The 144179-nt window shown below is 41.8% G+C and overlaps 2 protein-coding genes across 3 annotated transcripts; one reads left to right on the top strand and one right to left on the bottom strand.

Moving 5' to 3' along the window:
* The first annotated feature begins 19163 nt into the window (after window positions 1-19163).
* LOC140578577 (unconventional myosin-IXb-like) lies at window positions 19164-19731 on the top strand. Its single transcript, XM_072700122.1, has 2 exons — window positions 19164-19447; window positions 19572-19731. The coding sequence occupies exons 1-2, from the start codon at window positions 19278-19280 to the stop codon at window positions 19729-19731; spliced, it is 330 nt and encodes a 109-aa protein (XP_072556223.1). The 5' UTR covers window positions 19164-19277.
* Window positions 19732-38799: 19068 nt separating this feature from the next.
* LOC111837922 (protein O-mannosyl-transferase TMTC2-like) lies at window positions 38800-96520 on the bottom strand. 2 transcript variants are annotated; one of them, XM_023800388.2, is made up of 12 exons: window positions 96130-96520; window positions 71314-71884; window positions 61376-62201; window positions 60128-60242; window positions 58383-58468; window positions 57233-57417; window positions 56623-56701; window positions 54362-54483; window positions 52303-52384; window positions 50577-50691; window positions 45769-45832; window positions 38800-40327 (listed from the first exon to the last, which is right to left on the bottom strand). In XM_023800388.2, exons 1-12 carry the CDS (start codon window positions 96210-96212, stop codon window positions 40148-40150), a joined length of 2508 nt encoding a protein of 835 aa, XP_023656156.1. In that variant the 5' UTR covers window positions 96213-96520; the 3' UTR covers window positions 38800-40147. The 2 variants fall into 2 exon arrangements, with proteins under 2 accessions (XP_023656156.1, XP_023656157.1); XM_023800389.2 differs by lacking the exon at window positions 71314-71884 and having other exon boundaries at window positions 96130-96219.
* Between the last annotated feature and the right edge of the window lie 47659 nt (window positions 96521-144179).

Below are 144179 nucleotides of genomic sequence, written 5' to 3'. Positions count from 1 at the left end.
CTCTTAAAGGGGCAACGCCTGCACATGAGGTGGCAACTCTGGTTCCCATCCCTGACTCGCCTGTCCTGCCTGTCCCACTGGCGCCTGACATGCCTGTCCCACCTGACCCGCCGGCGCCCGACCCGTTTGTCTTGCCGGCGCCTGATCTGCCTGTCCCAGCGGCTACTGCAACGCCCAGCGAGACTCCGGCTGCGGCACCCCTGCTGGCCCCGAGTCGGCGGTCGCTGCGGCGCTCCCTGCTGGCCCAGAGTTGGCAGTCGCGGCGGCGCCCGAGCTCCCTGCTGCGGCTCCACCCACGTCCAAGGTCCTGGTGCTGCCTGCGAGTCCTTCGGCTCCAGTCCGGCTGTCGCCTGCAGGTCCCCCTCTGGGGGCTCATTGCCCACTTGCAAGCCCTCCTCCGGCGCCTCGTCGGCCGCCTCCGAGTCCCCCTGCCTCAGCTCGTCGGCCGCCTGCGGGTCCTTTGGCTTCGGCTCGGCGGTCACCTGTGGGTCCCCCTGCGACGCCTTGTCGACAGTCCTCGGTCCCACCTCCGATGCCTCGTCCGTCGCCTGCGGGTTCCCTGACGTCAACTCGTCGGTCGCCTGCGGCTCCCCCTCTTTCAACTCGTCGGTCGGCTGCGTCTTCGCCTGCCGCGGCTCCACCTCCCTCCTTCCCAATGTCGGGCTCCCCTCTGACTCCCTCCTCGTCTCCCCTGGTGCCCCCTCCGACTCCCTCCTTGACTCCTCCGTCTGTCCCTCGACCTGTCTCCATGCCCCCTTTGTGGTCCCCTCCAGCTCCTGCCTCCCGGTCGCCTGTGGCCCATCTGGCTGCCGCCCGTCGCCCGCTGTGGCTCCCTCGGGCTCCCCATTGTCCAGCTGCCTTAGTCTCCTTGCTTCATCCTTCCTGTCTCTGCTCCTCGTCCCTCTGTGCCTCCCGTGTTCACACCTGGCCCTTTCGTTCCTCCTGTTGGTGTTCCCGCGTCTGAGTTTCCCCAGGTCTGTCATTGACATTGTTTACCGAGTGCTCCCCTGTCTGCCTGTTCTCCCTAAATAAACCCCATTACCCTTGGATTCCAGTCTCCTTGATCCTACTTTCCCACACCCCACTTGCTCGTCTGATACGGTGTATAACAGGCACAGATCAGCTGGAAATCTGGAAAGCGGGTCCAAAGTACATGCACCAGCCTAAATCCCCTCGTGGCATCTTTCATCACAGAGCTTGTCAACTTTGGCACACCATAAAACGAAAATTATGAGACAGATGACCTAGGACAGTTGAGCAACTAGAATCCTGTATCTGACAAGAATGGGACAACATTCCTCTCCCAAAACTCGAGCAACTGATCTCCTCAGTCCCCAGACGTTTACAGACTGTTGTTAAAAGAAGAGGTGATGCCACACAGTGGTAAACATGGCCTTATCCCAACTTTTTTGAGACGTGTTGCTTCCATGACACTTAAAATTGTCTTATCTTGGGAGTCACAAAGCTTTAGATGGTCTTGTTAGTCATGAATATCCCACCCCAGCCACTTACGTAGCCGGTTCTTCATTCTAGACCAACTAAGAGTTGGTGGTGCTCTGTTTTGGCTGAGATATTAAAGGGGGCATACAATTTTCTGTCATATATATTAAATTATACAATTTAATATCGTGTCAAATGGCTTATGGAGCGGATAATGGAGTGGCGGGCTCAGCTGACCGCCCTGCCCAGCAGAGAGACGGTCGACTAGTCACCCGTCTTCACCGAGGCAGACCTCGCTTCACCTCTCCCTGCTGGCCGTAAAGGAAGAAAGAAGTAGAGAAAGCAGCAGCAGCAGGAGAGTAGTCCAGAAGAAGTGATGACAATCTGTCTCGGGACGATCTCTCTCTCGCCAGCTCCGCTCTTCGCCCTCCCCGAGGATGAGCCTCTCCTAATAGAGAGACCCACAGATCTCACCCTGGACATCACCCCCGCCGCGAAGTTTCCTTCATGGGCAGCTTCCCCCTTCCGGGGAACGCGTCTGGCTCTTAAAGGAGCCAGGGCAGTGTGGGATGCTATCCCACGGGTCCCGCAGGCTCTTAAAGGGGCAACGCCTGCACATGAGGTGCCAACTCTGGTTCCCATCCCTGACTCGCCTGTCCTGCCTGTCCCACTGGCGCCTGACATGCCTGTCCCACCTGACCCGCCGGCGCCCGACCCGTTTGTCTTGCCGGCGCCTGATCTGCCTGTCCCAGCGGCTACTGCAACGCCCAGCGAGACTCCGGCTGCGGCACCCCTGCTGGCCCCGAGTCGGCGGTCGCTGCGGCGCTCCCTGCTGGCCCAGAGTTGGCAGTCGCGGCGGCGCCCGAGCTCCCTGCTGCGGCTCCACCCACGTCCAAGGTCCTGGTGCTGCCTGCGAGTCCTTCGGCTCCAGTCCGGCTGTCGCCTGCAGGTCCCCCTCTGGGGGCTCATTGCCCACTTGCAAGCCCTCCTCCGGCGCCTCGTCGGCCGCCTCCGAGTCCCCCTGCCTCAGCTCGTCGGCCGCCTGCGGGTCCTTTGGCTTCGGCTCGGCGGTCACCTGTGGGTCCCCCTGCGACGCCTTGTCGACAGTCCTCGGTCCCACCTCCGATGCCTCGTCCGTCGCCTGCGGGTTCCCTGACGTCAACTCGTCAGTCGCCTGCGGCTCCCCCTCTTTCAACTCGTCGGTCGGCTGCGTCTTCGCCTGCCGCGGCTCCACCTCCCTCCTTCCCAATGTCGGGCTCCCCTCTGACTCCCTCCTCGTCTCCCCTGGTGCCCCCTCCGACTCCCTCCTTGACTCCTCCGTCTGTCCCTCGACCTGTCTCCATGCCCCCTTTGTGGTCCCCTCCAGCTCCTGCCTCCCGGTCGCCTGTGGCCCATCTGGCTGCCGCCCGTCGCCCGCTGTGGCTCCCTCGGGCTCCCCATTGTCCAGCTGCCTTAGTCTCCTTGCTTCATCCTTCCTGTCTCTGCTCCTCGTCCCTCTGTGCCTCCCGTGTTCACACCTGGCCCTTTCGTTCCTCCTGTTGGTGTTCCCGCGTCTGAGTTTCCCCAGGTCTGTCATTGACATTGTTTACCGAGTGCTCCCCTGTCTGCCTGTTCTCCCTAAATAAACCCCATTACCCTTGGATTCCAGTCTCCTTGATCCTACTTTCCCACACCCCACTTGCTCGTCTGATACGGTGTATAACAGGCACAGATCAGCTGGAAATCTGGAAAGCGGGTCCAAAGTACATGCACCAGCCTAAATCCCCTCGTGGCATCTTTCATCACAGAGCTTGTCAACTTTGATTGCCAAAATTACTGATATGTAACACAAGCTGTTTTTTTTTTTAGGCTTGTTTTGCTTTTCAGAACGTATACGTTTCAAAGTGGTTGGTCCTCCACTTTGGTCAAGTAACTGTGTAGTTGTTACAGTTCTTATGTGCATATATTTGTAATTTGTACTTTTCATAAGAAAATCTTCAACAAATAAATAGTTTAAGGAGCAATGTTCATGAGTAATTGTGATTTTGAGGGGTAAAGTTTATGGTGTACAGTACTGTACTGCAATTGGATCAGTTTCACAGATAAAATTTTGGATTTTGTTTAACCTCAGTAACATTAAACCCTAGCTTACTATCACCTATAGAGAGCATGTTGGGGGAGACGTAAAGAAAAATTTCCCCATGGGGATCAATAAAGTATCAATAATAATAATAATAATAAATAAATAATAATAACTGAAAAACAGTATTGTAATAATGTAATTGAAAAAATAAAACTGTACTAGGAAAAACAGTAATAAAACTGCAATTGAAAAACAGTATTAATACTGTACATGACGATACTGTGAATATAAATACAGGAATAGTACTGTAAATGCAAATACGGTAATGATGCTTTAAGTTACTGTAAAATTTACAGCAGTCTTTTTACAGTATATAAGACCTTGATGAGACACGTTTTATGAAAATAGAAAAAGGAAAATAATGGAATGAAAACTGAGAAATGGAATGAGTCTTAATTTACTGCCTTTTATGAGTTAACTTGACTGTTATCCATCTGAATTAATATAATACATTTTCCTAGTGTGAGGAATGCAGACTTTCTCTTCATAATAATTGCTTTGCACAGATTCCTTCCATAAATATTTTGTTTTATATTTAAAAAAGCTGCTGCTTATCAGTCACCAGATGGCAATATATAGTAAATAGACTATAAGACACAGATTACAATCCTAACAACAATAAATGAGCATGTTAATGTGTCTTACCAACAAGGTGTCTGTATCATGAATCTGAATTTTTGGGTTAACAAGAGAAAGTCCATTTGAACTGGGGTACCTGACAAGTTACCTAGCTAACCAACAAATCTTGCTTCGTGATGCAGGCCCAAGGTGTCCCCACTGGAGACATGCAGAAACGCATACACTGTGGATGTGGGGGCAGCAGCGATACCTAATCATCCTTCACTCATTTCTCTGGTGCCTCATACAGTATAAGACTGAGTTCTGTGGCTTGTTTCAGGTCCAGAAAAATGCAGGAGCTTCTAGCCCTTTTGATCCGTTTCTTTTGCTCCCCAGTCTGTTTCTAGTTTGGTTTCCCCTCTACTCATGTTTAAATGGCCGCCTTTTGTTTTCGTTTGTTGTTTTCATTCCCCCATATTAAATTAAATCTATATTGGAGGAAATGATTGAATGCAGGCCTCCCCTTTTCTGAGTCTCATTGCTTCTGGCAGCTCAGCCTTTAGATGTGGCTCTTTGTTTCCAGCTCAGAGGCTCATGGTGTGATGTCATGCACCACTGGTTTAAAATCATAAAGTCGTATTTACTACAACTGTTTACACCCTCTCCTTTTTACCATATAACGTATCTAAGGTATAGATACTGTACACTGATATTCAGTATGTGAGGTATTAAAAAAACCAAAGCAAAGCAGTAGTCTGTTTCATTATTATTTTATTATTAGAAAAATTATATAATGTATCATATGTGGAAATCCATCCATTTTTCAAGCAGCTTGCCCTAGATAGGAAAGACAGGTCCTCACAAGGCTCACACACCACAGACCATTCCGGGTTGCCAAGTGATATAACTTTGAGTCTTTGGACTGTCAGAGGAAATCCACACAACAAGGGGAGGACAAGCAAACTGCACACCCGGACTGAAGGGTTGAGTTAAAGCCATCAACCCTGCAGGTGTCAAGCCACAGTGATATGCTCTGATCGACCATTTTGCGCATTTCATCTGTAAATCTCTCAAAAAAGTCTTAGAGTTCATAGTAATTGAGAACATGTGGAATATTAAGATCTACACCTTTGCCTGAATCACGGCACGGTGGTTGGATAAACATCACCCAGATGTTATGCAAAAATACGAAACTCCTGCATGATCTTACAACTAACAGTAGCATCTAATTCACAAGTAATGCTTCATTTTTAATGTGAATCCCTCAACTTCTTTTCAAATTGGTTTGAAAAAATATCGGCAGCAATTCATAATAAAAATATGTCTTGAAAGTCTTCAAAGTAGAATATTTTTTCTCTCAGTGAGGCACCACTTTTCAGCACGATATACAGTAATATATAACATAATAGAGAATACCAAACCGCAAAAAGAAAATATACAATTTAATATATATTCCATTGTGCTATTCATTTTTTTCCAAAATATATCTGCTACAGTATGTTACACAGATCCAGCACAGTTAGATTTTTTTCTCCTTTTGCTTCACACTGATTCTCAGTCACACAGTCTCTCTTTTCATAAAAAAATGGCTTTAAGCCAAGGAATGGCAACTTCAACATGCCCATCTCGGAACAAAAGATGACTCAAAGTGACAGGAAAACTTTCATGTTTTGTTTTTCATATCAGTACAGAAAAATGTTAACATCCAGAACAGTTGAGAAAAGTCCTTTTTGCTTTTTGTATTTATATTTCACTGCCACAGGCACAACGAGAATGCACAACATAACTAATTAATTCTCTGTACTCTATAATTTGTGATTTAAGCCCCAAAGATCTCTGAAGAATGCATAAAAATTTACTCAGTTGCCATCAATTATGTACTCCTCAAGAGTTTGAAAGCAAAAATGCATTTATCTCAAGACGAATGTTTTTGATAACATGTCATTTTAAAAGCTCCGAGTATTGATTTATGTGCAATTGTTTGATATGTACTGGTTTTATTTATTATAGGCGTATGGTCAGTTTATTTAGGAGTTTAAAGAATGATTTACTAAAAGCATGAATCAGAGATTGAATGCCACTTGTTTATCTAACAGGAACATGCAAAACCTGTCACGATCCGCCCCGTTCGATCCCGATGTGTGCCACGCCCACCTCGTTACCTCGTGTTCAGCCCTGATTGTGATCACCTGAGTCCTGTTATGTCTAGCTTGTCTTTTGTATTTAGTCCTCGTCTGAGTCAGTCTTCCCCAGATCTGTCATTGTATTGTTATGCGTTTCGTGAGTGTCTGCCTTCCAAAGTCCGATTAAACCCTGTTTGTCCGACGTCACGGCTCCGCTTGCCTGCTTTCCTGCTCGCCTGCCCCACAGCCGTAAAAGAATGACGGATCTCAACAATGACTCGCCTCCACAAGCCGAGCGGCGGCGCATCGGCTTATTACAGGAGGTGGTGTCCAAGAGCCTGAGGTCCAAGAGGACCCTGTAGCGCTGCAGTTAGCCAGCCGGAGCGGGACGCTCCTTAGCGAGATATCCCCGCACGGAGACGTGCCCGTTATGGAGGAGGTACACGAAAGCCTCCGGTAGCTCGTGCAGCGGGTGACAACGGTGAGGACTCCGCCCGTTACGCGGTCCAGAGCAGGGACTGAAGCCCCATCGCCCGTCGTCACGGAGACGGCGCAGCCACCGCCAACCCCAAGCCGGAGGAAGAAGAAGAGGCGTAAGGAGAGGGCATCAGAGGAAGCCCTAACAATCTGCCTGGGAGCCGCTTCTCTCTCCTCAGCTCCGCTCCTTGTTAGTGATCAGGGGGAATCCCTAACAATCTGCCTGGGAGCCGCTTTTCTCTCCTCAGCTCCGCTCCTTGTTAGTGATCAAGGGGAATCCCTGATCACCATGGACGTCACCGCCACCGAGAAGGTACCTTCGCGGGCAACTTCCCCCTTCCGGGGAACGCGGCTAGCCCTTAAAGGGACCAGGGCCGTCTGGGATACGATTCCCCGGATCCCCAAGGCCCTTAAAGGGCCAGCGCCTGCACACCCGGCGCCGATCCTGGCGCCTATCTCGGACCTGCCTGCTCCGGACTTGCCAGCAGCACCTGCTGCTACTGCCGCCGCACTGCCCGCGGCAACGCCTGTCCAGCCTGACCCGCCTGTCCAGCCTGACCCGCTCGTCCTGCCTGCGGTTCCTGCAGCTGCCAAGGCTTGGCCCGCAGCAACCCCTGCTGCAGCTGCTGTCGCCGCTCTGCCCGAGGTGCCTGCTGCGGCGCCCCCTGCTGGTCACATGAAGGCGGCGCCCGCCAAGGCGCCCCCTGCTGGCCGCAAGCCCGAGGTACCCGCTGAGGCGCACCCTGCTGACCACGTGATGGCGCCGCCCGCCGAGGCGCCCCCTGCGGGCCACACGCTCGCGGCCCTACCTGAGGCCGCCACTCCCGTCCTGCCCGCGGCCCTGCCCGAGGCCGCCGTTCCCGTCCTGCCCGCGGCCCTGCCCGAGGCCGCCGTTCCCGTCCTGCCCGCGGCCCTGCCCAAGGCCGCTTCTCCCATGCAGCCCTGCTCATCGGTCCAGCCGGTTCCGGACCCGCCTGTTCCTGACCCGCCTGTTCCCGTCCTGCCTGCAGCCCTAGCTGCATCGCTTCCTGCAGCTGCCACCGCTCTACCTGTTGTACTACCCGAGGTGGCCGCGGATGCGCCCCCTGCTGGCCGCGGGATGGCGGCGCCCGCCGCGGCGCCCCCTGCTGGCCGGGAACTGAGGGTGCCCACTGCAGCTCCGCCCGAGGGCCTGACTTCGCCTCCGCCTGCAGCGGAGGAAGCCGCTCTGCCCGGGGCGCCCCGCTACTGGCCGCACGGCCGAGGCACCTGCTGAGGCACCCCCTCCTGATCTGCCTGTCTCGCCTGTCCTGCCGGCGCCTGATCTGCCTGTCTCGCCTGTCCTGCCGGTGCCTGATCTGCCCGGCTCTCCCTTCCAGCCAGTCCTGCCCCCGGCTCCGGCTGCACCGCCTGCAGCCACGCCCGCGGCTCCAGCCACACCGCCTGCGACCGTGCCTGCTGCCTCATCAGAGGCCCTGCCCCCAAGCCCTAATGACTCCTTCGCCCTTGCCCCGACAAGGCCGACGCCCCCCGGGACCCCGCCTTTCAGTGTCCCGCAAGGGACGAGGACACAGGCGTCAGGCCCGGGTCCCGCCCACCCTGACCCCTGGGTCACCCGTTCGGCCCCTGGCTGTGGCTCGGTGGCTGCCTGCGGGTCCTGCGGCGCCGGTTCGGCTCTCGCCTCCGGGTCCCCCTCCGGTGCCTCGTCGCCCACCTACGGTCCCTCCGTCGGTGCCTCGTCGGCCGCCTCCGGGCCCCCCTGCTCCGGCTGGGCGTCGGACGGCGCCTTCCCTGGCTCCGGCTGCGCCTTCTCTTGCCGCGGCTTCCCCCTTCTGCCTGCCTGCGCCGCTGTTCCCTCCTGCTCCCTCCTCGTTTCCTTTGTCGGTCCCTCCATCTGTCTCCTTGCCCCCTGTGTGGTCCCCTCCGGCTCCGGCCTCCCGTCCGCCTGCGGCCCCTGCGGCTGCCTTCCCTCGCCCGCCTGGGTTCCCCTGGGCTCCCCTTTGTCCTCCGTCCGTTCATGTCTGGTCTCCCTTGTCTGCTTCATGTCTGGTCTCGCCTGTTCCTGCTCCTCGTCCCTCTGTGTCTCCTCCGTTCCCTTCTGGTCCCTTTGTCCCTCCTGTCTTTGCTCCTCGTCCCTCGGTGTCTCCTGTGTTCACTCTTCGCCCTGTTGTTCCTCCGTTTTCTGTCCCCTCTGTGTCTCCTTGCTCTGTCTGCCTGTCCGTGTTTCCTGTTCTTTGTCGTGTCTTGTCCTTCTTCTCGTCCCTGTTTCTGTTTTGTGTCTCGGTCCTGTTTCCCTGGTCTCGTTAATGGTTTTGTTCTTGTTTTCCAGGTCCTGTTTTCCCGGTTTCGTCTCCTTCGTCGCCTCCCCTTGGGGCGCGCCCGGAGTGCGCGCCTTTGGGGGGGGGTTATGTCACGATCCGCTCCGTTCGATCCCGATGTGTGCCACGCCCACCTCGTTACCTCGTGTTCAGCCCTGATTGTGATCACCTGAGTCCTGTTATGTCTAGCTTGTCTTTTGTATTTAGTCCTCGTCTGAGTCAGTCTTCCCCAGATCCGTCATTGTATTGTTATGCGTTTCGTGAGTGTCTGCCTTCCAAAGTCCGATTAAACCCTGTTTGTCCGACGTCACGGCTCCGCTTGCCTGCTTTCCTGCTCGCCTGCCCCACAGCCGTAACAAAACCAGAGGGATATTGGACACATAAGAGCAGCCTACTAGGAATCCAAGTTATGCATCCCATTGTATAAAAAATTCGATCAGTAGGATCGTAAGGCACTTTAAATATATAAATAATTTTGTGATGGTTTAAACTGTTGACAATTTAATTTAGTCCCAAAGGCTGCAGGAATGGTATTTCTATCCATGGTAAAAGATGTGTCATGTATAATTGAAGTGAAGAATGTCCCAGTGGAAAACATGCCACCAGATGACTATTGTGTTATGTTGTTTCCTTAATTATGTGTGTCACTTTTAGCTCCTAATGAACCTGCTGTTGACACAATAGATTCTTAAAAATGCTTATTTAGTACTTCATATGAAAACATTTTGAATATTTCATATTATTTTGATTTATATTTATATTCTTTTGATTAAGTGTAACCATAACTTTAAAGCGAAAGTAACTGTAGTATTATGCCGGTATGTTGTTGTTGTTAGAAACTGAATTAGGGGGGGGGGGGATTAATAAAATCAATAAATCAATCAATCAATCGATCTATCTAGTTATTTTTACTCTTTATAATTCAGTTTGAGTTTTTAACAGCATTTACTGTCATGAGTTTTATAATAAAAATTTAATAGAATGTCAGCAAACTGATTTCTTTTTCCCCCCCCTAATTAAAAAAAAATCTTACCTATCATCAATCAGCTTGTAGGTGGCCAGTTTGTAATAACATGCAGGCAACAACATGCATTATTTTCTCTTTGTAAAACTGCAAGCCATGGACATGTGGTTTGGAAAGTTGAATTTAAACTGTTTCTTTTTGTTATTATTTCTATCAATGCAATGAGCTGTCATTTGTGCAAATTCCTCTGGAATACCACAGTGCCAAGTAATGATTTTAAACCACATGAATGAATGGACAAATGAATAGTAAAATATAGTGGTTTGTGGAAGATTCAATCACTGCACCAATTTGGCAATAACCTTTGGCACAAAAATGCTTACAACTTGAAAAGAGTCCACTTTGCCATCAAAGTGTTATACAGTCCATAAATACTGGGACATCAACACAATTCTAAGTGGGAGGCACATATACAAACTGTTGTAATTCCTACACCGTTCACCTGATTTGTATGTAAATACCCTCAAATTAAAGCTGAAAGTCTGCAGTTAAAGCACATCTTGTTTGTTTCATTTCAAATCCATTGTGGTGGTGTATGGAGCCAAAAAGGTTAGAATTGTATCGATGTCCCAATATTTATGGACCTGACTGTATCTGCAAACACCTTGGCCAGTGCTGTTGGACATTCAGCCTGGTGCGGCGTCCTCTTTTACAACCACATGAGGCAGAGAATTCCACATTTTTGCTGCTCTCTAAAAGTACCCCTGCTGACCCGCAGTTATTTTTCAGCATGTGAAATTATTTTTGGGGTGCTTCACATTTTTAGCAGTCACCATGCTAAAAAATTGCGACCATGGCAGCACTTTGTCTGACAGGATCCAACATCTGTTAAGGTCTCTTCCCTAAAATTACAGTGTACAGATTTATTGCAAAGAAGGTTCATGATGTCTCCAAGACAGACAGCCACACTAAAGGCACAGTGCCCGAAAGATGTTTAGTTAAGTGAAAACACACATTGAGCTGCATTGCTGTGGTTGACACAAGCCCTGTGGCCTGTACTACGAAGCGGGGTTACTGGCTTATCGGGGTAACTTGTTGGATTTAAGGTTGTCTGGGCAAAATGTAAGTGAATGGAAATTAAGTCCTTTTAAACTGTGGTACCTTAAATCCGACAAGTTACCCCGATAAGCCAGTAACCCCGCTTCGTAGTACAGGCCACTGTTTTTAAAATATTTGTATACAACGTTTTGCTTTTGCATCAGTCTAAATTTGAGTAATTGGAGTTTTTTTCAGTATTAAAAAACAATTATTTATATAAAAAATCATTACACCATTACTGTGCTTTAATAGGGAAAAGGGTAGGAACAAAATAACTTTTTTTTAAAAAATCAGCAAATCAGGATATAATTACTTGCTCACAAGAACTTTGGAAACTTCCAAGTGCTGCTTGTTGTCTCTGAAAATGAAGACAAGGGAGAATTTGTGAAGTAGCTGCCTAATCAGGAATGAGCTGAGAGCCATGACTTACTGCTTGCATGATAAGCAATATGTTGAGCTTGACAAATCGCTCTTGGAAAAGATGTGGAAGAAGCAATTCAGGGGTGTTGCTGAATCCATTCTAGTAGCGGTCAGATTTTAATGTATAGCCATTCCTCATTTGTGAATAAAACTGCTGTTGCATGACAGGGGAAAAGTTTGCGATGAGTATTCCCTAGTGTTCGGTATTATGGCAAACCAAGAGTTCCGGGGGGGGTGCTCCTTATCCAAGTCACTTATGTTTCCATCCACAGATTTACATTAAGCTCAGGATAGTAAAAATGTTTGTCTTCCTGTCAAGAATTTAATTTAAAATCCTGATCATTTGCAAATGTCATGGAGAGCCAGGAATTATCTTCATATTCAAAACATATTATTGAACAAATTATTGTTTTTTTGGCAGAATTTTCAGTCCCTGATTGCATTTCTCTATATTTGAAAGGATTCCAGCCTTCACCTTATGCTGTGCTATTTACAGGTCAGGTCAAGTCTTGCTGTAATGATTAAAAGTGTTTAAGATGTTAAAGGTCTTATCACAAGGCTGTTTTACAAGATAACAAACACCAATTTTGTTGTGCAGATATAGAAACGCCACAACATTGTTTTATTCCTTTGTAGCATGTAAGGGCAAATGGGTAAATTGTCTCATACCAAGTCCTGCATTGGAAGCATCATGTAGCCATGAGACATGGTGGTGGGTTCCAGTTATGTAGAAGTCACTGTCACACGGAGAGCAATAGCAGCTGAATTTAGGAGGCTATGAAGACAGACAGCAAGAAGCTGAACAGAAGCGGAGGCATCGTAACTCCATGTATGGAATGTCAGTCATTGCAGGCAGACCATCAGCATTTCAGTGCTTATCTGAGCATATAACAAACTAAGCTCTGGGCATTCAATTTGCCCGGTCTTTAATTAAATAAAAGCTTGTGAGGCAAGTAAGTTTACAAGTTACTGTAACAGTAAGAAAAATCTTTTTGCAGAATTAATTGACTCTGCGTGTAATTGCAATCATTGTTTAGAAAGTATGGTTCATAAAATAAATAAATATGGACAATCATTTAAGCCCTTTATGAGTGTTTCTGTGGGCACAGAAACACTACAATTACGTCTAGGCCCAAGCCCAAACCACCATTAAAAGGGCAACGTAGCCACAGAAATTTACTGCAGTAAAACATGGTGACACTCAGAGCAGCTATGAGATAGAAGAATGTTTCCCATGTACACAGTGCCACGACGAAGAGGAACCACAGGGAAATGTCATCAGTTAAGTCTAATTCCCCATGACAAAACTGCCCTTTTATCTCTTAGCCATCATGAGAACTTTGTTCTGTACTACATATTTTATTGTTTTCTGTTTCTTTATTTATTTATTGCAAAGTTAGTCTATTGTTCAGAACAGTGTTTCCCAACTCAGTCCTCGGGGAACCCCGGACAATCCACGTTTTTGCTCCCTACCAGCTCCCAGCCAATCAGGAACACCGAATACCTGGTACAGGTGCGCTGAGAGCTGAGAGGAAGCAAAAACATGGACTGTCCAGGGTTCCCTGAGGACTGGGTTGGGAAACACTGGTTTAGAAAATATCTATTGGCCATGTGACAACAGCTGTGGGCTGGGTCAGCTTGGGATTTGCAATGCGGTTAAGCATTTATGTGTGAAAGATTTACCAATTAAGCACTGAGGATATTTAATCCTTCACCCTCTGTAACATGTTTTTGTAAAATGTTACTCCACTGCAGACCATGTGCAGCTATGGCAGCACCTCCCATTCTCTACTTTTCTTTCACTTCTCTCTGATAAGTTTACATTCCTGGCTGCTTTTCTCAACTTAATATTGTGGTCAGCCATGTTTAGTTACACCTGAGTCAGCACCAAAATACTCGAACATTCAGACACACTGTAGTGACACTAATCTTACACACCACTAATATCCTGAATAAGGATAGGGAAGAATGTGGAAATATCTTGGATTCCTTTCTGACCATTTCTCTTGACCATATTTGATGCAGTATGCGTCATTTTTTAAAGATGTGGTTAATGGTTGTAATGTCTTATAACCATTGGCTGTGTGCACATTTTGTGGACATTCATCAGCCTTTGGAATCAATGTTGTATTTTTCTGTAACTGAATAGAACGAGTGAACAAATGAAAGAGGTATAACGATAAAAGCAGGCCTAGCCGCTGAGGTACATGCCATCTAAAATACAAGGACCAATAAAAAAAACCACTGACACATTATCAGTAATCCATTCATTCAAATAACCTTAACTGTGGCCAAGATAAAGCTTTCCAGTGTTTGCACATGAAAAACCTACATATGAGGTAATGTAATTAAATTATCAGAAAGACTTTAGTCAGGCTGAGGTGACCATATTTCGTTAGGAGGTCTGCTTTCTTGGAAATGAGAAAGAATGTCTATAAATGTGTGTATTTCTGTCATGTCAGGTCATGTTAATGCACATTCATTTAGGCTGGCAATGCAGGCTCACAGCTGGCTTGACAGGAGGCCACTAAGACCAACTGCTGTCCCCAAACCTCAAAACTGGCCTTCCTGTTGCTCTGTGTGAATTGTTGTTACTTCTGTAAATACAAATTAATCCGAAGCTTACTACAGTCGTACTACTACTAGAGTAATGCATCAGTCAGTTCATTATACCCACATATATTTGGTTGTGTTAACATGTTTAACATGTATATCATATAACTGCATTATAGAACTATAAAGGGCTTAAAGTACTAGGAGAGATCTACTTCATCATAGTGGTTCTTGCTGCCTTGAATATCATTGTGTCCTCTTCATAACCACAGGCACTGTCCAATATTATGATATTCTGGAGTTCTGGAGTCCAAACATTCACCATGTTTTCAGATTTTTTGCATACCGGGATTTCGAGAACCCAGAGAATACGATTGTCTGTGTTAATTTGGACATAACCACTGACCAATCAAGAAGACTTTGAAGGAGATTATTTCTGGCCCCTGGAATGTCTTCTCAAGTCTGCAAGTTTGCTTTTAAGGATTACATGCTAAATATTATCATTTTACACTAAATGAGCTTCAGAGGACTAAAGCCTGCAGTTCTCACTGACCTCTCATCAGTGTGATTAATGCTACAAATGCTGCCCTTACCATCCCCAATATGGCAATACGGTCTTTTTGCTGACATTGCTGGTCCGCTACAGCTCACGCCCTTGGTGGTGTGATACAGCGTTCGCCCTCACATAAGCAGGGAAGGAATTCTTTTATTACTAGTGAGCAGTCTGGTTTGTTTCTGTCTTTGTCTCACACAACACCCACACTGCAACCAACTATTCTGTAAATCAAACTACGACAGTTCCGACCTCCATTTGCATCTGTTGTCATGTTATTTCCAAAGAGCCTATTACTGTCCTATATATACTAGTATGGGTTTACCGAGCTGGGTTTACAGTATAAGTATCTATTCACGTATATTCTTCTGCCACAGATCAGTCTTAATTTTAACTTAGAGGCAATGCTCTTTAAAATAGTTCAGTCTGCTTTGCTTTGCTGCTCTAGTAACATTTTACATGTTCATATAAAGAAAAACTTTTGAGTCTGTTAATGATTTTTTTTCCAAGAGATCTTTTGATAAAAAGAGCTGATAAAACTATCTATAAAGCTTATTTAATATATATTTAATTTCTTTATCCTCCATGAAATGTTCTAGTAACTGAAGAGTTCAATTCACGGTACTTTTGGCTGAGCTAAACTTGCCATGTTATGCAGAGATTTGTTGAAAAAACAACACTGTTTCTATCTGCATAGGTGAAAATACGATCGGCATTTGTGATAAAATAAGTTTTCTTTTTTCTTAGCAGCTAAGATCCTATGAGATGCTGGATTACACCCTGAATGAAACATTTTACGGGAGCAGAAAGACTGTGTTCAGATACAAATGCAGAGAGTATATCGTTTATAAGCAGATATTAAGTACTAGTAACCCCTAAAAATGTTCATTATGTTTTAAAATAAGCTGTGTTCCATGCAGATGTCTCACTGTGTTCAGAAGAATCTGTGTCCAAGAATACTATCCTGAGACTACATGCATAACAATATGTTCCCAATGGACAGGGTTTTGAATTGTCAGCGATATGTTATCTAGCCAAGTCTGGTGCTTCTCTCACAAAGTGAGCAGCCTTCACAGTAAGTAAAGGAAAAGTGCAGCCTTGTCAGAACGATTCTTTTTGTAGCAATGAGCTTCACAGCATCACTTGACAAATACACAGGCAAGCCCTGTTCTGTTGCTGACTGTGTAACAGCATATCATCACAATTCTTTAGGCATATCCCAAAAAAAATTTTAATTTTGAAAAAAAAAATGGTTGATGGAAATAAAGACTTTGACTTTGATAAATAATAACACATGCTAACAAAGCACTTGAGAATTTTGCTTCATGTTTCTTTTACCCAGAGTATTTTTAGAGACAGGGAAGTCTAAGTACATTTCTAGCTGAATTATAACATTCCATTGATATTCAACATCTACCTTTGATGGAAAAATGATTATGTGTAAGATGTTAATTCATTACAAGCTTCCTAATGAATCAATTTCATCCAAAAAAGCAATATCTGTATTCCAGTGAAAAATCAACTAACAAAGCATTGTACTGAAAGCTTTGTCTCCCACGATAATCAGAATAGTAGATATTGCATCTTGTGTTTTTACTCTTTTACAACAGTTGTGTGCGTACATCACAATGATAATTCAATTCAATTTAATTTTATTTGAAGTTGACATTATCTCTGCCCAAAGTTACTGGGAAGTTTGGGGGTTGGTGGCAGGACTGGCACTCCAGCCACCAGAAAAATCTCACACTGGTCCATTTGGACTAGTGTGGTGCTGAGGTATCACCCACTGCATGGCTGCACTCAGGTTCTCATCCCTGAGGTGGTTCGTTGTGTGGTGGGTGTGACCATGCACTGTAATCAGTGTGTGCCCCCTTACTTACCTGCCCAAAGCCCCTAGTGAGCAAGTTAGAGGCGATAGTGGCAAGGAAAAACTCCCTTGGGAGGAACCAGACTCAAAGGGGGAACTCATCCTCCAGGGGGCGGCAGAGGAAGTGAAATTAACAAAGTAACAAAATCCTAATATATACAATGCAAATTTTAAGATGTCGGTCTAAATGCAGAGGGCAGGCATGGTGCTGATGGTGCTGCTTCTGACAGCAGGATGAATGGTGGTACAGCAGCAGGGCAGGCAGGAGAGACGTCACAGGTAGTAGGAGCAGCGCAGACAGCAGGGTAGGGGAAATAAAAAGTGCATTAGCCAAGGTAGGGGAGACTAGAGGCAGTGCAAACAGTTAGGTGAGTGCAATATGTATGGTTATGGCAGCATAAGTAGGAGGGAGAGGCAAGTGGGAACGTAGACATGGGGAGTCCCTGAAATGTCAGCACTCCAATTCCACAAGGGGGTGTGTAGCTAGAATGACAGCACTGACAGTTCAGTATTTTATAACACAAACTAAAATGAATCTAAAAATACCCTCTGAAAACAATTATAAAGTCAGAAAATGATCAAGAAATCAGTAATCAAAAGGTATTGCAGACATCAGATCATGACAGTTGGTTTTGGACTTTAAATCAAAATGTTTCATTTGCCTCAGCAATAGACATACAAGCCGGGTTTGTTTATACAGAATGACTTATGACAGAAATGGGTGATGTGTGAACAAGGATGCATTTAAGGACAAGATTAAACTGGGTGTACTGCATGTGTCCTGCGACGCTCCCCCTGTCAGCTCTTGGCAGGCTATCCCAAACGCTTTATCGCTTTCTCCCACCAGGGGCTTCCTCCCTGCTGTTTTAGTTGTTAAAATTCAGGATGCAATCTGGAAGATATAACAGCAGGATCTGGCATCCTGATTTTTTCTATCTGTTGTCTTTACCATCCACAATATTCCGTTTTCAGCATCCAGTAATTGGCTTTGCAGCAGGACTGTGCTGGACATTGGTAGATCGGCGGAGGTGACAAGGCGTTTTCCAGAATATGTAAATTAAAAAAAATGCAAAAAGTGTTGGGAATTGACAGAGACCTCCTGTTTCGATATTATATCAAAATTTGTTTAGAGAGTCATTTTAAAAATAGCTTTTGCTTAAGGTCTACTTTTAAAGTAAAGACCATCTGTAATGATACACTTATTCGTCATGTGCCGTACATGATTTTCCCTTAGGAGCACACAGTGAAATGAATAAATACTTTTTTTGATGCAGGTGAAACCTAAATTAACAAGTAGGCATTCAACATGGAAAACATTACGCTAATTGTGGCTGAGTCAGTTTGGTTATGGCTAATGCTGCTAATGAGAGCTCACAGACCCTCCCATGCATGTCATTTTTCACAGACAGGGTCGTAAAAGTTTGTCATAATCTAATTTTCATTTTTAATATGTCAGGGACAGCACCTGTCTGACCCCGCCCTCTGTGACGTTTCCCCCTTTCCCCCTTTCTGTCATATATTCCATCTCTGTCCTATGTGTTTGGTTCCTGTTTGGCCAGGAGGTGTTGCTGGCTGTCCTGTTCCCTGTCTTAGTCCCAAGTCCCTTGTATTTTCCCCGGTACTACACATTGCCACATAGCTTAATGGGCTGAGTGCTCAGTTTGGAGGCTGTGAGCCCTCTGATCATGGATTCTAAGCCAGCCTCACCTGTTGCTTGCATTTTTTGGTTTTCTGTTTCCTAGGGGTTGTTATTAGTTATCTTTGTTTCCCTGCTTTAGTTTGCCCTGCTCGTGCCCTGTTATAGTTTGGGTCTGCTTGTACTTTTGTTCCGTGTGTATTATCCTAGTGTTGTACTCTTAGTGTGTGCTTAATGTTTCTTAGTTCCTGTGCTTGTTAAGATTCCCTAATTTGGTGCTCATTAATTGAAAGTTACATCACCTGTTGCTTATTGTCCTGTGTCTCTGCTGATTGGTTGTTTTTCTTCATATGCCACACCTACCCCCTAGTTAGCCTGGTTGTCTGTTTGTATTTAACTGTTGTTAGTTATGGAAAGTTTGCAGTCACAAGTGAACAGTTGATTATTTCAGCAAGCCAGCCTTCTGTGCTCTCTGATTGTATTGTTTACTTGGTTTTATTAAACTGAATCATTCAGCAAGTAGGAATTAACCACCTATCATTGCATTACTCTCCAGTTCAATACCACTCCATCTGAACCATGTGCCTTTTCCACTCATAATGATAGCACTTGTAATTGTGAAGCTATTATCCATAACTCAACTGGTCCACAGTCCATTTTTGAGAAAATTTCAGTGCAATTAGTGAGTTTTGGAAAATTTTAATAAGCTATTGGTTGGATTCCATTACAAAACAGAAATATATTTAAATATATGGACATTAATATTTTTTTTGGAAAATATAATGCAAAAATATACTGCAACATATTGAAAAAGACAAGGAATTGCTGGTTTTCATATAATGTGAAATATATGTACACCATATTTGTGATTATACATATTGCGCACTACAGCGCCTTCCTGCATGGGAAAGGCCTGACTGCTTCTGGTTTGGGGCAGGGAGGTCAGTTTTCCTATCCAGTACTGAATGATTAAAAGAAACATATCTCCACCCCTCCCAGAGCTGCCAGAAACATCTGAACAACTGGCACACATTTACAAAGTGCTGGGCCAACATCAACACCCTGGACAGACTCTCTTCCACATGGTCAGGTGGGATGCCATCCCTTACTCACTTCCCAGACAATTTCCTGGACCCCATCACACAGAACTGTAAAGCTAAACTCCACCTATGTCTTCCTCAAGCAGTGATAGTCTTCTCCTTCCCAGGGTGGCCAGGGAGGAACACCACAATCAGATGTCCACGCACTCGCTGGCCATCATCTTCTCCTCCACCTTCCTGTGCAGTCCTGACACCATGAATTCTCCTGAAATCATGAAAGACATGAACAAGGCCACCATGTCAGTACCTCACTTACTTTCAGACACAGATCACCAAAGCTTCCGGGCTTGTTCCTCCAAAAGTCTGTAGGCTGCTTCGGCCTCACTCCTCGTGACTGCCTTTCCATGTTTACCCTCTACACAGGTGTCTGGAGCTCATCCTAAATGAGCAGATGAGGTCCTATGAGAAGCTGAAGGAACTGGAGCAGCTTGAGTATCCTGAAGCCCTGGCCATGAAGCAGCCAAAGCGGCAAGACACTAAACCCCAGAGCCTGAGGTCACGGCTAATATATGGCTTTTTGTGATGCTCATATTGTTACCCCTGTCAGATGTGTGACTGAGGAATGCCCATGTGATCTGAAATGCAATTGAAGCCACCAGCAGATGAGGCTGCCTTCGATGACAGCGAGTCTGTCAATGCAGACACAGAGAATGACAATGAAGTGGAGCCATTGATGGACCCATCATCTGCTTCTTCTGTGTCCTAGAAGGAACCTCAGAACCCCAAGGACCAGAACCAGCCCACCTGAGAAGAGAATATGGGGTCCCCAAACCACCCCAGTCTTTCTTTAACTGTTATTAGTTATGAAAAAATTGCAGTCACAAGTCTATTAAAAGCAGTTGAATCTGGATATTATTTCAACAAGCCAGCGTCCTGCACTCTCTGATTGTATTGTTTAATTTTTGTTATTACGGAAAGTCCTTCAGCAAGCAAAAATTAATCACCTGTCATTGCATTACTCTCCAACTCAATACCAATCCTTCGGAACCATGCACCTTTTCCACTGATAATGATAGCTCTTGTAATTTTCAAGTAATTTCAATTCAAAGTTCATTTCAACGTCAACTATGCCACTCCCAAGAATTTCACCCAGAGGAAATTAACAATTCAACCACATTGGTCACAAAAGGGAGCACTCAAGTTTGAAAAATGCTTTAAGGGTCAGAGACATGATTCTCAAAACATACAAATTAACAATTTGGAAAAAAAAAATGCACAATAAGATTAAGATTAAGACTGATCAATCAACTAATATTACATCTGGAAACTCATACCAGCTTAAACCCACTAAGTGTATACTTCAAATCACCACAATACATTAGTCACATGCAACAGAATTAATGCAATCAGACCCTTCTCAAAATAATCACCATTCATATGACATCTCTGGACCAAAAAGAGCATACCGTGGTACAATTAAAGTTTTGTTAGATCATCTAAGTGTTCTAATCTAGCAAAATGACAGATAGCCTTCAGATCTATTCATCATTGTTAAAAATATTCAGTCAAAGATGGAAAATATTTGATTAATGTAACCTCATGTCACACCCTGCATCCCTTCCCCCTCGTTCTCTCCATTGTATGGCTCTAACAAGCCACACCTGTTACTTGTTTAATCCTTCCTCTCATTACAGCCCTTGTGTGGATCACCCCAGGTGCCTCTCATCTGCTTCCTCATCAGTGATGTATATAGTGCCTCCCTGTGTTGAAATCCCCAGTCTAGTCATTGATGTTGCCTGTGTGTATGTGCCCCAGTTTGCCCTGATCCTTCCTACCCTGTTTTGACCCCTTGTGGTCTGTTCCCTTTTGCCCTGCATATAGTTTCATTTAATAAACCCCCTTTTGGTTTTCCCCACGCCTGCCTTTGTCTCTGTCCTTGCCTTTGATGTGAGACCTCAGCTCCCACGTCACTTAAATCAGTAGTTTGGGAACATTTTGACTTCCCAATAAATTATGTTAACACTGGAAAGAGAATAGATAAGACCAAGACTGTCTGTTGGCTCTTATACTGGACTCTGGAATGCTGCTGGAAACACATCCAATGTTCTAAATAGTTTGAAACAACATTATCTGTATGTGTATAACCAGGGAAAGGCTGAAAGAACCTCTGCAAGTTAGTCTTCCTGTAGCACTTTTGGCAATTTTGCCAAGAAATTCATTCAGCTGAAAAATAACTATGGCTATAGGGGTGTTTATCACTACAGATATGCAATCATACTCTGTGGTAGAGAATCAAATATTTAGTTCATTATGCTATGATGCCGTCTTATTTTTTATTTTTTTTGTTTTGTGTGTTTATTTTTAGTGTGCAAATGAGCAACTGTTAGGTTGTTATTAAGACATGTCAATAGGCACGCCACCTAGTGGCTGTCATGAGGCAGTGTTATTTTGGGGCTCTTGGGCTGAAAAGCTTGGAAACCTGTGGGCTATATCTTTGTGCCTTGTGATGCCTGGGGTTGGCTGCAGGTCCTAATACAGTTAAAACATGAATTCTGAATCATGTGAAGATAGTAAAGTTTTGGAGATCGTGACAGGAAAGTTCTTCATGTTCGACTCCAAGACCAGAACCACATCTGTGTTTCTTCACTAATACCGATAGCCCACAGAGCATTCAACATGCATATCCTGTCAAACAATCAAAAATGCAGCACTTCATTTGCTATAAGAATGTCCATGCAGCAGAATTTTTAAATCTAAAATATTTGATTTTAAAAATTAAATTTTGAATTATTTCTGAGGGATTATTATATGATTTCAGAATGATACAAAGATTAAAAATGTTGGCATTGACATTTGCCATTGACATAATTTTGAAGGCAAGATAGTTTCCATAGCAGCCATGTATAAATAACAATTATGACCCTCACTGGAGCAAATTTAATGTTTCCTACTTGTGACTGAAAGTCTCTGAGTAGCAATTTTTTTTTTCAATTGCTTAGATATGATATATTTAAAAATGGCACCAAAAAGATAACAGTTTTATTGTACGGTCCTTAATCCTGTTTTACATATCACTATACACCTTAGAATCTCCCTAATTTCTTTATGCTTCCAAATAAGTTTTTTTTCCATTCACAAACCATTTCATTTCTTTATGCTTCTGAATGACCATTTTCTACTTGTACTGTAGCACAAGATCAGCGGCTGCCGTCTATACGTACAAAAACAGGTCCCAGGCGCTCCAGATAAGCTCAGCATGACCCAGTGACATCACACTGACAGCTAATTGTAGCATTCATTAGCGTGTTCTAAGAGGTGGCCTATAAACCAGTCGTCGTCCTTGCTGTCACACTTGTGATTGTCAGACTCAGCTTTACTGCATTGTGAAAAAACAAAGAAGAAAAACTTTATGTTTTCGTCATGGTCATCTGCTACCTGAAAAACAATCAGAATCTATAATAAATCCTGTGATTCTCTGGTTATTGTGCTGCTCCTTCCGTCATTCATCTGGCTTCCTGTCAAACCGATGCTTCATTTCCTGCTCCTCTGTTTCACTGTGTCTCCCCTTCGTCCACATGCTCATTTTCATCACGGCCCAGTTGATTCCAGGCAGATAATGGCAATTTGCAGTAATGAGGCAGGGGGCTTATCTTGCCCTGCCTCTGCTCAATGCCAGTTAACTTTTCAAACTAAGGAACTATTGCTGCAATTCATGCAAAGGGTGAGTCTGCGTCTCAAACTACGTTGCCTGGGGGGACACAAAAGCGCAATGGGAGATGATGGAAGGGCAGTACAATACTATTGCAGCATCTCAGTCTTGGGAAGGGGGTCTAGTTTTATTTGAAACAGTTTCTTTTTGTGGTTGCCATTGTTGTTGCTGTTGTTGGGGGTCTCCCTAAAGGGCAGAATGATTGTAGGAGGCCTGTAAGACCCTGAAGTTGGGGGTTTGGGCCACCGAGAGAGGGGGAGTTTGGCGTGCTTTTACTCTCTCATGCTGGTGTTCAGTTAGGGCAACATTTCTCAACCTAGTCCTCGGTGACCCACGCTTTTGTTCCCTCCAAGCTCCCAACACACCTGAACCAAACAAACAAGAAGGAACCAAACAATCAAGACCATCAAATACCTGGTACAGGTGTGTTGGGAGCTGGGGGGCCCTGAGCACTGGATTGTTGAAAATAGTTTATTCAACTTGCAGAGCATAACCTCTATGATACATTAAATTCATTCACACATGTCAGCTGATATTCTACTTGACCGTAAAATCTTCATTATTTTAGCCATCTGATAAAACAAAGAAAATTATTTTAAAAACCTTTAAATACAAACTTTGCTCGTATTTCATTTCATGTGGATAATGTTGTATAATTGTACAAGATTTCCACATTTTTGTGTAATATTGGTTGATAGATCATTTTCTTTTGTTTTTATTTAATCATAGTTCCCTTTTCCAGGGAACACAGAATGTATCCAGCTGGCTGAATTTCAACACGTTAGGGATTAGCCTGAGAAGAACATAATTCTTGCAGCTGTTAGTTCTAACATATTGTTGTTTCTTCTACTTCCTACTATGCATTGAGGAGGAAGATCCAAGATAAAGAACATTAAATGCCATAGAAACCTACTGTGATTATTTTCTGCATGCAGAGTGTCCATGAACATCTGTTTTTGTTTATAAGTCTCAGGCCTTTGAAGAGGCTGCCAATTCACATTGAGGAAATTAGTCTTAGTCATTCCACTGATTTTTCAATAAGCAAACTTTTTCAATAAACTTTTTTTTTTCCTGATAAACATATATACCAAATATTAGTTGAGTGAAATGGCTTTCATGCATAAATTAATTAGTAACAGCTAATACTGAATAGTGAAATAACTAAAAATGAGTTTGAGGTCCTTTCATGAAACAAAAAATTATTTTCATTCCTCAGGCATAAATCGTGCACATTTGCATTGTTGTTTACTGACAGCTCTGTGGGAAACATAGAAAACTTTAAATGAAAGGAGCATTGATGTCCAGAACATTGCTGTCCAAGGGGTCATGTATGCAGTGGATCCCCGTAATGCCAACTACAACCTTCTAACCGGTCCAAGAGGATATTACGGTCCACAGTATCGAATGATGCAGTTAAATCTAGTAATACCAACAGAGGTACAGCCACGGTCAGAAGCCATAAGTAAATCATTCATTACTTTGACTAGAGCAGTTTCTGTGCTATGGTTTGGTCTAAAGCCAGACTGATATAATTCATTAGTATTATTTTTTTTGTAGGAAAGAAGACAACTGATGAACTACAACCTTTTCCATGATCTTTGAAATGAAAGGAAGATTTGAGATTGGTCTATAGTTTCCTAAAACACTAGGTTCAAGATTTGGTTTATTTAGGACAGGTCTAATAATAGCCATTTTAAAAGGTTTTGGAACATATCCAAGCTTAAGAGATGAGTTTAACACATTTAACAGGTTATTGCTAATCTGCGGTACAATGTCCTTGAAGAATTTTGTAGGAATTGGGTCTATGAGGCTAGTAGAGGATTTACAGGAGGAAATTAAGCTCAAGAGTTCTGAGTGTTTTATAGGAATGAAAGATTCAAAGGTCTTATTATTGGTAGGCATAAGACTAGCAGGAGGCTGGCAGCTGTAGGTAGCTAAGGATGTGCACTGGATGGTCTGTCTAATCTTAGTTATTTTACCATTAAAAAATGTAATAAAGTCCTCACTCTTAAGATTTTGCAGGACTTGCGAGTTTAATGAAGAATTCTGTGTTAACCTAGCCACGGATTCAAATAGGAGTAGCTCTGATGACTGACGAGTCAGAGAGAGCGACCTGGATGAGGGGGCTGAGAGTGTTGTGGAGAGTGAGGACCCACTTGTAGGGGAGATAAGTGGCATGCCAGCTGGTGACCATTGCCTCACGTTGGACAGTCTTGGTCTTCTAGAATTGAGATGGAGGTAAGGCCAGTGCCTGCCCCACGGAAGGGAAAAAAGGGAGATGCCCCCCCATTCCCCCTCTACAACAGAAGTTATAGAACCACAGCAGGGACACATAGGAACCCATTTATTTTTTGGCAATGACGTGGTCTCTTGAAGACCATCTGCACACCACTACTGTGGTGAGAATCAGAAATAGGCAGTCACCAAGGACATTGACTGGTAGCAGGGGAAAGAGTAGCCAGGTGAACAGTAGGCTTAGTGTGCCTTTAAGCTGTTCGGATGACATAGTATGATTTGATTTTGTAATTCTTACCATTTTAACTTTTCTTTCCTGTTGCGGTGGTGTTGGCACTCAGCGAAACGGCAGAATTAGCAGCATCTGTAAGATGTGGGGTGTATTGGACTCTTGGGTATGTGTCATCTTGTATTGTGACCTGATGACTGGCAGGTCATCCCATTCAGTATCCCATACGTATGCTGCCGTTACCACCAGAGCAGAGATGGATGCATTTGGAGTGGTGCTGTAACTGGGAGGCACAAAGGGGAGGGGACCAATCCTGCCAATGTTGTGAAGAGACACACCAGCATTACTCTTGGCATCATGGTGTGAGGAACCATAAGGTATGATGTCAGGTCATCTCTGGTAGTAATTCGGCATACCCTGATGACACAGTGCTACGTCAGTGACATCCTGTGTCCGCATGTCTTACCCCTCCTGAGACAGCACCCTGGTACAGTCTTTCAACAAGACAATGCCCATCCACACAGTGTGTCAGTGGACTGCCTGTTCCATGCTGAGGTCCTCCCATGGTCAGCCAGGTCCCCCAAGTCTTCCTCAGTCAAAAATGTGTGGGATCAGCTCGGACGTCAATGCAGACCCAGTGCCAATCTGCCGGATCTCGGGGGCCAGTTACAACAGCTGTAGGCCAACTTGCCACAGGAGAAGAAACAATGGCTGTACGACTCCCTTCTGCATCCTATTGCCATATGTATCCAGGCCCAGGGGGGTGTCACACCCTACTGACATGGGACCAGCAGTGTGCCCATACTGCTGCCTGTTGCCCATTTGATCTGATATCTTAATCCATGTGACACAATCACATGACCTTTCACCATGTGCAGATTCATTTAATTTCCACCACTCCATCTGGGCGCTTAACTTTTTTTGTTACTGAGTGTATTTTCACAATAGGTAACATGCCACTAACGCAGAATACTATGCAAAACTTCCCCATCTAGGAATAATAAAAAGGTAAAACTGCATAACTATAATCAAAGTCATCAAAGTGTTGAGCATTTTATTATAAAGCATTATAGTTGACTTTTAATCACTACAGTGCTGCCAGACTGATATTTGAAGTTTTTTATTCATGGGTACAGATCTGAATTCACTAATCAAAGTAAAACACATGCATCTGGATATTATTGTACAATAATGCATGGCAAGCTGTGTAATCTCATAAGCTTTTGTAGTTCCACATGTAGTGTCTCATGTGGACAGTGGAGGAAAACAGACTCAGACACCTTTTCCACTTGGTAACAAAAACAGTGGTTTCAGTCATGTTGTTGTCCTTTAGTGATGACATCGCCATCATCCAGGTAACTGATTGCTCCCAACCAATAGCATAAAATTGCTCGCAGGTGTGAACGTGTACATGAATGGTGTGTGAGTGTGCCCTGTAATGGATTGGCACCCTGACCTGGTTTGTTCCCTGCCTTGTGCCTGTAGCTTCTAGGATAGGCTCCAGACCCATGCAATTCTGCAGTGGACACGCTGATGCAGAAAACGGATGGATTCTGAGCTGTCTTCTAGTTACTTATGAATTCACAGTGCACACAAAACTGTAAAAAAAAAGTATTCATCATCTGATAAATCCCTCATTCCAACTTGCTTTCTCTGTGACTCTGCAAAATATTCAGCTTTCCTTTAGCTTAATGTATTTTTACAACCAGAATGTACCCTTTGGAAATGATGTGAGATATTCCTATTTTATACACAGTGTCTGTAGGGTGACAGGCACAGAGCAAATTCAGGTGACAAGCACTATGCCCCCCCCATTCCTTATTCCCAGTCACTACATACAACTTCATTTTGTTTTATCTGCCCAGAAATCACACTTTAACCCTGCTGCCCGCCTGCTTGCATACCTCCTTGCTCACCCGTCTCTCCTAAGACTCTTCCAACTGTCCCCGTGTCTTGTGACTGTTCACCATTGTACTCTTAGCTGGTCTTACATAAACATCAGCTTTGCAGCAGAGCCAGCCCATCTTGGACACTGCAGGACAGCTCTCAATTGATGCAGGTGCTGTGGCCAGTCTTTAAATAGCATTGAGAGGGACTGCAGTATAAGCTGCGGTCAGGGAAACGTCTTCATCTACTGCTGGAATGTGGCTGGAGCCTTGTGCAAACTGAAGGGAGAACACAAAACTGGGGCAAACCTAGCAGGGGGCAGAATGCTGACTTTACCTTAGACTTACTGTAGGTCATAAGCAAATATTGCGTTAGGTGAGGAGTTGTCATTGAAGATCTGTAAGGTATCTTGCTACTGCTGTTAGAGGGAATGGAGAGCTGGCTGTTGTCCTGCCTGCAAAAAGGACATGGCTTGTAGCAATATATATATATATTAATTTGACCTAAAAATGACATATAAAACAAAGTGGCCATTCTAGTGCATGAGAACATAAGGGGTGGCTAGTTTGATGGAGTGAGTCAGATGGGTGGGTTACACTGTGTAACACTCCCTTTTGCCCTATTAAACTTAACCTGTATGTTCATACTATCACCTGCTTCCTGATGGTCATTTAGTTCTGAACATAACATTTTAAAAAGGCTTTAGAGGTTTATAGCTTGAAACTGAAATAAGCTGCTTCCTTTTGTATTAATTAATTCTGCATTTTTATGTTACCTAAAAAGAAAGAAAACAGCCAAATAAATATCCCTGAATTTTTTCTTTAAACAGTTGCTTTGTCTTGGTCTTAATATATTTAAAAATATAGAGGTTGTCCATTTCAGATAATATATAGGGTGAGATTTATGTATGAGATGCAACTTTAGAAGCAAACATTTTATTAACATATAGAGCAAATCAAATCAGAAGTGTCAACTGCATACTAATACATAAATCTTCATTTCATTTAATCTCATTTCATTTCATGACTGTATTGAATCTTGGTGAAAGACTCAGCTGTTGCCTGAGGGCAGCTCTGGATCCAGTACAGCTCTCTCTCTGGTCTTTTAACCTTGAGCTGATAATAGGAAAATATGAGGCGAAGTAGATGCCAGTCATCTTAAGGAAATTAAACCTTTTTGTAAAACAGGGCCATAAATAAGAGTTTTAGATGTACTGTAAATAGTACTATAGATAATTCATTCTGAAAAACAGCTGGTATTAAATGTCAGAGATGTGTGCAGAAAATATATTTAAGAGTTTTGTAATTAAAAGTTAAGTTCCAATTCCTCTAGTCTGTGCTGTAGACATTGAACTTTTTACTGGTCTGTTTTGTGTTACATTATGGAACACAATGCCCCTTGTCTTTCTGTTTGATTGTGCATATTTTCTTTAGATAATACAGATATGTGATTAAAATAAGGATGAGGTTCTAGTTTTGAGTTTATAAGGCTGGAGCTGTCAGAATAAAAGATCACAAGAGATAAAGAAACATTGATGGCAGAGAACAGAATGAAAGTCTTTTGAATTTCAAATTTTGCTAAAAAAAAACCCAAGAGTTTTACTTCATCATACAGTACTAAGGAATTTTCAGTCTATCCATTTTCTGTACCCGTTTGTTGCAGGGTCGCAGTCGCAAAAAACAATATTTTCTCATGTAAAATATTCATTTTACGTGTAAAATGCATGTGTGATTTTGTTTTAACCACATAAATGTTGGATATTTTCTATTGGATTACTCTGGGGTTAATATTGCAGCAGCATGTTGTGCAGTACAGCTGAGTGAGTCTCAGACCCTGCCACATGTTCAGCGTGTCCTACATTCACTAGAGTCAGTGATTTAGTCCCTGTGGAGTACAGCTCCTCTCATCTGTTGGGTGGTGACCAGCGAAACCCTCCCAGTTTGTCACCTCACACAGCCCCCAGACCCGCAGGGTGTGGTACACTACTTCCTGTCATACCAGTTAGACATGGTCTCCAAACAGTCATGCACCCAACGCTTCAGAGCATTGCTCAGTATTTTTAGTCATGGGAAAAGACTTGTAGGCTCGACAGAAAACAAATATTAAACTGTCCTTTGAACTTTGACAGTGGTTACTTTCCTGTGATTGATGCGTGTTGATTTTATGTGTGATAAAGTCTTGAAATCATCATTACCTTGTACCCTCTGAAGTGGAACTGAGATGTAATGTCATACATCACATGCAGTGATTACTTTCACCGTACTTTGCACTGTAGGTTTAATGAGACACTTTCATTGTTAAAATAATCAGCAGTTGTGTAGTATTCCCTATAGAAACCAAAACTGAAATTCACTGACAGCCCTTTAAAGTACCTACTGCTTGTGTGTGACATCACATGTGACAAGCTGAGACTGGCTGCTGGCCCATGCTGGAATCATATGTGTCTGTCTTCTGATATAATGACTACGAAAACAGCATAATCTTAAACACAATTACATGCATTATTTTATAATGTTTTCTTTAACTATTAGGATTTGTGACCTGCTTTCAAGGTTCTGGACAAGTTCAATCTGTAATCCTTTACGTGTAACAACCTTATGGTGTTCTTTGAGGGAAAATTCTAGACAATTAGGTGGCACATTAGTGAACATATATGTACAAACTATTGAAACATTCAGCTTCTTTTGTTTGAAAGAGAATGGGTGCTGTGAATATACATGTGTCTGTCATCAATGAAATGAGTGACCCCAGACTGAGAATTTCTATTTATCTGAACTTAGTGTATGCACCTGTACAAATGACAAAGTAACATACAAAGTATGTTATCTGATCTTTATGCACATTTACTAATTATTTCGATAGCAAATGCATGAAAATGTCAGATCATTCATGTAATCTATGGCAATTAAATTATATAAAAGTGATCTCCATTAATTAAGATGTTGTATACCAGCATTTGGAATAATATTAATTGCCTCAATTTGGTATCTATATGTCTGTGTTATGGCTTTCAGTTTACAATTGTTTTATAATGACCAACAATTAATTTTACAAGATATCCGTTGAGCACCAAAATCTGAATATGCTGCATTTGACCCATCTGTCCACTACCTCTAACAACAATAGCAAAAGACCTTATAGATCTTCCATCCCAAACCCAGGTTGAAGATTAGGGTAACATATGAAAAATGCTTAAAAGTTTTTGCATACTCAAACTATATAATACCATTCCCTAAAAAATGTACTACAACATGCCCATCCAGAGATTAACATTAAAATTGTGCTTAATATTCATAATTTGCTTCTCAGCCAATGTGTATTCTTCTCTATGACTGAGCTCCTGCAACTGCAGCTGGAATCATCCCCAGTTTGGAAGCCAGATGTTCGTTGTCGGGGTCATTTGTTGTTGATTTAGTATTAGCTCTTTTGCCGTAACAAGCAAATCTTCTGATGATTTATTATCTTTGGGGAATTGCAGGAAGTGCAGGTTGCACATTAAGGAAAGGGCATTTTATGGATGCCCTAGGCAAAAGAAATTTTACAATGTTTTCAGGTTGAACTACCACAAACTGTTATAGTGCTTAAGACCTAACCCTTTATGCTGCTGTATTAATGAAGAAATTGTTAGTTTGTGCTCTACGGAGCGTGTCAATAGTTACTATTGTAGCTTCACACCATCAGCACTGTGGGTTTCCGCCACCCAACAAGTCTCCATTCTTGCCATGACTCTATAATGGCTAAGTACTTATGAAGGGTTTTCTTTTTACCTGGATGCATAATGCAAATTGTGTGAATCATCACATTACTAATCCAAACCATGGAATTCTTGGTGTCAATAGGTTTTTCACAGTATAAAAAAAAACTGTTCTGGATTACGGTTAAACATTCCCTAATCTGATTTATGAGCCATGTTCATAAAGCACATGGTGTAACAGTCTGAGAATTTTCTGGTGTTACTGGAGTGCTGTTGTCTGACACTAATGAGCAGAGGAGTAAAAGCGATGTAGTGGAATGCGATTTAATGGGGGGAAGAATGTAAAAATCATTCTATAAACAGAACATATGAAAGGAACAATAGGATTGATATATTCATGCATTCAAACACAAACATTGTTCATAAGTTTACCTTCTCTGTGGTAAGATATAAATGACAAAGTCAAATAGTCACCTTTCAGGTAGCGCAGTGACATTCATCACGAGCAGCAGCTCAAAACTCAATCATTCCCAGCTCAGTGAGTACAGCTGCTCACACACCGGCCTGCTGTCATTATTCTGGAGCGTATAAACACATTGCTAAGGACCATTAAGCACACAGTTCATTTTAAAGGGGTCCGACAGGTGCTGGACAGTAGTGGATAAGCCAACGAATGCCTCGCTTGCTCGAGACTCGCACATTTAACGTTTACGGTACATTTAGTTACAGTACATCTTGTTAAGTGATTTTTTGCACAACTGGATGTTTTTATTGGATCAGTTCATGTAAAGAACTTCGGTAAAGGGGACCAAGGTAAGAAGCCCTGTAACTGGAAGCAGCAGCCTTAAGGTTTATGGTTTTAACTGTAGCACTTCTTAAATGAATCATTTTTCAGCTACTGCAAGCCTGCTTCTCTGGGGGAATTAAACATACCTTACTTACATCTGTATTTGTATTCGTACTGTATATAGAATATAATATATAATGGAATACCAACAAAGTGAGCACAGTGTCTTAGGTTAATATTTTTTTAATGAAACAATGAAAGGCAGTGCATGGAATTCATTACACACAAATGCTGCTTAAAATATTTAAGATATTTTTATATGATTGAATAATATAAACCTATTTTGTCTCTGAAAAGCATGAAATATCTTAAAGAAATAAAAAAAACTCAAATCAGAAAGGGTCACAATGGCTTTGAACAAGAAAAAACAATTTTCTTTATCATATTGTCTAGACAGGAAAAATGAGTGAATTTGAAGCAAGGGGTTCCCTGCCTTCTACCGCAAAAGTTGTATGTTTATCTATGTCATACATCTTAGTGCAAAATATTACAAGAATCCGTGGTGTGTTAATGACAGACAATGAGACTATCTGTGGGAAAATTTGATCAATTGACTCATTTTACCAGTCTGTGCTGTTTTGTCAAGGATTAAGACACATACCACCTCATGTAGAGAGCAATGGAAATTGATCTTTTGAGAATGTATATATACATTTTGAGTGCACACTAATATGTTACTGTTATGCATGTAGAATATACTGATACTACAGTCTGTGGAATATTAGGAACACATTGCAGCTCGAAATTAAATATCTTGTTAATGGCACTCTGGTTTTCATTTGTGTGGGTCTGTCTCAAAGGAAAAAAACTATTAAACTGTCAGTCTCTTTTTATTACTTATTCAAAAATGTATAAACATATAATTATCTGCCTTAGCTGAGGATAGGGCCTGTAACATCGTATTTATGATATACTTATTCATCTTGCACTATGATGTAGGCTGGATGTAATTTTTGGAGAAGTAAGACTTCTTAGAGTTTTGTTGACTTATCTGCTTTCATGCTTTTTTCTTTTTTTAAAAAAAAAAAGAATTGTAACTTGTGGTCAACAGCTTTATATATTTTTTCCATAATCATCTATAATGAGTTCCATCCAACTATTTTCCATCCCAGGCAGCACAGGGCACAAGGTTGGTGTATCCGTTGGATGGGGCGTCAGTCTGGAATATAAAGGCACATACAGTATAATCACACATTATGGACAATTTAGAGTATCCCATTCACCTAGCTGCAAAGTGTATTTAGACTCAAGGAAGAAACTGGAGTCCCCAAACGAAACCTGAGCAACACCGTAAAAGCAAACTCCACACTCAGGGTAGGGGGTAGGATTGAAACCCTCAAGCCTGCAAGCACAGCACAACAACACTAACCAATGAACTTAGTGCCAAACCAGACCAAATCAGAAGCACCTGGATGTTCACCCTAAGCAAATTTCTGTGTACTTCTCTTCAATAATATTGCATATTTGGTAATACTTAACTTAAGGCCATGTTTTAAGTAACTTATATACATATTCATAATGCATTGTAATGCATTCACAAAGCATTATACTTTAAGCATGGCTATAAATTTTTATAAAAAGGCATGACACATTATATCCGTTTATTATGCATTATGACTGCCTTTTGAAGCTCTCATTTATAATATACTATAGATACCTTTATAATGCAGTATAAAAGCATCCTTAATGGTAATACTGACCTTTATAATGCATTATAAAGGTATCTATAGTGTGTGTAGAAGAAAGCTTCATAAAGCATTCATAATGCATAATAAACATGGATATAATGAGTCATGCCTTTTGATGAATATTTATAACCACATTTATAGGGTTTCACGAATGCAGTATTATTTGTTATGAACGTGTTTATATAAATTACTAAAAACATGACCTTAAGTAAAGTTTTACCATATACAGTATTTTAACAGTAATGACACATTGAAAAGGTGAAATGCAAAAGTCGATTGAAACAGCATTGTAAAATATACATCTTAATACAGTTTACCTTTAAATAATAGAGATTTTCAATCTTTCGGTTTCCAGGTAGCTAATCCTTTTGTTAAATAATATAAAGACTGGATCTCTGTTGGGCACTGGTTCAAAATTGATCATTAAACCTCATATATTACTTTTTAAGAAGTTAAAGGATCAGGATTTACTTTTCCTTACCAAGATGAGACACAGATAGACTCCTTTCATAGTACGTTTGATTCCTTTCGGCATTATCTTGGGGCCTCTCTCTGCAGAACGAAGTTTCCGTTTACATCAGCTGCTCACTGCCAAGTAGCCCTTCTGTGAGCCCATTCATTTCACTGTTATTACCATGAAACGTATATAATTGCAGGTTTGATTGCCCAGAAGCATTTAGCACAGTTACATTCCTGGTCCAGTGACCTCGTAATAAAGCTCATTACTAAAAATCAATGTGTAAATGTTGGTGACACCACAGATGAGGCAGAGGTGCCAGGTGCTCTGTCGTCACTATGTGCCCGGCTCACATAAGCTGGGAATCGCCATCAACCAGTTACAGGTTTAATGCAGGAGACAATCCACTGCTTGCTGACCTACATCTTAGGGGAAGTATGTGTCATGTATGGGCTGCAATCAAGACCGAAGCCAATGAGATAAAACACAAATCCAGCTCTGTCTTTACAGTCAAGGTTACAGCACATCCCAAACTTACCTTTCATACCTTTTGGCTGTTTGCCACTTCAGAAAATTTGCACAGAATTTGTATGACCAAAGTCAGGTTGAAAGGTAAAGCCAAAGTGAATGCAAAAGAATGTAAAATGAGGATTTGGTTCTCTGTGAACTATCTAAGTGTTGTTGTGGAGATTAGGAGAGACTCTTGTTATGTTTAAGACTCATGCAGCTGAGATAGACACTAATACTGTGGACTGTGATATTGACTGCACTCTCCAGAACATTAGAGGGCGCAGGAGAAAGAGAGGTGTGTTCTACAAAAGTAAGGAGAAATAAAGAAAAGTTAACCGTTCGTCTGGATCCTTCAATTTATTATTGCTGACGAGTATAACAACTCTTATAATTAGTATCAGTTTAGTTATTTCCTGACAATGAAACATGCAGACGAAGAACTTTTAATCCTGTGATCCAGCTTTGATCCAACATTTATTGCATAGCTTCTGATCAAAATGTCAAAAGAGAGAATAAAGTTCTGAAATTAAATACTATTTGTGTTGTTTAACTAAAAGTGTATAATACATGCTAAATACTAAAGGCATTTTTTTTATTACCCACAGTTTGAAAGACCTCAAACCAGAAAGGTCTGTCTTCATTGTACATGGCTGCCATACTGTCCAAGTCAAGCTTGAATAATAATAAGCTTGTCATTTCCGCCAAGTACAATACACAGTGAAACAAACTGATTCCTCCTGGGTCCATGGTGCAACATTCATGACAGGACAGACCTTGCAGCTCAAAAGACAATTATTTACTGCAAAAAGAAGATTCTAGTATAATTATCAATAATTTAAGGGGAGGGGAGATAAAGGGAAGACTACCACTTATATTTTTGATATTGTATTTCCACTTATGTGATTTGAGGATTTCTGGAATTTTTAAATGTGAGTGTGCCAAGTCACAATCCAAAGTTCTTTCTTTACCATTTCTATCAGTATTGTAAAAGATCTTGATGAGCCGCAGGGCCTGCCAGCCCAGAAGCCTGTTTCCATGCGACTTTCCAAGCCTGAAAGGATTTGTAATGTGTCCGACCCCTGTATGAAAGTGTACCTGGCCATGTTACCACCAGGGAGAAAGCGACTAAGTGAAGGCAAGGGTTCAATGGTGGATAAGACTCCACGACACAGGTCCCATTGTTTGGTTATATGCTACGTCAGACATGAATTTCCTGTTCTTTCGCATTTTAATTAGCTTAGAGTGATTAGTGCCACTTTGGAGTTGCGTCTTGACGTGTCGCTGTAATCGAATAGCCTTGGGGTCCTTGGCTGGGGTCAGGCCATCAGGGTGCCCGACGGCCTCGAGTTTCCATGATGTATGACGCCGGTAGCTGGACGGGACGGGTACTTCACTGTAATGGGTCTCCGAGGAGCCCAATCATAGATTTCGCTAGTGCGAGATGGCAGGCTAGGTGGGGAAAGCCGGGCGTCCTGGGAAATGTGGCACATGTTAAAAAAAGGGGGGAAACGTTCAGGGAGGCAACACATGTAATTGGGAGTGACAGGAAGGGGGCGTAAACACACAGTCGAGAAATCCATACTATTTTTAAAATCAGGACTAATCCGTCAAAGTTCTGGATAATAATGAGTCTACATCTAAAGTGACGGCTAAGCCAGTTTGTGCTGGTTTATATGCATGCCATAAGCAGAAATTGCCACTAAGTCTCCCACCCTTCAAAACTTCCAGTTCTATTATGTTGTAAAAGGGAGGCTGAGTCTTGTTAAGAACTGAAAGCCACAGGAGGAAAAGAACTCCCTTTTTTCACCAGTCATGATCAGAAAATGGATGTCTACGCCTGAATATCTTCATGAAAAGCTAACCGAAGTGGATGCGGAGTTCCAAAGCACAAACAAAGTAAGCATTCAGCGAATCAAGCAATCACAGTAGACACGTAGAGTTTAATCAGTGATCAAAAATGAATCTAGCACGTCTTTAGTTATAGCCGGGATCTGGATAATGAACTCTGAAGCCATGCAAGGGTCTGGGGTTCTGCTGTTTCAGGCTGGCGTTAGACCAGAGACCTCATGTCAGAAAAGGCGATTCTTTGGCAACAACAGAAAGACAGAAAAAGCTACATGCCCAGTGAGGTTTCCAAGAGACACGAACAACAATAAATCTACAGATTGGCATGCACCTGAAAGAAATTACAATCAGGATCATTGTCACATTAACAGTTTCTGTTGATCTTGATCATGTATTTCTATTCAGTAGTGTGTAAGAATGAAACCACATTTCTGTTCTAATACATATAGCAGTCAGTCTAGATTTAGTGATTTTACCAGCAGATATTTACAGTATAGTTGACAAATGTCTGACATGTACTCTTAGATATAAAGGGAAAAAGGTTATTTTCAGTAGGGCCATATGTAAACTCAGAGGACTATTTAAACAGCAGAAGAAATGCTTGAACACAAGCTCCCAAATAGAAAATGATTGAGAATAAAACAAAGGAAATTCTCTGAGTTTGAAAACAAGTCATATGAAGTGCTGAAATTAAAGCTTGGAGTCACCAGAAAGTCTAGATGGCCTCAATTGCATTGCATTGCAATGCTATGATTAGCTGCACAGCTATGACACTTATCAAAAGCCTCATGCAAGCCTCCTGCATGTTTATATCAGTATATTCAAAAAATAACTAGACCTCTGCTGAATGATACCACCTTAGAGCCCAGTCAAAGACACCAGCCTTCATCCTCACCATCTGCCTGCTGTCATTTCTTTGTCGTCCTATAAATGAAAAACTGTGAAAGAGACCTTAAAATATCTCAACACCCAATAAATGTGTTTTTCTGTCCTCAGAAGTATTACCATTAAAAAATAAATTTAAAGGAGACGCGCAAACACCAAATGTGCTGAAAGGTATACGGGCACTTTTATGACTTGAATGGTAGTTTTTGTCAGCTTCAAAACACTGAAATCCGTCTGCTACCCTGAGCTTGATATAACCTCATTAGGTTCCACATGTGTGTTGTATTACTGTACCATAAAAGCAGCTGGATTTGTAAGTAGGGGGTTGTTAGGTGTTACCTGGGAAACATCAAGCCTAGAACTTGCTGTTTTTCTTGGGTTAGTCTAACACACACACAAAAAAGGACAAACTTACACCTGCGATAACTGGAAGATACAACTTGATATTGAAGACAATTGGGTACTTTCTCGAAACATGACCTACCACAGAGCCATAGTTACATACTCTAGCACATGATTGCATACTCACATACATTCAGTCTCTGTTGCTAACATTTGTAATGCAAGGGCGAAAATGGTGTAACATTTCAGGTACTACGTTATTGCATTCACTTAAATGTTCATTCAATTTTTTCAACTTTAATGAAACTAGGAACTCCTCCATTAATTCCACCTTTTTATAACCAAATATTTTATAACCAACTGTTTCTTCAGAAATTGCACTGAACAATTTCAATGATACAATAAAACGTGTGGACTATCCAATACACTGAACCACTTGAGTGATTCAGGATTTGGGCTGATTTAGAGGGCCTTTCGCTTTTTTCAATCACCACTTATCTGTTCTGTAAACAACTGGATTCTTGAGTTTTCTTAACATTAAATTCATAGGAGGGTCAAATGGTTAAAATGTCTTATAATCAGTGACATGCAGGTTTCCATAGAAACCAGGCTGTAAATGGAACAATGTGAGACAGTTATTCTGGATCATATTCCCTCACTTTTGAAGTAGGTAGATAGTGTTTAATGAATTAAAAACTACTGCAATTTCATTTGGCTATTTTTAGAAATAGTATTGCTGCAGGGTGGCGTGGTGTCTCAGTGAAGGCTGTTGTCTCACACCTTAGAATTCCACATCTGTGCGGAGTTTGCATGTTCTAATGTCGGGCAGGTTTTCTCCCACAGACCAAAGACGCAGTTAGGCGCAGCAGACATATAGCTTAAGGAGAACTTTATGAATTGCTCTATTGTACGTGACTGGACATGGGCTATGGTATCACTGGAGTTGTTGAACAGAGACCAAGTCTGATGAGTTTGACTAAGGAAGTTGACAACATATAGCGTCTCCAGTTTTCTCGCATCGCCCCCTATTGTTTGTCTGAAGTCACAGCTGGCATAGCGATCAACCAGAGTGTCGCCAGTTTCTCACAAACAGTTTTTCTCAGAACTGTTTGCTTCAGACTGAATGTGGTTTCAGGGCAGGGCCAAGATGAAGCTATGAGAATGTATTTATTACTGAATTTACACAATCCTGGTTGTCTTTCCCATACTTTGTGGCATATGAAACTTTACTAAGAATGACTGAAGGAATATGCTGATTTGTCTTTTCTGATTGCTTTTTTTGCTCAAAGTGCTGTCTAAAATACCCCAATACATAACCACAAATTCATTCCACACAACAGATGGCATGGTTTATTAATAAATGCAATATGTTAGTCTCTTCTCCTCTCAAGGCATTTTGGAGACAAATTATACAAGCATGACAGCATGGTACATAATAAATTAAGATTAGGAACCTGAAAATGATTTTTTTAAAAAGTAAAATTAAAAAATCACAAAAAAGTCAGATGTTACCTTTTTGGCACGGATATAGACAAACCCTTCCACAGAATCAACAAAATGCAAAATAGTAGCAGTCATAAGGGATCTTCAGTCTATCATATGGCCAAATATTGGCAAAGTTCACTGTGAATGCAGACAAACTTCTCACATCTAAACATCTAAATAACTGACAATACAGGAATATGAAATAAGGAAGAAAATATCTAAAATATATCCAGAAATATTCAGTTTCCTTGGTTTGCAATCATTCCAAGTATATATATTAATGCTCATTTATATACATACAGATGAAACAGCAAATAAAAAAGCAAGTTAAATTTACAGTCTTTCACAGATACTAGTTTATTTATTCTTAAGGGAGTGCAGTAGGTGAGTGTGGCTGGTTAGGGGAGTTACTAACCATGTCTTACAGTTTCACTGTCACTGTGTTTGAAGGCTGCTTCTCTAAGAACTGTGTACCATGTCTAGAAAATGCTCTACTGCTTCACTGTATCTGGAATAGCAATTTTCGTGTAATATAACAAATTCTACATCCTATTTACACACTCAGCATAATTAAAGCACCTTTAATTAACGTTCATGAAATGCAGTAAAACTGTAAGGCATTTCCACTTGAACAAACAATTCATCCCAATCAGCACCCCCCCCCCCCCCCAAAAAAAAAAATGTTTATTTCATAACTATTCAAACATTTGGAAGTAACATAACAAAATCACAACACCACAACGACAGACATCCAACGTCTGGATATGTGAAAAGGGAAACATATTTGTTTGCTTGTGGTATTCTGTAAATGAAAAGACTTTTGTTAAAATATTTATATTCAGTTGTAAGAATGGTTTAAATATTTGGATATGGCAGTATACAGATTTTTCAGGTTTACAGAAGAGTTCCATTAAGTCAATTTGTCCAGTTACTATGACAATGCAATAAAAATGCGAATACTCATCCACTGTAAGCTGTTATGGCTACTGCCTGCTCCAAGTGAATTGATCTTGCTCAAAAGATATTTCTGCAAAGAAGCGAGTGTGAAAATCTTGAGGTTCCCCACAATGGCCACCTTGTTCATTCTTCTATGGACGACTGATACTGAGCATTAGATAGGCCTGCATATCTATTCTTGTAGCACTTAAAGAATAAAACTCTAACTTCCTGATGCCACCTAGGCTGCTCATGGGCCGGCCGTCTTCAACCCCTGTTTCTCCATGATCTTCCACAACTTGCGCAGGTTGGACTGGGTGATGGCATCGTCCGGCTTGAACTGCAGAGCTCTCAGGTAATTGTACTCGGCCTCCTGGAGCTTCCCGTTCAAGTGCAGGATGGCCCCTAGGTTCATCAAGGCGGCTGGGTACTGAAATCACAAAAACAGCCAATGGACACTAAGCATTCTACAGATGACAAAATGTGCTTTCCTCATGGAAAAATGTTTCAGCCTTTTTAAAATGCCACACTGGTAGCTTCACACGGATCATTCACACTGATCATTCACATCAAATCCACAAGAGGCCAAGAAACCTTCAGAGAGAGATCTGGGAGACCTCAGATACTATTTACCTGACTGAAAGCGAGTCAGTCTTATATCATTTAGGAATATTTTTTATGTTTTAAAAGTGTGTAATTCATGTAAAATTTCATGTGAACATGCATCATTTTCTTAAGTAAAAAATATAATATTGACAGCTGAAATCAATAAATAACGTTGAAGTTGCTACAACTAGGCTGTAATAAAGTTTTATTTGTCTGTGGGGACCTTCCAATGAACACCAACACTTTTCTTCCTTGGTAAAAAAAATATATTTTTAGTATTGTGTACTAGTATAGATGCTGAACACATTAAATATGCTAAACAAACAATTACTAAAGATGAACAAGTAGGTAATAAGTAATAAGTTAGGTAAAATATGTAATGTATTGCATTTGTTGGAACTATGGCACAGTAGAAAATAGCTTGATGTAATTAAATGAAATAGGGTTTGTGTATATATACATTACAACGTATGCTTTCAATAAGACCTGCAATGCATCGTAGTACATGCAAGTACTTCTAATGCATGTTGTAAAATTTAATAGCTATAAGCTAATGTAATATCATTTCTAAAGATCCAGTATCTATTGTGTAACACTGGTCTAATAAAGGAATAGACTGCTGTGAAGCCGCCTTTGTATGAGATCTGAATTCAGTTGCTTCTCTAGACTCTGCAGATGCCTTCGGATTTCTTGAAGGGAGACACACCCTTTAATGAGTTTTCCGACCAAGGATGAAAGACAATGAAAATTTTCCAGCCAAATATTAGCAGGTCAGTGAGTGGAATCCAAACAAATTTAAAGGATTATATCTGAAACTACCAAAACTCGGGTTTATGTACATTTTTGAAATAAGGAATATGTGAAAATTCAACAGCAAAGAAATTTTCAACACAGGGATTTTAGAGGATGTAAAGTGCGAATTGCCACCCACATTGTTTGAACACATGGGAGAACACAAAAATGCACATTTTGCTGTCTAACTTAAATAAGCGAACAGAAACCTCCAAAAATGGTGGCATTACATCTCAAACATCATTTACTACAGTTTCAGTTATTTATACACGAGCAGAGGGGGTAGTTCCTCAAAACATCCATGTGCTGTCATGTTTCACAGAATTATATAAAAATGTTGGAAATTTTAAATGAAAGCACACTGAGACGACCAATACTATAGGCTTAGGAACTAACTCCACAGAATTGTGAAACCAACAGAATTAATCAAATTCACAAGTAACTATGGATACTCTATCCATACCATCCCTTGGCTGCATGTACAAGATGCCTCCTAATCACAGCTCCTATGACTATACCAGCTGTCATGCTGCCAGGATTTTCACACTTGATTAGGACATTCCTCATTTTCTGTTTAGCGTTTGTGAAGGGAAGATGACTGATGCTGTCTGCTTAAGGACCTCAGTGGGAGAAATATGCAAGACCTCATTGCATTCCACATTCAAAAGAGCCTCAATAAATAAATCATAGCACTTCTAGAATAGAATCCCTGTGTCCCCTGGTGAACCCCAGCCATACTTTATCATTCACAAGAAGACACATTTGTCATGTTGACCACTATGGAAATCAGCGCAACATCATTCCTGGCATATGTTGAGGTCAGTGTGCTAAAATCCCTGAAATTCCCTGAAACAATTTGTAACACCAAAAAATTCACCGTTTAGCCTTCCGTTATTGTTTCACATTTGTGACCTTAAATGAACAGTTTTCAGTGTTGATTTTTTTAAGCAAAAAGCAAAAGAAAGTGAAAGAGAAACAAAATTGTAGTAGCTTTTGTAAGCAGTATAGTTAAAGCTCATTTGAGGAGTTGAGCTGCATCGAAGAATGAATGAAACCATTTCTCACAGCTCTTGTGGCTAATGAGTCATGGTCATGGTCTCAAAGAAATTATCCAAAAAACAAAACCTTCTCTGCCCAGAGCCAATAGCTTCAGTTGATGCAATAAGCTGTAAAATTTAACACAAAGATATGCATATGCAGTTTGTACCTGAATTTTGACAGGATATCCCTCTATAGGTCCCTATGCATTCAATAAAATATACACAAGTATAAAGACACCCCACAAATTATGGCTTCCACCCAGGTTCCAACTCTATTTTCTGTTTGATGATCAACAAGCAGATGGTCAAGGACATCAGGAAGGAGCAGCAGAGGAAGTACACACCCCTCAAGATTTTTGGGGCTCTGGTACCTTGGAGTACACATCTCTGAGAACCTGACATAGACAACCTACACATTCACCATAGTGCAGAAAGCTGGGCAGTGACTGTATCACCGGAGGCACCTGAGAAGCTTTAAGCTACAAAAGACCTACAGCACTACTGTGGGATCAGTGCATTCTGGGAACATTACTGTGGCTCCGGGGACCACAGAGCCCCACAGAGGGTGACACATTGCTAAGCAAATATCCAGGTCAAAACTGCACCACCCTGGAGAACATCTACAACCAGGGATGCAGGTCCAGGACATCAAGCATTACCAAAGACACTCAGCTGCTGCAATGGCTGCGCTCAGGTAGGTGCCTCCAGAGCCTTATCTGCATGTTACATATTTTCATATTTTTTTTTACATACATATTTTTCAATATTTTTATATACTTTATATATTTATATATTCTTAGTACTTATCTTGTTAACTCGCTTTTTTACTTCGTTTTCCTTCTACCTTGTGTGTTGCACAGTCTGGAGTAGTGGCAATTTCATTTCACTGCTGGCGTATCACTGCATTCATGCATGTGACAAAAACAAATCTTGAATCTCTTGAATTCAACCACTGGTTCCAAGGAATTGTTGAGTAGTACAGCTTCCACTGTGAATCATATGGTCGTCATCAGGGTGGGTATGGTACACCAAGGGTTTTGTTTGTTTGTTTAAATCTCTCTCAGTTTTGTCAGCACGTGGGTATGTTTTTTGGTGTGATTTAACTCAAGCCGCCAGTTTGAAGTGGTAAAGTGAAACCAGATGGTGGCAGCAGAGCGTATAGGAGAGCAACCTTTGACCCAGACAAAGCCACAACATCTGTCACGACAAACGCAACTCATGCCATTGAGCACCTCTGCCGTCCGCATTCTAAACAAGATGACTTCTACGGAAGAAGACAGGTTGCGGGGGGCGGGGGGGGGGCGGGTGATGATGTTTCAATGCTTTCAATGCTTCTCAGATGGCGTTTTAAAGACCTTCACCACCCCCCACCTCCAGTCCAGTTTCCTCTGACATTCCATGATGGAAATACCACCAGATGTGGAGTGAATCAGACCATTTCTGCTGTAAAGGTTGATACCCATCAGAAATAAAGATGGATTAACACCTGAATTATTTTTTTTCAAACATTGGAATATATGAATTTATGGTATATTACAATTTTGCTATTTCATCTATCTATCTATCTATCTATCTATCTATCTATCTAGTCATCATCATCATCATCATTTTTAATATGTGGTTGAAATGCATCAATGAAAATCACCCTCTCCACTTTTCTCCACTTTTGAACAACTGCTCTTAAATAAATATTTTTAATCCACTGTAATTAAGGAAAAAAATAGCAGCTTTAACTAAAGCCAAAGAATTGGAGCTCAACATGTCTCCTGCAGAAGGAGCTTGAGGGAGAAGCAGCTAAAAGGACATTTTCATATGCATATACAAACACCAGCACACAAACAAATAAACTTCAGCCGAATCCAGCCGTACGGGAAATGATGTTCACAGAAGAAAAACTGCCAGCAGATGGTTGATAGAGTAAATGCTGTGTGTGGGTATGCTGCCAAGTAATCCACCATACGCAAGTGGAACTGCACCAAATCGCTGGACTCATGGTTCGAGCACTTAGTCAAATATTTCAGCCGAAAACCACTGTGCTGCAATGAAAATATCAATTGATATGAAAATAATTCAGTTGGTTATTAATCTTCCACAAATAAACTTTGCTTACAAGAAGCATTCCCCTAAGACATGTTGTCATTATTTATCCCAACCATTACACTTTTACAAGCTAATGCAATAAGTGCAAACACAAATTTGTCATTGTAACGAGATATGTAATGAAATTTATATAGCAATATCATTATGTATAACGCTGAAATGATTTACATTGTTAACAGTAAGCATGGAAGCTGAAATGTCTTCTGATATCCATCATTTGTGGCCAAAAAATTAAAAACAATTTGTTAATTAAAAACAAGAAACTGCAGAGAATAAATATCTTTCAGAGGTTAATGATAAAGTAAAACTTTCTGATTAAAAGTCATCTCAGTTTATGTAAAATGCACAAGGCATCATAAGACTGATGACATCAAGATTTATTCTAAATGAACCTCTACTTCTATATGGTGAACCAAGTGGTTAACTATATAAGCATAACAAACATCAAACTGAAGCATTAATAGATAGCATATTGAGCTATTTTTTTATCCATGGATGACCCACCAGAGGGGGCTATTGAAAGCACAAACATTCCAAACTGCCAATATTTACTGTTTGCAAAATAAATATGTCAAGTGAATCTCATTGTGAAATTCACAATAAATTTTTAATTTCATCAAATAAATATTAAAGAAATCAATGTAAAGTTTAAGTTACTATATCAGCTGTTAAACTTATTTTATTTGAAAGTTGCTACAGATACTACAACGTAACATAAAATTTCTATTGATTTAAAATGGGTTTCATTTGTTCATTATCAAATAACCATACATATGCCCAAATAAATGTCAAGCATAGATTTGTAATTTTTGTTGTGCAGATTATTTTTGTATGTCATGTATCAATGTCTTTCTTTGTAGGGAAGATGTTTCTATCAAAATGAAAAGCTCTCTTCCCAAAGGAAAACAGCGAGAATCACACGGACGGTGGAGTGAAAACATTTACCCAGAACGGCGTGGGATAATCACTAAACACTCGTGGCATCAACCATGACATGTACGCTGTACGCTCCAGACTAGCAGCAATAAATACAACAGGAACAACAATAAATACTAAGAAACAACAACAATTAGCACTTCTGTAGAAAAATTCTTAATATACACACATATAAAACATTCTCCACATAAGCACATACAAATCACCAAGGTGGAATATATATATATATAAAAATAGGAAAATATTATGTGTGTGTGTGTGTGTGTGAGAGAGAGAGAGAGACAGAACGAGAGAGAGAGAGAGAGAGAGAGAGAGAGAGAGAGAGACATAGACTGAATATAATCAAAGGTTTGTTGTTACCAGGTAACTTACAATATTCAAATCAAAGAATACTTACATTTGGTCTCAGGGTTGCTGCAAGACCATAATATTTCTCTGCTGCTTGATTGAGACTTGCTTGCCTGCAATGCAAAAAAAATGTATATTAGCACTACATTACCACTACAATGCAAGGGCTCCAGAGCGAATGTTACTGTGAAAGCAAAGTAAAATCTACAAGGATCTGGAACGTGGAAGGTAATAGTTATATGCCTGGTACAAAACCATACAGGGTACAGAAAATGCATAACTATACATGAAGCTGGTTGAAGTGGAAGAGCCTTCCACAGAGAAAATGATGATTATTTTCACATCTGTCAAAACAGGGCTGCTGCTCCGTTCTCCAAAAATCAGAGGAAACCAAACTGAAGGCCTCGTGACTGTTAACAGGGACTGATTGAATTGTGCAAGGAACAATTAAACAGATAGTGGACTCTTTGAGAATAAGTGTGTGTAGAGCATACATTATGGAATGATCAGTAAGAGATACATTGTAGTTGTTATAACACATGGGTGAATCATAATGATGAAATAATATTTGTAAAACGAGAGTGTTTATCCTTTTTACCAGCTAAATTTTACATGCCTGACACTTATTTCACTGATATATATTTAAATATACATAAGGATTTAACAGTTAAGTCTCATTTGCCTGATCAAAGAAATTTGATCAGGCAAATGTGAAAGTCCTTGAAGCAATCAAGGACTTTCTTTTAGGAACTCTCCACTTTACTTGTGGAATCCTACTTCAAATAAGATCTGAGCTTCATTGCAAAGTTCACTTATGCAAATGTATGTAATATGTCAATGAATGATTTACCAGTATGTCATGTTTTATAGCACTGTGTTACATCGTTCTGTTTGTCTTACTTGATATTTGTTATGTATTTCTGGGAAGTGGATATGCCTATCTCATTTTAAATTAACTTCAATGTAAAAGAAAATGTAAAAAGATATATTTGATTATTTACATATCCAACCCATGGTTATCAGGATAAACAGCCAGTACAGAAAGAGAAATTTGAGCAGGCACTGGTCTTGGCATGCTAAAAATGTTGAGGGATACGTCAAAAATAACATGCCTTTGTTAAAAGGGCTTGCTAGGTAATTATTTAGATAAGTGAAACAATATGCCAGGCTTAATTCCATCAATCACCTGAAAACTTGGTGTACAAGGTGGTAGAGCACGAAAGTAATGCATCTTCCCTAAGGTCCCTTGGGTTAGGCATCAATTGTATAATTCAAAAATTGTGTGCAATACTACAAACATTTGCTTTGCATATATAATACTCAAGCAGCCAAAGAAAATTTTGTTTAAATGATCTTCATGTTGATGAAATATTATATAATGGCTGTCAAAGTGAATTAGCTTAGCCAATGCAAAATCTCTCCTAATGTTACCCCAGTATTTGAAGAAACTATTCAATATGCAGTGTATTTGTTGAATTACCCACTAGCATACCAAGTTTGGCCAATCAACACCTCATCAAATTATTTAAGTAAATTAAAGGGAACTAAGTGAGCTGGTGGTGAAATTTCAGAAATACATGGAAGGAAGACATTCGTTATTTCTTATTCAGTTATTACTGGGATATATTCTAATGCTAAATTTGTTCTTTTCTGAGCAAACATACACTTACTACCCAGATCAATAACTGTAATAATTTTCTTTTTCTAAGCCACAGTATCTCATAGTACTGTACATCCATTTCACTCTGACTGCTAGATTTACAGCAACTCAGACTCGTCCTTTGCATAAAATGAATACCCTTCCAAAGTCTTAACACAAATACATAGCATTAGCATTAGTTCAGCAACCTTGCAAGTTACGGAGCCCCTAAGGGGACAAAGGAAGAGAAAAAAAATGGCAGAAGGAAAAAAAAAAAAAGAACTCATGTTTTGCGTTATAGCCCAAAACTTTTGCGATATAACCCAAAACTTTTCTGTAGTAATGCATCAATAAAATCAGGTGACTAGCGTACTTTTGGTCATTCAAGTGCGACTTCCAAAGCCGCTGTTTGCATGATGTGGTTGATCCTGACTTCTCTTATTAATCTAATTTAACGGTTAAAAAAACTTTTGAGTTCAGTGTGGTAAGATTTGATTGTTTAATTCATAATTAGTCATTTGTAAAGCAAGCCTTGGTAAAGTACGTTTCAGTAACATTGCTAATTAATGCTAATCTGTTGAGGTTGATTTAAACCTAAATAATTGTTCATTTTTTGTTGTTGTTTCATGTTTATAATAAATTAATATAATTAATATAAATCAAACGCACATCCTCTTTTCTCACATGAAGTCCATTTATTCTGCATTTTGCATACATCCATCGATAACCATGACGCTGCCCAGAGTGCAAAAGCTGCTTGCAAATAAAGTTAATTACATCACCCAAGTCGGAGTAGTTTTTCCGTTGGAATAATCCCCTTTCACATAAAATCCTCTTAATCTGCCTCAGACTTATGTGAACATCATGCCTAAATCCGAGAACAAACTGAACGTCCATATATTGTAGACCAGGACCAAAGTAAAATTCGATTAAACGATCCATGTTTTCCTATCAATTATGTTCCTTACACTGACTGATTACTCATATTTCCAGTTCAAAGTCACAACAGTTTTGCCTTATGTCGTAAAAGTTTTGAGTTATAAGGATTTAATAGTTAACCCAAAGGTTTTGGGTTATATCGCAAAAGTTTTGGGTTATAACGCAAAACATGACTTCTTTTTTTTTTTTTCTTCTGCCATTTTTTTTCTCCTCCTTTGTCCCCTTAGGGGCTCCGTAGCAAGTAGTTGCTTCTCTTATAGAAAAATTGGGCCAAAACAATGCATTGTCACTGGGTTTTGTTTTTGTTTATCTCACATAGCAAAACAAGACTGAAACCTGAGTTTTCAGAAAATAGTAGAGATGAAAAGAATTATTATATAGAATATAAATCAAGCAAAGATGAGTCTGCACGCACAGAAATGTCAGTTTCTTCAGAATGACACAACAAAACATCAAAATACATTTTCCATTATCTTCATTATGCAGAATATAGACCATGCATCCTAATTGTTTACATAGGAAATGAGGCAGCTTAACCATTGGAAAAGGAACTACTGGAAGATAAAACAAAAATAACATTGTTTGTAGTTGAAAGTGACCAGATTTCATCATATTTGCAGAGGGACAAACTTACTCATAAACTTGACAAAATCATTTAATCTGTGGAATATATAGTTGCATAATAATAAGTTGTATGTCTCACGCAATACTGTAAGACACAAGTACTACCATTACAGACAACCCATAGATTGTGTTCTCTACTCGATTTATCAGACTTCGGCATTTCTGTAATTTTAATAAAAATAAATGTGTGCAAATTTAATTTCCCCAAACATCCACAAACTCCCATAAGTAATCCCGGGGTCAAACTTCAGCAAGTATATGACAAGGAAGCAAGCCTTTCAGAGGCACCTGCCACATGACAATGGAGGCTTACATCTGAAGTTCTCCCTCATCTCTCTAATCACAGCCCACAGAAATGGTGGGGGGGGGGGGTTGCTTGACATCTCCATCCAAGAAAAACACATAAATGGGACAAATGGGACCACATGGAAATATGAAAAACAGAGTACGACATTAATAAAAAGCCCTGCATGTGATCTAGTAAAACTTTTGGCCCAGGACCTGACAAGAAAAAAGCCATCCATTGGACAGAATGCATTGCATCTTTTAGCTTTGAGAAGGAAGGAGGTACTGAAGGTACTTGTTATAAAAGTTACAGTGAAGTAGGATCATATACTGTAGGTGTTTGCAGGAAATTTTAAGTATTTGCTCACTGTATGGTCAATCTGATCATTTGTTGTTTCACATCAACTGACTAAAATAAATAAAATAATAAAAAATTAGCTTATGCATCTTTCCACAGGATAAAATCGACCCAATATTGTGCTCTGTGTATTGACTATAGAAATCCAGCACACATTGTGTTTTCTTATGGAAAAGACAATATAATTGTTTTTTTTTCCATGTTAAAGTCTCACCAGACTAAACTGCTGATGTTCTTAAAGGCTAAAAGTTTCAGGAGTCGTGGTGAAATCATAGCTCAAATGTACTGCTGGCCACCGGCTTTTCTGAAGGTGATCTGGGTGCTCATAGGAGTTTTACTTACACAAAAATATTCTAAGAGCAGACCGAAAAATGATTGGTTCAGAGAGACAACCAGTCAGATTGTAGAGAAGGTGGATCCAAGCAACTATAGGGGATGGGACCAATACATCTGATTTTTACTTTGTGTAAGTAAAACTCCCAAAAACGACCTGTATGCTATTATTCAGATGCAGGCATTCTGTGACATACCTGCTGCACAACAGCAATATTACACAGAGCCAGGTAACTGTACTCTATTTTAGGATAACTGAAATCTGCAATGCAACCATAATCTATCCAAATGTACAAAAGCCTCAGACATGCCCCATACTTGGATTTTTTTCTGTCTTTTCCAGTAACTAAGGAGCTCATTTGCTATAAAATCAAATTTGTGTTTTCTCTGAATGAACGCCTCTCTTAACAACCACCCCCCCCCCCCCCATTGTTTCAAGAAATGTCTGACGCTACTATCTTGGAGGTATGTCAGTTTGAGTAACAGCACCTACTAAATACTACAATGTGTTTAACGGATACCTGCTGGATGAATAACTGAAGCACTTTCCATTCATTTCACACCTAAAGGCTGAAAATCAGCTGCCCTTTTGTTTCCGCTAGCTGCTGCATGTGCGTGTGCTGCTCCGGCGAGTCGGCCTGCCTGCGTACAGGACCCCTGCCTCAGTGACGCCTCCCACCTGAGCACGTGGGCTGCATTGAAGACCACGTCAAATTCAGCACCATCCAGCTGGGCAGCCTTCTCCGCCACCTCTGCGGCCTCCGACAGACGGGACTCGTCCAGCAGGAACTGGCCTGCAGGTCACAGAGGAGGGACCATTTTAATCTATGTTTAACGAAACGTTTGCCCACATTCAGGAATGACTATGGTTGGGAAACTCCAGGATATAATTTGTCTGAAAAACAAGCTGAAACTGTAACTCGCTCACATGCTAGGCATGTCAGCATCTTCTGGTGGATATATTTACGTTATGCATGGTCTTCTCCTTCGCAGTATTGGCAGCACAGTATCAACGTGAAACTTATAAGAAAAAAAACATTCCCAGTTGCCTTTGGTGAATTCAGCTAGTATGCTTGACGTTAAAGTTCTGGCTAAAAGCGGGAATGCTTCTGAAAATAGTTCAGGATAAAATCAGAATTTTGATATTTTAGGGAAGTCAGTAGCACAGTGGTTAGACAGCTGGACTACCAAGCATATGGCTGTGGTCCAGATCTCAGGAAGGTATCTATTTTTACACCAGTGAGATCTAGCTTCAATAAAGAAAAATGTAGCACAGTGTAGCAATTCTAAAATTGGCTCAATAAATAAATACCCAGCCATACTATATCTACATATAAGTTGTCTTTTATGAAGTAATAAGCCCTAATATTTTAATTAGTGTACCTTGTGGAATAACCTCAAACAGAAATATATACAGAAATAGGCTATTTATGAGAAAGTATTTTATTCAACGATATTTTATCCCATGAGCTTATCCATATATTGTTTTTGTTATGAAGACAGCAAATGTTAAAAGACAAAGTATTATAGTGACATACAGTAGTATGCCCTGCATAATCCTAATTTTTAAATCCAAGTAAAACCCTACATTTGCAAAGAAATAATTTCGAACTTTAATACACCAAGCTTTGAAAATGTAATGTTACTTAAAAATAAAACAAACAAGAATGCATGGTGTGGTAATCAAGTCTGATGCTCTCTAAATTATTATTTTTATTATTATGTTGAATGAGTGTTGATATGAGCCTTTGTCAGGAAGGGCATTGTCTGTCAATTTCAGTTTTCATCATGCAAATGAATATTGTTATTGTGAGCAGCAGCAGTGTGACAGTCGACACGTTCCTTCCATTTATCATGTGTTGTTATATGCTAAGGAGAACAATTCCAGGAAAAAGGCCAGCCCTCGCTGACCTGTGACTTCAGACCATGTACTTCTACTCCAGCGGCATTAGGGGAAAGGTTGGCCAGCTCTGCTGGACTGAGAAGCTGGATGGAGTCCCGTTGGATGTGGCCGAAGGGGACGATGAGGTGACAAGTCAAAATAACCGAGGAAGGAACAACGTGAGACTGTCTTCAATGGGAGATGAACGGATCTAAGAACATCATCCCCCCTGGCCAGCACCCAAACCTGAGGAACTGGCCCAGAAAAATGGGAGCCGTAAATTGCAGAAAAAGGACGGATATCCATGGTTCAGCACTTTCTGCTGTCTGCACAAGGTCATCACTATTAAAACTCACCAACATTTATAGTAGTATTAGGAGTGACACTGAAAATCTGTGTACTAAGTTCTAACAGTATGTGTATATATTAGATGTTCAAAAAGTATCATGATAAATTGCAGCTTTTCTCCGCAGTGTTGCAGTGAGGTAAAGCTGACGAGGTTTTACCTTCGGAAAGCACTTACCATAATGCATGTAGCAGTTTCCCTTAGTGGGATCTAATTCGATCGCCTTCAGAAAGTATCGCTCTGCTTCAGTCTTCTGCCCCTTTTACAAGAATGAAGAGCTTTCAAAGTTGCATTTGACAGACAGATTCCACTGCATACTTACTCACTAATACATATGCAGAATAAATCTATATTCAATACCATATTTTTATGCCGTAGATGTATTGAAATGTTAAAATAGCTCCAGATTTTCTCAAAATTTATAGACATGGCAACATTATTTCAGTCAGAAAATGCCACAATGAACAGGTGCTACTGTATCGATTTACTGAAAAGGTAAATGAAGACAATTGTGAGATTTCTATCCCATCTTTCATCATTTGCACTCCACTTCAGGACAGAAGGAAGGACTTAGGGAGAGACTTGAGAGGAATTTTGATATGTCAAAGTGTGATTCTTCCGTGCTCCGCAGGGCTGGTTGTGTTCATGCAAGTGTTCTTCAATATGCACAGCTACAATACGTCAAATATCTGCTGTTATTGGTCTGCCTTCAATGGTGACAGCATTAGACAGATAAAGCAGTGGGGAGACAAGGGCGGGAGAAGGATTTAAACAATAAACACAGTTAAAGTAAAATGCATTCTGAAATTTCAATTTTATAAGCTCACAGCTAACCAACACCCTTTGCAATTTTGCTAGCAAAACAACCAAGAACTGACACTAGTCATCTTAGATTTTCATAATGCTTCAAGTGCCGTGTACTCAAATGCTAAGAAAACACGTTTATTTTTCTTTGATATGTTGTTTTTCCGAGCAAAGAGGCATTACGCTCTAAGCTAACTCTGCAAAGAAAACACATTTTAGACCTGAAGTGAATCGACTTACATTAATAACTGTCTTCCTTTTCACATATGACATTGTGAGTGAGTTAGCTTCGGTAATATGATACGCTTCCCTTTCTCAGATCAATGCCTCGCTTCATATGAACCTACCTATTCTGAAAAAACACATTATCTCTTCTAACAGTTTGATTTCCTCTGAAGTTTTAATGTAGTGGAGGTAGATGATAACTGTCATATTTTGATAACCAGCAGACTTCAAAAGAGCTTCTTTCATCAATGTTATGTAACACAACATAATTTTTACAGCAGAGGCAGCAAGATTCTGGGTGGAAATGAAAAGGGATGGGAAGAGGCAACTTTCCTTGAGATTTCCGAGTTTCTGTAGTGCAGTTTCAAGGGCCATTCCTAAGTTTTTCATGTCACTATCTTCCAAAACGACTTTCCTTACTTTTCACTAAATGCAGCATGTTCCACCTCAGGTCTGGCTGGTTAGAGAGCTATCAACATTTACAAGACGTCCCTCTAGGAGCTGTTGACCTGGTAAAATGTCCAGCCTGTACCCATTACATTCATACTGTTAAACTGAGCAGCCTTCAAATGACACAAGAGTATTTCTCTAAACTATTCATCTTCCAAATACTCACCCTGCTTGTGGTCACCTGAAGCCAGCTTCTAAATCAATGTTACTAATACTAAACAACATAAACAAACAAGCTGACTCAGTAAGTAACTACAATGTCTCCAGGGTGAATTGAATTTATATAGAAATAAGCTAAACCCTATGAAACTACACTAAAAATGAAATCTCTGCAACGCTTTCCAGGATAAATGGTTGGAAAATTCATTGACAGATGAAAATTAAATTTAAGCAATAAAACAATAAAATACAATACAAAGAAAAACACATTTGAAAAACAAATTAGCCATGTTTGCTCTGGAGTGCATGTTTGCAGTCAATAACACTAAATTACACTGACTGATACTCAGTGAGGCCTCTTTGCATTTTGTGACACTGGGGGGCTATACTTTTTCCTATATGTATTTTTTACTTTTTTATGCTGGTGACCCTGAATAGGACAAGCGATGTACAGAAAATGAATAGATGGATGGAAAAACAATATAAAAGGTTTAAAATTCTTCAGGGATCCTTAGAACCAATGCTCGTGTCACCACAAGCCGGCTCTCAGTGTAAATTATAGACTGATATTTACAATTGTGGGCAGAGCTTGACTCACCATGAGGGCCAGGAGCTTGCCATAGGTCAGGTGGGCGGGGACGTGGTCAGGCTTGGCCCTCAGGGACTCCTTGTACCAGTACTCAGCCTCATTCAGCTGGTTGAGCCGCATGTAAACCTCTCCTGCAAGTCGGGCAAGGGTGAGGTCAGAGGTTATGACATCACAGTGGCGGCCATTTTTTCTGCTGGCGGACTCAATGACACAGGAGGGGGCTGTCAAGAAAAACAACTGAGCCATGAGTCAGACCAGCTGTGAAATCGGATACAAGCCATCACGAGCTGAAGCTTTCGGCAAAGTGCCTCAACCGGTTAACGTTCACTTTTTTAACGACTGGAAGCTGCCCCCCCCCCCCCCCCGCAAATAATTAAATCCACGAGAAGCAATGAAATCCATCGTAAATGGGGTAGAAAAGAAATGACACTCTGTATGTGCTGCAGAAAGATCCATGCAAAGCAAACAGCTATAAACACATCCATCTTCAGCGGGATTTACAGTGAATCAAGAAAATGTTGCATTAAGTAGCCCATGCGTGAGACAGTAAAAGACACCAAAAACAGTAAGACGCGTATAAAAATGTCCGCCGATCACTAGATATATCGTTCTTGAGAAGATGAATGTCTCCAGCACTTGTGCTTAAAGGACTTACTCCCTCCTGGCTACAGTTTAGCTGGGATAAGTTACAATATGTGGTTGACTGTGGATGTACTTCAATTCAACGTGCACCGATGATATGGTATTGATGACTTGTTTACGGTATTGATGACCTATTGATGACATACGATGTGGCTTTACAGACATCAACAGAAACCTTCACCTTCCTTGCGTTTGTCCCAGCTCACAGAACAAACTCGTCTGGGGCTTTCCGTAATCATGCCAAGAATTTGACTATATACAGTATAGCAAAATACATCCTAATACAAATCAGAGTTATTGTTATTGATGAACTACAGTTATACTTAAAGAGGGCCTATTATGCTCATTTTCACAATCTACTAATTTTGGGTCTACTAGAATAGATTTTTCATGCTTCAATGTTCCAAAACCAAATTATTTTTCTCATAACATACACCTCTATTCACTCTACCTATAACTCTGTCTGAAATGCTCTGTTACATCTTCAAGCCCCACCCACGATGAGCCCAATGTGCTCTGATTGGTCGGGTAGTCTGATTGGTTAGCTTGCCCTACATGATCTGCCCCTCTTGCACTCTGCTTGCAGGTAGGCGGCCAATAAGGTTTGAGTTACGAGGTGACCTCATCATGTCATGGAAGTAAGGGCTGGAATTCCAATGAGGCATTTCAGGAAGATTAGAGAAGAGAGGATTCTGTAGTGAGAGTTACTCCCTTTGATGTCTACTTTAGACCATGAGACCTTGCAGACCGTTTACATATACAATAAGCAAAATAACACACTAAAGGAAAGGTGAAAAACAAAAAAGCACAATAGGGTCCCTTTTCACTAAGTATGAATCAACCTACATCAAACTTAAGAAATGCACTAACCCTAACTATCACAAGAATATAACAAGGATTATTGCCCCTTGTTCTCAACAAAACTGGTTGTCAGCTTGAAGTCAAAACGTCAGTGTACAGTCTACAATTACAATCACATATGCCTCCATTTGGACTGAGAATGTAACCCCCCCGCTAAGCAATAAGAACCTTACACGTTAAACACCTCCTCTTTGTTAGAACCAGCATTCTCTACACATAAGACCCCAAAGTTGGCCAAGGTACCCCACTTTTTATTTTGTGTTATGGATGAGATTATTGACGTTATGGCTTTAGCCCTGCTTATGTAATATATTTGATTAAATGAATTTATAGTGCATTTTTTAAGTAGTGTTGAGTCTAAAAGCAAAATCAAGCATCCAGAGGTGGAACTGCAGTAAAATTAGCGAATGCTTGGATATGCTGTTGTTAAAATACTGTATATACAGAATGGCATATGGTACGAGACCTCAAGTTCTCAAAAACCCCGTCATATTTAAAAACAAAGCCAGTTTGAGACTGATATTTAACATAATACTAAGTTATAAGAAGGGAAGGTTGAAACTGGTTGCAATATAAATATTCAAATTATGCATGATAATACAATAGGGATTCTGTACTAATACTGTTTTGTATCAGCAACTAGTAATTTGTCCTTTTACTTTTGTATGTTTTTCATTAAAAGGTCAACATCAGCATAGCGACAGAGCATGTGACATTTCAGTATCCTACAATGCTGAGCTGATCTTCACCACTTATATCACACTTACCCATCATATTGTAGAGGCTCTGAGGGGCAAACTGCCTGGGCATTTTCTGGATCGCCTCCTTGTATACAGACAGGGCTTCCTAGGAACAAAAGGGAGGAAGCCCATCATAAAGGAGTAAGTCTCACATGAGAGGGGAGGGGCTGCTATAAGGAAGCTTTTGAATCTGCATCGCAGCCGACCGTAAGTGAAATTTCATGCTGTAGGTGTTTCCTGGCAGTGCTCTGCTAATGCATTAACCGACTGCTGAATTGTAGCTATTTTAATGTTTCGCCAGACCACACTGACCAGGCAAATTATGTTAAATTACCTTGAATTTAGACATTCGTGTAAATGTCAGTTCTAAGCCTGACTTACAGGGTGGCGCTTACTTCAGATTGAACTTTCTGAGAGTGAAGGACAAATTGAGGCCTAATTATGGGCCCCGTCTGGAGTGCCATAGTACATCTGGTCCTGCCAGAGCGATATGGCATGTTACTCAAACTTGCTAGGCCTGCTCCCGCTCCTGACTCCTAGACGTGTCATTGGCTGGCGCCTGGCAATGTGGCACGCCGCCAGCTCCCTGCCGCTCCGCCCCCATTCTCGTCATGCTCCTCCAGCTCCTTCTGCCCACCTCCTGGAGGCCCTGCTCATGAAGAAGCTTGCCCAAGTTGTACAGGCAGCTGGTCACCGAGCTCCGGTGAGCATGAGGGTCCTTCAGGTTCTCGTCGGGAATGTCGGCACAGGTCAGGAACGTCCTCTTGGCCTCATCCATGCGGCCTTGGTCCATCAAGATGATCCCCATGTTCAAGTAGGCAGCTTGATGCACAAAAAGACACCATGTACCATGTATTAATAATAATTGTGGGCTGCCTCTTATCATCCATGGAGTGGCAGCACTTATTCAAACCAAATTACCAGGGAATGTGCAGGCATTGGGTTTCAAGAGCTCCCATAGCTGAAGCCTTTCACACAGGCTGTCGCAATAGACCATTAACAATACAGATCTGTTGTTAATGTACTCTTAACCGATTCAAAAAGTCACTCTGCCATTATTCTATTAAAATTGATTTTGGTGTTCAAAGAAATTGCATTACTAAACAAGACCTAACCCATGCTCAGAATGTGGGATCTTTGTTACTCAATCAGATGGAATGAGAGTACCGTTCAAGTAAATTAGAGTAGTCTGGGAAAATAAAAGCTTATTTGTAATTTGTCTTCTTTCTGGATCTACGATGTACAACAACAGCAGACAAGCCAATTTACAATGTGCCCAGAGTGGAAAAAAGCATTTATTTGCACAAAAGGTCTTTGCAATTTTATTAAACTGGCTACTAAGGAGTTGAGCCGAGAGCACACGGGGACTTCAGGTCGGGGTAAATAGCACACAACTGCTGCAGTCTCCTGACTAAATAAATGAAGTTTCGGCCTCATATGTGTGAAGTATCTGTGACAGATTAATGAACCAATGCCCACTTTGATGCTCCTGTACTTGTTGCCTGGATGAACCTTCTAATCTCAGAAGGCTGTGGTCCTGTGCCCTGTTTTAGTCCAGCCTTCCTAATTACGTTACCGTCTCTGTCTCCCAGGACCTGGACTAGACTGACCATCTGGCATACTGGGCAATTTTGCCGATGGGTACTTGGGCCGGCAAAATTTACTGTGGGGCCCTCCAACCACTCAGCAAAATTTACCGCGAGGGGCCCCAAAGTCCAGGGCCGATTTTTAATCCCATTCCAGCCCTGCTCAGGATCCTGAAATTACAGGTGAAAGACTGTACTTACAGGCCAGCGTCGGCCTGCTCCCGATCGCAAGCTTATAGTAATGCAGGGCCTCTGACGGCCGGTTTCCCTCCTGTAGCAGCAAACCCCTATGAAAGAAAACAGGATATGAGGAGGCCGTTCCATCAACTGTATCAAAGGCCAGAGGCACCATGTGTATTACACACTGTAATAGGGCAGAGGTTGGCCTGTCTCATGCTCAGGATTGGCTAAAACCAGCACGTCCATCAGTGTGCTGATCTGCCGCATTTTTGTACTGCTTATATATTGCAAAACAAATATATAAGAAATTATTTGCCATGAATTAAGTTTATGAAATTGAAAGGAATGTGTGATCATGCCCCCGTCAGCGAAAGTGTGTCCCTTACCCCAGGTTGCCAGAAGGTTAAATAAGACGTACGCGACAAAGGTCACATGATACGATATTAGTGGCAATGCCAGCACTGAGTACAGGTACATTCATACGCAGACACAAAACATACTGTGAAGCAGCGGGCTCAGACTTCAAAATCTGCCAGACTGACACTAATTTTCACCCAGGATAGCTGGGAAAATGGAGGCCTGCCAAACATCAATACAGTTCCATGGCATGACGATTGTCAGAAGAACATTCCCTTGCAGACAATTACAGAGATAGCATTCTGACCCACAGCCAACCATAGCTGTGATAGCTGTTTTAGGATGAGTCACTGCGACACGTTCCATAGGTGTTCCGGAACTCGTACAGTGAATGGATGAATCGGCCTACACAAGGCAACCGTGCTTTACAGGTCACTTGGCACCTGTCCTGAATGAAGCTTTCTTCTAGTCCAGGGGTCTTCAACCTTTTTAAAGCAAAGAGTCATTTTATCCGAAATGTATGACCCAAGATTTACAAAGAGCCGCAATGGGTAGAGAAGGGGCTTTGAGATACGATTTTTAATGCAATATGGGTGTATATGCATTTAACACAAAAACAAAACTTCAAGTACTTACAAAAAATAAATACTATTTCAGAGGGGAGGGGGGCATCTCAGTTTTAAATCACTTGGACGCATAACAGCACAAAGGTGACTAATATTATGACATTGTTCAGTTCTGTAGCCATAGTCTTTACTCAGGAAAGGAGGGGTGAGGGTGAAGTTTCTTTGGCTCTGCAGTTGTCTGTCCTTCACTATGCACTTCACTACTGTATCTGTGCTGACTGAGCAGCACAAAATGTCCTCACCACTCCAAACTCAGCTGGTTATAATAAGTAAACCGGAGAAAATATGCCAATTTTTACGAAGACCTGGGAAAGAATTATTTACTACAAAAAGTATAATAAAGAATTAGAATTCCCAATAAATGCTGAAGTGTACATCCGATCTCAGGAACAGAAGAAAACTCATAATTTCGTCGTAGAGAATGACTTTGAGGAAGATGTAAATGATGCAATTAAGACGTCATAGAAGCACGCGACAGAACTCATTCACATATAGCTAAAGAAATATCTAAATGAATAACAATATTAAAACATAAATGAATAATTTATCTTTACGAAAGTATTATAATATGTTAAGACATGAAAATGTGAATGTGTCTGTCGTTCTGAGGAGCCACAGCCACATGGCCAAAGAGCCGCAAGTTGCTGACCCCTAGTAGTCCAAGCCATGATGAGCATGATGAAGGGGAACAAAGGGATGGGAGCAAACATACCACACAGCTTCTGCCCAAGAGGGGGTCACCATTAAAGTCTCCTGCAAAGAGGGCAAATGAAAGGTACTCACAGGTTATACAGCATGTCAGCCATATTCCTGCGGTAGTACAGGGCATTTCGGTAGGCCCTCTCGGCCTCCCCCACCTTTCCCTGATTCTTCAGGACATTCCCGAGGTTTCCCCATGCTGATGGACACAGAGCGTGATATTTTCATGAAGTACATTCACATCAAATGATGACACGCCCTCAAAGTACAGAAGTAAATCACATCACAGAGGTGAAACTCTATACCAAACTGTCAACATCATTCAAATATAGATACAATTAACCAATACACTCACATACGGACATAAATCAACAGGATCTTGAAATGTTTGTTAAAAATATTACAAACGGCTAAATATGTCTTACATATTTCAGACAACTTTAAGGTTAAGCTTTGTCTTTTGGCAGTCCGTATGTATGTTGGAGTCATGACCGGTTTTACTGATTACATTTAATTCGTTTCCTTTTTGGTGTTGCAACAGCTAGTGAATTCAGGAGGAAGTAAAATAAGTATTTCACATTATAAGTAATTTGCACTGTACATTTATTAAAACATATTGTCTGCTCTGTCTGCCAGAGTGTCTGTTAGGCTCAATTTATTATTACGTGAATGACAGAATCCATGCTAGAAACCGCTATAGCACCTAGAGTCTGACACTCCCGTGCACCTCTGTTTGTTTTGGCTGCACTGGACCATTTCTGGAAGACAAATAAGGCTGAACTATGGATGAAACCATCTAGGAGTTGCCCCGACATAGACTTCATATGGACCACGACCACAAGCTGTCTGCTTCTCTGCCAGCACAAACAGATGTAATGTCTCTCAATTTCTAAAAACAAAATGGAGACTATTTAACACAAAGCTCGCTGAAAATCTCCAATACTTGACACCAAGTGGAGATGTGTGGAGGGATTCTGCCAAAAGGATCAGGAGACATGTAGAATAATGTTTTTCTGGAAAGTTACTCTTAAAACTGTGACAGCTGAGAAAGATAAACAGACAAAAATAATGAGAAAAAAATTATGATTTGTGTCTGGTAATATGAAGGATGGTAGCATTACGGTCCCAGTGAATAATTTAAAAGGACTATACTGTTAAAACTAACATTTTTAATACAATTTTAATACAACTTCCACATGGTGGACAATGCTTACAGCTTAATAAGTGCAGGTACATTTCTTATGAGAATAACAGTGTGCCGATTTAATCTTGTGCTTTAGGTACCAAAGGGGGTCTAAAGATCCATGTGTGATATGTAAACGTTTGACTTACCTTTTGCAGGATTCACAGTTACTCCTGACTTGTACAACATCTCCTCTTTCTGCCAGTCTCGGTTCCTCATCACAGTCCGGATCCCGTAGAGAATTACCAACAAAGCGCTGCAGTACATTAACAGTGTTTTGGAGGATCTTCGACTAAGCCTGATATACATGGCTCTAATGCCCACAGTCACCAGCAGGCAGAAGCCCATGCTGGGTATATAAAGCACTCTTTCTGCTACTACAAAGCCCACATAGAAAAATAAGTTAGTGGCAGGCAGGAAGGGAATGGACAACAAGCTGAGAGCAAATACAACCACATTCTCTGTGGTGGGCAGTGTAGTCCTTAGATGACTGGATTTTTTCGTCCCATTTTCTATATTTCTTGAGAGTTCTGAGTCTGAGTTTTGGAAACTGGAACCTGCATGGTAACTGTGCCCATTGGTGCAGGACTTCCCATTTGTGATGTGAGCCTTCCCATTGGTCTCTCTGTTCTTGGCCGGACTCCGAAGGCCAAACCGCGCCAGGAGCAGCAATCCAATATAGAAGGCCACAGTTTGAAGGTTTCTCCAATCACTAACACTCCTGAGGAGGGGCACGGCGTCCATGGACCAATCAAAGCTCAGGGTGTGTGGGCACAGGAGCAGCCACATGTTGAAGGCCGGCAGGTGGAGGAAAGTCAACGTCCTGGTCAGGATGCAGGGCGAGTCGGCCGCTGGGTTATCGGAGTTGGAGAAGCTCGGCGGTTTGTTGCCCATCCAATAGAGGCGGACAGCCAGGAGAACAAGCCCCCAGCAAGCCAGCAAAGTCACTCGCAGAAGCAGGCTGACATTTCTCCTCTACAAAGAGAACAAAGACAGCGTTTATAGCTTTCATTCAGCAGAAATCAGCAGCATCCATGCAGGGAGAAGGGAGCCATTGAACTGCTCTTGTTAGCATGTGATTTACTGACTAAGATTATTATCTATAGGGAACCTTAAATTGGGTTTAATTTTGGCCGTCTTTCGCAAAAGCAGGAAATTTCAAATAACTCCTATTTTTGGAGCATATGACTTGGAATATGCAAAGCTAGCATGTAACTGTGAATTGGAAATGTCAAACGCACCTGGTTTGCTGTACTGCTAGGACATGCACAGTTTTATGCACACTCAGTATACTTAGCCAAGTCTTTCCACTTCACCAAAAACATAGCTACAGTATCCAGGGAAAATACAGATTTTTTGCTATGCGCATAATTAAACCAAGTGCATGAACCAAACTATGGACAACTGGCAATTTTTTTGAGGTTCTGAGTTGGATTCGTAAATCATTAAATCAGTATTCTTATGTTTAAAATGTTATTTTGATGTTTTTTGTTATTTTTGTTTGCCTTCTGAGTACATTGAATACTATTCCACATAAAACAATAACTGATTGCTCTTTTTATGAAAAACAACATAAATCTTCTAATGTTTCACTTTACTATAAGCAGTAATTGCAGTATAGTTGAAGCCGTTCTTAACTGTTTCAACTCAGGTGCCCCATGTCCTCATTTAAGAAACAAATTCAATTTGTCCAAAGCTGTAGGACCAAATCAGCCTCTTAGATAAATTTACATTGCAGAACTATTACAACCCTTGTGAGAGCTGCCAGTCCTCTGCCAGTATTTTAACAGTGTCATGGGTCATTGAAGAGGGTAAAAGGTCCACATACCGTATTAACTTGTTATAATTGATGCAAAACACCATGGACAACTTCATTACTATATTATCTGTATTAGCTAGACATTTAGCATGTCCAGATAGTTAAAACAATTCATTCTTGAATGCACAGAGATATATTTTCATACAGTCAAACAATACCATTGTTCTAGTGATTATTTTTCATTACAGCCTATCTTTTTGAGAGACTGAGGAGGTTTTGTCGGCAAGATAAAGAAAATAGAAAACATTTAGTGAAACGCTGATATGTATTTGGATGTCGGCCCTCTTTGTGTTCTGGAGATTCACCCCGGTTGCTAGGAGATGACAAGGTTATGGTGACCTTCTTGTCCTTTATTAGCTAATTAAAGAGAAACCCTCTAGATTTAGGGGTCACACCCCCACAGAGCAGAAAGGAACATTAAGTGCTACAAAAGCAACATGTTATGCCAATGTTACTTATTTATGTGTTTATTTATCTACTGTAAATAGGGGCAAACACCAGCTCTACCAGGCTGGACAAACAACATAGCTTTTAGTCACACTAATCACGAGTTCTTTTTAAAGACCTCGGGGATCTTTGCTATCAGTAAAATTTATCTTCGGTAATCGGATTAGAAGTGAAGTGGCCATTCTGGCAAGAGCTGTTCTGGTTGTATGGGGGTGAGGTCCTGGACTCCAGCCTAATAAAAAATTAATAAACTGGGACCTATCAGAAACTCAGAGATTCTCATTAGACTCAGAGGCAGCTTCTGCAAAAGCACGGAAAGTGTCACAAATCTAATACGCGTGTGATACTTATCGTGCATGGTGTGACTGAACCAGTGCAAGTCGGGGCATGAGAAAGGCAGGCTAGATGGTTCAATAATGACTAAAAGCAGGGTTTACAGTTATTGATGGGTAGACTTTTCACTGAGGAAATAGGAGAATGTCTAACAGCGGCCTAACAGGTATGATTAGTTGCAACATCAGATCAAAGACACAAGATAAGATCAACATCCTTGCCGTACGAGTTCATTAAACACGAGGCAGGAAATACTTCAGAGCAAATCTTCAAAGGTGAATTTATATTGATACTTAGGGAAAAAAAATAATTGAGAAACAAGAAATCATTGCAGTCGAATATGTATTTATAATATTAAATTAATATATCCAGCAGAGTGAGGTTTGATCTTGAATTCGGTTAGAGCGCAAGGTGGAGAGACTGAACAGATGTTTATTGCAGGCTGAGAATTACCATGTTCAGTGAGATTTTACTGAGGCTGTTAGTAAGAGAGAGAGAGCATGCAACATGAGTGATCACAGTACCATCAGACCTTCTTAGAAATCCACGGGTTGCCTGTTAGAAATCACAAATTACACGTTCCAAGAGCTGGGATCAAAAGTAATATAAATGCCACTTTTTAAATTATAACCAGTACAAAAAACTGTAGTTCTTTTTTCTTTTTCTTTTTTTTAAAGCAAAAAGCCACTATTGTAGAACCCAGAGCTGAAAACTAAAGGATGGTGAGTTACTGAAGGAGACCCTGTTGTTCATGTATTTTTCTGTTTGTGTTGCTGTGGAGCTGTTTTGAGGTTTGGCTTTTTAAAGATTTCAAATGTTTTCCTATCTTTTGTATTCACGTTGTATCATGTACTCTTTCTGTGTTTCTGTTTTTTTTCTTTTTCTTTTTTTTTTGTTAAGGTGTTTTTTAAATTTGCATTTGGTTTTGTGTTCCAGCTTTGCACCCCGCCCCCCATTTGTGGTCTATTGTGCATGTCTCTTTACAGTACTATATCTCTCAATGTAGAAGCATGGAATTCACATAAGAAAACGCCAAGTACTCAAGGGGTTTATATGTCGGAAAATAAGCCGTAGGTCTCAGGCTTTTTAGGAGACAGTAAGTGTCCCTCCAAGAAATGCTTTTCATTAGCCAAAAGCAACTCTCAGTCTACCTATGGAGATCCTCAATGTCAAAATAATCCATAATCCATGCCCCCCCCCCGCTCATAAAATAAAAGTCCATTTAGTGCAATTGGACATCTCAAGCACTTCTGTTTCACATTACTGTCTAGTGCCTGCAGAGTAAGCCGCAATGGCACACACGTAATTAAGGTCCTGCCCCAATCCCCCCGCCCCCGCCCATACCCCTAATTATTGCCATCAAAGAGGTCTTGAGTCCTTATTGGAGACATCCAGTAACGGATATCCAGAAGGTTAGTGGGCAGAACATACAAGTTTTTATATCAGGAGAATGGTTCACTCTGCTTCTTGGCTTGTGGCCTACTGCAGTATAAGTTTATGGATGCTTTTTGTGCTAGAAATTATGCTAAAATGACAAAGATGTCAGTTAGAAAAATTCCATTTATGATTCGTAAATTATAATCGGATGCATGTTTCCTGATTCTACAGTATGTTTCTAGCATACTAGCTTTCACTTGGGTGGGTATCAGAATGAATGACACTTTCTCCGTCATTTGCTTTCTTGAGTTAATGTCAGGCCTACTTGTTGACTCACTAACTATAATACCTTCCAACCACAGTGTATGATACAGTGTGTCCCAGTGGTTCAAATCACTAAGCGTTGCACACATACACCTTGCAGTTAACCTTGTAGGCAAATACCTTTACGTTTACAAACATAAACTATTTTGTAATACAATCAATAAACATAAATATTATTTAGGCACAGTACAAAATCACAAAGTCAGGGTCACACTAAAATTCTCTCTTTTTTTTTATAATTATATCAGCTAAGGAAGCACATTTAAACACAGAGATGGTGTGCACAATTGAATTTCACAGAACAGTCCCAGACTCTTCAAGGAAAACATTATTGTTCATTTAGAAGATAAAGTCCATTTTAATTCACTTCTAATTTATAGAGTCAGCATGAACTGACTGTCCCAGAGTATCAGGATTGCACTGCCAATTTGTGCACTAATCATTTTCCTTTCCTCTAACAGTTTTTTTTGGAGTTCAAATGGCTAGGGGAGATTTCCCAGTCAGACATTTACTATAGCAATCATGATGTAATCATTATCTCAAATGACATTAATATATACCGGTAATATAAATTTATGTTTGCGTGTAACTGTATGCCATGGCAAATTTATATGTTTTTGAATCCAACCACGGGGGTAACTGGGAATTTCTGGCTTCAGAGAAAATCTCTGCCCCCCAACCCCCCACCTGTTTTAATACTGGACCAGGGCAGTCCATCAGCTAACAGAACCCCAGATTACACAATACAGTGTGTGAAACAATACAACTTTTGTGCCATCAAAGCTACACCAACGGTGTGTTATGTCCCATAAAGAACGATGGTATATACAGTACCCACATAAAGAACGGTGGTATATACAGTACCTACATAAAGAACGGTGGTATATACAGTACCCACATAAAGAACAGTGGTATATACAGTACCTACATAAAGAACGGTGGTATATACAGTACCCACATAAAGAACAGTGGTATATATAGTACCCACATAAAGAACGATGGTATATACATTACCCACACACAGCTTAGCTGCATTATACAGCAGCAAATGTAATTGAAAATAGTAAAAAAGGGGACAATGGGAGATATGCTTACTGGAATAAGGGAAAGAGATAAAAAGGAATAATATCCTGTCCAGAGTGAGCAGATTGTTTCCAGGACCCCTCCCCCCCCCAAGTCTCTGGCGTTCCCATGTATCCGCATGTCCTTGGATACAAACCAGAGTGAGATAGCTCATTATCCACGGCTACACCAGCATTCCTCTAGATAAAGCCCCAATGAAGCAGAGGACCTTGGATGCGACTAGAGGACCGTGTCGGGCTGCGACATTTAAAAGAAAAAAAAAAAACATTTTACATGGAAATTAATCATCCGAATAAATGCTCACAATTTTTTTTTCATTTTGTTTCCATATTAGGCTGAAACAATGTTGTTAAACCATTTATTATAACAAATGACAAGATAAGATCTGTTTTTTAAAGCGAAAAAATAACATGAATAAAATGAATAATAATTAAGCTGTAAATCACGTAAATAATTACTTAACAACACAACTAGCAGAAAAAGAATAAATCTCAACATACCATAAATGCCAACATAGGTTTCGCCTTTGCTTTTAAATGTATGCATTTTATACATGTAGAATGACAATTTGCCTTTACATCATGAAAGTGTGACATTGTGTGATGATGTCATTGTTGTATGTGACTGTATTTCTCATGTTACCAACAGCTCAGCAATGCGTGTAGCTGCCGTGCTTCTTACTGTCAGAACACAGACATAAAAATGTTTTTTGGGAAAAGTTGCTTCATGCTAAATAACCGTTTAAAGGTATGCATTGCAGATCAACAGCAAAAAAAAAATTTAAGAGAGAACCAGCTGCAATAAATAATTCAATCTGTTATGCCTTTTATTACCTGATGGGACACAAAACAATACACAATGCCAGCATTCTTTTCTTCAAGAATTTAAGTATAAGTATGAAAGGCTTTTATAAGCCAGTAATGTGAATTAAAATGGAAAAAAAACAGGATGCATCTGTAAGTAATGCATGATCAGAAAAAAATAAGTCTTGGCTGTAATTGGGTGCTCGATAAGGCTGGTTACATGTGTAGTAAAACCTTCTGGAGTGAGACTGAAGTAGAACCAGAGGCCGGGGGGGCTAATTAAGGCCCTTGTGTCACGAAACTCAAACCATGGTTCAGCTGGAGAATATGAACCAACTGATAATCCAGTGGGACTGCATTCGCCGGGACCTGCCAGGCTTCCAACCCAGCAGCAGTGGATGACTTTGTCCCAGAGAGCGGACTCTTCTCTCCAAGTCAACTAACAAATGCGATTGATAAACAGCATGGATATCTACATGCTCTCCTTCGACGCCGAGGATATAAAACTGCCCATTTTGATTTCCCTTACTGCAGTAAAACCCAAGAAAAAGGCAATAAAAGAAAGAAAAACTCTTCAGAAAAACATGGGGTCTTCAAAAGCCGAGGCAGAAACTTCTGCAGGACATGCAGTACAAGTTCTACCTAAAAAGGGAAGCCAGGGAACATGTGTAGAGTACAATCTGACTTGATAAGCCCAGTGCGTACCCGTTCCTTTCTTTGTATCTTTTTCACTGCATTTCTTCATAGTTTAGCCTTCCCCTGTTGACTGTGTTTGCTGAATGACATTATAATTAAACTTTTCTGTTAATTAGAGGTCAGTGGAGCCTGACTATAAAAAGACTCTTCAGTTTCAGCATGTCAGCCCTTATGACTTCCTCATTTGGGTTGCGAGGCACGCCATCAAGTAAACATGTTTTCTGCTTCAGCCTTGGGCATGTGAAAAGCACTGTTTTGACCTTGACTTGCTCTGGCATTTTTGGGCAGTCCGTTCAAGCACTAGACGGGTGAGAGGGAGGCTGGAGATATGCAGGCTCTGTTATTTTTTTTTCTTCCTAATTAACACAGTTGGTCCTGTTCCTTCCACATCTATAGCTGATGAGAAGCCAGGAGTCATATGCTTTAAGTCTTTGTCCACCCACCACAGCAGTTATCACCCATCCATGCTGACATATACAGCCCTGGAAAAATTAAGAGACCACAGCACTTTTTTTCACTCATTTCTCAGTTTATGGGTGTGCATCCGTGAATTAGCCTATACTGTATGTAGCACTGCAAGTCACACCTTCCTATTCCTTTTGAAGGTCACTTCAGGGCATCTACTCATTTATGAGGCACTGCCAGATAATTTAATTATCTTTGGCATTAGAAAGTTGCTTAAGCCCATTACCTGGCTGGTTTCTGGTCGTTCCCAGTGTCTCCTGCTTCACCTTATTCATGTGAACTGCTGTCTTAGAAAATTTGAACCTGGAAGCAACCTGCTGCTCAGCGTAGCTTCAGCCAGCAGAACCAGGATTAAACCAGGATTTAATAATGTCGATTTTTTTTAAATACAGAGTGATCTCTTATTTTTTTAATGTCATGTTAAGAACGTCCAACTTCCGGACCATTATACTAAAAATCAGAGTTGAATACAAAGGTTCATAACAGCCAGGGATGGACATAGCTGGTACGCAAGTACGCATTCACCTTTAAAAATGATACGTACGACAATCGATTGTTTGTAAAAAAAGCAAATGTTTACTTATTTTATGTGCATGTGCACTGCTATGACAAGAAATTACCTTGCATTTTAACCTGAACACCTCAAATGAAGTCGAGTTAGCATATAAAGATTATATATATATATATATATGTGTGTTTTCATATCAGCGCAATTAAGCCTTTACACTGTTACCACAATCGATTGTCGCATGTATCGTTTTTAAAGGTGATTGCGTACTTGTGTGCCAGTTAGTCTATGTCCATCCCTGATAATAACAAACACACACTATTTTGTGACGCTCATGAAAACATTGCGCCGCTTCAGCGGTTCATCAGCTTGAGGTGCAGTACAGTACCGTATGTTGTCACTTTAATTATTACTGTATTATTATTTGTAAGAAGTTTTAGTGTAATTAGAAGTGTTTACTAAGTGTTTTACTTGCGTAGAAAGGTAACATATATAAGCCTACTGTGTATGAATACAAACATTTTGACGCTAAATAAGAACTATATGTACCTGTTCTGATTTACTCACAAATTTTAATTAAAGATATTCAACCTGGATTTTGTTTGTAACTCGGGGACTGCCTGTATTGCGTCGGCAGGCACAATAATGACATGCATACTGCACAGGTAGGTAACATTATTTTGGGAACGAAATTGACCATGACACTTGGAGAAGGTGACGGTAGCCTTCGGCACATTGGAGGATTCGGGTCATAATTGCTTGGCTGGGGGGAAAAGTAATAGCAATAACACGATGAACCACCAGTGTGGTCAACTGCTCTGTCAGCAAGGAGAACCTTAATAAGGCAGCAGACATGACTGGTTGAAAAAGAGGTTCCTGTACTCACTCACCTTAGTTCTACTGAGCTTCCTCTGGGAAAGAAAACAAAACCAACAACAGATGATAGCATACATGATGAAAACTCTAATCTATTGAACAGCGACAGTTAATCACTAGCAATGATTCATCATAGAATAAACATGTAGCCAGAAATCTACTGGACAACAATTACTCCTCGTTAATATATTCCAGGAAGCTATTAGGCGTCCTATTTACTTCTGGAGAAATCATTTCTCTGAACTAGAATTTGTCAGATTGCCAGGCTAATTGAAGAGCTGTGCGGATTATCAGGATGCTGCAAACGATTACACTGCCTGTGTGAAGCAGATCATAGAACTGGGACAGATCTGAAAAATCAGAAGTTGATTAGGAAGAAAACAGAAACGGAAGTGCACAAGAGACCTGTGGAAGGCCCAGCAAAGATGAGGAAGGGAATAAATGACTGCAGACAAATGTATAGCTTCAGGTGCTAATGAGCTGTTGAAGGAACCAAAGTAGCATTATGTGGGAATTGAGATTAAATATATGCCTCCAAAATGATAAGGAATCAGCTGGTGGCGCTAAGCACAGCATCCATCCATCCATCCACCTACCTACCTACCTACCTACCTACCTACCTATCTATCTATCTATCTATCTATCTATCTTATGCGCTGCATTAAAGCAGCAAATGTTCCCTGGCGCATCGTTAATTGCCGTTAATCCTCTACGGTGATTTGCACTCAGCTTCAGGCTTTGAGTGCTTTAAACCCATCCAATAGCATGAAAAGTAACCCTCCATGTTTGCTGAACATAAAAAAAAAAATCGATGTTCCTCTCAGGTTGTCCTTGGTATCGTGAGAGAGGAAACAAGCCCTGCTCTTGAAACTGGCCAGATAAATGCAGGCATAATTTAACATGGAAATTACTAAATACTTGTGATGGTCACATTAATATACAGGTCTTAGAAGAAGATGAGAAGATATTGCTACTGCTAACCATGGAGTAAACCTCGTGTAAAAAAATGTTGGACAGTTGTTACTGTGCATGAAAACACATTGGCTTATGGCACAATAATTGTCCATCCATCCATTCCCTAACTGCTTATCCTGGTCAGGGTCACAGGACAAAACTAAGAACTTTGTCCTTTAAGGGTAGAGCCAGCAGAGATGGAACAAGAGCAAGAGAAATAATCTTTTAATGGAGATCCAGGTGTTTCAGGTTCATTTAAGTTTCCCTCTGCTATAAGATTTAGCAACATGATCTACTTATACTGTGCAACCAAATTAAGATCCTAATACCAGCAGCTGTTTTTACACATGTAAACAACTTTTATGATGCAGAAAAGACAAAATCATAAAAAGCTGAAGATACCTTAAAAAGGAGGACTGCGATCTGGCGAAGCTTGAGCCGGTGGAAGATGAAGAAGTCGTAGGCGGCAGCCACAGCCAGCACGGTGACCCCTTGTTCCTTCCACAGCATGCTGCAGGCCGCGCAGACCAGGCTGCCCAGCAGCAGGGCCCAGTGCCAGGCCGAGCACGGCCTCGTGGCACAGTGCTGCGAGTAGCACCTCAGAGACGACAGGAAGAAGAGCGCCGCGCCCACGTCGGCCCGGCCGACCACTCCCGCGACCGCCTCAGTGTGCGCGGGATGAGAGGCGAACAGCAGGCCGGCCAGCAAGGTCCAGCGGCTCTCGCCCAGCAGGAGGCGGGACAGGCTGGCAAAAAGGCCGGTGACGAAGCTGTGGAGCACCACATTGACCAAATGGTAGCCCCAGGGATCTAGACCACCCAGGGCATGGTTCAGGCGGAAGGACAGGGTGCAGAGGGGCCGGTACGACTTGTGGCTGCCACTATGGGTGAGGAGGGTCCCCCAGAAGTCATCGTAAAAGATGTTGATCCAGGGAGTTTCTGGGAGCAAGTCCTGATTGGTTTTGATCACACGGCTGCGAAAAAGCAGTAATATGATGAGCTGAATTTATGAAACCAAGGGCCAAATGATATTCATAAGAAAATGCAAGAATAAAACCAGTAAACTTAGCAGGGTTGTTATAGGAATATAATATGTTTATAAGTAAGCTTTTGGAAAAGGGGACTTAATTATATATAATCAGCCTATCCTGCGCACATTGCTGAAGTTTAAGAATATATAGCAGTTAATATCAAATGGAGCAGATGTAGAGACATCATTTATCACGAAAGAAATGTGCAAATTCTAAAGACATTACATCAAAGCAGAAAAAACACAGCAGCAGTTGCAAAGATGACGGCACCCGTGGCTTTGAAGACGGCGTCTATGAAAAAGCAGCTTGCATTTAGAAGTGAATTAATTTAAGGGGGTATTATGGATAGCAATAACTTTATGGATTATGGTAACATTATCATTTTTAAACAGCTACATTGTTCATTTTAATCAGTATGTTGTAAGTTTATATTACATTCTAATATGTACATTTATGAAAAAATGGGATTCATAATTTGCCAGCGACATCACTCCGGTTCGACACTAAAAAGTTTTTCCTTTCACCAGCTACATAAAAGAAGGCTGTGAAAGGCAGAGTTTAACAAGCCTTGCCTGCCCTTTGATTATTCCCACAAACATGCCATGAGGTTAGTAATAGTTTCTTTTTCATTTTAATTGCATTTTTATTACTCTATTTTTCAAAGGCAGCATTCTTGTGCTTTCATTTATGACTGTATGAACTGCAAGTGGAAAATGGTACCTTTTTAAATGTGTTATATGCACCATTGTTAGAATCTCAGGAGGAAATTGCCAATTCATTGAGAGAGAAGCAAGTGTCCCCAAAGCCACCTTGGATTAAATATCACATGCTGTCTCAGATTGAGATTTAGCTGGTGTTTCAGTGGGGTGCTGGTTCATCCGTCTCCCTGCTTTACTACAGCTGCTGCAAACTGCTGCTTGAGTCTCCTCCGGCTGATCGATTACTCTCTTTGTTGTCTGGTTGCCCATTTTTGTGGAAAAAAACAGGAGAAACTCTTTCTGAAAGGATGGGTGTTATATGTATGGTGACACATCACTCCCATGACCACCATTAAAATCATCCACCATTTGTGCCACAGTAGCCCTTCTGCTGGTTTGTACCAGACCACATGTCAACTAGAAGTATCAAATGTGGGCATACAATCTAATAAATCCCATACTAACATAATGGAATTTCGCTTATAACGGACAATTTGGTCCCCAGGGCCGCTTTTAGCTGTAGTTTTGTTGGGCTATAATGGACATGCAGGCTCCGCCTACAAGGTGTATGGTGTGCCGGTGATATCCAGCGCAGATACGTAGTCGGGATTATTAATAGTCACGCATCTGGTCAGGTAAAGTTGGATTACTACATGTACAATATAATAATCTATACGACAAGTGTGTCTGCTGGGGTGTGGCATGAGTAAATGGTGTCCTGTAGTTGTGTTCTGGGCAAACAGCAACTCTGGATGTAACGGACTTTGGATACAACGGACCATTTTTCCAGGTCCCTTGAAGTCCGTTATAATTGGGTTTTACTGTATATTTATGTATGTATGTATGTATGTCCGTGACATGTAAGGGGAATAATGTTGGTCTGGGACTGAAGCTTGCTCTGGGTCTGATGTCAGATGATATCCCTGTCCCCTTGCATACCGTCCTCAACGTGTCACTGGGATGCAAGCACTCATCTCCATGATGCCCTGAAAATACCTCGCAGTCAAGTGAAGTTTCCAGAGCACAGTAAAAAGAATGACAGCCACACATTTCAGACTTTAGTTAAACCCATACACTGAAATCTCTCTCAGCTTACTTTCCAAGCTGGGTTGAGCCTGCTGTTAAAGGAAGAGATAATCTTCTGGGCTTTCCACTAAAGTATATTTCTGGTGTTGTAATAGCTAGTTGGTCCCAGACCAACATTATTCCCCTTACATGTCACGGACATACATACATAAATATACAGTAAAATCCAGTTACAACGGACTTCAAGGGACCTGGCAAAACGGTCCGTTATATCCAAAGCCACCTATAAAATGCCTGTTATCTTACGTACTTGGCTGTCTACTTTATATGACTGGATGACATTCAAATCCATAGGATGGATAAATGAATGGCATTCCAATCAATGTGGCATAGAAGGCTGAATGACATTCCACTCCATGTGACACAGAGGTCTGAATGACATTCCAAACCATGTCACATAGAGTTCTGAATGGAATTCCAATCCATGTGGCACTGAGGTCTGAATAACATTCCAATTCACGGAATGTAAAGGCATTCTGCTACAGAAGAAACAATGGAAATGGACGTCTGTAGTGATTAATTAAGGATTTTACAGAACTGACACGAAACCTGGAAATCGTAGCTGGAAAATATCTATTTAAAGCATTCATGTAACCGATATACAGTATAATGGTAATAACAATATCAACAGGCATCATTTTTGGATTGCTGTTATATCTAGTTGATTCTGGGGGCGTTTATAAAATGAAGGCATCTATTACTCAAATAATTGTGATTCTTAAGCTTTAAATAGACTCAGGAATGATCATCAGGATACACCCCGCACGGATTCGCCTTTATTGTGAATTCATTATTCTCTGTAATTGAAGCGCAAAGTTACAAAACTTACTCAGTCCACGGAACATGGATTCAGTAAAGTTTCTGTTGACTTAGTTAAAGCCCTTCATTAGCTTACATGAGGACTGAGTGAGTTTTGGGGCCCAGTACTGTAATATATGATAAGGAAGCCTGACTTCAGGTCATTGGCGGTCTCATCTCAAAAACAACAAAAAATACACTGAGTAAGGTTTGGAATTTTCTCAATTGAGAGTTGATCACTCATCAGCAAGCTTCTAACAGGAGTCTTCTAACAGCGAAGCCATTGATGGAAATAGACCACTGCAGCATATATAAACGATGACCCACTGGTACTTGGTTTGTCCTTCTTAAATAAAATGGTTCAGTCATCATCACTTAAATGTTAGTTACAGAATTCACCTACAACTGCATTATTTACGTTCCCGGTGGTTCCGTGTCTGAATTTAATTAAATCGAGTCCTTCCTCTTCATAATGTCAAACATGCCGATAGCTTCACCTCAACCTGTTACAGCTAGATGATTTACACTGGAGAAATTAGTGCTCCGTCATGCTAGAGAGAATAAATGAAAACAGATCGACTGCCTCCAGTTTTCAGCCATGGGGCAGGAGGTGTGAGCAAAGAAACCTGTATTAGAGCAGCAACACATGTGGCGGCTATTTATTGCACATGAATTTTGCACTAAAGTACATGAGGACAATATACACTCACCTAAAGGATTATTAGGAACACCAGTTCAATTTCTCATTAATGCTATTATCTAATCAACCAATCACATGGCAGTTGCTTCAATGCATTTAGGGGTGTGGTCCTGGTCAAGACAATCTCCTGAACTCCAAACTGAATGTCAGAATGGGAAAGAAAGGTGATTTAAGCAATTGTGAGCGTGGCATGGTTGTTGGTGCCAGACGGGCCGGTCTGAGTATTTCACAATCTGCTCAGTTACTGGGATTTTCACGCACAACCATTTCTAGGGTTTACAAAGAATGGTGTGCAAAGGGAAAAACATCCAGTATGTGGCAGTCCTGTGGGCGAAAATGCCTTGTTGATGCTAGAGGTCAGAGGAGAATGGGCTGACTGATTCAAGCTGATAGAAGAGCAACTTTGACTGAAATAACCACTCGTTACAACCGATGTATGCAGCAAAGCATTTGTGAAGCCACAACACGCACAACCTTGAGGCGGATGGGCTACAACAGCAGAAAACCCCACTGGGTACCACTCATCTCCACTACAAATAGGAAAAAGAGGCTACAATTTGCACGAGCTCACCAAAATTGGACAGTTGAAGACTGGAAAAATGTTGCCTGGTCTGATGAGTCTCGATTTCTGTTGAGACATTCAAATGGTAGAGTCAGAATTTGGCGTAAACAGAATGAGAACATGGATCCATCATGCCTTGTTACCACTGTGCAGGCTGGTGGTAGTGGTGTAATGGTGTGGGGGATGTTTTCTTGGGACACTTTAGGTCCCTTAGTGCCAATTGGGCATCGTTTAAATGCCACGGCCTACCTGAGCATTGTTTCTGACCATGTCCATCCCTTTATGACCACCATGTACCCATCCTCTGATGGCTACTTCCAGCAGGATAATGCACCATGTCACAAAGCTTGAATCATTTCAAATTGGTTTCTAGAACATGACAATGAGTTCACTGTATTAAAATGGCCCCCACAGTCACCAGATCTCAACCCAATAGAGCATCTTTGGGATGTGGTGGAATGGGAGCTTCGTGCCCTGGATGTGCATCCCACAAATCTCCATCAACTGCAAGATGCTATCCTATCAATATGGGCCAACATTTCTAAAGAATGCTTTCAGCACCTTGTTGAATCAATGCCACGTAGAATTAAGGCAGTTCTGAAGGCGAAAGGGGGTCAAACACCGTATTAGTATGGTGTTCCTAATAATCCTTTAGGTGAGTGTATATACTAAATAGTCAGTATACATACTGATATATACTAAACAGGTTGGGCAGTTAACATTGAAAACTTTGCAATATATGATGAATGCCATACTGTGGGTGGTGTGCAGCTTAGTGGGTTAGGATGCTGGGGCTGTGATTGGAAGGTTGCCTGTTCAAGTCCTATTTCATTGGGCCCCTGAGCAAGACCCTTAACCCCCGATTGCTCCAGAAACTGGCTGAGCCTGCATCTAAGAAATAAGTACATTTCGCCACACGGCCAGTATAGGTTGTAAATTCGACAGAAGTGACATATTTGATACCATTCGTTCATTATAGTCTAACCCCCAGTGGCACGTAACTCATAGATGATACAAGGTATAAAGCCAATAATAGAGTTGAAGCCAGTGACATGTATATGGAACAGCATGTCTCATAAATATGTCCTCCAGTACAGGGGGTCGTCTGCACTTTGATCTTTCTGGTCGAGCCCCGGAACAGGCCTCCCTCCTGTTACCCAGGTTTCTTACCAACAACTGCTCCCGTAAGGATCCCTCTGGGTCACCAAGCTTCTTCCACATACCCACATGTCCTAAGCAGTTTTTCTCCATATCAATATCAAAAATGGAGGAATAAAAACAGAAAAACTTCCAGAAAAAGAATCCATGGCTTAGAAGCAGTTGCAGAGTCAGTTGATCGTTTTGTCTTATGCCTTAAAATAATACTCAGAAGTAAATCACCAAATGTTCCTTCTCTACCACAAAAAAGCTCATGACGCCTTGAAGACGCTGCAGAGCTTCCATGAACTGATTAACCAACTATATATCTATCATTGGTCTGTAGCTTTTAAGCCCATGACTGACTGTTTTACAGATCTTACCGTAATTTATAAGTTAATGACATTAATAAGGACATCATGCTGTTTAAATCTTTACAGGAAGAATTCTGTCATCCAGTCCATATTCTCTACCCCCTTTATCTTTTATACACTGAGAACATGCTGCCATAGGTGAGCATATTTCCTGACCCATCTTGAGTTCTGCAACCCTGTAAATATGCTCTATTACTAATGTGCCCTCCACATGTAAGAGGGGTGTGGCACTTCAGAACAGGCAGCCATCGGCCCACCGCTGTTCACTTCACCAAGTCCATCAGATTTTCTTACTCTGTTAGCTGATGGACTTCAGAAATTATAGTTCTTGTGATGTCCAGTGTTGAAAAAAGATGACACTCCTCTAACATCACTCTAATGTTACCATGTCATCATTATCACTGACACATACAGACATTTACAATTTCACGAAAAGACACATACACACACACACACACACACACCAGGATTATCTCTGTATATAATGACGTTAGTGATTCATGTCCAGTTAGATTCTGCTACTGGAGGCTGATGCTGTGAGGACCTGGGCTTCTAAAGAACTCGTCTGATGTCATAATGTGTTAGCAAGTTTCCAACAGCTTTCTGAAGGACATCAACCTTACAGACAGGTGCTCTGTTGACATTTACCCCATTGCTGTTATTTCCTGTGCACTTAGAATGTCATTCAGTCACCCATCCATCATATTCCCTTCAGTTAGTGTCATGGTTGCTGCATCACAACATGGTTGTGTCATCGTTTCACAAGTCAGTTCAATGCTGAAATTTTTGTTAGTGCAAATTTTGTTGTTCACCAAACAAGCAGATACGGGATAGAATGAAATGCTCACCCAATAAAGGTGATAATTCCCAAGCCTAGGTAGACATAGAAAATAATAGCAAACTAAAGTATGGTAGGGCAATCAATGTATTTTTCATTTTCACTAATACTAATACTAATAACTCTTTTACTGTGATCTTTTTATTTATTAACCTTTCTCAGCTAATTATAAATTATAAAAATTATAAAAGCTAAATGTAGAAACAAACTGTCTTTCTATATATATTACATATAATATTATATTATACGTATATCACAATTACTTGATTAAACTTGATTATTATAAAGAACTGATTAATATTTTCCTTCTAGATTGCAGGGGGCATGAGGATCAAAATAAAGAGCAAAAACATCAGTTGAGTGGAAGCACTTCACATGAAAACTAAATGAAAATGCAGCCATCTGTCAGATGCAAAGCAGAACATAAAAATCACCACAGCATGAATACAATACAAACACATCTTAAAAGAAGGCATTCTGGTTCGATGGACTCACCCAATAATGCGAGGTTAGCCATACATACGCACCATTTAGCCTCTCGGTGTAGCCTAGCCTGTCTTTGCCATCCCTTTGACTTAAATCATTTTGCTTTATTTCCTTTCTCTGTCAAAACAATTGCTGTTATAACTAAGGTTATAGTCCTACCACTTTGCCACATCATATTACACAATACGTTGCATAACCTGTAAGATTTTTCTGAGCGTACCATATCTTTGAACAGGGCTGAACGATATTGGAAACAGTTCACGTCGCCATATTTAAAGTTTTTGCAATATTTCAGTTTAAAATTAACCGTATAACCAAACAGAAACTATCTACCATCAAAGTATGTCAAATAATTTGGTGGTATATTATTGACACAAAGCTCAATACTAGACAATACTGAAAGATGAAAGATGTGCAATGATAAAAGATTAACCATTATTAAAATTGCAAACCTTCCTAAATTTTGTTTTCTATGACTGACCAAAAATGTTTTAGAACAACTTATTGATGGTTTGAAGTGAACCCAGCAGACTATCCTTGCGATGTGCATGAAATGCCTTGTTAATATTAACATTGTACATTGTGCAAGCCATGGCACAGTGTTGCAGTGGGTACAGCACAGTGTCGCAGTGGGTACAGCACAGTGTCGCAGTGGGTACAGCACTGTCGCTGCACAGCGCCACCTTGTGTGTGTGTGGAGTCTGCATATTAACCATGTCTAAAGATTTTGGGTCCCATGAAAGAATATCATATTGGGCCCTCTAGTTCACACAAATTCAGTTATTTTCCTCATTTTTAGGGCCCCGTTCAGTCCGGGGCCCTTGGAATTGCCCCATCTTTCCTCCCCCTTGCGGCGCCCCTGCCCGTGGGTGTGGCTTTTCGGTAGTTTCTCCGGTTTCCTCCCACTGTCCAGAAACATGTAACTCAAATCAACTGGAGTGCCTACAATGACAGTATGTGTGAATGAGTGTGCACCCTACCATATTTTGTTCCTGCCATGTATTTATCATATTATATTATATTATATTATTTTATATTATATGATTACTCAAATAATTGGTAGATTGCTTGATTATTGATATAACCAATAGTGATAGCCCATACACACATACATGCATATATCTACATACTGTATATGTGTATGCACATATATACACAGAATACAGATACCATGAAATACAAGCTAAAGTATTTAAAATGGGTGAGTGCCTAGTCTTCAGGAAATATTTATACATTTTTGAAAAAGTATATTCATTGAATACTTGTTTAAAACTAATCCAGTTTGACATAAACTGTCAAAAATGGTCATTTGCAAGTTCCTTCATTTCAGATTTCAGTAATTAAAGAGAAATTCTACCCCAAAATAGTATTAAATCCACTTGTACCTCATTAGAATTCATATGAATCCAAATGGAAATTATATTACATGCACGTTGAAAAGGGAACTCGCTGTTTTTATCCAAAAAATCTCTCTAATGTCATCAAGTATAATTTGTTTTGACATATGCTGGAAATATATACAGAGAGGCATTATGTGCTCTTCAGATTGCCAACATGTTGAAATGTTCACTTAAATTTCCATCAATTAACCATGATTCACATGCACAAAACAACACCAAAACTTGTACCACTTACAAACATGAAAAAAAAAATTTATTTCTCCGAAATCGCTCATTAATTGTCCCTCATTCTTAACAAATTTAACTTAGGAAATGCTTCACTTTTTCATAATTATGGCTTAAATAATAAATTATTTGTGAAATTTGTCAAAATAGTGGTTTTTCTTTAAAAAAATATATAATTCAAAGGAACATTTTTTTTCTCTATCAAAAACATCAAAAAATCCCTTCTGTAAAATATAAATGAACCCAAACCAGTGCCAAGATTGTCAGATTGTAATCCACACTGCATGCTTTAAGGGACTATGAAGACACGTTTTCAGAGGAGGTGCGAGAAGGCTTACGGGTATTATTTGCTGACTCTGCTATTGCAGTCTATCACAGCATCAGCGGTTCAAGGCTTGTATGAACTATGCAAAACGTGACCTAGTAAGGGAAGTATTTCCAACCATAAGAGCTGTTGTGCAGTATTCACGCAAATCTATGCTTTGCGAGTTTTGCAAGCCTCGACTGGAAACGATTTACCTTGGACATGCCGTGGAGAAGGTTTTCCTCCAGCTGCGCTATAAAACTGCACTAAACTGCAACTGAATACTGCAGAATAGCCGGGAATGTTGAATGTCTGAATGCCAATATATTAGCAAGAATGGGTCCTCCTTGCCATCCCACATTGGGCCCAAAACAAAAGTGGAAAATACATGAATAGGCTCTTACATAGAATTCTTGGTAGCACTTCACTTGTAATTGTCATCTATAATACATTACCTTTGTAAAGCATTATAATGGGCAGTATAAGAATTTATAAAGCATCACAGCATCTACTATTGATAGTCATAAGGCATTATAGTGTTCATTATAATACTTCATAAGCTCCAATGAAGCTCTCATCTAAAATGCACTACAGATACTTTCATGATGCATTTTAATGGTTGGTATAAGCATTAAGGATGCTTTATATCTCATTATGACAGTACCTATAGTGCATCATAGATGAGAGCTTCATAAAGCATTCATTATGCATACTAAACATGGCTATAACGTATTGTGCCTTTTTATAAATATTTATAGCCATGTTTATAATGCTTAATTAATGCATTATAATGTTTTATGAATGTGTTCATAGATTCTCATAGACAAGACATTCATAGAAATTGGTACCGAATCTTTTTTTGAAGCTGATTTAATTTTTTTTGTAAGAGAAAATCATATTTTTTTTTACCATCTTAGGTCTATTGTCTATTGTTGCTAACAAGCTGTGCGTGTGAGAGTGTATGTATATATAATAGCATATATGTGTAGTTTGTGAAATTTAGAGACACTTGATCTCGTTATATTTTTAACATGCGGTATTTATGAGTTACAATTGAACAACAGGAGCATAAAGACAAAAATCACATCAAGATTTGGTCTCTTGAAAGAAGAACATAAGATGCTGGGTGGTCCTAAGTCATGCTGAGTAACACCACCACACAAATGTTACATTAAAGCTACAGCTGTGCATCGACCTCGTCAAGCCGTTTGATCGAGTCGTTACAATCCCTTCTTCTACCCACAAGAAAACAGGTTCATGGCACAAAAACAACACATTCTGTTGAATCAGTAAGCTGCAATTGTTTATGGTGGGAAAAAAACAGACTCATAAAAACCGACTACATTTATAGATAAAATGCAAACAGCTGTCCCAGCAACCAGAAAAGATGAAGTTTATGACTCGGCAAAAGGAAAACAACACGTGGACCAAAGATGTTTTTCAACATTTTATCTGTGATCAGCAGTAAAAACAAAGCAATGCTACGAAGCTTTTATTTCAATATTTTCATACTATGTTTGTTTTCAATGCTGCACACCTCGATTAATCAACCATTTAAGATACCAAATGTGAGATTACTATCCCAGCAGATACAGTATGTTCATATTTGGAGTACCCAGTGTACAGAGCCAGAAAGCTAAGATCAGATTTCTTCGAATTAAGCTGAAATCAGCTGTTTAATTTTTGTCTTGGTCAAGCACATATAGGCCTTACTCTCATTTATCTACAAGCAACTACCCTAGATTATATAGTAGAGTCTGACCCAAAACACTATTGCTTCCACTTTGAATATGTGCTGATTCTTCTTATTACAACGTAAGTCTTTCATGTGTGTGATAAATTAAGGACCAAACAAGCAGGCGGTTCATTCTGATGAATCGCATCCTCTGCTGGCTGTGTAACACTTGGATCGACTGTGGATCCCATGGAAATACAAAACGGGGGAAAATCATCAACTCCTTGATAAGCAACAGGCTGCACTTTGCATCTACAGTAGCAATATGAATGAGCTAAAGAGAAAAGAAAATGGATTAGCGGAGGCTAAAGCCATGCTTAGCACAAGACGCTTGGCAGGATTCCGAAAACTAGAACGACGGATCCTTCATATTAAGCACTAACAAGCAGCTTATATAAATTTCATGCGAAACACATGTTAGATTCATTTACATATGTTAAGAGTTAAAGCTTTTAAACAGCTTAATTATGTTTAAGTGCTCTGTATAGGTTGTCTAAATGAGTGCTTGCTTACTCTCACTCCAAGGAGGACAGAGAGGTTCCTCAAAGTTTTTAAACATCAATGAGTGTCAGACGCAGTGAGATTTTACAGTCAGGGGAGCAGCTGAAACAGGCTGGACTGAAACATACATCTGGGAGTCAGAGGTATACAAGGGCTGCTGCACATGGGGAGACATTAATATCCGCTGTTACCTCTGTTATATTGTGGGCTTTGACAACCCAGGTGAAGAAGACAAAGAACAGCAGTACTGTAATTGCAGCGAAAAGCTCACCTGAGCGCAGGGGTGGATTAATGCATAGGCGCTCGTAGGCTACAGTCTAGGGCCCCCAGGAAAAGCAGGGGCCCAGCTGGCACAACAGGGGCCCCACTATGGAAAAAAATGGAACGATTAAAACTTATTAAATCTGGCCACTCTGTGTTTTTACCACTAGCATGCCCCCTCCTGCCCGACAGATTTTACCGCCAGCACCCCTCGTCCTGATTACCACATTATTAGGCCCCACTGGGGGGCCCCTGCCCATGTCAGCAGAGAATTTAATCCACCCCTGCCTGACCCTTTACGTGCCTGGATCGGGACAAACGGCTGGCAAGTAACGGGTCCTTGGCCCCCTGCTGTACCCCAAAGGACACACCCAGGGTTTCTTAGAACTGGAATATTACACCCCTCCATTTGCGTATTAATTCCGAAAGTTTCTTGCTCCCTAAACTGTGTACAATGGGTCAGGCGTTTCCAAGTCAGGTTAGGTCTCGCCTGGAGCATCGGCGCTGGATGCCGTGCAGTCCGCCCTGCCGCTGAGCAGCCAGCACCATCGCTAGGGGCATTATGGTTCATCGCCAGGAAACAAGAGGCATTATTCCAAATTGGTACTGAGAGCACATGATGTGAGAGTTAGTATGGTACAGCACAATCACTTGTACAGCTTACTACACTGCTGCATTACTATAACTGTCATGTATTTTTCGCTCTGGCTTTGGTGTGTAGAGGTATAATTTGAAGCTATACTTGTGTTTTAAGCAAGAAATTACATGAGTAACTGGTAACGTCGATTCCACGTAGCAATGGCTATATTAAGCACCTTTGGACTATTTACAGTATTATAAGTAACCAAATGTCTGCAATTTCAAAAGCACCGGGAACACCCATCCATCAATTTTCTGACTGCATGTCCTGGAGAGGGTTGCAGGGAGGCCTGGAGCCCATCATGGGTAATGGGGAAGGATGCAGGGCTGTGGCCCACCCTGAGTGGGGTGCCGGTAAACTACAGGGCATAAAAAGTAGCAAATGACAGGGCAATCAGGAGCTTCTGAGCAATAAGCCTCCAAGCACACTGATCCCCAACAAGTTTTTCTGATCATTTTTTGATCATGATATTTCTTAAAATATTGGTTAAAGAAAAGTTTGTTGATTGTGATGCTTAATTCCTCATCTTCCAGAATATATCAGCCAAACAAACAGGGTGCACTTGCTGTACGACACCATACAGATAAGGCTGCTTGCTGGTGTTTCATCTTCATCCATATCAATCTGATCTCTAATACTATTCAGGGACAACACTACAATTTTATTTGGTTGTTCTCTCTAACACTCTAATGCAAATTTTATGTTAAATTCTTGAAAAAAATGTAGCAGGTGAGTTGTTCTATTTGAACTCACCTATGAACCATCGAAGTAATAAGCTGTTTAGCAAATAAAACAGCTCCTACTCAACAGAAGGATCCTATCACCATCAGTTTGTAATAATGCCACTAAAGAACAAGCAGAACTTCCTCTGAAACTCAAGCGGAACCTCAACCTTGATCTTATATGGGTCTCCTCTATCAACCCTGTCCACATTGACCCATGGGGACCCAGCTTTCACCTGGGGGAGGTCAGACATGTCCACTCCCAATTTTCACAGAAGAAAAAGGAGGTGTCACAATCTTAGATATAATGGACAGGAACTTAATGGGAAAGCTGGAGAACAGGGCAGCGGGAATGAAACGTGACTGGATGTTAATCCTGAGCCAGGGTGGACTTCTCAGCAAGGAGAAATCCATCTGTCTGTGGGAGGGAGCGTCCCCGTTCTGCTTTGAGCGGCGGTGCCAGTGTTTATTACACGAGGCCCTCCAGGGGGTATCGGCCTTTTTCACAAGGAAATTGGGCACAAATGGGCAAAATCCCTGGTGGTTTTTCTACCCATTCATGCTGTTGCAGGTTTTATGACTCCTTTGTGATTGGATGCCAAGCCCTGTAATTGCCTGTTTTAATTTCCATGCCAGAGAAGTCTGAAGTTACCGTAAATGCCCTGGGAGACATGCCTTTACTCAAAATCTGAGACCCGTGAAAATCTGAGAACTACTTGAGAACAACAGAAAGTGAATACAGTAAATACTAATACAACTGTTAGCATTTTTCACCCAATAAGTGGTGTGTTCTTAATCTTTGCATGGGTAGGCCACCATTACCTAGACAACGGGACATTAATGAAACAAGACAGGGCCAAAAAAAAAAAACACAATGAAATCTGCTGTTTATCTGCCTCTTGGGTTCCCACACAATGCTACAGAGGACTGCGGAGCCCACAGGTATTATGGTGGTCAGTACTCAGTTCAGTACTCAGAAGTACAGCCCTGGACATGTGAAGCCACAGTGCTAGCCCCATGGTCATTGTGTAACTCACTATACACAAGATCATTCATTCATTTATTTTCTACTCCGTGCTACAGAGTGTAATGGGGATCTGGAGCCTATCAAGGAAACGACTGGTGCAATGCAGGGAATAATTCTGTATAAAGCACCAACCCATTGCTGAGTACAAATAAAAGTAATGTAATTTGAATATAATTTTAGTGTATGATTACAGATGTGATATCAGACATGATTCTGAAGTATCCTATGAGGTAGTCAATATGCATTAAACTGGCTGGATTACATACTGATAAAGTACACATGCATTTTGTCCCAAACATACAAATTTGCCCCCCACCGCTCTACAAAGTAACCAGACTACATGTGCATTGCACATAATACCAGCTAGTACCATACAGAGACATGCATTATAGGTGAATTACAAAACACATTTTTTATTGTTACACAATACTGGCAAAATCAACAACAGCTTGAGTCCCCTATTATTCCAGGTCATTAAACCGGATCAGATCCTTCATCCAGACCCAGAATATAGTCCACCGCCTGGTAGCATAGGAATAAGGGTTTGCTGCCCAGATAATTTTATATTAAGAGCAGTTGAAGGAGAGCGTGTCATTTCTGATGTAAGGCGGCCACAATGCAACCCATTCTCTGTGGTCAGTGCCACTCAAATGATAATCAGCCAAGTGCTTGATTAAAGAGGTACGAACTAGCGATATTTAAGAATGAATTTTATTTTGTGGCAGTTGGGCTATGGGAAGACTAGTGGGGTATAAAGTTTGGACAATTACACTGAATGTGCATTTCGACAGACCTGTAATTCTATCCAGCCGTTTTTATTGTTAAATTTAAAAGTATATATCTGCGGGGAGAAATAGTATTGGGTATCCCTGAATCAGCTCTCTACATAGACAATAAATATAATATAATATGTTTATGCCCCCCAAGTCTCAAGATAAATTATTATTACGGTTTGGGTAGGTGACAAATACATTTATATGAAAATCTATGGTGATATGCAAAAAACACTAGAGTAACAATGTTGTCTCCAACCTCCAGCACTGGGAGTTAAAATCTTAGCCTTTGCTGTGTGCTGTGCGTGTTTGTGAGAGGAATACTCGATATGCCAATTCTGACTGGCTCTGGTCTCGGTACTTACTCATGCAGACCAAGGACATTGCCCATAGTGAGTGAGTGTGTGTCCTCTGGTGGGCAAGCATTCCATTCAGGGCATTCCCCGACTGGTGCCCTGCCCTGCCTTGGACAGGCTCCAGCCCCCCACCTCCCCCCTGCCCCCCCTTTGATAAGCATTTGGAAGATGGATGTAATAATGAAGATGAAGTAATAAAAACTGGCTTCCCACGTAATGTGTATAAAATATGTAAGATGAGGTGTATATAAATCATTCCTTCATTACTTGTCAAAGCGCTAAAGTACATATTGATACTGCCCTGTGAAAGAGATTCACATGCTCTTCTTAATGCATTTCATAGCATTTTGTTTCAATTTTTTTAATACATAGTAAATAACAATACACAACCAAGTTCTAGCATCTATTTTTTTAAACTAGGTTCCGATAAACAGCTTTACCTTTCATCCTCTTATCCTTAATGCCTTGCTTAACTCAAGCTCCCCCCACATCAGATGGTCTGATAATACGTGCCCCTTTATTTCTGTAAAAATATCCTCAGTAGAACAATGCCTTAAGAACACTACATCATTCCATGGGTGATTTATCAGAAACAACAACCACATTTATGCTCTGACCACTGAAGCGTAACCGTCACTGAAGGTGAGTCCATGGCCTGGAATGAGAAACTCATCACAGGATGAAGCAGAGCCCAGAATCCGCAATGATCACGTCTGTGTGTGGCTTTATATCTCAGCCACAGGGGCAGCTCAATTCCAGATGTGAGGGAACAGCAACTTCTATTGAAAATGCACAATTGTTCTGTGCCCTGGTGGTTTCTATGGCAGCTTGTCCCTCTTAATAAAGTGACTCAGAGTTATATGGCAGGCCAATGGACTCTCCTAGTGCCCTGGAATAAGCTCACTGCACAGCCTGTATTGAATAAATGGTTGGAGTAGGAAAGGATGGATGGATGGATATGATGGCCAGAGAGACCTCAGTGTGCATGGTAAACCACTGGTGCAGATCAGAAACAAGGTCCCTCAATCCTGTCAAGAAGAAGCAAGTAAACCATTTTAATAGTATCTTACGAACCAAATTGCACCACCATCTCTTTTGTCTCTGAAATTGGATCATTTTGGATTATTACACTGCTGAAAATGACTTGATAGCTAATAACTAAATAATTACTTTATAATTCATGAAAACTACATTATATTCATGAAAAATGGCTATACATTCCCAGGATTTTATTAGGGTGCTATGCCTGTTGTTTGTAGTTGTTATTAACAACAGATCTGGTTTGATGGTGCATTAGTGAATGTGTATTAAACGCAGATTGAATGAAATGGAATCCAACTGGGCACTTGTGAATCGAAGTGTGAGGTCAGGGCCGATTCCCAGCTCTGTATGTTCCTCAAATGAAAAGAGAGTAATTTATATTTTGGCGCATGCCTAAGTTAAGTCCTTCTGACACATGCCATGTGACACTTAGAAACCCATTTGTATTTTCAGATATTATTTTTAGTCAGAAGTAATTTTTTATGCTTTGAAAGAGACAGGTAGGGTTTGTTTTTAAGGAACTATACCCATATGTTCCTCTAATAAAAAGATTTAGGTATATAAGGCTTGGGCCTTTCTTTAGTGGTTTTCACATCTTGTTTCCAGTGACTGCATTTGTAAATTTGTGTTCCATTTGGAGCTTATTAAACAACTCTCCAAATACGTACAGCTGCTGTATAATATTTCATATCTCATTCGTATCGGATTGATGTCGAATCGTAATCTAGCTGAATCTGACTGAATCAAATCGTTAGCTTGTGAATCGGAATCGGATCGAATCAGGGCTTCTGTGCCAATACCCAGACCTAGTTTTTATGGAGATTTCCTTGAAAGACAGCTCTGTATAATGGGCTTTTCAGGACAAACGGTTTCATCTTCCTTTGAGAAACCGTAACAGTCCCATGGCTCACATTCGCATTTGTATTCACATCACTCCATAACATTAGTAACTCCGCAGTGTCATACAAAGGGCACTTTCACGATGACAGTCATTCGTATGTCAGTGATACTGACAGCCCGCTTCCCTGATGAAGGTCGCTGCTCGAGAGACTCTATAATTTTCCAAGTCAGAAAGAATCCACAAAACTGCCAATTATGTCCTTGTGAAGAAAGAGGAGCCTCATCTGATCTGGAAACACCCCCATAAAGCAGCTGCTAGCTCACTCAGAGTGACAGCCACTCCTCACTGGCGAGGCAGAAATTCTGAAACAGATCCCTGATTCACAAGTACAGAAGACCTTCCTTATGATGCCTCCTTGTTAGAGCCCCTGGGTTAATTAAAAGGACTTTTTAGTCAATGCCAAACACTCACACTAAGGAAAACACGGCAACAACCATCCATTAACCTCTTTGAATTTAAAAGCCCCCAGTTACCATTTCCAAGACACACCATATATTTCAACATTACTGTAACCCATGATGGAAAACTGAAAGAATATCGTAGAATAACCTCTCTGGTGTTTTCCTGAGAACTACCTGATTTGGTAGTGACATTGTTTTTGTGTTTCACTGATGTGTGTGTGTGTGTGTGTGTATGTGTGTGTGTGTGTCATGTATATGTTATACATCTTATATTTGGGGACCAAATATCCCCACAATGTAATAAAAAAAACCTTTTATTTTTACCTTGTGGGGATGTTTTTCTGGTCCCACAAGGAGAACCTTCATTTAATAATAATCTGTGACTGCAATAAAAGAAAATCGCCAAAAGTTTAGTATTTTAGCTGGTGACCTGTGATTATGGTTAGGGCTAGGTAGGCGTTAAGGTTGTCATTACTGGGATTAGGGTTTGTCCCATAGAAATGGATGGACGGTCCCTACAAAGAAATGCATACAAACGCGTTTGTGTGTGTTAGTGTGTGAGATAGTGAAGGTTTTTGTAAGCAAATTCTTTTTCAGCCAGAACCTCTAAACATAGTATGAGCTGTTGTTTGGATTTTCGGAATAGGATTATCACAGTTATCATATTCTGGAAGAGTTACAGACATTTCAGAAAAAAATAGAATGCATTTTTTCATACTTAATACATACAAACATAATTTCTGTCTGTATTTTTCATAAATGTCCAGTCAACATTTCCTTTTATTCCCCATCAAGCAATTACAATAAAAACTGCACTTACAATTGTCATAACTGTATTTAGACTAAAACACTAGACCTTATCACACCTGTGCTGAACCTTCTGAGTAGATGAGAAGCATCACTCTGAAATCACCGTCGGTCATCCACAACAGGGAGGACAAGATCATTAATGGCTGGATCCTGCACTCTCATGTAATGCAAATACCCCAGTGCATGAGGAACAAAGAAGTGACTGGGTTTTGTAGGGGGCTGCGGCACACGTGTCACATTTTGGCAACAGGGCTGGTTTTGTCCAGGCTGCTTGCTTATCCTTTCCATGGGCTAGTTAATCCTATTTTTAGGAAAGGATCCAGAAGTGGGACTGGACATTGGATTCCATCCACAAGCCACCATTAGAAATTCTAATTTCACCCACCGTACCATTACCAGCTCACCAAAAGGAAATTTAAATATGACAAACTGCCGTTTAGTGTCCGTATGTGATATTTCACCAAACCTTTACTGAAGGCCATATCTTGTAACATGATCTGAAAACAGCACCGCGTGCCAATAATATCAAGCAGATACTATCAGTCGCCTCAATACTTCATAAACATAAGCTCAGTGCTGAAAAAAAATGTGTAGCGTGTATGCACAGCTATCATAGCTGAGTGTTAGAGGTGCCCAAACTGGATACGTGCCGGGGATTATCCAGTCATACATCACTGATATATGAGGTCACTAAATGTTAAATAAAAACATGCATGAGAGGGTGGATTTCGAGAAATAACCTGTAAGATTTAATTAGGTAGGGGGCAAAAAGATGAAGGGGATGATTTCACGCCCCGATGATTCCCCCTTTCTACACCAGGCATGGATAATCTTATGCTTTTCGCCACAGGGCGGTAAATCCATCAAACACGTACGGCCAGTTGTTCGTCTCCCTCAGTGCCGCTTCAGCGGTTCCTACGCCTGCGAGCTTCTCGATTCGCCGGGGCTAAACAGCAGCCAGCCACACACAAAAGGACCCTTCATGGGACGGTGAGCATTGAGCAAGCTCTCCAGTCCCTTTCACCCAGATCTCTCTACACATCAGAAGCCTCGAGTCATATTCCTGGGAATTTTTTATTTGTATTTTTTTCTAGAGTAGACCAGGACTATTGATTCTCCCCTGATTTCCACTGATTGCTGCAATCGAAAGCTCCTGTGGTGAAAAACCTCCCAGCCTCTCAACCTGATCCGACGTGAGGCAACATCAATCCCGTTTAAAGGCTAGAGACGGCGGACATGACATATTTGATGCATTTTCTCAGTTCTTAGACTTTCGTCTGGAAACCACACGAACCAGGGCTGGTTAGGGCCAGATAACAGCATTTCATAATCCTTGGCTTGCACATTAGTAGAGTTCAACAACAGTTGTCCCTGTTAATATTATTAATAAAACTCACTAATTTTACAGCAGTTACAATGAAAGTAAAACTGTTTTGGTTGTAATAAAATATGGCTTAGTCATATCATTTTATTAGTTGCTTATAAGTCATGAAATGGATCAATCTAATATTACAAATGCTGCCAAATATATTCAGAATAGGGGATTGGGAGGGTACCGGTCATGGAGGTCAACCTTCTAAAGCTGGGGGGCAGCTGCTTCCAAGCCTGTTCCAGCAGGAGCTGCGACCCCCCTGTGCTACAGTCAAGCTAATTTTCTTCTTCACAGGTGCTGAGGGTTCACAGGCACAATGATTCCCGCTACCTGTGGCACCTCCCACTGAAGACCTTGGGAGGATGCCGTAGTCCTGTGACAACTTTATAATCTCCACTGCCCCAGCTGCTTATTATAGAGCTAGAGTGGAGTATACTACAGCTTAATGAGTTCCACTGCCTCGCTGTAATATTTGTTTATAACATACAGCAGGCCTTTGTTATGCTACAATTAATGCGTTCAGCTGCATTCTGAGCCAAATGGGCAGCGGATCCCGACGTCTGCTTTCCATAAAGGACCCACGACTGTGATCCGTCGTGGATCTGTGATTTGTTGTGCTTGGGAAAATAGTTATTGTTACCATTATTATTTCAATGGACACTGACCTGTTGCACTACAATTGTGCTGCAGGACAGAACAGAGTTTATATTGTCTATAGCTGACAACCAATCTGACATGATTTGACATGTCTATTATGTGATTAAGTCATGCTGCAGCACTTGTAGTATTTTGTAGTATCTGCAGAAAGGCATTAAAGACCTCATAAGTCCCATGTCCTCTGTCCAAAAACAGAGGCAGAAATCCTCAAAACATGTTCTAGAACATGACGGAACCTCGCAGGGATCCACACATGTTTGTTCAGTGAATCTGCCAATCATAATGCATCGGGCAATTGGCTCAGAGATAAGTGGGTTCTGCTTGGTGCCGTATTCCAGCAAAGGGAGACTTTTAAGAACATTAGAAAGTCAGTGATATCTGCGAATACCCTCGAAGTTCCCCCTTCAAATGAAATTAAATTAATAACATTCTCTCTTAGAAGGAGAGCTGCACTGAACTAAGTGCATGTGTAGTTGCAATATTCTACCTCAACAGGACAGGCAGCCTGGAAATGATTCCTGCATCATTCATCACAATTTAATTCATGAGTGCATTTCAGTTATGGGGGAGCAAAAATCCTGGGTTGTTGTGCTATGAGAAAGTTGCAATTAAATGCTGATGGCTGCATTTTAGTGACCAATCCTCTCGAAAGCATTTAGCATTTAGAAAGGTTGTTAATGTCTTGTGATTTAAGGGGTGGGGTGTTTCTGAGATATTCCCAGACGTTTCTGCAGACAGAGTCCATTTGACTTGCACAGTCTTGTAAAACATATTTCGACCACAACACAGAAGCACTCTTAGATGCTTCACTGGATATAGTTTGCTTTTCCGGTTCCAGAATGACTAGAATGGCGGTATAACAGCCTGACAGTTCTAATGCTGCCTTTGCTTTTTCTTCGTAATCAGCTTGCATCAACTTGACAAGGGGGACATAAAGGATATAAGAAAGCCAAAGTTTCTGCATCCAATAAAACCTGAAAGTTAGAAATACTGAAGATATGTGGAATATATTGGTAGGAATGTCAGACAGGATAGGAAATTACCAATTCAATAACCTCAAAAATCATATTAACCCCAGGCTGATAGTCAAACAGGAAATATGATGCCACTTATCCATGTTCTGTAGAGATGTATTTTCAGGGGTAAGGAGTACCAATTGCCACACCCACCACACAACGACCGACCACAGCGATGAGAACCTGAGTGCAGCTGTGTGGCAGGTGACACCTCAGCAACTCACTGGTCTAAATGGAACAGAGTGGTGTGAGTTTTTTCTAGTGGCTGGAGTGCCAATCCTGCCACCAACCCCCAAGTTTTCCCTATAGGTTGGAGGACCTGCTTGCAGGGCTGGGTGTAGATTGACATCATATCCCTGACAAAGCAATTGCAGGTTAAGGGCCTTGCTCAAGGGAGCAACAGAGTAGGATCCCTGCTGGCATTCATGGGATTCAAACCAGCGACCTTCCAAATGCTGGCACAGACCCCAAGCCTCAGAGGCACCACTCCCTCCCCATTTTTCAGCATAAAAATAACTAAAAATATATATATGTTTTTAAGTCACGACTCGTGAGATTAACCCAAAATGTAAACATCACCTTGGATTCCTTCTCCTAATTCTTTTCTTTAAAAGGAAGTAAGACATTCCATATTTTCACTGTTAAAACAGCTAAAACCTGAAAGCCCAAGATGTTACACCTGTGTACTGGAACTGGCTGACAAATTATTTTAAGTTATTTGACAAATTAATGGCAGGAGCTCAGCAATTAAGCCTCCGACAGCCTCTGCAAGCCCTTTCAAAGGTCAAAAGGTGGGATTACTGAGCAGTGGAGATGACTTACTGTACTATTTTTGGTTTTTGTTTGTAGATATATCTGGCCTTTTCCTATAATGAAAGACCAGTAGAGATAAGTAATTAATTTCCTGCAGCATAGATTTCTGAGATATATGTACAATACTTTTCTGCGGGGAATTTGGTTCAGACTCCTCCTCAAGCTCAATTGTCTCAGAGTGATAAGACCAGCAAATTTTTAACTGCATATATATGCATTTATGTATATCCACAGCCCCATCAGTGGCCTTCCACTAAAGTTAATGGTGACAGTTACCTTATCTTCATAATTTACTCTTAATCTATAGTTCTCCTAGAACATTCAAATCCCCAGCTTAGCCTTATATTCTTAAAGAGAAATAAAATACATCACTGCTGCTATTTCTGTAAGATATCTTATATTTATGTAAGATCTCTGAGCACAATTCTCAGTGCCCTAACCCTCTTCTCCACATTCTGCATGGATGGAATTCTCACCCAGTTAAGTTCTAACCGCCAATGCAACAAGCTCCACAAATTTTGTACACAAAAGTATACTTATGAAGTTAAACTAATGAAATATCCATCCATTTCCCAGCCACTTACCCCCGTCAGGGTTACAGCTCCAGTGAAATATCCATGTTTAATTGTAAATAATTTCAATTATTAAATAAAATCATTATAAAGCAGAAATTCAGGACTGATTTCACTATTAACCAGTCCTACTTCTGTACTGATCTATTGAAGAACAACGTTGCATATTGATTTTAACATTTAATAGCTACAAAATACATCAAAAACGTTGACATGTTATATAATTCCTGCCCATTCAGTTATTTCACTGGACTATTTTGTTACCACTACTCTCTTAATAAAATGCATGTAATACTGTTATACCTGGTGCCATATGTATTTTATTTAATATATTGAAACAGAACCCCCCCCCTCCCCCCCCAGACTGAAACATAATATATACTCCATACGTTTCATTGCATGTTTACTCATATAAAGATGCAGGTTTGCATATTCGTACCATGTGTCGCCACATATGTATGACCTGTGCCAGACCAAAACAAAAAGCAGTTTTAGACTCTTCTATTACACTCAGAGGCAGCTATTATTTCTGAGGAAACCCCCTGCGGGACCCTTCTAGATGAAATGACAAGAAAATGAGTGGATGCAAAGCAGCTGGTGTCTCACACTGCGTACACAGTTTACAAACTCCTGCGGACTCTAGTGCAACACACAAACATTGAATAATATAAGAATAAACTGTGGAACGCTTTATCCCATGTGGCCTGTGGCAGACATCTCAAGTTACTAGTTCTCTACTTAGTTTTGGAAAGGTTGTAGTTTGACAGCACTTTGCACCAATTAATTTGCATGAAAAATATAAATTAAAAACGACAAACCTTTGCATACACACGCGCACACACACGTACGTGAACGATTCATCGCCATCAAGTCAAAATGCCTTCGTACAACTTGTTGCAAGTAGGAGAAAACAGAAAATCTCTGACACATATAAAATATCCCTTCATCCATCCATCTCTGAGCTGCTAATAAGATAAAACATAATATAATCAATATAATTAATACTCCGTGAACTGACAAAGAACTGAGCTGAATTCACGATTATACAGTCCATAGCCGTTTAACTAGCATCATTCATACGTCGTGCACTTTCCTGAAAACAGCAAGACTTTCGTGTATTACAGTTTTAAGTTGCCAGATGAGATTTTGAGTTTTAGTATGGTTTAGGGTAATTTGTACTAATTGGTTGAGATGCGGAAGACGGTGTGTGGCACTATGTAACCAAAATAATCGCTTGTGATTAAGTTCGGTTTGTTGTGCCAGAAGCAGTTTAATTGAAGCCATGACAGTGCATTTTACGCCTGGTTAATGTACTGGCATCCGTTTTTGCGGAGCCCTGCAAACGAAATGCAACGGAAGCTGACAACCTGACTCCTCTCATTAACTTTCTTTTAATATAAATAAGTAATTTCTATACACGCCAAGTAATACAGCAACATTCACGGAATAGAACAACGATGGTGATAATGCAACGGATGTTTCATAAAGGACGCGTTTTATATGCGGTCTTTTATATATTTATATTTTACATATGTATATATCTTTCTTTTATTTACTACCACGGTGAATGTGATGCATGTTAAAATCGCATTTTACAAGTGCCTTTGATAAATATTTCCAAATTCATCCATTATTTTCCAATAACTGCTTCTAAGTAGGGCTTGCAGTGGCAAGGCGTGACATTATCGGAACAACAAACCGCCGCTGTTCACTGACACTAGAGTAATACACACATCACTGTGATCGAACAGAGAGAGAGAAAAGAACAATTTATGGTCACCAATTCATGTCTTTAAACGTGAATGAAAATCGGGATCACAGAAGGAAAGCTGGAGACATGCTAACTGCACACACACATAAAGACGATCGTGCAAAAACAAGCGCAGTTACTTTATGTATAGAGTTTACAGGGCAGAGAGACTCACACGCACGGCACGCATGTTTCTGGAATAAGCGGGCAGGTTAGATTACGAATGATCTACCTGTCATCGTAGCAGAAATCAGCGCTCAGGGTGTTGAGATACAGGACCAAAGCTACAGCGCTGCTGATCAACTCTGCGATCATTTCTCACAAAAGGAAAAGAAAAGAAAAAAGAAACTAAAAAGACGAAAAAATATCAGCCGACTTTAGATCTCAATTTCTGCTTCCCTTTTCTATTCGTGGAAAAAGGTCCAGCAAGATCCCTTCTCCCATCCTGGCAGAATGGTCCACAGTGGGTCTGTGTAGGCTTCCTCTAACCCATGTTGAGTTGGCGCTGGTCTGACTTTCTCTGACTGAATGGCGTATTGGAAGCACAGCTCAGCGCATTTGGGAGACCGAGGCTGGGGATTAGGGCTCCACAGCTCGCTCGGCTGCCTGTCCCTCAAGAACTGGTGCTTAGTCCCTCCCATTCGCGTCCGTTTAGGCTTGGATTACTGCCGTGCTGCCCGTCTGCAAAGAGCCTTCAACTACGTTATCTTGGCATAATCTAAATTTTTGTTTATTTGATAAACCGTCGAATTTATATTGATGTAGGCTATTTGGAATTTAAAGATTAAGCCTATTCAAAACTTGTGAAAAGAAGTACAATTTCTCTAGAAACGTGACACTATCGTGATATTTGATATTTAAATATTTAGATAGGTAAAAACCTTGATGTTTCCGATGTTTTCCTCGCTGGCTCTATTTTTTTATTTTATTGCAATATGCTTGAGTCACTCATCACTGTTGTCACACCCCGCTCCGTCCGATCCTAATGTGTGCCACGCCCCCTCGTTAACCTCATGTGGAATCCCAATGTTTTACAGCTGTTTCGGATTGTTGTCATTAGTTCAGTGTATTTAGTCCGCGTTCCCGTTTGTATCCCCAGTCCGGTCATTGATGTTGTTTTGTTGCGTGCTCTGTGTTTTGGCATTAAACTCCGTATTCTCCGATCCCTGGCTTCCGTTCGCCTGCTTTCCCTATCCGTGCTGCACGTACCGTGACAGAATGACCGGACTCCGGAAGAAGACATCGCCTCGTCTGTTCGAAGAGGAGTACCTTGACATAACAGACGAGGTGATATATCGGCTGGAGCAGCCCGAAGTCAGGGACGATCCTGGGCTTTGGGCTCTAGCTCACCGAGGCCGGGACATCTTAGAAGAGATGTCCCTACCCGGAAATGTGCATCTCGCTGAGGAGGTGCGTTCCATGGTATAGCAGCTTCGAGAAGGAGCTGCTGAGTCCATGATGAGACGAGTTGCTGTGGACAGCGGAATGCCAGACGGCTTCCTGCACAAAGTGCCCCCGACTCCGCTTTCCCCAGCACGGAGGAAGAAGCAGAGGTCCCGACGACAGGAGGAGGCGCCGGAGGTTTTCCAGGGAGATGTCGCGGTCTCTGCTACCTTGCCTCCGTGGAATCGGAAAAATCCCCTCCCGAATCTTAATCCGGCGGTGTTTAAGTCGGACACCACCGCTGTTTTGCCCCGACAGACGCCTGTGATCCACATAGCGGCTGCCAGACTGCCAGGACCGGCAGCCCGCACCTTAGTCGGGACGTGCCTGGCCCTTAAAGGGGCCAGTTCCATGAAGGACACTATCCTGCGGGTTCTGCGATTTCGGAAGCGAGCAGCGCCCCCCGTGGTTCCTGAGGCTGCAGCGCCCCCCGTGGTTCCTGAGGCTGCAGCGCCCCCCGTGGTTCCTGAGGCTGCAGCGCCCCCCGTGGTTCCTGAGGCTGCAGCGCCCCCCGTGGTTCCTGAGGCTGCAGCGCCCCCCGTGGTTCCTGAGGCTGCAGCGCCCCCCGTGGTTCCTGAGCCACGGCCCTACCTGGAGACAGCTAGGAGGTTCTTCGCCCTCCAGGGTCTATACTGGCAGGTGGTGGGTGAACCCGCCATAAGGAGCTCCCCGGTGGCAGTTGCGCTCCTGGAGCAGCTCCGGAGGGAGTTCGCTGCCATCTCTCCAGCGGCTCCACCTCAATAGCTGGAGAAGGCGGAGGAGACCTTAAGGGAGCTGCTCCGGCTGCGGTCAGAGCTGGCCCCTCCAGAGGAGGACGCGGCCCCTGCTGTACCACTGCCCTCTGAGGTTCCCGAGGCCCCTATGCTCCTCGTTCAGCCCCCAGAGGTACCTGTAGCGCCCCCTGCTGGTGCTGAGTCTCCTGCCCCTGCGGCACCCCCAGAGGCGCCTGTGTCGTCTCCTGCCCCTGCGGCGCCCCCTGCTGGCCGCACGCCCGAGGTACCTGTGGCTGTTGACGCCGCCCTGCCCACGGCACCAAATGCTGCCGCTGTTGCTGCTACTGTCCTGTCCGAGGTGCCTGCTGCCGCCGCTCTGCCCGCGGCCCTGCCTGCTGCCGCCGCTCTGCCCGCGGCCCTGCCTGCTGCCGCCGCTCTGCCCGCGGCCCTGCCTGCTGCCGCCGCTCTGCCTGTCCAGCCCGGCTCGCCCGCGGCCTAACAGGCTACCTCGCCTGAGGCCCTGACTCTTGAGCTCCCCGCGGCCCCTGAGCTCCCCGCGGCCCCTGAGCTCCCCGCGGCCCCTGAGCTCCCCGCGGCCCCTGAGCTCCCAGCTCAGCCACCCACGACTCCCAATGCTGTCGGAGGGGGAGCTTGAGTGGGACCCCTTGGGGATTGCCTTGGCTGCCCCCGTGGCTTCCCCTGTGACCTCCCCCGTAGCTTCCCCTGTGACTGCCCCCTTGACTTCCCCTGTGACTCCTCCACCGTCACCCTGGTGTGACAGACCCCGGCCAGGTCCCCGCCTATCAGTCTCCCGGAAAGGGCGGGGAAACCTGCGTCGGGCCCAGGTCCCGCCCACCCTGCCCCCTGGCTCACCCGTTCGGCCCCTAGCTGTTGCTCGGTGGCTGCCTGCGGGTCCTCCGGCTCTGGGTCGGCGGTCCCCTCCGGGTCCCCCCCCGGTGCCTTGGTGCCGGTCCTCGGCGTCGTCTCCGGCTCCATGTCAGTCGCCTCCGGGCCCCCCTGCTTCGGCGGGGCGTCGGACGGCGCCTTCGCCGGCTCCGGCTACGCTGTCGCCTGCCGCGGCTTCCCCCTCCTACCTGCCTCCGCTGGTGTTCCCTCCTGCTCCCTCCATGTCCCCTCCGTCTCTCCCTCGTCCCGTACCCTCGGCCCCTGTGTGGTTCCCTCCTGCTCCCTCCTCCCTGTCGCCTGCGGTCCCTCCGGCCGCTGCCCGTCGCCCGCCTGGGCTCTCTCAGGCTCCCCTGGCTCCTCCTCCCTTTCCCTCCATCCCGCCTGTTTTTGCTCCTTGTCCCTCTGTTCCTCCTGTGGTTCCTGTGTTCGCTCCTGGCCCCTTTGTGTCGCCGTTCGGTGTTCCTTCTATGCCCTCTGTGTCTCCTTTCTTTGTCTGTCTGCGTTCCCTGTCCTTTGTCGGGTTTTGTCTTGGTTCTTGTCCTTGTTCCTGTTCTGTGTCTGTCTTGTTTCCTGTTTCTCGATGTTTTTGGTTTTTGTCTTTCAGGTCCTGTTCCCCGGTCTCGTCCGTCGCCTCCTCTCGGGCGCGCCCGGTGTGCGCGCCATTGGGGGGGTTCTGTCACACCCCGCTCCGTCCGATCCTAATGTGTGCCACGCCCCCTCGTTAACCTCATGTGGAATCCCAGTGTTTTACAGCTGTTTCGGATTGTTGTCATTAGTTCAGTGTATTTAGTCCGCGTTCCCGTTTGTATCCCCAGTCCGGTCATTGATGTTTTGTTGCGTGCTCTGTGTTTTGGCATTAAACTCCGTATTCCCCGATCCCTGGCTTGCGTTCGCCTGCTTTCCCTATCCGTGCTGCACGTACCGTGACAACTGTAATCAAATTTCTTCCCTGAATCTCGGCTACTGCTTGCATAAAGTGTGGCTATCAAGTCGGTGCCTGTGCCCATCAGTAATTTTTATACCCAAATTTTTTACCCGAAACTTGATTTGCCGTTTAACAGCACCTTTGTCTGTCAAGTTTATCTCCGGCATGTTACAAAACGCTTATAAAGAGAAATTCGGAAATATACAAATGTAAAATAATTCCTTAAAGATATCTATATTTTGGGAAAGACTATACATCAGTGCTTTAATGAAATATAAACGTAGCGTGTACATATGTACGCGTATGGTAATAGAGCTGTACAGAATGTAATCTGAGAAATTATTTATCCGTTAAACTGCATGTCCACCAAGTACACGGAAATAAAATTATATTAGCGTGATTTATAAGGCTGGTCTTTAACAGAATTTACTGAATTTTACAAAACATTACACCTTGAATGCCAAATGAGTGGCAGATGAATAAATGTAATAAACAATGAATAATTATATATTATTATCTGTTTTCTGTTACTAATGGTACTCTTTGCTACAGATATCTGTAAAATGCATTGTGAAAGAGTTCTTTAGGGTTTGGATTATACTCCCATTCTGGTATGACTAATGTATCATTCTTTTTGGGGAAGGTTAAGCATGTTATCTGGCAATTAGAAGCATCACAACCCTTTGAAGTGGATTGGTTTATTTCTCACTTCATCTTTCTTTTAGTATAATAATCACAGGTGATTCTGTGCACAAATTCCCTTAGATTTTAAATCCCTTCTGTTCTTGCAGACTGCAGCTACAGTGACTGACTTTAACTCCATCCAGCAGAAGGCCGACATAAACACATCCAGGCCATAACAGCAAAACCATTTTATTAAATTTACACCAAGTCAATTAGGAAACTTGCCTTTATGGAATCTTGAACACTGTCAAACTGCAAGGAGTATTGAATACTGTTCACCAGTAGGGTTACTGGTTTACATAGTACCTGCATGTTGTTTTTCATGTTGCATTTTCCTTGGTTTTCTGTGGCGTGTTGTTCATTTGAACTTGTGACACTATAAATTTCTGAGTTGGTGCGTTTTCATGAACAGGTGTCCTTTTCAGGTTTTTCCTTTAAGTATGCGTCCTACAAACACCTTCTGACCACCCTGGCAGGATAAGTGTCATGGAGAGTGAAGGGATGAATAATATTTATGCTTGAATTTATTCCCACATTTATTTGTAGCAGATACTTTCTATTTTAAATGGTCAGCTCTGTCCAAGGAAACATGTGTGACTTCAATTACTGGATGGGATGGGATGGGATAGGGTAAAAAAGTAATAGACCAATTCAGGCACAAGCTCACAATATTGTTCTACATCTGTTAGACTGAATATACACTGAAACACAAAGGAATGTCTGGTTTTATTTGACCATGAGCGTCGGATACTTGTGTGGCTAGACTGCTAGCATTTACTTATTTCTCGTCTCCTCAGACTTATGTTCTCATCTTTAAAAATTGAAGCAAAAAATGCCTTTGAACATTTTCAGAATAGCTTTAATGTACCGTTTTATAAAAGTGTCTCAGCTGGAGGGTCGAGACACCATATCTTCCAAAAGAAAATCCACGATTTGCTTTTTTGCAGATTCTGATGGAAAACATAGTCAGCGTTAGACGTGGGCTCATACTTTACATTTAGATTTGCTTGCTGAGTTGCTGGTCTGTTTTGTCTTTTATCTCAAGCCAACCGACAGACATCACATTTGAAGAGTGGTGTTTGTTCATATTCACCCCTAGGTGGCGATATGCTTCCCTTAGACTTTCCTCAGAACGTAAGAGTAGCCACTCTACACCAGCAGCTGGAGCAGATGTTACCACAGAAGCCCTAGTCAATATGTGGCCCAATACTCCTCAAAATCGCTTATTCTTGCTATAATAAAAAAAAAGGTATCTGGTATGTTTATCCAAACCACTGGTTTTGCAGCTTCACCAGTATGTTGCCATTAATCCAGTTTCCTACTGACAGTACAGATAATAATATACTTCATAAACCATTCATCCATCCATCCCTGATCTGGAATCGCTTGTCCCATTCAGGGTCGCGGGGGTTCTGGAGCCTATCCCAGAGGCTACGGGTACAAGACGGGGAACAACCCAGGATGGGGCGCCAACCCATAAATTTTTATTTGCATCTAGCTTCACTAACTTTAATAAAGATTAATGGCAGCATTCTTGTATTTAATAATATAGAAATATACCTTTAGTGCATTTAAGACTAACATTTGATGATGACACTAAATCTCTACTGACATTAACTTAAAGCTTCTCATATGCTACTTACCTATATACTTAATTACTTATAATAAAAATCCCCCCCCCCCCCCCCCCCCAAATTCTGACTTGCTGGCTTGATTGCAGTTAGCGAGGCAGAGATTAAGTCTGAATATCAAGCAAATGTTGATCATAAAATTATACTATATAATTATAAAGATACTGTCTGGCATTCACAACTGCTCCCAAAAATTTGTTAACTAATGATTATTGGTTTGGTTCAGACCTGGAAATGTGTCTGAAACTGTGGGAGATTTAAAAGCCAATATTTTAACCTCTGTGCATTTAAAGCCAAAGGAAGAATGTCATCTTAACAAAAAAATATTATATAACATACAGTGAAAATCATTTGAATAACAAATATCAGAACTGCACACGTATACAGTTACTGTCCAGTGCTGTCCACCCATCTATTGCACGCTTCGCCTTAACATAGTGGTGTTCAGTTTCATACACCCCTTTGTCAGCTTTTTGTTGACTCCATGTGTTTGAATATTAATTACTGTCATCCCTTCTCATAGCTGCCTTAGATGATTTGCCTTTTTCAAAGACACAAGAGGATTATCAAATTAATGCCCAAATTTAGTCCAATTTCATTTTACTTGGAATAAAAGGAAGCAATTTTGAACAGAGAGTAAAACGTTGTTCTTCCTCAAATATAAATCTGGTTTATTCCTGAAAACAGAAATGAAATTCTGAATACTAGAGCTATTTCAGTGAGAACATCTGGCCACCAGAGCTCCAGGGTATAAGCTGAACAGTTCATGGAGCTTCCGGGTTTCCAACCAACACTGTGTACGCTTCAGTAAGAGGGACATCCACTGACAAGGTCAGATCTACTGCCCTTTCTCTTTGGGGCCCAGGTCGTCTGCCATGGCCTGCTGTTCTGTTACTCAACCTGTGTCTGTGATTAGTAGGTTGCTGGTTCAAATCCCAAGGTTGGCACAGTGACATCACCATTAAGTTAGGCCCTTAACCCCCCCCCCCAAATCCTCCAGGGACTAGATGACCCTGCTCTCTGAAACATTCAAGATGCTTTGGAAAAAAGCGTCTGCTGAGTAAATAAAATGTAAATGTGATGGTTAGAGAATTTGCACCATGGTGGAGGCATGTTGGCCTATCAGGAAAGTGTGTGAGAATCTTGCTAAGTGCAGGGTTGTGAGTGTATCTAAGAATATCTACTGTAAGAGTAAGTAGCTTTCTGGGAAAGTAACAGCATTACAGAACTATTTATGAAGACCATCAGATGTGTGTCTGTTTTTTTTAAATTTTGAATTCTCTTTTCCACATGAATAGTCTGATGCCCTACATGTGGAGGCATTTTACCGTAGGTGACCCCTGCCGCCTTCTTTGGCTTGGCAAAATGTATCATGAGGATCCCCAAAGTCCAGGGCCAAATTTTAATCCCAGTCCAGCCCTGAGGTGAAACCATCCCCTGAAGACATTATTACCAACTGGAAGACAGCAGAATGAAATAGGCAGTCAGACTGCAGAATGAGGAAGACTCTCAAATAAGACACCAAGCTTGAAAAAAAATAGTGTGTTTCGAGGGTGATTGCATATGTCTTGTGTTGAGGTAAAGAAATCTCTACTATAGCGATATGTACTGCAAAAGTCAATAAATTATGCATTGGTGTTTATACTTTAATGTAAACATGAACAGCTAACATGAACAAAAATTCATGGTGAGGCACCATCCTACTCAGATGGTCTGAACATGTCAGGAGCCAGAAGCACATCTGAATGGGAGAGAAGCAGCTCGCTAACATGCATGCAGACCACTTTCCATTCCATTAATTATGAATCGAGTTCCTACGCCTAAATTCCACCTACGCCTTAATTCTCGTTTTCTAACTCATTCTGTCAGGCACCTAATAGTAACAGTTTTCCTAACTATGGGAGAGCTGTACATTCGTCAGACCTTATCAGCCTCCCAGAGGGGAAAAAACAGCATTATAATAGTGATGCAAAGCATCCTGGGAATAATTCCTGTATGAAGTTACACCTCATCCATATTTTTCAGCCAATGGATCACAGACGAAACCACGTCAAGTATTCTGCAGCAAAATAAAAAAGGGCGTGTACTGAAAATGGACCAGGTGTTACACAAACATAGCAAGATATCAAAATACTCCTTCCTCCAGCACCAAGAGGGAGGTAAACCTCTTCTTTTAAGTGAGTGTGGTGAAAATCTGGGGAAATTCTATACACAGTTTCAATGCAATATTTATGCAATGCTGTGGGACAGTATATAGCTTTGACCATCTGCACATCACATGCTGGGCGCCTCAAGGGAAGGTTGTGGTCTGTGAAACAGAAACAGAAAACTTAAACAGGGGGTCAGTGGAAATCAGGAGAAGGCAGGGTGGGGCTACTTTATCCCCCACACAGGCAAATCATTCCAGAAGGCCCAGTCAGACTCGGAGCTTCACCCAATCACTGGGCTGCGATCCAAACCACAATTTGCATAACTGAATGCCTCGGTCGCAGATGCCAGTGTGACTGGATTATCATCCTAAAGGTCACCTTTGTCTGTGCCTCCTTCAGCATCCCACATGGGACTGATAAACTGACAGGGTGGAGTCCCATTTGGTTCTTCCTAAATAGCAGCAGTGAATAGCTACAGCATATTTTCTGCTTTTCACAAACAGCAATTAAACACAAAGTAATTTATTCCAGTTGTGTTTTCCCACTTTACTGCCTGCTTTTGAGCACCTTCTCCTAAGTTGACCAGATAATCCGTGTCAGGGAGGATACTTTGAGCTAGGACAGGATTTGTAAACTGCCATTTCAATTAAAAGAACCTGGAATTCACTTAAGCACTGAGTTCTTGCTGTGTGCTGATTGGTCAGTGTCCTATAATCATGCATGTGCCACTAATGTTAACTTGAAACTGCTGCATGAGTTTTGCAATCAAAGAAACAAACCAGTCAAAGCAGAAGAAGAACTGAACTAATTAGAAAAGCACAGGAGCCTTTCAGTTTTAATGTTATTTGTAAAACCTGAAGTAGCTCAGTGTGTCCTTCTTGACATGGACTGTCTGGTCACCCACCTTCTTGATTTTCAGAAACCAAATTCTGGGCATCTAACCTATCCTTTGCTTTAGAATTTAGAAAAAGAAGCAGCCCTAATTCGACAAAAATGGTTGTTTTCCTTAAAATAATTTTTAAAAGGTTTTTATTTAGTAAGCAGCTGCTGCTGATCTTTGAAGATTCATTTCAGATAGGAAATTTCTCTTGGACGGGCAGGTTGATCTTAGATAAAAAAAAAGAAAAAAACTAAACATTTATACCTGTCATGCCTTTAAGGAATTTCACATCTCAGTTGACTTATTGCACACCTGTGAGATGCTGTCGACATGCATGGAGAGCAGAATGGAAAACGTGGGAGGAAAAAAATATCTTTAGATAAACGTGTGTTCGTGGAGTTATTTTTTTTTGATTAAAGCAAAGACTTGGATCCAGGAGATGTGACGCTACAGTGCTACACGACGAGTGACCCAGAACTGCGATATTAAAAGCTTTAGGTGAAAACGGAAACGGCTATTGGCAGTTTGCGTGTGCAGACTGCACAGGAGTGTTAGCATTTTAACGCGCACACAGTACTAACCTATTGACTGCTGGCGATGAGCGAGAAGCGCGAAGGTTTTTGCAGAGCTGGAGACACCTGGAGACCATTTGGAAGCATGCCTAAGCCTCCTGTGAGCTATGCATTTTCATATGATTGCCTTTTTTTACATATAGTTCCCACCAGCCAACAGTCTACATAAAGGAATAAATCCTCATGTTCGCTTGGACGCCGAAAGCCAGCAGAGATTCTGAGCACTGCCAAGACCTTCACGCTGTACACCTCCAGAACAGTAGGGGGCCTTGGTGTTTACGATCCGTGCTGTGACTCAGTCTACGGGAATCAGCAGCGTTGGACGTAATGGGTTAGGGGTCCAGTGGTGGCTGGGGGCCTCTTGATGAGTATGCCACCTGATGCACATTAATCTCTCTGGTAAATGGAGAGCACAAATAAAGCTGAATTGTTTTTTGAATGGCAGCGATATTGCTCCAGTCTGCATCGCGTCCTGTAGCCCTGACGAGATCCGCGTTCCCTTTTTCCAGGGCTGTTGGCATCCTGTATAAGTTTCCCGAATTCAGGGACATCGCGACCCTACTGGATTCAACACATTTCAGTTGTATTTCTATATAACTTTGCTAGAACTCACGGCCTGTAAAATGCAGGCAGGTGAGCTGGAGCGTGGACTAATTGAAAGGAATCACAAGCAGATGTGAACAATTAAATGGCCTGCAGGAAGCGCCGCGGTGATGGGTGGAGCAGTTCTGCAATTTAGAAAGAAGTTTCCTTAGATTGTGGTTCTTCAGAAGGCAAATGAAACCCTGAAATGGGCATTACTGTTACCTGCATTTCACCAGAGATCGATAAAGCAGCAGAAAACCAGCAGTACAAATCACACTTGGCAAGCTGAGTATCAAAGGCGCCTACTAAGAAAGAAAGGAGATGTATATCCATCTATCCATCTGAAAATTGCTTATGAAGTACAGTGTCACAGTGAGCAAAGTACCCATCACAGGGTGCATAGGGAACATGGCAGGGGACACCCTGGATGGGATGCCAGTCCTTCAGAGACAGTTGCCTTTAAAGGACCTTTAATTTAAGTTGTTTTAAATTTGAGCATTCACGTTTCAAGTAAATGATATAGAAGGATGGTTTTTTTGGTACTCCAGCCTAAAGGATGGCAATTGCATTTGTGCCCAGTTCATACACGACACATTCCCCTGAACTATAAAACTCCAAATCTTGTAATTTTCACCTTGCCTGATCCATTAAGGGAAATGTCAGGCACAGCGGGACCATAATCCTGCAGATTCATCTGAAAGCTTCCTCCTGAATACTGATTTGGATTAGAATTGCCAGAGCTGGTGACGTGCAGAGTGACTTTTCAGCAGGACGTCAGTGGTGTCTGCTGTGCCTTGAGCAGGTCCAGTCCATTACTCCATAGCACCTGGCTGAATGAGCACACGCCACCGCAGATGCAAGCCGCCTGTCTGGACCTGTTCTCTGGATCTCTTTTTGGGCAGAAGGTGACATGCTCCAAGTATTTTTTTCTCTCCATGTATCCTTTTAGCCGTGATCCATAATGTTGTAATCGGGTGAGAACCTGAAATTATGTTATCGAAAGGCATATAATGCTGAAGTTTGAAAATGACAGGACCAGTGGCGGCTCTAGACCATTTCAGCTGGGGGGGGGGGGGGCAGACTGGAGCCAGTTGTTCTGTTAGGGGGGCCAGATGCATTTGACCTCAATGTCCTCCAAATATTACTTACACTAGATTGCCAGCATTAAGGAGCAAAAGACAATTGTGAAGTGTTATTTATGCAGTGCTTTGCGGTTACATTTTATAGTTTCTACAAATATGTATCTGATTTCTTGTTTAGGCTGTCTTGCTTCTGCAATCCTGATTATTTTTTTCTGTTGTTAACTTTGTTTATCAACAACTAAAGTGACTCGCCCACCCGGCACTCTCGCGTTAAGAGTCTGTCAAGAAAATATACTTATTTTTGTGTTTTGCCTCTTCCCACTGCACAAAATTGTAGCACACCTATATAAATGTAAATAATATTAGTAGTGGTAATAATTACACTTTTATTTCAGACCTGAGTAGCATATGCATTTAGGGGTACACAGGAGGGGCCAAGCCTGTTGGGGGCACTGCCCCCCCCCCTCCAGAACCACCCCTGGACAGGACTGGGATGAACATAGTGAGCTGTCTGATTTGTTTTAATTTTTATATTTATTCTGAATTTTAGTTACAGGAGGATGAGCATCTTTGCAGAAGTTTCCTTGGCACCATCTTGTAATCGGGAATGTATATCCTTAGCCTGAAACACCACGTTGGTTCCATCAGAATTCCTCCTTTAAACGCTGTACATTCCAGATACTATCGTAAGCAATTCTGTATCATTTTTTCCACCACAATGGTCACACTGTCTATGAAGAGAGTCTGTATGGGTTTCATTCTTGATCCATCCATCCATCCATCCATTTTCTGTAACCGCTCATCCTATTTAGGGTCGTGGAAGGTCCAGAGCCGATTCCCAGAGGCTATGAGCATTTTTTATGTCTGTTTGATGCTGAAATTACTAAAGTGAGCAAGTATACAATTAAACATTAATGTGACACACTAGTAATTGACTTCACCCGTCTGTGCAGTTGAGGTGAGCAAGAAAATGCCTGTCTCATTCTCCTAGTGCTATGCATCGCCCATGATCTTCTGTCTGCTATATATTACAATACTACTACAGTACAGAAGAGTAAACCCTTCATTAAAAAGATCCTATATTATCCCTGACTGAGGTTCTCCATAGCACTGCGGTATGTTATGGAATGAATTAAGTCAACCCTCCAACACACAGCATGCAGCCAATGATCTGCTGCACCCAGAGTTCTGAGGTTTGCCCACACAAGCCTTCTTCTGTTAGTCGGTGGTTTGCTGAGAAGCCCCTTTTGATTCATGCATTATCAGTAGTCAAAAACAGCTGGAAGTCATGTCATGAGACTGATAAAAGTACCTTAAACGAGGAAGTTACGGGAAACCCAAAGCTGAAGTGGGAAGAGTGTCTGAAATCAATTTATTTTACGGTTTGCAGGGGGAAAACCATGCAATTGGAACCTCCTCGCCAGTACAAGGATGTCAGGACACAAACAGTTGCAACTTCGTTTTCTTTGCTGCCAAAACATAATTAACTCCAGCTTGTAAAGTCTCCTTCACAACATGAATGTTTTTAGAAAAACACCTAACAGGATATTTGGAACATTTTATGTAAGGGACTTTTTCTCCTGATCTCAAAAAACAATGAAATACAGTATTCAGAGCATTCAGGTACATAATTTTTGGTCCACCTTGATTGTAACTAAGATTCAACAGGAGACATGTGGTCCTGTTGCTGTAACTGGTCCTGTCGCTGTAACTGGTCCTGTCGTACATTAACGTGATTTTCTTGCTTCAACTGAGGTAAGAACTAATCTTTTGGTGGAAAAAGAATTGATTTTTCAGTATCTTTGACAAAGAAATATTGACATTTCTGTAGTTTTTACTATATTTAAGATTAACATATTTTTCTTTAAAAACTAAATATAATTAATGTGTTAAAATGCCATAATGTCAACATTGGAGGTGTCAGAGAAACAGTAAAAAAAACAAATATGTCCAGGGAGTCGTTTTTTAACCTCTTTCTGTCACTGACTTAAGAGCAAATATTTCTCCTTCCCAGGGTTTACCTTTCGCTGGGCTCCTCAGATAGAACCTGATTCCCTCTCCTTATCGATGATGCTTATACCATTACTTATCTTCTTAGGATATCGTTTTCCCCGGACCTCTAGTGATTAGCAGAGTTTTGGCATGAAGTTTCTCTTTAATTTGCCATGAGGCAACTATAGACGCCTACAAATCATAAATGAGCCACAAAAAGACAGAGCAGCAAGGAGAGGTTTAAACCGATCAATCGTCTCCATGGCAACTGATCATCATCTACAGAGCAAACGTCTGAAGTAAGCTTACATCAATGAAGCCATTTCCGGTATCAAAGTTTACATGGGGTCAACTTTATGATGGTGAATAGACCCACTGCACACAAGGAGATAGGAGGAAAGAGATCTCTTGAGCTCCCTTGTGGAATAAGTATGTTGACAAATGCAGTTAGTACTGAATACATGGTTTGATCTCTAACTTAAAAGAGCAACTGGTAAACCTCAGAGAGCTGAACTGCCCCCAGTCACTCCCTTTCTCTAGCAAAACACAATTTTGCTTTATCCTCTTCCTACAATTAGTTTCAGATGAGTAGAGGGGCTTTGTCCCTGACCCCACCCCACCCAGGCAGAATCCATGTCTTCCTAGTACTGTGGTCTAAAAAATTCTGAGTTGGGTTTGAGTTTTCTGTATTTCATTGTGTTGAGGTTTTGCTTTTTACTTAACTTTGCTCCAGGTTGTGTTTGGTTCCTACAGAGGCCTTGCCCTCATTTACTTCAATTTTCCTGTAATGAAGTCCATTTGTTTGTTTAAACCCCACTGTCCTGGGCCTCTGTCCTGCCCTTGCGGTGGGACTCTGCAACGCAACATGCTGTACGTGCCTCAAATTGCTCTGACCCAGGGAGAAGTTATGTAGCACTGGACAGACAGGAAACCGTTTGGTATATTTCTGGGGCTTTTGACCGCGCTTGTTTTTCTGAATGACTTTCAGCTACCCATATTTTCAGCTGCAGTTTACAAAGTCTCTCCAAGAGAAGCGTATGGGTCATCAAAGGCCTTATTACCTTTGGTCAGCGTTCTGCACCTCATACATGGGTCAGACCAGAGGAATTTTCAAACTCCAATGAAGGATAAACAGAACTTTATTCAAGGAAATGGAGATAAACACCCACTTCAGATTCCCCAATGCATTAGGAGTCTTTGTAAGCAAAAGGTACATAAAGTAGTTTTGGTTTTAAACCAAAACTGAAGACAACAGAAGACTGAATAAAACACAATGAGTCTGATAGTGATTTTATTTTCCATCCTGTAAAATTAGTCTTACTGACTTCACAGTTATAATAATTAAGTCAAGCCTAAAATTCTTCCAGTTGCTTATGTTGGACAGGGTCATGTGGGGCTTAAATCCTGGCTGCCCAGGGCAGAAGGCAGGGAACACCCTGGATGAAATGCCAGTTCGTTTGCAGGGTACATGCACACTACAGGTAATTTTAGAGAAGCACATTCACCTAACTACATCTCTTTGGATCGTGGGAGGAAATCGGCATGAAATTGGAAGAGCATGCAAGAAACAGGAAGTGCAAGCAAGAAACAGGAAGTGCATGCAAAAAAAAACAGGAAGTGCATGCAAGAAACAGGAAGTGCATGCAAGAAACAGGAAGTGCATGCAAAGAAACAGGAAGTGCATGCAAACTCCACACATAGAGTAGCATTCAAACCCTCAGCCTGTAGGTGAGGCCACAGCGTCACTGACTGAGCCACCACACTGTGTAAAGCACATATTAGTGACATGAAAAGTTTTTAAAATATTGAAAGGTAATTATTTATTTATTCAGAGTACTTATTTATTCTTCCCAGAAAGCTCAATAGAATAAACCGCATAGTCGTAAAAATTTGTGAAGATAAGTGTCCTCATAAATCTCTACAGAACTCATCCCTGTTTGGCAGGAACAAATTAGAGAGCCACCGTTAAAATTCCCTTGTGGTTATATTTTTCTGATCATTTGAATTATAGGACTTCGATTATTTAAGTCTTTTTAATTAACTGCCTTTAACACAACAGTAAGACACAGACTTTAGCATTTATTATTTATTATTATGTTAAGAAGTGCACTGTAGCATAGATAATACTCTTCTGTTGGAAAGGGTGTCACGCCCCGCTCCGTCCGCTCCCGATGTGTGCCACGCCCACCTCGTTACCTCGTGTTCAGCCCTAATTGTGATTGCCTGTGTCCTGTTAAGTCTAGCTTGTCTTGTGTATTTAGTCCTCGTCTGAGTCAGTCTTCCCCAGACTTGTCATTGTAGTGTTTCGTTAGATGTCCGTCCCTCCCGTAATAAACCCCATTTCCCTAACTCCTGGCTGCTGTTCGCCTGCTTCCTTGTTCGCCTCCCCGTCTGGCGTGACAAAGGGGACACTTAAAAACATTTTTTTTCAGCAACAGTGCCATTCTATTTGTACACATGCATCACAGAGTTGTTCGCTCAGTCCCCGAGCTTCATGTGGAAAGAGCAGGGTCATATTAACTCACAGCCTGCTCTTGCTCCCCTGTGCTGTGTCCCACAGGAGTCTCCTACAATTTAATGTTTCCCCCCTGAGTCTCATACCGCTTCAGGCATTAGAATACGAATGAGATTCTCTGCATGTCAAAACCAATGTTGCTTGTCCTCTTAAGGACACTCAGCTGACCTCAAGCTGCCGGTTGAGTTTATTATAGTCCAGACGGCCTCCCCCCATGTGGACCCTCAGAGACACGCTGCAGGGAATGAGCTTCAGGGAGGACTGCCCTGCAATCAGCCCTAGCCACAATTAGGCGGCTTTATAAATCTGATTGTCATCCAGGCCAGTGACAAAACCCTACAAAGGAACATTTTTTTTAAAACTCTACAACAATGAAACTACCAATTTCTTTGCAAATTAGCTCTGAAGTGTGCAGATTGAAAGACAACTTTGTTCAAAAACTTTGTTCGACTTTGGAAATTGTTCGAATCAGCTTCTCTGTTTGCAACCCTTTGTTCTGACTTTATCCGTATTCAGTAAATATATTTATATTTATTGTAAATTCTAATTGTATTCAAATTCTCTATATACCATACTGTAGATAAATACATTACTTGGTTCTTGGGTAATATATATATATATATATTAGCCACACACACAGTATCTAATTTAGCCACACACACAGTATCTTTATTTTTCAAATCCCGGTGAGCTACTTACAGTAGGTTCTCCGCATAGCTAAGGTAAATGAATGAAGTGACATGATATTTTAAAGTATTTTTCCTGTGAACAATCCAGCTATGTGTCTGTGTACAAATCTATAGTGTGTCAGAGACCAGGCAGCATCCAGATGAGCTTTTTTAGGTAGCTATCTGAAAGCTATCTGCACTAAGTTTGGGAAAGTGTTGCAATTGCATGGGCGGTCATGGTGGTGCAGATTGAAGCTCCTGTAAGAGATTAACTCCTGTGAACCTGGGGCACAGTATGCTTCATAAAAACATAAAACAGTGTTTCTCAACCCGGTCCTCAGGGACCCCCTGCTGGTCCATATTTTTGCTACCTCCTAGGTCCCTGCCAGACAGATTCCACAAATTTGTTCGAGTAAGTGTATCTTTTCCATAGCTGCATATGGTGATGTGATCATGAAAAGCAAAGTGGAAAAAAAAGGAGAAAACATGGGTTCAAAATAAACTGAAAAGTTAACTGATTTCAGGATGCTAAGTGTAAATAGGCTTCCATTTTATTGGAAGAATGAGGAATTAACCTTGATACTCCCACATTACTTCTATGAAGGCTTCACATCAAAAATAACTTCTCGGCAGATGTGGACATTTCAGGTCCAGAAAGTAAAACCCCAGACCAAGATTTTGTTTTGACCAACCAGTTGAGTATAAAGGCTGTGTCCAAATTCAGGGGCTGCATTCAAAGACCGAATGTGCCACAGAAGTGCAACAAAGCTGTCCTACTGCAACGGCTCCTTCAAACACAGTACAGAAATGCATCCTTCTTTTGCTGAGTCGCAAATTGAATGGATCCTTTGCAGTCCAAAAATATCCCAAGATTCATTGCGCAGACCTTCGAAGGATGCAGCCCACAAAGGCTATGTACAGTAGACCATGTCCTTCAAAGGATGCAGCCTAAAAAGGCTATGTAGACCACGTCCTTCAAAGGATGCAGCCTACAAAGGCTATGTAGACCACGTCCTTCAAAGGAAACAGCCTACAAAGGCTATGTAGACCAAGTCCTTCAAAGGATGCAGCCCCTGAATTCGGACACAACCGGAGTCACAGTCACAGAGTACTCAAATGGTTGGTTGAAACAAAATCTTGTTCTGGAAAATGTCCACCTCTGCTTCTCAGGAAGAGAATATATCAAAATTCTGTTGTCTGCTGTAAAACTGAATAAAAATGCAAATCCCTGTAGCAAAAAGCTCATTAGCAATAGTTTAATTTAACAGACTAAGTTCACAGATATAGCTTATTCTTTGAATATATTAATTGTCTTCCTCTGTTGAAGTCTTTGTTCTGTTGACAGGCAATAACAGAAGCCGCCTGCTATATGCATGCAGGAATCAAAAAGCTGTAAAGATGCTTGAGAGCTCTTTTATAGCGATCAATTGGGCAAATGAGTTTGGATTTTAAGGTTGTCCTATTATCGAATGGCTCAGAGTACCACCTTCAGAGGATAAGAATAATGTATAAAACCGTATAACCGTGATTAACTTCTATATTATTGTTGTTGTTGCTGCTTATGTTATTAGATTGGAAAACACATTTCTGTTGCTGATGAATGAAAGACGTGCACTTTACTTTGCGTTGGGTAATTTTTTTTAGTTCAAGGTAGACTTTGTGTCCCAAAAAATAATAAAAAGCACATTTGGCAGTTCTGTGTTGTTATAAACGGAAGAGAGAACAGGAAAATCTATTACTTTTCCTTCCTCACTAAGTGTCTTGGTGGGCCAAGGAAAATAGTTTTCTCTTCGAAAACACCCGAGTTGTCTTAATGTGGTGATGACATAAATGACATTAATTTCACCCAGTTCCGATCAGTATAGGAAGCCATGAAGTCCTCATCACACTTAAGACAAAAAAGCCTGCTTCAGTTTCTAATAATGGTCATTAAGATGAACACCTCCGTCTTTCAGGAACTTGCACATTCTTCCTTTAGTTTAAATGAGGATGAGATCGTCCATGATATCGGTGTTAACATGTGGGCAATTAATATAGCGTATTATGCTAGTTAATGATCCATGCACATATATATGTAAATGGTTCTCATTGAGAAAGTGTCTGATTAATCACATGCCTGAGATCAGGCCATTCCTCTGCAGCTTAGCCTGGGGGAAGAGAAGTCCGCTCCAAACGAAAGGTATGCCAGTTCATCGCCGTCAGGCTGAGAGAATTCCTCTCTGTTCCCTGTGGCGCTGTAATTCTCAGCTATAACCTGCTTCCTCAGTTCCGGATTCTCCATCAGCAACGTTTGTTTGAGGATTCTCAGTCCTCCTTTGAATCGCAACAAGGCCCTTAGAAGTGAGAATATAAAGTTATACCATGCTTAAGTATTAAGGACAGTGTACGGACATGCAGCATTCATGGGGATGTGGGTCGGGGCTGGGGGGGGGGGGTGGTTGATTGTTGTAATTCCTCCAATATCCTCACAGATGAATGTAATTTAATTTCTGTATACTGGTCTGGGAGGAGGGTCATTCTCTCCTAAGTCTACAGTTTACATTAGGAGCTCAGGGCATAAAATAACCAATTTGGTTGTGTTAATGGGAACCTACACTACCAGTCAAAAGATTTTGCAGAAACTGAGATTTTGTACGTTTGCATGTTACTCACATAACATTTACAAAAAATACACTCAATATTCTTCACTAATACATAAATTTACAGTATGTTCACCATTTGAGTACCTTTATTTAAAAAAGTGTCATGTCTTTGATTCATCAAAGTAACCTCCTCTAGCAGTTATAGCAGCAGAGAAAACTCGAGGGACATTAAATACTGCTCTGTTTCATGGGATGAAACAGTAAACTAGTGCATTTAAAGTTAAAGGACAGCCTAGAATGTGACTCTGCCATCACGACACAGCAGTTAATAGGATGTCAGACATGCACTGTTACATATTCTTTCCATGTTATAAAGGAAACTTGTTTTATTTGACTTATATTTTCATTTATAGTTGGTCACCAAACTTTCCAATTCTTAACAAGAATAAAAAATCTGCAGTTTATGAAATACATGTAAAAATCTGTGGTGTGCACAAACTTTTGACCGGTAGTGTATCATTCCCCCCATTGAGGACGATGGGGTCTGAGGTATTGTTTCTGCTACAACCTAAATGTCTAATTCAGTCACCAATCAATCTATTCATTCATCCATCCATCGAATCATTTATCTTGGCTGGGGTTGTGGGTTGCCTGAAGGCAGGGGTGCACCTTGGATGGGGGTGAAAATCCCATGTAAGTAAATCAAAAGCCCCTAAAAAAGACTACAAATGCTAGTGATAAATATAATTAATCTATACATTGTGCCTTTCGTAAGTCATTGCTGGCCAACTCTGCTCTAGACTTTGAGACCTAATGGGTCTTGTGGAAATGTATTGAATTTGTATGTGGCTATTTTTGCCATCTGATTGATAGTGACTCAAATTCTGTTTAACTTAGTAGCCTGTTCGCTTTAACTTATTTTAAAGTGTAAGTGAATTTATGAATCTGTTTTTAGGGATAGACTTCTTTGATTTGATTTGCTTGTGTCAAAATCAATCCTGTTCTTAACTGAAAGTAAAGCTTAATAAATCACTTAATAAAGAGGGACAAGCTGCCATAGAAACCACCAGGGCACCGTACAATCGTACGTTTTCAAGAGAAGTTGCTGTTCCCTCACACCTGGGATCTGGGGGTCTCTTCCACCCACTTCATCCAGTCCAGGGTCTTGACAGAGGCCCCTCCTAGATGGGGGTACACAGTGGACAGGATGCCAGTTCATCACAGGACACACGTGGTTCACCAGTTCAACTAGCTACATGCGAGGGAAGTAACACGACATGGAGGACACGCAAACTTCACACAGGAACGTACCAAACCTGCAGACCTGGAGGTGTGAGGCGACAGTGTCCTCGTCTCCTATTCATGAATAAAATAAACAGGCATATGAATATTTATAGTGCGGAAAGCAGTGTGTTTACTTTGGCATGATCAGCAGAATGTGCTCTGTGATCTTTTTAGTGAGCATAAATTGTGTGGTGGATACATTATTTACACTTCCTGACATAATTTACATTACAGTACATTTCTTTGGACTACAAACTTGTCTGACAGAGTTCCTTTTGCTTACACTGTAAACTAAATATGTAGTTTAAACTATTTATAATTTGTTCAAATTACCTTTCCATTTCAGTTAAATTGTCCTAATTAAGTATTTGAATGTTATCAGGGATTTTGATGAATCACCTTCTCAATGACCAAACTACACTAGCAGTACGACCTATGCAAGTTCCTCTAGTAATTCAGATTTTATTTTCTTTACGGTTCTATGAATGTTTTTTTTTTCTTTGTAATCAGGTAGACATGACTCTGGGTACAGTATGAGGTTTCAGCATCCATGGATTATCAATTTGATTTGAGGAATGTAATGATTCTGGAATGGTAGTTTTGCCCTTGGGGTCAGATAGTAATGTTTATGGTAGTACTGCTGAACGTGATGTTTGCACAGCTGGTAAACACGTAAATGATTTAGCGCGCAAATATTCAACGTATTAACAAAAAGAGGTTCCACAAGTCAAGTGAATTGCCCCATTTGTAACTGTCAACGAGCTTTACAGTGCTGTGCCTTCAGGCAATTAATAAATTCTGAGTAACTCCAGCACCTCAGGATGTATTAAGATGTATGTGTGAAGTCCACAACGAAGAATGTTAATATTTCCAGCTAGAGTTGGCTTTACTTTTTTTTCTCCAAGCGATGTTCAAGCCACAAAAAGCAGATGAAAGTAAATCTCATACCATCGGATACGCCCAAGGCAAACATCACAGAGCATTGTGCGATGAATACCCAGATTTATTAATTTAAATACTTCTTTCCAGTTTCCCAGCATTTTTGGCCCCGGTTCCTCTGATGCTGGCTGTCAGGAAATCTATAAACTGTTTGAACTGCATGCGTAGTCTGGAATCAACACTCACTGCATTTCTGTTTTACAGCCCTACTGACGCACAGTATTTATTTCCACAATTATTTTGTGGGAAAATATGTCCACTTAGGACTTTTTTGTGATAGAAAATAAGCTAGCTGACTTCACTGTGTTTATTTTTTTTCCCCCATGAAAAAACTACACACATTCTTGTATATTTAGCAGTTCTGTCCAGTATCACCATCTGGGGTTCAATGCATATTGAAATCCTGACAACACCTCAATAAACACTTCATCAATTAGGTGGCTCGCGCTGCATAGAAGCGTCAGGCGCAGATGATTTGGCGGAACAGAGAGATGTGGTTCCAGGACCATGGGGACACTTCAAACTCTGCCTGTCACCATTCTGTCCAATACTAGTAAACCATGCCTGTTGTAAAAGGTACTATTCAATGATTAAACCAGGGACCCCCAAATGAAAATACGCCACCACTAGGGACCCCCCATGCCAGTAATGTGTGCTCACTTATGGATTAAATTTAGAGTACTGTAAGATAATAAAAATCCATTATCTGGTGAATAGATCAAAATGTAATGCACAATAATTAAGGGACACTGAATCAAACAACAGTTATAAATACATATAAAAACGGCAATTCGGGTGCGTGAATATAAGATGCTGTTTGGGAAATGTGGAAAATGGTGGCTTGGAATTCAGGTACCTCTGTCAACTGATCGAAATAACGACTCTATCGTGTATCCTGCCGTTAATGACAGCGTGTCACACCACTGTTTGAAAGAATTCAGTGCCAATTCTCGCACCAGCGCCCTGGGGTTTCAGACTGCTACCTTGACTCATTTGAGCCCAGCTCTCGAACCCGAGGAGGCCCGGGGGGTGCGTGCAACTGTAACGTTTCCATTTTGTAGCCGCTAACCATTTCTGTCACATTTCTCCCTCTGTTTTTCTCTGTCCTCATTGTGTGGTAAAATGGTTAAAAATAGCCCAGCAACTGCACATCTTTCAGGACGTCTCGAGCTGTGCACGCTGTGGTTCCAAATGCACGTCAAGATGAGGATATTAAAACTATCATTAGATGCTTAACAGCCTGTAATGAAATTTGCTGAGCTTCTAGGAACGCTTTAAACCTTTTTGGGCCAGACTGAGGTCTGCTTCAGCCATGCTTGAAGCATAATTATAGTATGCATCTGCTAACTAACATCATCCTCATCCACAGTGTAGTTTTACCGTTACGCCCGGGGGGGGAAGGGGGGTTGTCACACTGTCCCCCGGGTCATGCAAGTAACAAGAACAGTATAGTTATGGTACAAAATTCCATACTGTACATCTGTTGTATTTGATCTACAATAGCCAAATAATAAACATGGTATTTGTGGTGTATTGGTTTCCTATATGTCCCTATATGTGTCGTGCACCCCCAACCTCTGGGATCAGCTCTGGACACCGGCGACCCTGCACATGACAAGCCGGTATAGGAAATGGATGGCTTACTATACTGTTATAAGTGCCATTAAGTTAAGTTTTAAACATCTTTACTTGAAAAGCTCAAACTGTTGTCTTTCCTTGTCACGACACTAGCATTCTTGTTTGATTTCGATTTTTGGAAACCAGATTGTATGTTGTTTCATGGAATCAATGTCATCAAAACAGCGTTGAATATTAAAAAAAGTCTTTTTAAATTATAAGGATATCTTTTATAACTTTGGACAAATACCCATCGCTTTGAATGTGATTCGAAAACATGAACAATAAATTTGTCATATTGACTGTTAGTGGATTTATGCCGGAGAGGGATGTGATGTTAAATGGACTTTATAGAGCAGAGAAGTGTGGGGGGTGCTGTAATTTGCCGAGGGGCAGGATGCGGTGAACGTGATTATGGATGCTGATCTGTTCCATCTGCCTTTTCCCCCAGGTTTGTTGTGTATTGAGGGGGGGCTCTGTTTTGTTTTGCCCTAGTAACCCAGAGCAGAGACTTGAGGCTCCCATGGAAATAGAGTCAAGACGCAGCCTGTTTTTCACCTGTGGTGTTTCTGCTCCCTGCAGAAACAGCTACTTTATTCCCGACACCTTTTCAAACTGCACGCCACATGGTTCCATTCTCTGAGCTCACAACGTGAACCGGACATATCGGACTCTAAATTTGGCCCAAATGTTCCCAACCTTACAGTATGTCAGGTGCTGGAGAGGCAGTTGCTACAGAAACCTGCTGTTTGCTAAGAAAATATAAGAGTGGCTAACGTCCGAGTAGAGCGGAGTCTGACCGCTGTCCTGTGACAGTGAAATCACCGTTACCTGACAGCAAGTCGAAAGGTGTCCTATTAAAGGTTAATCATCTGCTGTGATTTCATTTGACGTTGGGAAACAGGCCAGAGTGTAGAGGAACAGGGTGTAACGTGATTCCTGAGAGCTCTTGAATGGAGAGATCCTGGCCGGCACCCGCGCCCAACTCCATAATGTTTACTCCATATGTGGGGAAGAGAGAAGGATACAACCCCAGGGCCTTCCTGTCAGTGGTCAGCGGGTCGCCATTCTTAAAAGGCCAAATGAATTACCAAGGTTAGTACAATCCATGGTTTTCACTGACTAAGAGACCAAAGGATATATTTCTGGATGTGAGAGGATTGCTTCCAAAAGGAAGCCATTCCTGGACCACAAGAACATTGAAGAAAAAAAAATATTTATTTACCACTCCACCAAAAAAGCTGTACAGCAACGATAGGAATAAAACAGCCTGGATCCCCATCTGAACTCATGTCAGCTTAGCATTGCAGTGGGAACTGTGCACCTCTTCTCTCTACCAAAAACACTCACCATTATCGTTCCTTGCATGGTTTCTATAATCCATCTTGCTGCCTATAAGTTGTCTGTGCATAGCCGCTGCCCTTCAGTATTCCCCAGGATCACTGACACCACCATCTATAGCAGGAGGGGTAAGGGATGCCTCTCAGTTGAATGAAACTACAAGTTTGTACTTTCTGTGACGTCTAAAGTGAAGCAACGATGAGTCACACACATGGGGTCATGGGGTCATGGGGTCAACCCCCCGAGATGTGGCCACATTTGCTGCCAGTGTTGGGCTACCTGTCTTTACTTTCAGCAGGGTTTCCCAATATGGGTTTCAGGGACCCGCACACAGACCACGTTTTGCTCCCTCCCAGCTCCAGCAAAAATATGGACTGTCTGTGGGTCCCCAAGGATCTGATGTAAAAACACAGTTTTAGGGAACTGATTGCTGTCTGGTCAGACATGCCAGCTGTGGTGACATATGGGACTGTGGATTTCAAAAATCATAAAGAGAAGAGAACCTAAAGAAAAGAGCAAAAATGGATGCCAGGTGAACACTGAGCTTGGGAGTTTTTTTTTTAATTCACTGTTGATGAATCTGTTCAGCCCTATCTTCACCTTATGAAAAGGTTTGAAAGAAACAGCGTTGCTGATACGTATAAATGCTTTCTTATAAATTTCCTGGCATCATTTTTGTACCTTTTATAACCCTGGATACTAGTTAATGAGACCAGACACAAAGTAAATACCAGGTGATGTATTTCATTAGCTGAATTTAATTCAGAGCTTCATGAGCATAAATTCTAGTGACCCTGATTTATTCTGACATCTGAAAAACTGGACAAGGTATTTCAACGGTAGGAAATCTGTGCAGCATGCAAGTGCCGTGTAATAAAATCATTCACACACTTTCCTGAACACTAGGTTGTCTTCCCTTGAGTTGTCGTCCGTGATTTTAAATAGTGTTCATGTCCTTCAGCACCCATTCCTTTCCTCTCAGGTATCTCACAGCGTATATGATGTCGTGGTCTTGGGATTCGGACAGCTATTTGTGCTGGCCAAATGTTTTGGAAAAATGAGAATGAGAAGAAATTCCACTTTCGTTTGGGGGGTTTCAAAATTCAAGAATAAAAAAAATGAAAAATCAAGGCATGTTCTCAAGACTGATTAACCACACTCCATTAACTTTGTCAGATCTGGGTTGATTGACTGAGAGAAATATGCTTTATATGCACAAAAAACTATATTGCTGACTAAGTGATGGGCTACAATCCAGTTTGCCAGCAGGTCACAAGTGAACAAGTTCCCTGGCTTCCAGTATCTGTCAGCTATGATCAAAATCCTCCCCTATGTCCTTTACAGCTATAGATTATGATTTGTGATTTGGATGTTTACAGACATTATTTTCCAGGAATAATACTCAATTGTTTTTGTAGACATCCTGGAAAAAAAAGTTTTTCCCCAAAAATCGTAGATGTTTTTTCATTCCCTTTAGCAAACCCACAAATCTTGACAGCTTGCTTCTAGAAAGTATGGTATAATAAAAAAAGACGATCGATTGGTTGATTGTTATTGCTTATATATGTGCCTAGAAGGATTAAAAAAACAGAACTCAGTATGGAAAGCCTTTGCAACGGTGCAGTTTAATGGTTTCTATGGAAACCATGTTATTGCAGTTCTCTGAGACAACTTTCAGTGCTCCCAACAAAGCCTGCAGCACTGTGTCCCAACAGTCGGCCAATTCATATTTAAATAGAAGTGGATCTGATTAAATCAGCTCCCCTGAAACCATTGCAGTGGTAAAGAGTAGCATTAGTTTTGCATGCCCTCAATAACAGCCTTAGCCAGCACTGCAGTGTCATACTTATTAGCAAAGGTAGTGCGTTGTGGTGTGTGGCTCAGCGAGCTGGGCGACTGTATTTGTAATTGGACAATCCCAACTTCAATTCGCAGGGTCAGTAGAGTGGTTTCACCCTTGGGCTCCTGAGTAAGAGGTTTAACCTCCAGTTCCTCCAGGGACTGACCCTGCTTGCTCAGCAAAAATGTCACTTTGGATAAAAGCTTCCGTTAAATAAAATGCGATGTCTTGAAACTCAAGATGTGGGAATATTTTACCCCCATGGAACTTTAATCCAAGTTTTATTGCTGTTATTGTTCCTCTTGGGTTAAAATCGCAAATCCCACCCCTTGCATGACATGAGTCTTTGCTTCTTGCATCATTGCTTAACATCTTAGCTATCCATCCATCGTACTTCACCTCTTTTCCAGTATAGAATTGTGCCATTTTAGCTAATTAAAAAATATGTATTTTGTCCTTGGCCACATTAATCTTCCCATGGAAAGACGTAAAAATGTTAAGATATATCTCAGCCTGTCACGGAATCATAAAAAAATACTTTGCTGAATACAAATTATAATATTTAGTTGATATGTTTTTGGTCTGTTTTGTGTTTAATAACAAAGGCTTCTCTGTGAAGAAAAGAGCCAAACAAAGGGTTAGCTCCAGTGGACCGCATACAGGGGCCAGAAAGGTCCTTGATGGGTTGTAAAAAGCGATTTAAATGAAATAATTCCTTTTCAAATCAGATTGCATCATCATCAAAGTGAATTTCAAAAATAATATTTTTAGAAATAAACTTTTTCCCCAATAGATTTTATTTTACTTTATTCCCCTAAGCAAGACTAAATAATTATGATTAAGATCCAGATGAAAGGAAAGTTCGTTACAAATGAAATTGAGGGGAATTTATCGGAATGCTTGTTATATGAGAAAGGGGACCAGTCACTGCATTATGTCATTTAATGTTGGACCCAATGGAGTATCACCAAAACTCAACAAACATAAACCTGGGGCTACCTCCCAGCAACAATAAATAGAAAAGAAAGATCAAAAATCTTTGGCAGATAAATACCGTGCCCATCTTTCTGATGTGCTTTTGGCCAAAGGATAAACACGTCTGAACGCTTTCATATTCTGAAAGCAGCTTTGTGATGTTTTTTTTGGGTGGGTGATCGGATTTACTCTGATGTTTTCACAGGAATTAAGTGGCTTTGTCCATGGTCCAGAGATGTCGTGATGGAATGACGGAGGGGGGACATCCCAGTGGCTTTCTGGGCACAGTGACATCCGTGGGTCTGAGAAACAGCCATCAGCCAGTTATCATGAGGAAGGATCAATTGCTGAATCAGGCAAGATGAAAATTCTATGTATGCAAGTTAAAACAGAATAGAATAGAATAGAATACCTTTATTGTCATTGTACACTTCCAGTACAATGGAATTTCCTGTGCATCATCTGGAAAAGTTGCTAAAAAAAATTAAAAACTAAATACAAATACTAAGATATTATTTCCTGCCTTGCACCAATAGCTTCTAGGATAGGCTGTGGACCCTGTGACCCTGCATAGGACAAGCGGGAATGGAAGATGGATGGATGGATGGATGGATTTATGCGGTACAGAACAGTTAAATAAGTTGATTATGTTATGGGAGGTGATACAACATTTTGTTGTACTTCTGTAACCCACATGAAACTCCTTGATCCTTGAGAAGGAAGCAGGTGGCTGATTATATACAATATGTATTTGACTAGTCGGATTATTCACAAGCTGTAATTATATCAAATATAGCTGAGAAGCAAGTGAGAGCAGTTAGCAGGGTGTGGTGCTTCTCAGAGGCCCTGGCCAGACGGAAAGGCAGGCCTGGAACCGAGGCAACGGCACGATGGAAACCATATGTACATCACAGAGGGTCCTGTGAGAGTGGAGCTGTCCCTGCCATTATGAATAATTGTTTTCTCCCATTTGGAATAAGCCCAAAGATCCCCCCCCCCCCCAGCTCAGCCTATGGGGAGCACAAACACAGAATGCTGACCTTAGAAGTGTCTGTTTATGCAATTAATTATCGGTAATTTCACTGTGGTCATTTTAATTGAATCTGGCCCAGCCGTGGGCTCCAACAACTACCGGCACTGTAAGTCAGGCGTCCGTATCGGCCCGATCTCGTACGGTTCGCTTGGCTGTTTGGATCTAAGCACGCACTGAAAATAGAGCGTGTAATTACACGGCCTGCACAATCAAACTCTAACCAGAGGTGATAACAGCGTCCCAAACCGCATGCAGCTGTGTGCCTTTGTGCCTGGGTCTGGACAGGCGGGGAAACTGAGGCAGAGTCCTATAAAGGCACTTTACTGCTGAAAGACTGTATGTGTGTGTGTGTGTGTGTGTGTGTGTATGTGTGTGTGTGTGTGTGTGTGTGTGCGTGTGTGTGCGTGCGTGCGTGTGTGTGCGCGTGTGCGCACGAGTGTTTTTGTGCGCAAGGGTTAGGGCTACGTAGGGGTTAAGTTCATCATGTTGGGATTAGAGTTTTCCATATAGAAATAAATAGAGAGTCTCCACAAAGGTATAGTTACAAATGTGTGTGTGTGTGTAAAAGAATTGTATCAATGTTCCTCTGTTTTCCATTTTGACTGGGGTGGGGTTAGGAATCATTCAGGACATATGGAAAGTCCCCACAATGGTGGCATGTGCAGCCATGTTTGTGGGTGTGTGGGAACAAATTTAGAGAACAATTTTTTAATCAGTGTTGCTTTATTTTGTGGTGCAGTTAGGCATTCTTAATTGTTTTAAAGTTGAAACATATGGAAAGTCCCCATAAAGACTGAAATGCTGTGTATATGTGTGTGTGTGTGTGTGTGTGCGTGTGTGTGCGAGCGGGTTTACCTATCCTTATGGGGACATAATGTCCCCATAACGTGATAAATATCAATTTTTTTCCCCTTATGGGGACCAGTTTAGTGGTCCCCATAAGGGAAAACTCTATTTTATAAAAATCGGTGACTGCTATGAAAAAACTAAAAATGCAAAAACTCTTGTATTTTGTTAGGTTACTGATGGTTATGGTTAGGGCAGGGTAAGGGTTAAGGTTGTCATAGTTAGCGTTAGCATTTTTCCCATTGAAATGAATGAGTGGTCCTCATAAGGATATGTTTACCCTACGTGTGTGTGTGTGTGTGTGTGTGGTCATGTATACCTTACATTGAGGGGACCAAATGCTCCTACAATATGATAAAAAACCTGCTATTTTGACATTGTGGGGACCATTTTCTGCCCTTCGGGGAGTGACAAGTGGATCGACAGACTGAAAAGTACACCCCCTCAGGTCCATCAGGCCATAAGGATTGATGTGGCATCACTAAATCCGCATCACCTGCATATTGCGTGACTGGAGACTGCCACCTATAGACGTATATGGGCTGTTGCATGGTAAAATAGGGTGCTTATTTGTTAGTGCTGTTATCTTGCTGTTATCTTACATTTCTCTTAGTGGAGGAGCAACCAGTGATAAAGCAGAGCTGCAGTCTTCTTTGGTACAGTAGATTAACAGGAGTGTGTTTAACTTTTGACAAGATTAAAGGGGCAAGATGAGAGGAAACATTTTTTTAACCAAATGAAACAAAAACAAATATTAATCTTATCTACAGTACATTTACAGGAATAAGAACTTGACTGACGCACACCTGTGTACATTTTTATGCACAGCCATGATGTTCAACACATTATAGTCCCTATTGTCTTTGTCTGCATTATCCAGGTACAAAAACTTGCTGGTATACAAGTGTGATTATGAATTTAGGCATTTTGATAATGTACCACTAGATGGCAATATAAGCCAAAGTGCTGATCTCTTTCTCTCCCATTACAAAACTGAACATTTTTGTAATACCATGATGCATCTTTGCTATATTTCGCCTCTGTGTACAACAACTTCCTATTTAAATGCAAACATGTCATTCTGATCGTAATATCAGGATGAGAGCACTATATATGTCACTAGGTTTGGATTTTCCCGTGATCACACAGCATCTGACCGTCAGAATGTCCTGGGTTTGCGCCAGACTCTTGACGGCAGCCCTATGGAGTAAGCTGTGAAAGGCTCACCAGCATTACATCTGAGCCTGCTCCTATTTTTATCACTCTTAGCTTCGCCCTGGAGACGGAGCTGAGGTCCTGCCCCTTTCCACATGACCTCACCGGCTGTTTTCCCAAGCGGAGGATCGGGGCCCCCAGCGGTATCCCCTGACACTGTTAAGCAGAGCTGCTTCCCAGGAACTCTCCCCTTCTCAGCTGAGTCAGTGACCAGGAAATCCCCCACTACCAGTCTTGAGCCACCAGTCAAAATCAGGGGTCACTGCTCTGATTAAAAGACCAATCAACACAAAGAAGCCATTGTCAACCACAAACTGCCTCACTGGGACCTTTAAGAACCTTTCTGCATTCATTTGCATCCCTGTTCCCTATGATATCACCCTCTACAAAGAGATGAAGACCTCAGCCTACTGTACAAATTCAGTGTTTTGATTACACCAGTTAAGCACCTACTGTATTACTTTGCTTGAAGTGTCTTGTGTGATGTATAATTAAGTCCCAGGATATCTTTCTCAGAGAACGCAAACAACACACAAACGGTGACATCCTGTGAGAGTGAAGTTCCAATGCAAGATTAAAGTTGGGATTGCTTCTAATTAAGAGCTAAATGCCAGCCAAAGCAATAGATGACTAAAAATCAAGCTGAACTAAGCCAAATTAAAGTTAAACCCAGATGCATAGCTGGAGAGATTAAGCAAATATTTAAATTAATGTAAAGGATTTCCTGCCTCTGCTGGTATCCACATGCTCAACAGACCATAAATCATGCTCCCGAACATAAGTACGCATAAGTACGTTATCCTGTGCAGTGAGTAAAAGGTATAAGTCATTGTTGAAGCTAGAGGTGGCCTGCAGCTAGAACAATGTTGATCAAGGTAATCACATAGAGCTTGAGAACATTACAGTCTGAAACTTCACGAGGATTTGGATCTTTAGGATGATCTGGATCTTGTACTGTATTTCAGAACCAACATCAGCGCATCACTCATCACAATGATCTTTTTTTTTTCTTAATTCTGTATTACAGTTTTAATCGCATATAACTGCCGCTTAGAGCTTATTCACTATTCATGATTTCTCAAGTGTGTGTCACTCTACATAATACGTTAATCACTGTAGTTGTAGTTGTTTTTTTTGGTTAATAGTTAACCAGCGTTCTCATCTCTGTCAAGGTTGGGGCACCAAATCCTGCCTCCTCTCTCTGTGTGTAGGGTTTGCATGTTCTGCTGGTGATGCATGGACTCCAGGTACCTTCAGTTTTTCTTCTGGTGTCTCTAAATTGCCCATAAATTACTGTTGTGAGTGTTAGTGTGTATTTGCCCTGTGATCAACTGGCATTCCATGCAGCGTGTACCCCAGGTTTGACTTCTGTGCTGACTGGGACAGCCTGCAGGTGACCCTGACCAGGACAAGCAGTTGGAAGATGAATGTATGCTAAAATAGAGCTGGCTGGCTACATTATCATATTGTATTATGCAAGACGTACCTCAGCACACGGTTGTACCCTTTAAAACCATCAGAGAGGGGAATTCTGACACAGAGAACCCCTCCAGCAATGGTCCATCACATTACTAAGTCCAGAGAACATTAACCCTCCCCATTGTCTCAAATCGCACTGCATCACTCATGAAGGCCACTACATGACTGCAATGGGGACGTTGAATCACTGAATACTTCCAATCTATACTTCAAAATAATGCTGAATATTATCTTATTCTATCTGGTCCTCCCATTTCTCCTTTTGTTGCTCTAAGTGTTAAGGAAGTTCTAATTTCTCTTTGATCAGGCAGAGCTGGAGGCGTTGGGGTTAAGGTGCAGTACGATGATTGAAATACAGTCGCTCACCACTGTGCTCAAAGATCTTTCTCCATCACTGACATATGAGGACAGTGCTTCATTTTGCTGTGAGGACAGTGTTCTTTAGGACCTCCACTTCATTTGTCTTCTTCTTGCTCATCACCATCCCTGGAAATCCCACTGAGACAAAGGAGGACTCCATGTTGTCCATGGGTATTCATCTCAAATGCTTCCATTGATGACTTAGTCATGCACTGCCAGCCTGAAGGGAAGGCAAAGAGCATGTCAGCAGCAGCGAGGGAGAACAAGTAGCCGTTGTTCATCTGAAAACCTAAAAAATAACTAATTAGGAGCACTGAGGGAATTCTAATACTCATCTGTTTATTAGTGATGAACAAAATGACTTCATGAACCATTTGCTGCTTTTTTTGACCCCATTAGATGGTGCTCTTGGTTTACTTTGATGCATGCTTTGTGACCTTTTTTGTACCGAGAGCTCCACCTAGTGGGGTGAAAAAAATGCAGCAAATGGTTCATGGAGCATCATTTTGTCCATTACTACTATTTATTACTCAACAAGTGGTGCAACAGTGACAGAACAAGCCCACAATTTTTGGTACTTCACAGCTCTTGGATGTCACATGACCGCTGGTGCCCAAAGCACCCCATCTCCCTTTGTGGAGGTGTCACCCTGGTGTAGGGACACTGTTGACATTGATAACTGATTCAAATGCCTCCATCAGGTCAGCTTGAAGCTCATCTCCTGCCTCTTCTTCTGTGGGAGAACAACTTCATTTCAATGCCCGTGTTCTGCCTGATATTGTGTAAAACTGAGGAAGAAAAAGAAGAGTGTTGAATTCACATGAAATTTGTTATATTTGTTGCCTTCAAGGTGAAGCATTGGATTTTGTCTTTCTTAATCTTTTTAAATCTTTTTGTGTCCTTGGTACTGTGAAATGGACAAGAATAATTACAATAACTTCATCAATGATGTCATTTTGGCATTTCTCTGATTTATGCACGTCTATTTATATGCAGTGTGGGTGTTAGCATGTGTGCATGCATACTGTATGCATGAGAGAGCCAGACTGGATATCCTACATCACAAGTAACGGTCACCTTGCTATTCATGTGTGAAAGCCGTCATGCTTCCACTGTGATCTCACTTACATCTCGTTCCTCTTTCACAAGCAACCCCGCCAAGCATCAGAAGAATGTGGGTAACCTCCCAGATACTGGTGCGTATGGAGAGCTGCCCTGCATCAATGGGCCTTTGATAAGAGGACAGTTTTGCAGATGGTGGTATTCCGGCTGGATCTGTCTGATGGTCCACGGCGTCTCATTCCACCCGTGACATCAGCCCCCAGCTCCCTGCCCTTCTGAAATCAAAGAGAGCAGAAACTCAGTTACATTTCTCAGCCTCCAGTGAAATATCCATCTTTGAGTTTGACTGCAAACTTGGCTATCTGGTTTGGTTAACAGTTCTTCTTCATGTAGACCAGCCTTGTAACTCAAACTACATAGTCCATGGTCCTTATATACTCTACAGATGTTGTTTGACAAGCATTTATTCGCAAAGGTATCCAAAACGCTGCATGTAAAATACCTGGGTGTCCAGTCATTACAGAAAACTCAAGTCAAAGGCAGAATCTCCACCTGAGAGTTTTGTCCTGAGCATATTTGGCTACCAGGCACAGAGTGTTGCAGTATAAATTGGTTCATTAGCCGGGAGGGTTTAGAAACGCTTTCACTGGCTTAATCGGCTGCAGGTGTTCATCGCCTAAGAAACCAGCAGACATGGGAAAGAGCCCTGTAGCAAAACACAAAGGGTCTTTTCAAAGTACCAGGTTATATAAAAAAAATAATGGCTGTAGTACAGGGACTACAGTTATGCTGGTGAGGAATTTCAAACTATGGATCCCTGGATGCTCAGCTGGACTCTATATCCCTGAAAGTGCCTAGAACGAGAAGAAAAGAAGATTAGAATTAGAATTGTTTTGTGAACTTGAGATATGAACACCCTCCTGTAACTAACCCCCTAAAGCACATACAGATCTGTGGATGATAACAGCCTGCAGTTGTCTGGTCCACAGCTGCCCCCCCCCCCACAACTTCGCAGAAGGTCACAGCATTGGGGGAGGGACCTGCAGGCATCTCCTGCCGTCTGTGCACCAGCTGGGTCCTCAACAGGGAGGTGGCTTTGGGCATCTCAGACCACTGCACATCCAACTGCTGGCGGCCACCAGTCATCCGTGTTTCTAAATCTATCTTCAGCACGCCTTCATCTGCTAACTGAAGCTGGCATTCATCACCTGAGGATGGCGGCCCCTAGTGGGCGGTGAAAATGCACAATGAGTTGACTGCAAGATGGTCTGCTAGATTTCGCAAGGTGTCTTGGCCAGTGTTCTCCTTTTAAACTGGGTTTAATCGGCTGTTGATGTGGTGCACCTGTCAGGCCCCGCCCCCGTGGGCGTGACAGTCTGACTCTGCCTAAACATTTATTGGGTGTCTGTGACTGGCACTGTCTTCAGGGATTTACAGTCGTCTTGTATCTCTGCTGCATCCTGCAAGACTAAGCTAACTACGATTTGTCTATCTGAGTTTCCTAATGCCTGCCTGCAAGTGCAAATGATGAAGAATCAGTTATTATGCTGTTGAGTATTATTACTTTGTTCATGATTCAAGATTTAGCTAAATGAGTTCTAGTAACCATTAAATATTACAATTCTGTATCTAACAGTGTTTGAGTCAAGAACCTAATATTATTGTTGCAAGGTGGCTTCTCCAGCAACAGAGAGAAGGTTAGCGATTATTGCTGGGATGTAATGTTAGGAGTCTGAGAATGCACATATCTAGAAAGCAGCATTTGCTTTAAGCGTGCTGACCTCACAAGGACCAACAGCGATCTGAGGACCTTCCCTACTTGGATATACTTCCCGATATTGGAGCTGGATGGTTTCATGTCAGAATTGTGATAATGCTCTCGGGGATTGATTAGCATCACCTGCTGTGTGCCCTGTCCTTCCTGAGATGGGCTTCAAGCTCAGTGGCACCCTGATAAAGATAAACAGTTATGGTGGTGAATAGAGTGGTATTCATGCCCTTCTTGTAAGATCACACAAGGACACATTCAGCACCAGGTAGCATGCAGCTGATTCTTCTTGTCCCTGACACACGCATCCGAGGTTTATTTTTACTTATTTATATTTATTTATATTTATTTTTAATCTGCTGAAATTACCTTTTCATTTTTCTTGTATTGTTTGGGCAATTCTATCCCCATTCACAGTGTAAAAAAAACTCAATAATTTGTTTTGTTTTTTCAAATGGATCCACAGTGTAGACTTTTCTCTGAATCTGCATGTTTAATTCTAGCCTTTCTGCTGGGAAGAGAAATTGTAGCGGAGAATAAATAAGAATCCTCATTTTTCATTATGTCAAGCCTCGGGAGACTGGATCCATGACAGGGCCAGTTTGTTATATACATGCATGTTCTCCTCTCATCTCATCATCATCATCAGAACCTCCACTCCAAGCTGATGGCAGTACATTCCTCCTGGGTAATTATCACATGCAGTAATAATAATAATAATAATAATAATAATAATAGCACAGAGGTTAGCACTTTTGTTTCGCACTTTCACAGACTTTTCCTCCAGGTCCTCTGGTTTCCTTCTACAGTCCAAAGACACCCAGTCAGGTTCCCTGCCCTCATCAAACTGGCCATAATGTATGAATGTGTATGTGCGTTATGTGATGGATGCGCATCCCTTCCAGTGTCCTCTGCCTAGTACGCTGTCTCGCCTGGGATGGACTCCAGCCCCCACCCTGTACCGGATAAGCCATTCGATGACAAAGGACTGTAGTTGTGGGTTCAGTCCCAAAAGTGAAAAAGTATGATTTTGATCCCGTCTTAGTTTGAAGCTGTGTGTCCTTGATCCGCAGACATGGGCTGGGCTAATTTTCCTTCAAAGGGTTAGAATCTTACTCAGTGCTCGTGTTTTTAAATAAAATGGCTTAACACAACAGGAGCCTGAACGACACCAGGCATGTGACTAGCTTCCCATGCCGTTGGTGCCGTTTTTCATGTGTCTCCGCAGCAGACATTGTATACTTTCATGACGCACATGCAGTAGAATCTGTGTCTATTTATTTATGAGAGATCTACATCTGTGCGGTTTGAAAGAGGGAAGGTTCATTGTCTGTAAAGCCTGACTATTGCTGGCGAGTCAAAGCAGAAGTCATCATTTGTTACAGTAAGAGGTCCAAGGTAAAGTAGTTACAGTGACTGGAAAGCTGTTGTTCCATTGTGGCCTCATGTGACCATCATGAGACCTCAATACAGTTACAGCTATTGTCCGTGTGTGTATGTGTGGGGGGAGGTTCAGATATGTATTACATTATGGGGACCAAATGTCCCCACAATGTGTTAAAAACCAGTTATTTTGATGCAGTGCAGACCATTTTTTCGGTCTGCACAAGGGGAAATTCAATAAATAAAGTAAAGAGCCCTAAACATTTCGACAACAAGAATCAAGGAATAACGCGGACAATCCTTCTTAAAATGAGCGCATGACATTAACCCAAAAGCGTTTTGGTTAAAAACTGCCTTGCTGCCACCAAAGTTCCCTCATTTTGCTGTGAGGACAGTGTTCTTTAGGACCTCCACTTCATTTGTCTTCTTCTTGCTCATCACCATCCCTGGAAATCCCACTGAGACAAAGGAGGACTCCATGTTGTCCATGGGTATTCATCTCAAATGCTTCCATTGATGACTTAGTCATGCACTGCCAGCCTGAAGGGAAGGCAAAGAGCATGTCAGCAGCAGCGAGGGAGAACAAGTAGCCGTTGTTCATCTGAAAACCTAAAAAATAACTAATTAGGAGCACTGAGGGAATTCTAATACTCATCTGTTTATTAGTGATGAACAAAATGACTTCATGAACCATTTGCTGCTTTTTTTGACCCCATTAGATGGTGCTCTTGGTTTACTTTGATGCATGCTTTGTGACCTTTTTTGTACCGAGAGCTCCACCTAGTGGGGTGAAAAAAATGCAGCAAATGGTTCATGGAGCATCATTTTGTCCATTACTACTATTTATTACTCAACAAGTGGTGCAACAGTGACAGAACAAGCCCACAATTTTTGGTACTTCACAGCTCTTGGATGTCACATGACCGCTGGTGCCCAAAGCACCCCATCTCCCTTTGTGGAGGTGTCACCCTGGTGTAGGGACACTGTTGACATTGATAACTGATTCAAATGCCTCCATCAGGTCAGCTTGAAGCTCATCTCCTGCCTCTTCTTCTGTGGGAGAACAACTTCATTTCAATGCCCGTGTTCTGCCTGATATTGTGTAAAACTGAGGAAGAAAAAGAAGAGTGTTGAATTCACATGAAATTTGTTATATTTGTTGCCTTCAAGGTGAAGCATTGGATTTTGTCTTTCTTAATCTTTTTAAATCTTTTTGTGTCCTTGGTACTGTGAAATGGACAAGAATAATTACAATAACTTCATCAATGATGTCATTTTGGCATTTCTCTGATTTATGCACGTCTATTTATATGCAGTGTGGGTGTTAGCATGTGTGCATGCATACTGTATGCATGAGAGAGCCAGACTGGATATCCTACATCACAAGTAACGGTCACCTTGCTATTCATGTGTGAAAGCCGTCATGCTTCCACTGTGATCTCACTTACATCTCGTTCCTCTTTCACAAGCAACCCCGCCAAGCATCAGAAGAATGTGGGTAACCTCCCAGATACTGGTGCGTATGGAGAGCTGCCCTGCATCAATGGGCCTTTGATAAGAGGACAGTTTTGCAGATGGTGGTATTCCGGCTGGATCTGTCTGATGGTCCACGGCGTCTCATTCCACCCGTGACATCAGCCCCCAGCTCCCTGCCCTTCTGAAATCAAAGAGAGCAGAAACTCAGTTACATTTCTCAGCCTCCAGTGAAATATCCATCTTTGAGTTTGACTGCAAACTTGGCTATCTGGTTTGGTTAACAGTTCTTCTTCATGTAGACCAGCCTTGTAACTCAAACTACATAGTCCATGGTCCTTATATACTCTACAGATGTTGTTTGACAAGCATTTATTCGCAAAGGTATCCAAAACGCTGCATGTAAAATACCTGGGTGTCCAGTCATTACAGAAAACTCAAGTCAAAGGCAGAATCTCCACCTGAGAGTTTTGTCCTGAGCATATTTGGCTACCAGGCACAGAGTGTTGCAGTATAAATTGGTTCATTAGCCGGGAGGGTTTAGAAACGCTTTCACTGGCTTAATCGGCTGCAGGTGTTCATCGCCTAAGAAACCAGCAGACATGGGAAAGAGCCCTGTAGCAAAACACAAAGGGTCTTTTCAAAGTACCAGGTTATATAAAAAAAATAATGGCTGTAGTACAGGGACTACAGTTATGCTGGTGAGGAATTTCAAACTATGGATCCCTGGATGCTCAGCTGGACTCTATATCCCTGAAAGTGCCTAGAACGAGAAGAAAAGAAGATTAGAATTAGAATTGTTTTGTGAACTTGAGATATGAACACCCTCCTGTAACTAACCCCCTAAAGCACATACAGATCTGTGGATGATAACAGCCTGCAGTTGTCTGGTCCACAGCTGCCCCCCCCCCCACAACTTCGCAGAAGGTCACAGCATTGGGGGAGGGACCTGCAGGCATCTCCTGCCGTCTGTGCACCAGCTGGGTCCTCAACAGGGAGGTGGCTTTGGGCATCTCAGACCACTGCACATCCAACTGCTGGCGGCCACCAGTCATCCGTGTTTCTAAATCTATCTTCAGCACGCCTTCATCTGCTAACTGAAGCTGGCATTCATCACCTGAGGATGGCGGCCCCTAGTGGGCGGTGAAAATGCACAATGAGTTGACTGCAAGATGGTCTGCTAGATTTCGCAAGGTGTCTTGGCCAGTGTTCTCCTTTTAAACTGGGTTTAATCGGCTGTTGATGTGGTGCACCTGTCAGGCCCCGCCCCCGTGGGCGTGACAGTCTGACTCTGCCTAAACATTTATTGGGTGTCTGTGACTGGCACTGTCTTCAGGGATTTACAGTCGTCTTGTATCTCTGCTGCATCCTGCAAGACTAAGCTAACTACGATTTGTCTATCTGAGTTTCCTAATGCCTGCCTGCAAGTGCAAATGATGAAGAATCAGTTATTATGCTGTTGAGTATTATTACTTTGTTCATGATTCAAGATTTAGCTAAATGAGTTCTAGTAACCATTAAATATTACAATTCTGTATCTAACAGTGTTTGAGTCAAGAACCTAATATTATTGTTGCAAGGTGGCTTCTCCAGCAACAGAGAGAAGGTTAGCGATTATTGCTGGGATGTAATGTTAGGAGTCTGAGAATGCACATATCTAGAAAGCAGCATTTGCTTTAAGCGTGCTGACCTCACAAGGACCAACAGCGATCTGAGGACCTTCCCTACTTGGATATACTTCCCGATATTGGAGCTGGATGGTTTCATGTCAGAATTGTGATAATGCTCTCGGGGATTGATTAGCATCACCTGCTGTGTGCCCTGTCCTTCCTGAGATGGGCTTCAAGCTCAGTGGCACCCTGATAAAGATAAACAGTTATGGTGGTGAATAGAGTGGTATTCATGCCCTTCTTGTAAGATCACACAAGGACACATTCAGCACCAGGTAGCATGCAGCTGATTCTTCTTGTCCCTGACACACGCATCCGAGGTTTATTTTTACTTATTTATATTTATTTATATTTATTTTTAATCTGCTGAAATTACCTTTTCATTTTTCTTGTATTGTTTGGGCAATTCTATCCCCATTCACAGTGTAAAAAAAACTCAATAATTTGTTTTGTTTTTTCAAATGGATCCACAGTGTAGACTTTTCTCTGAATCTGCATGTTTAATTCTAGCCTTTCTGCTGGGAAGAGAAATTGTAGCGGAGAATAAATAAGAATCCTCATTTTTCATTATGTCAAGCCTCGGGAGACTGGATCCATGACAGGGCCAGTTTGTTATATACATGCATGTTCTCCTCTCATCTCATCATCATCATCAGAACCTCCACTCCAAGCTGATGGCAGTACATTCCTCCTGGGTAATTATCACATGCAGTAATAATAATAATAATAATAATAATAATAATAGCACAGAGGTTAGCACTTTTGTTTCGCACTTTCACAGACTTTTCCTCCAGGTCCTCTGGTTTCCTTCTACAGTCCAAAGACACCCAGTCAGGTTCCCTGCCCTCATCAAACTGGCCATAATGTATGAATGTGTATGTGCGTTATGTGATGGATGCGCATCCCTTCCAGTGTCCTCTGCCTAGTACGCTGTCTCGCCTGGGATGGACTCCAGCCCCCACCCTGTACCGGATAAGCCATTCGATGACAAAGGACTGTAGTTGTGGGTTCAGTCCCAAAAGTGAAAAAGTATGATTTTGATCCCGTCTTAGTTTGAAGCTGTGTGTCCTTGATCCGCAGACATGGGCTGGGCTAATTTTCCTTCAAAGGGTTAGAATCTTACTCAGTGCTCGTGTTTTTAAATAAAATGGCTTAACACAACAGGAGCCTGAACGACACCAGGCATGTGACTAGCTTCCCATGCCGTTGGTGCCGTTTTTCATGTGTCTCCGCAGCAGACATTGTATACTTTCATGACGCACATGCAGTAGAATCTGTGTCTATTTATTTATGAGAGATCTACATCTGTGCGGTTTGAAAGAGGGAAGGTTCATTGTCTGTAAAGCCTGACTATTGCTGGCGAGTCAAAGCAGAAGTCATCATTTGTTACAGTAAGAGGTCCAAGGTAAAGTAGTTACAGTGACTGGAAAGCTGTTGTTCCATTGTGGCCTCATGTGACCATCATGAGACCTCAATACAGTTACAGCTATTGTCCGTGTGTGTATGTGTGGGGGGAGGTTCAGATATGTATTACATTATGGGGACCAAATGTCCCCACAATGTGTTAAAAACCAGTTATTTTGATGCAGTGCAGACCATTTTTTCGGTCTGCACAAGGGGAAATTCAATAAATAAAGTAAAGAGCCCTAAACATTTCGACAACAAGAATCAAGGAATAACGCGGACAATCCTTCTTAAAATGAGCGCATGACATTAACCCAAAAGCGTTTTGGTTAAAAACTGCCTTGCTGCCACCAAAGTTTTAAACTGGAAATAATTCTCGTTCACATGAACGTGCTGTTTTTAATACAATGTTTAATACAATGTATGTGAACAGCCTAGACGATAAGTTTTAGGGAATGAATCTATATATTTTTAATTAACATAAATTTAGAAGCATGGGTGATGTATGGTCTCAGCACATACCGCTAGGTGGGGCTGTCTACTGTTCTTTTTTGTTAAAGGGGTTCACAGCAAGGGCAGTAAAACAGCGGGAGGCCGCACACCTGTTGACCACGGGCTCGAGATAGACCAGTTCCCAAGCTATTATGCATTTGCTGTAATGTCATAAACCGCGACGGTCATCTGTTCCCAAGCTATTGTCCATTTGCCGGCATGTCATGAACCGTGCATCAAACAAAGAATAATGACTGGTAAACCAGATAACACGTATACACCCACCAAGATGGGGCTTATTAAGGAGGGTGAGCGCCGGGCCCATTATCACTCACGTCAAGGAGCGAAAGAAGCGGCCACTTCATTTCTGAGCCAGGCCATATCAACATTGGAAAATGGCACTCTCGAGGTAAGCTAAATCTTTTATCGTATTTTACAATTGCTGTTATAGATTTCTTCTGCTGTGAGAACATATTATTGTTATTTTGACCAAGAATTTCCCATGCTGTCAAGCTCCTGGCAACACTGTGATACAGAGGATTGGAATAGTGGTAAGTTTTCGAACATAGCAATGGATTTTACTGTTTAAATGTGGCAAAAGACTGAAAGTGTTTATGCTCACAGTTGCAGATAACGACGACACTGAACTGCGTGAACTGCTAAACACACCAACGGTTATTTTCAGAGATAATCGTGAAGGCCCTGTACCCCGGCAAGTTAGCCATAAGCGGAAAAGAGCGGATAGTTTTAACGGTACGTGGAACTATATTGCTTACCCCGTTCCATTGATTTTTCGGTATGAAATGCTTAACAGTGCCTGTTCTTTAATAGACACGGCTGATGATGAATTGCTGGTTGCTGCAACTAAAAAAATTGAAGCGGAGCTAGCAACGGAAAGTACAGCCTCAACTGACAGCATACAGGACCAGCCGACCGGACAACTGGAATTTACGCGACCGAGAACTTTCACGACACGAAGTGTACCACTGGACCAAGGGGGATCTGCGAGCGGTGTTCCAGCATCCTCACCCCGTGCCTTACCGGAACCACTGCTGTGGTCACAAGATTGGGATATTGACCCTTTAACACCTTGGCAATTTCCTGTTGTTGTGAATTCCCCGGCCGGAGCTGACTCCTGGGAGGAGCGTTTGAAAGTGCTCAAACTAGCTTTCTTCCTTTTTCAGGATCAGATGTGTGATTTTTTTGGCGGATCTGTCTGAGCAGATCTAAAGAATAAGCAGGGGGCATGTCTGAGAAACGGTGGCTGTGTAGTTTTGATGGGGCTGGGGGGTCTAGAAGGATGCATATAAACGACAACGATGAAACACCGATTAACCCTGATCTCCAGCGGCTGATTGATGAACTGAATGACGGACCGCCGGGTGAGGTTAACCCCTTTTTGCTTGACATGATAAATAATTTAAATTCACCAAATGCCCATGTGCCTATGGATGTGGAAATGGCTGACGGCCACGTGGCTGTGCCTGGTGTTAGGGGCGACAACGGACTGGACACAGATATTGAAATGCTTGATGTAGATGACGGTTTGGCCATGCACTCTGAACTGCATCAGATGCTAGTGTGGAAGTAAAATTGGACATTAGTAGGCCCGGGAGGGGAGGCATATTGGGTCTGTTATGTCTTAGGCCTTAGGCCAGAAGAGATTGTTTTGAATACTATGTGACCTCACTTTGTGATAGCTGCCTGCAGTTGGCTCCGCAGAAGCTCGGACCTTGGAGAGGCAGACAGTGGAGCAAAGGGGGGGAGAAACCACTTGCAGGAAGAGACTCGAAGCCGCCCCAACTGGTGCACAAAGAGTTATAGCTTATTAAAGTAGTTGTAGTAGTCAATATAATATGTTATGCAATTGATTGCATCATGTTAATCATACTTATGTTAATCATACTAATCATATGTTAACCATGTATTTTCAGCGATTCAGGGACAATACGTCAATGTGTTAATCATTAATCAATGGAACACCCAAACATTAACAGTGATTCAATGTCATATAATTAATATCTATATACATATCTCAAGTAGAGTCTAGAAGCCGAGGTTGTCTCCAGTAAGTTGCGTACAATGGGTGGACTTTACCTTGCTACCAAGGTGAACCAATGGAGCAGGAGAATTGTGTTTGTTATACGTTTCAGCTTAGTTTGTTGATGTTTCATGACCAATCAGGACTTAGAAGTCCTGGGAGTTATGGTTTATCTACTGGTTGCTCTGTGTGCCGCGGGTGACTTAGTACCAAGTGCCAGAGTGTGATGGGAGTGCTTTGCTGAACTTGCTGGAATAAAAGAGATTTTCTTTACTCACCAAACTAAGAGGTCCAGACTTTTATTCTAAGTGCTTGATTTATAATTTTTCTACCACACAGGAAGATGAGACATTTAGTTGCTTCATGTCCAGTAAAAGAGCACGCCCACAGTAAGGAAGAGGGTACTGGTGGGCATGGCTTTGGGTTTGCCCTCTTCTCCATGACGAATCATACTGCCTGCCATAGTGTCATGGGACGACCAGCAACAGTCGTTGGCAGCCCTAATTGACTCTGGGACCAAGGACAGTTTTATAGATGCCACCTTGGTCCAGCAGTGGGGGATACCCACCACATCAGTTCAGGTGCCCCTGGTGGCTCAATCCCTCACGGGTAGAAGAATGGCAACGGTGACCCACCCTACCATCCCAGTGAGTCTCTGTTCATCTGGGGATCATGTCGAGAGTATTACTCTGTTCATAATTGACTCCCCACAGTTCCTTTTGGTGTTAGGTCACCCTTGGCATAACCCTCAGATCGATTGGGGAAGGGGACCGCCTGGGCCTCATCAAGCTACTCTCACTGTCTACACTCTGCCCTGTCACCTGTGGCCTCCTCTACTCCTGAAGAGACCCTGGACCTCTCACGAATACCTGCTGAACACCAGGGTCTATAGGGGGTGTTCAGTAAGTTCCGGGCATCAGCCCTCCCGCCTCACCACCCTTTCGATTGTGTCATCGACTTGCTCCCAGGAACTAGTCCACCTAGAGGACGTCCATATTCTCTTTTGGCACCAGAGAGGATAGCTATGGAAGAGTACATAGAGCAGTCATTAGCCACAAGCATTATACAACCGTCCTTGTCACCCACAGGGGCCAGCTTCTTTTTTGTTGGTAAGAAGGATAGCTTGCTCCGCCATTGTATTGATTACAGAGGCTTCAATGACATCACTGTCAAGAACCAATACCCTTGCCATTGTTATCATCAGTCCTGGACCAGTTACAGGGTGCGCGGCTCTTCATGAAACTAGACCTGAGAAGTGCCTACCACCTAATCAGGATCAGGGAAGGTGACGAGTGGAAGACGTGCGTTTAACATGCCCACTGGTCATTATGAGTATCTGGTAATGCCTTTTGGGCTTTGGGCTAATACTCCTGCTGTCTTCCAAAACCTGGTTTACTAGGTCCTTTGGGATATGCTGAATCGCTTCGTATTCGTGTACCTGGATGATATTCTGATTTTTTCCCAGAACGAGAGGGATCATGTGCAGCATGTCCAAGAAGTCCTCCAAAGGCTCCTGGTTAATGGCTTATTTGAGAAGGCCGAGAAGTGAGAGTTCCATCAATGCACCATTTCCTTTTTAGGATTCATTCTTGCTGAAGGCATGGTCAAAATGGACCCAGCCAAGGTGAGGGCTGTCAGCCAGTGGCCGCAGGCCCACACACGAAAGGGTCTGCAGCACTTTTTGGGATTCACTCATTTCATTGGCTGTTTTATCCAGGGTTACAGTACGGTTGCTGCTCCACTCACAGCTCTCACGTCTTCCAAGGTTCTATTTCAATGGACCCCTGAGGCCCAAGACGCCTTCACTGACCTACGGAGTAGGTTCACCTCTGCCTCCATTTTGCAGTTACCTGACCCGTCTAGACAGTTCATCATCGATGTTGATGCCTCGGTTACAGGAGTTGGAGCCATTCTCTCCCAACGCTCTGCTAAGGATGACAAGATTAATCCCTGTGCTTTCTTTTCTTGCAAGCTGATGTCGGCCAAGAGGAATTATGCCATTGGAAACCGCAAACTGCTGGCTGTAAAGTTGGCCCTGGAGGAATGGAGGCACTGGCTGGAGGAGAAAACAGAGCCGTTCCTGGTCTTAACCGACCATAAGAACCTCGAATACCTACGGACAGCAAAACGCCTAAATGCCCACCAAGCTAGGTGGTCCCTGTTTTTTGCCCGTTTTAACTTTGTTTTCTTTTAGACCAGAGGTAAAGAACCACAAGCCGGATGCGCTGTCTTTACAGTTCAAGGTGGAGGACCTCAAGGACGACCCTAGTCCCATTTTGCCACCCAGCCGCTTTCTTGGAGCCGTATCCTGGGGTATTGAGGAGGCCATCCAGGCAGTCCAGCGTTTTTTCCGTCCTCCTGTAGGGGAGCCTCCGAATAGGCTCTATGTTCCAAAGTTTCTACGTCCTCGAACGCTCCAGTGGGGACATTCTTCCCTCCTAGCATGCTACCCAGGAATCCGGGGAACGGTCACCTTCCTGACAATCCCCATCGGCATCTCAGCCCATTAATCTGTCTCTCTGATCTGCTTAGAGGTTCTGCTGGCCTGCGTTGCTTGGACCCAGCTGATCACCTCTTATTTATTACTTTGCTTCTGACATCAGATCTAATCATCGATCATTAAATGTAGTTTCAAGGCTGTCCATTGACCAGTGTGTTAAGTGCTGTCTATCCCAACACACTTACCTTCGAATCAAAGTGACTAGCTCAGATGAGGCGGATGAGAAGACTGTTCTACCGCAGGGTTTCTCCTTGCATGTACATGAATATCTGTTTTGTGTACGTGGGAGGGAGGGGTTTGTAGCGCTGAACCTCTGTGATTTACCGGAGATGTATCAGTGAATGGGCACCTTGTCATAGGAGTTGTGATGTTAGAACTGTAATCGGTTCATTTGGTCTGGCCTGATGTGTTAGAAATCATCTGTTTATATTATTTAGGTGTATTGGCTAAACCTAAGCAGCATAAGGCTTCTTTGTCCTCAAAAATCAAGCTATTCTCTTGGGAGTAACTTGAAACTTGTGGCTACTGGCAGCTGAAGCATTGCTTCATGCTTTTTTGGCTGTGATTGCGTGATGGACAGGAAGTGGTATGCACCCCCTAGATGGCACTACTTGCTTCCTGGGTGGGCGAAGAAGGATTTCTTTATAAAATGTTACTCTTTACAGATAAATCATGGCATGTCACCTGGGGTGTGAACATAAGCTTGGTGTTCAGCTGTAACAGTGCTGTGAGCCCCTTTATGAACAGAAAAGGCCTGTGTTGGGCTACACTATGATCAAGCGTGGCTTTTAATTGTTTTTTTTTTTTGGACTCAGGTTTAAATTTCTTCTGCAGGCAGCATAAGGGAGATGGGATCCGTCACACCGATTTGGGTCAGAAGCAAACAAATTGTTTCCGATCTCATACAGACAGAGCCTGCAAGGAGTTTGATGACGACACCTACCTGTAACTTGGTACTGCTAAACCCAACTTGGGCTCCACGCAAGCCGCCGAGACAGCGCAAGCACGGGGCACTGTGCAGCATATTCTCACATAAAAAATGTATCTGTATAAAACTAGAGAAAAAATTTTGAACAAAGTTTGGTCGGTGGGTGGATCGACCCGCTTCTGGTGATGACAACCAATGAGATGAGAGAAGACCGTGCTTAACCATGTTGAAAACGTATTAAAACCCTGCCATCGTGTGAGCCATCACTCAGGACGAGACAGATCTCCCAGCAAGCAATGGCTAGCGATCTGACAGCATCACCCAGCCCCGCATCTCCTGAAGCCGCCCTACTGGAGCCATGCAAGTCATTTGTGATCTTAAATTAATTAATTAATTAATTAATTAATTAATTAAATTAATGTACGGGAAAAATTGCGCGAGCTGAAACGTGATGTTGAAGGGAAAGATTATGAATGTGCTGTAGATGGTGCAATTAGTGATTTCTGGGATATGCACAAGTTCGAGCAGACTCTGGCTGGTGTGTAAACGCTGAACTATGTCTGTCGGTCAAAATGTGATTGGCTGGCAATTTTTACATGCTTTCTAAATAAAATGAGTTGAATCATGAAAACACTGTGTCATTATTTCTAGAGGTTCACGATGGATAACAAGCACTTGAAACGTGTCTATTATACGCCATCAAACCCTGGGTCATTTGGTGGTGTCGATAGATTATACAAATTTCTGATAGATGAAGAAGAGGTCTATAATATAAATAAGAAGCAAGTTGCAACATGGCTGTCTGGTGAAGATGCATACACATTACATAAACCGATCAGATTTAACTTTAAAAGGAATAGAGTCTTTGTGACTAATATCGATTCTCAATGGCAAGCTGACTTGGTGGATATGTCGGCTTTCGCGGACCAGAATGATGATTTTAAATACATGTTGACGTACATAGATATTCTATCAAAATACGCATGGGTGCGCTGCCTTAAAAGCAAGACAGGTGCAGAGGTAAAGAAAATGTTTGAAAACATTCTCTCTGAAGGCAGGATACCCAAAAAGCTACAATCCGATCGAGGGACAGAGTTTTTTAACACATCGTTTCATAAGCTTACGGAGAAACATGGGATAATACATTTCGCAACCGGTGATGACGTTAAAGCATCTGTAGTAGAAAGATTTAACCGCACTTTAAAGACACGAATTTGGCGCTATTTTACGGCTTAAAATACATATGTGGACATTGTACAAGATCTGGCGAGTGCTTACAATAACACCTGCCACAGTACCATTAA

Source organism: Paramormyrops kingsleyae, chromosome 1 (genome assembly GCF_048594095.1).
Source record: "Paramormyrops kingsleyae isolate MSU_618 chromosome 1, PKINGS_0.4, whole genome shotgun sequence".
Taxonomy (NCBI): domain Eukaryota; kingdom Metazoa; phylum Chordata; class Actinopteri; order Osteoglossiformes; family Mormyridae; genus Paramormyrops; species Paramormyrops kingsleyae.
The sequence above is the reverse complement of the archived record's forward strand: the minus strand, read 5'-3'. Positions and strand labels throughout refer to the sequence as shown.

Bases quoted from the DNA above. Each gene is read 5' to 3' on its own strand.
- LOC111837922 (XM_023800388.2), bottom strand. From the start codon at position 96,212: ATGATCGCAGAGTTGATCAGCAGCGCTGTAGCTTTGGTCCTGTATCTC. The intron at 58,469-60,127 runs GTGAGTACCTTT...TTTCTTTCATAG, and splicing joins GCTGACATGCTGTATAACCT to GGGTTTGCTGCTACAGGAGG. The intron at 54,484-56,622 runs GTAAGTGTGATA...CCCGACTTGCAG, and splicing joins GAGCCTCTACAATATGATGG to GAGAGGTTTACATGCGGCTC.
- LOC140578577 (XM_072700122.1), top strand. From the start codon at position 19,278: ATGTCTTCCTCAAGCAGTGATAGTCTTCTCCTTCCCAGGGTGGCCAGG. The intron at 19,448-19,571 runs GTCAGTACCTCA...CCCTCTACACAG, and splicing joins GACATGAACAAGGCCACCAT to GTGTCTGGAGCTCATCCTAA.